The following is a 144179-nucleotide window of genomic DNA, read 5'->3' on the forward strand; positions in this document are numbered from 1 at the left end:
TTTGAGCCTGCCCCACCATTCAATAAGATCATGGCTGATCTGAAGTGGATCAGTTCCACTTTCCCGCTTTCTCCCCATAACCCTTAATTCCCTTGTCTGTCAAAAACCTATCTATTCGTGACTTAAATATATTCAGCGAGGTAGCCTCCACCACTTCAACGGGCAGAGAATTCCAGGGATTCACCACCCTTTGAGTGAAGAAGTTCCTCCTCAACTCCATTCTAAACTGCACCCCCCCTTATCTTGAGGCTGTGCCCTCTAGTCCTGCTGTCCTTTCTGAGCAGGAAGAATCTCTCTACCTCTACCCTATCCATCCCTTTCATTGTCTTATATGTCTCTATAAGATCCCCCTTCATCCTTCTAAACTCCAACGAGTACAGACCCAGTCTCTTTAGTCTCTCTTCATAGTCTAACCCCCTCATCTCCAGCATCAGCCTAGTGAACCTCCTCTGCACTCCCTCCAAGGCCAAAATATCCTTGCGCAAGTGCGGTGACCAAAACTGCACACAGTACTCTAGCTGCGGTCTCACCAGTGCCCTGTACAGTTGCAGCAAGACCTCCCTGCTTTTATATTCTAACCCCCTCGCTATAAAGGCCAACATTCCATTCGCCTTCTTGATCACCTACTGCACCTGCAGACTGGGTTTTTGCGACTCATGCACAAGGACCCCCAGGTCCCTCTGCACCGTAGCATGCTGCAGCTTTTCGCCCTTTAAATAGTAATCCCTCCTACTATTATTTCTGCCAAAGTGGATAACTTCACACTTGCTAACATTATACTGCATCTGCCAGGTCCTCGCCCACTCGCTCAGCCTATCCAGATCCCTCTGCAGACTTTCCACACCCTCCCCACAATTTGCTTTTCCACTCATCTTTGTGTCATCAGCAATTTTGTCACCCTACACTCAGCCCCCTCCTCCAGATCATCTATATAAAAGGTAAATAGCCGAGGCCCCAGCACCAATCCCTGCAGCACTCCACTAGTCACCAACCAGAATAGCACCCATTGATACCAACTCTCTGCCTCCTATTAGACAACCAATCCTCTATCCACGCTAACACCTTACCCCCAACTCCATGCACCCTAACCTTCTGAAGCAACCTTTTGTGTGGCACCTTATCAAACGCCTTTTGAAAATCGAGAAACACCACATCCACCGGCTCCCCTCTGTCTACCGCACTAGTCATATCCTCATAGAATTCCAATAAATTTGTCAAACACGACTTCCCCTTAACGAATCCATGCTGCGTCTGCTCTATCAACCATTCTTTTCTAGGTGCCTCGCTATTTCTTCTTTGATGACGGATTCAAGCATTTTTCCAACTACAGGCGTTAAACTAACCGGCCTATAATTCCCTGCCTTTTGCCTGCTACCTTTTTTAAACAGCGGCGTAACATTAGCAGTTTTCCAATCTTCCGGCACTTCCCTGGAATGCAGCGAAGTTTGGTAAATAATCACTAAGGCATCTACTATCACCTCTGCCATTTCCTTCAGAACCCTGGGGTGCATTCCATCTGGTCCTGGGGACTTGTCCACCATCAGTCCCGTTAGTCTATCAAGCACTACCTCTCTATTGACAGTAATCGCATTCAGGCCCTCAACTCCTACCATCCTTCTATCTTTAATATCCAAACTCTTTCTGTAAGGAGCTCGCAGAAATAATTTTAAAGAGCCCACACGTGGTCAAGGTTGATGACTTCATTTTTACACATTTCTCATTCACCAAACCAACTGCTGCTCACACTGCTCTAAAGGTTAATAATCACACCAGTTTAAAAACCGCATAAGCTGCTGAACTCAGTCACACAGGGAAAACTTAGAAAACCACAGATCTCAATTAATGTAGACCCAGATGAGAGCGTAAAACTTACATATTTTGAGTTAATGTTATTTCACTGTAGGGACTAAGTCACTTTTGATCTGTAAAGAGGAAAGGGAAGGGATCAATCAAGAAAAGGGAAGCTGATCACATAGCACTGGTCACCTGAGTCTAGCCTAACACTAAAAAAAAATCAGAGTTACTATCGACACAATGCAATGGTAGTTAGTATTTTCAAGCTTTCATGATTCCTCACGAGGAAAATACTTTGCATATTGATGTATTGAGCTAAAAGAAAAATCTTGAATTCTATGTGATATTATATATACTGGTTAAAAAGAGATGAATTCGTCTTGGTGAAAAATGCACTTCCAGTTGCAAGACCAGACATTTTCCTGTCACAGATGCTGTCAAATTGTATAGCTGCTTGTTATATACTTAAATGGTTGTATGATTACTTTAAGAGCTGGTCACATGATTTGGTGAGCCTGTCATTGGGATGCTTCATAGGCTCTTGCCTTAGATACAGTTTCTACTCTGTTCAGTCAACATCTCATACAATAAATTTATTGTTGCTATTTTCAATTTATGTGAGCAATTTTATGAGAAAAATTCTAAGTGCCTAGCTAGCATGAGAGTTCTAGATCTGTTTTTTTTGGGCAAGTCCAAACTGCATATCTTATGCACTCAGGGTACCAAAAATGGACGAGGCCATTTCTAGCCACAAGAGGGAGGCGGTGTGGCTTAGCTCACCAGGAAGGCTGCTGAAGCAACGGAGGGAGCCATTGCACATGCGCAGTGGCAACCAGCACAGAGCTGATCAATCTGTCTCTGAGACCTATCAGTTCTCTGCTGCTGCAGCCGGCCTCAATGAAACCACACACCCCCCCCGCCCCCCCAGTTATCCCAAGGGATTGCAACCAATTGTGAGTGTCCCCACCACCTCCCTGTCACCCAGACCAATCACCCCCCTCCCAGAGGGCAGTGCCAAAGTGCCCAATAGACAGTGCCAGGGTGCCAGGCTGGAATTGCCAGGCTAGCAATGCCCAAGGAGCAGCCCCCTTTGCCCATGATCTCCCAGGAGCACCTCAATGACCCTGATCACAATTGGTCCCCATTCATGGGGATCAGATGTTTTCCTCGTCGGAGAGAACCTCTCCCAGTGAGGCCACAAAGACAAGTGAGCCCAGAAGATTGTGTTGAGAGCCTCATCAATTATATGCAAATGATGTTTTAAATATATTTAAATAATATATTCCATCTCTGGCCGGAAATAGATATCCGGTGCCAGTGAGATCGCAAATGGCAAGAAATTGGGCGCGAACCTGATTTCTCGGCTCTCCAGCGATTTTACCAATGGGCAGGGAGAAGTGATAAAATCGCTCACACATCTTTTTTCTTTTTGTTTAAAGTCCACAACCCCTACCATATTTATACTACCGCAAAAGAGCTCTTCTACCCGAATGAACTTTCTCCAAAAATGTCATATTACATCAAAAAGATAGCCACAATACAATTTATTCCCTAAAGTTCCACATGTTCACTTACCTCAGGAATTATTTGTGTCCAAGATTTTTGATAATGGCTCTTATCCACATCATATTAATGACTTCTTCTGAGACTGTAAAATCTATGTAATTCCTTATCTCCCTCCTACAATCTTTTGGGCTGTTAAAATAGAAATGTAGCCGTGCTTGCCAATTTACTTCCTTAGCCTTCATTCTTTCCTGCAGTGTGTGTCTTTGATCTACACCTTGTTTTGCCAAATAATAAAACAAAAATCATCTTCAAACCAGTTCATCCTGCATAGCCCTTTGACAAATCACATGAAGTGATTATGTAATGGTTCAGGAATAACATCCTTTAAAAATTTCTGTAACTATTTGTTTTCTCTTCTCCTCTTGCTTCTATGGATGTTCTATAGCTTATTTAGAAGGTGCCCAACATACTTCCATATTTTCACAATTGGCACTCATTAAGAGTCCTCGGAGTTGCTCCTTGGAGCTCTACAACATTGGGTAACAATAGCTTTCCAAATGGGGATATGTTTATTCCCAGCTTGGTGCCTTCACAGAATAGAATGCCTGATATTAGAAACCCAAACTCAGAGGAAGTCAAACCTAGAACTGAAGATGATTGGAGAAGGTCTTCGCGAGCTTTATAAGGTTGATACATCTGTGAAAACATTTGACCCTTGAATGTAGTATTTAAATAGGGCTGAGCTTTCTGCTTTTAAACATGTATGTTTTTGACTCCAGATGACACTTCAGCTTGTGACCGAAACCCATACAGCTCATGTGACCCCAGTGTAAATTAGTAAGTGATGTAACTCAGTTACTCACCCCATTCTTATTGCAAACATGACCTCAAGCCATTCATTATCCTGGTCAGTACTTATTTAACATTTTGTATGTCATTCGTTGTTTGGAAACCTGTAACCCTGTCAATGAAACAAATTTAATAGATTAAAAACAGCGGAAGTTAGTCAATGGAAAGGACTTCCCAGTCTCGTTCATCCCAAAACCTACAAAATCCCGCCTGAGGTCAACTGACCTTTCCATTGTCCACCCCTCGCCCACTCCGATTCCCGTGGCAGGTGAGGTGGTAAAATCCTGACCAATCTCTTCATTAACAGCATCCCACACAAGACCATGATAAACTTTCCTTTGTTGGGGATTAAGCACATTCAAAGATAAGCTATGTGTTCCTGTACAGCTTCCTGCAACTGGGTCAGTCAAATTGCCCCCAAATTCTTACTTCTATCCATTTTAACTTTCAAATCTCTTCAAATTGCCTTCAGATGAGATAATGTCATGATAACTCAACTGAAGTAAGTCCAGCAGCTTTTGTGAGTGTTAACTTAGCATTTGTATGTAGCTCAGGCTTCATCAATTACGTGCTCAATGTTCAGCGACTTTTGAATGTTGAAATCTACAAATGGCATTAATTAACTGTAAGAGCTGAAAGTTTTCTTGTCAAAATCAAGCTGCGATAAATTGTTCTGCGTAATTTAGACCTTTTCCATAGCTGGAAATTTGCAACACATCATCAGGCATTTGCAAGCCCACTTCAAAAACATTCCCTGGTTTCATTGTAATTTTTCAATATTTTGGGGACAAAAGTTTTTTTTATTTAAGTGAATCAACTCAAGGGACAGTATGTCAAAAGCAGTTTAATTATTTTCCTTATTCATTTTCATTTCTGAATCAAACGAATTATAAAATTATTGTGATGCCATTTGACCAATATCATCCAGCTACTAGGTAAGGCATTTTCAGTATTTGGCTCTGTAATATTGCTAATGAAGCTGGAGACCCTTCAGCATGGGACACACTGCACTTACAGCCACTTCTGACAGGGCCTAGGTGGCACATGTTTGGGTGCCACCTATGTGTGGAGTTGTCATAGTATCACTCAGTGCTGCTGAATAATTCAATGTTTTATCGGAAAACTTAGACCTTGTAGGCCCAGTCATCAAATCCACTTGTCACTCACCAAGGAACATATGGTTAGTACAGCTTCCTCACAGCACAAGCGACCTGGGTTCAATTCCCAGCTTGGGTCACTGCATGTTCTCCCCGTGTCTGCATGGGTTTCCTGCAGGTTTTCTCCCACAATCCGAAAAAGGTGCTGGTTATGTGCATCGGCCATGCTAAATTCTCTCTCAATGTAGAGAAACAGGCGCCAGACTGTGGCGACTCGGGGATTTTCATAGTAACTTTATTGCAGTGTTAACATAAGCCTACTTGTGACACTAATAAATAAACTTTAAATGTGCGTTCAGCTCCAAGGGGTTGCAACATTACTGTTATTTAATGCGTTAGGCAGCCAACTTGAAAGCAAGGCAATCAGAAATAACTTTTGCTGTTGCAAAGTCTCTGGAAGTGGTCAGGAATATTATTGGCATTGGAGGTGGTAGAGAGTATTGTTGCATACACACAGAAGAACAGAGAATTTGATGACCTGTCCAAACAGAGGCGGCAGCAGCAATGAGGCTGCATGCTGGCCAGATTATGGCTTCTATCCGAAGCAAGACGAACTTTGGAATACTATTACCTTTAACATCGTGTGTGTTGATACTTGGCTACATTCAATAAAGGATTAACCACAGCCATGTTGGTGTCAAGTTCAAATCAATCTTACATAGCCAGCAGCTGTTCTTGAACAAGAACACAAGTTATAAATGTTGTGATATGTTGATAGTTTCCAGTCACATACCTGCAGGATAGTTTTGGGTACAACTCGGGCTTTTTAGGATTGCAGTAGTAATCATATAACTTTTCCTGTAGCCCAAACAATCTGTCATTGCAGTACATTGACTGCATCCATGCATTGATTTCTGCTAGACTTTTACTCATGCTTCAGAATGCACAATTTGTCTTCAGTGTTTGTGAGGGGAAATGTAATTCAAATATTTTTCTTGTCACGATTTACTACATACTCCTGAACTTTGTACTTGAATAAAAGAACTTGTCAATCTTTCTCTTGCCAATTTTCTGTTCCCTCCTCTCCCCTGGATGGTGATGGAATGATAGAAAAAAATGAGGATTCCCAGTTTTCAGATCATGCAAATGAATGAATTTCAGTAGGAGACTATATCGTGAGCTTTAATGGAGATGTACAAAAGTGGAAATGCAAATAAGGTAGCATATTTAGAATTTAGATGAAACAGCAGAAGGAAGCTCAGAGGGGCGCTGTCCAATGTTGTGACAGTGAGTATATATGAACAAAACAATAATTGAAAAAGCATTGGGAACTTAAACGTAGGCATGCTTCCTCTCATCATAATATTCTAATACTGAGTGATCTATCAGAAAACATGGCTCTTCCAGTTTCAGGACCGTTTATCAATAGCGCGTATTGTAATACCTTTTGAGGAATAATAGCACACTATCACTGGAAAGTAAGTGTGTCATGTAATCCTATTTTAGTTTCACTTTTGCTTTTGAGCAGAGTGGATATGCACACCTCTACTACTGATCTATGTATAACTGTATGTATGTGCCTAGTCTATATAAATACACCTCTAATGTGTTTATATACTCCCTTATGAGTGATTGGTGTCTAAATCATTATAATAATGTGACACAGCAATCATCAATGGAAAGACAGGTAGTTTCAAGATTAAGTACAGTTACAATATAGTGAACAGCGTTAGATTGTGCTATATGGCAGGGGATGAACCTTAATGTTTTAGACATGTCACAACAGAACTGTAACATCGGACAGTGCTGAAATTGCAGTGCTGTGACTGCACAGAAACGTTTTGATGACACGTTGCCAGGATAATGCTCAGATAAAGAGCTGGTGAGCAGATGGATCCCTTGTAGTGAGACTGCAGTGCATAGCCTGCTAGTTCAGTGAGTGGGACAGTGTCGATAGGCCCAACACTGGGTTAGCTCTGTCAGAAAAGATCTTCCGCCAAGATCTTCAAACATCTGTTGTTTCATCCTCTGCAACACAGCATTGAGAATGATCTCAGCATCATCAGTAGCCACAATGTATCCCCCCCCACCTCTGTTCCACTGTCCCTGCCCGACCCCACATCCCACAGCCTTTAAACTGCCTTTAAGAGGTGCAAGCTAACTGAAGTAGTGAGTAGTGCTAGGTACTTGTCTAGAAACATGCAGCCACTGAACAGGGTGGGGAAGACTGACTGCTTATGCAAATCAAGGTAGTGCATAGATAACACATAGTTGCCAACCTGCCTGACTTTAATCGTTGGGCATTGGCTCGTCTTGATCCTTCGGGCCAATTTGGAGATTATCAAATTTAGTCAGCTCTGTCTTTTAAACCCAAAGTCCTCTGTCAGTATTGCGCTCTCTGTTTACAATCAACCCAGAGAACTATCAGTCAGCCCTTTACAGAGCAGAAAACCCTGGCCGCTATTCTCCTATCCTGCTGTGCTGATTTTTTTAGTAGTAAGAAGTCTCACCACACCAGGTTAAATCCAACAGATTTATTTAGTAGTAAACGCCACTAGCTTCTCCACATCCTGATTTTTTTAGCGCAGTGGGCCGGGAGAATGAGGTGGCGCCCGATCCGTGGGGTCTGCGCTGGGCGTCCGGCCCTGAGCACGTCCTTCTGTGTCAGATTTGAATCCCCCCAGCGCTATGCTTTTGGCCTCTCCAAAGGGAGTAGGCCCCGCCACCTGGTTTTTTACATGATTTATGCTGGTGCACTCAGCAGTGCACTGATTGTGGGAGATTTTTCTCTAAACTCCGACTGAGAAAAACCAGCATGACTTATTCCATTTTTCATGCAAGTTCAACACTTAGGGCCCAATTTTACCATTGCGTCGTGCCTGTTTTTGGGCGCGAAAACATGGTGAAGTCAGGTGTGCGGCCATTAATACAATCCGCGCCTGCGTCTGAGCAGATAGCCACTTTACCACATTTAAATTGAATTAAAGAACTGCCCAGCCAACTTTATCAGCATTTCCCTCTTTACCACCATGTTTGCTAATCCGGAATTGCGCCAAAATGGACATGCTGAATAAAAGTCTGTTTCGGGCACTCCAGCTGCTGAAGAGGTGAGTTCAGAGCTTCCAACAGCTCTCTGACTCAGATCAGTGGTGGGGGTAGGTTGGGGGTGGCACAGAGGGGAGCTGGGTCAGATCATTTTCTGGTGGGGGGTGGGGGGAGAGAGGCTTGATCATTGTCTGGTTGGGGGGAGCGAGGAGGGCAGATCATTGTCTAGTTGGGAGGGGGGGTAGAGGGAGGCCAGATCATTCTCTGGGGACAGGGTAGTGAGGCCAGATCATTCTCACTGTTGGGGGGGTGGGGGGGGTGGATTGCGAACGAGGCCAGATCATTCCCTGAGCGGGTTGGGGGAGTGAGGCCAGATCATTCTCTGGTGAGGGGGTGGGGAGGAAGGAGGAGGCAGGTCAGATGTACCTCTGGTGGGGGGGTAGGGGAGAAGTGAGGCCAGATCATTCTCTGTGGGGGAGGAGAGAGACAGGTAAGATGGATCTCTGGTGGAGGAGACGGGGGAGGGGGGGTGGGGGGCGGTGGGAGGTCCACTGCCACTCTGCGGGCAATCAGTGGGGGGAAGGGGACAGGGGATCACAATCAGCCTGGGTAGTGGGGGGGTGGGTGGGTGGATTAAGGGGACAGTGATATCTGTGGGGGCCATCGCTCCCACTTTTCGCTCCTGGGCCACTTTCTCTGCTTTCTGCGGCCCGGGAGCGATCTGACACGGGCGCGCTTTTTCAAATTTTTTTCTCACTCCACATGCGTAGTTCAGAGCTCTGGTCGTTTTGGGCACAATAAGCCCTGCCCACAGCGAGATTCACACCAGCGATTTCTTTTCAGGCTAAGTGCATATGGGAGTGCCTGAAAGCAGATTTGCAAGTCGGATCTGAAATGCACCCAGGTACAGCACTTAAAATCAAAATGGTAAAAATCAGAGCCTTAGAATTGTTTTGGGAGAATCGCTCCTCTTTATATGGTTCAGTTACATCACATTTCAAGACTTAGAGATAGTTGCTGTGTTTACAGCTGCCATGAGAAAAAAAAGCATTAATGAAGCTTATATTGTTTGGGAAAGGCCAGAGCTCAGTGAAATATTTACCCATGGTGATATCACATCCAAATGACAGGATGATGTGTATCATTGTAATTTACATCATCACCTGGTGTTTCTAAACAAACAGATGATGTTTATCACGAGTTTTTTTATTTGTAAAAGTGTGCTCCTTCCAGATGACTGGAAAGAAATCTGGATCTGAAACATTGACTGATGGCACATTGATTACAAACCATATAGCCTTATTTGTAAAAATCAACTGCATAAAGATAGACAGTGCAGCAAAAGATAATTATTCTGGCAGTTCACTGAATATACTCCGCTATATGAAAATGACATTATTGTCCATTATTTAATTTTTAAATGACTCTAACCTGCATTCTCAAACTTAATGTAACCAAACTCATTTCCTTGTGATACAACATTCTGAACAGTTGATAAAAACAGAAATGATTGTACTGTAAACATAGGACTCATCAATGTTCCAGGAACATAAGTCTTGATTTTAACCCTGTCATATTAACAGGAATGTGGTGGGTGGGTGGTGAAAATACTGTACTGAGGTTCCAACGTGTTCTTGCCTGCCACCATTTTAACTGCACACTGTATGGATTCTGGAATGGTGCCTGTCAAAGGTGGGCAGGAGTTTCAGTACTGTGTAAAACATGTGACTGAATTAGGACTCTGGCATGACGAACAGTTAATCATACAAGTGGTGCACAGAATAGGGCAGTCAGCATGCAGGAACTGGATGAGTTCAAGTTTATGAAAGATGGAAAATGAGAGGCCAGCACCTATAATGAGACTGGATAAACCAGCTTCACGCAGAGAGAAGACAGTTCAGAGCTGAAGTCCCAGTCTGAATACCATTTCTTGTTTAAATACACAGGAGAATTCTGTACAATTAACAACAGTTGTCTTAACATCTTCTGTCATTTTGAAGAGATCCAGGGCTGCAAAAGCATCTCTGTCCAAGGCAGAGAAAGTCTGGTTATGGAAGACATACATCAACTTGAAGATTTGTTTGCCACTATATCGTAATGTTTGCAGAATCATGCTTATGACTCTAAGTCAGATTCCTCCGGGTTGTAGAATGCAGCGTCTGTTGTTTGAAGCCAGAGGTGTTTTAGCCAGGGTCCTCTGTCTGACAGGACTGTTACACTGGTTCTTGTGTCTCATTTAAGATTGTTGAATAGCCATTGACTAGACTGACCACACTCTACAAAGAGAAACCAAGATCTTTGACCTCATCCAAGAAGATTGGCTGCTTCTGGTCTAGCAGCATCGACCTCATGGATGATCTTTGTATCTATCGTGCACTTCAGAGTTTTTGCCCTGCACAATTTGCTGTTGTCTCCAATCCTGCTGCATTAAAAACATTGGGCTGAAATTGTAGGATAGTGGTCTCACCTGTGGGGGCACTTTGCTCTGCAGTGTTGCCATGGTCACTCAGTTGGACAGTTTGGGGTTTTTTTCAGTTTTGAGAGGCTTTGTTGCTCAATTAGCTGAACTGAACATTGGCCTCTGCAACACATGTCCTGTTTAAATGGTTCTGTGCTGCTAACGGAGCTCTGACTGCCTAACCATCTGGATTGCCTTTCACAGGTTTTGTTCTTCCTTTGCTTGTTGAGGGATTGATGCACTCAGGGAGATCAGTAGCATCATTGCTACTTTTACCACTGTCCTGTCTCTGAGGAGTTAAGATCTTAAGTCTCTATATTTGCAACATTCTGCTTACCTGTAAGATCATAGATGAAAGAACCAATTGGTTTTCTTGTCTACTGGTCTTGCGTGTTAAATTGAGTTCTTTCAAGAATGTTAGTCTTAGATTGAAATAAATGTCAAAAGATTTGAGTATTTCTTCAAATTTAACAATTTGATTTCCTGTCTAGCAATAATTTTGTCTGCAATTGAGCCTTCCGAGTAAAGTAATGCATTAACCTTCTTTGCCTCTAATGTTTTGCCTAAAACTGAAGTGAGGCTGTATCTTGGGAATCCTTTCCTCCAAAGTCCTCAAATATGCAGTTAGCATTTGAATCAGTCTGAATTGATTTTGAAGTGTCGAATTCTGATGTGGGGTAAACATTTAAAAATGTAGGTCCTGCTTTAAGAGCTTTCTGAATTTCAAGATGGTGTCATCATTCACTTGGAGACAAATGAATTTCCCACGCTTGCCAGTTTTCGTGGGCTTCATTCCCACTTTGTGCACTCTAAGGATTCTATGATATAAGGATATCAGTGGTGAGGGCTATACAGAATAGCTTTTGCATCCTTAATGAATTACTCTCTCCTTCAAATAACTCAGGTACGGAGGACAGCCATAAAAATGACTTGGGAAGAAGTGATTCACTGTTATAATCAGGCTACTGATCATCTGCACACTGGTGGAATGGAAATGCTTGTGATTCATAAATGGTTCAGCAGATCAATGACCAGAATGGCCACATGAGCACTATTGAACACACCTTAAGCTTTGCAGAATCCTGCAATGTGGATAATTATCATTCTGCTATTGTTTCATCCTGATAAAATTTGTGAGTGAATAAAGCATTAGTGACCTTCAGTCTTGAAGCGTTTATGAACTGCGCTGATTTGCTGAGGTTACACATATTCCCTGAGGAAAGTTGGAGAACTGAGAAATGTAGAGGTTGACTACAGGTGTGACCTTGTTTTCTGCTATCCCTTTGAAGTTCATGGAAAATTCACTTGCAGCAGACGGTACAATTCTGTTACTATATTCCCTTTCTTTCCAACAGCTCCAGGTAGTTGGTCTGAATTTATTGAAATGACTTTTGGAACAATGGCAGGTGTAGACAGATTACTTACTGTGCACTCAAACAGTAATGACCTCACCATGAGGTTGGCCTCTTGGAGTATGAGCTCCCTGATTGAGGCAATGATTGCCTACGGGGTATAGCTCAGTTGTAGAGCATTTGACTGCACATCCAGAGGTCCCAAGTTCAAATCGTGATGTCCTCTTCAGTGTTTAATTGGATTTTTAGACCTCCCTTTTTCGTAACTTTGTGGAGTCCGTGGACCACATCTACGTTCAATGTTATAGACTGCATTCCCTTTTTAGTTTCCGCAAAAACCTTTTGTTGATTTTTTTTGCACTTCAGTCCCACATTTCTGATGTACAGATACCCGGTGTGGGGGTTGGGGGGGGTGGGGGAGCGGGGTGCAGGGAAGGAGGAAGACCCCTTCGTGAACATGCGTCTAGGCCTGGCAAAGCTTGCCATCTGCAATTCCAGGCAGTGGGCAACCGAGGGGGTCATCCAAATCGACTGTCTGTCCCTCTACCACTGCTACATTCATGGTCGGATGTCCCTGAAGAGGGAGCATGCAATGTCCAAGGGTACTGTTATTGCCTTCCATGCTGCTGGGCACTGCAGGGACTGAGATGTTTTATTGACCACTTTCATTATATTTTGATTTGATTCTTTAAGTTTCCTTCCCACTTTGTCTTTAGTTTCGGGCAGTTCACCTCCTTTTTGGGAACTGCCCTTTTTAATTTCTCCCCTCGTTAATTTGAGTTAGTTTATTTGGTTGGCCAATAAGATTGCGGAGGCAATCATCACCAATCAGGGAGTTTCACAACTGTTAACCTTTAAGAAACTATTTTCAGTAAAATAAGAGTGTGTGAGCACACGCACAGTGCAAGACATGTCTAAAACTCTGGAAACTTTATGAATGTGCATTATCATCAAACCGATTCTGCTAATTAAACTCTCACACATTTTGTGAGTGCAGTTTATATCAGTCTGTGCAAGGCCCATAGAAAGCTAGCAAAATAAGATGCAGTTTTTCCAGCTCCCTATAGATCCCAGACACTCTGGTGGAAATCGATCCGCCTTTATTGTTTCTGCATTTATTAATGTTAAAATTAAGGAACCATGGCCGGAATTTCACCGGCACGCCTGCTCTGATTCAGGATGGGCAAGACTCACAAAACAGAATTCTCCATTAGCCTCAGACAGGATTTTACGAGCCTCACTGGAGTGAGGTCATAAAATCCTGACCCATGTATCCTATATTTAGACATGAGTGTGTGAAAGGGCTCTGGATGGTAATTAGGTAGTTATAAATGTTCATTTACTCCACGTGAAGTCTCATAGTGTGGCAAATTGAAACTGAAAATGCTGAATACACTCAGCAGGCCTGATAGCATCTGTGGAGAGTGAAAATATTTTTGAATTTTGAGATCAATATGACTCTTCTTCGTGACTCTTCAGAACCGTTAACTTATTATTCCATATCTGTGCAAAAGTGGGTGCCTTGTTCTGTTTAAAAAAAAGTAAAAGAACTGTGTGCTGAAAAATATCTGCTCTGCACAGCAACTAATTTTTAAAGAAAGCATTATCCATAACTTCCATCCAATATAATAAATGGATGGGATCTAGCATAATTTCCTGATTGATATTCCTAAATGGTGAAAAATGGCAACTAAGAGAATGGTTTGATATAAATCATGTTTTATAAACATATGAATACATAGTACATATACAGAAAAATGTACCCCTCAATAGAAAATCACTTCAGGCCTGTTCAAAGACATGAGTGAGTTCACAATTATTTGATGAATAAAATTAGAAGACTTCACATGTTTTGCAAAAGGCAAAAATAGATTTAATGACCTGAAATACGTGGAGTGTTAAACACAATCATAAAAGTGAAAATATTATAGTGGTCAAACACAGTGACATATAAATCAGAAAAACACCATAGCAATAACAAAAAGAGAGAATGCAAAGCATTTTAATCTTGTGGCTAAGAGAGGTAACATCACTGGTATTTGAGTGCTGGTAATTCATGAATATTGCTTTTTTCTAATAAAGGAATCATTTACAAATAACAAATGATATGCATAGTAATTTCTTTTACTTACTATGGGATGTAGTTGTTGCTGGTTGTCACATCATTCATTGCCCATCCTTAATTGCCCTTGAACTGAGTGGCCCACCAGACATGGAGTCACATGTAGGCCAGACCAGGTAAGAATGGCAAATTCTCTTCCAAATGGACATTAGTGAACCCAATGGGTTTTTACAACAATTGACAAAGACTTCATGGTCAACGTTTCACATTATTTTAATTGAATTCAAATTTCACCATCTGCTGTGCTGGGATTTGAACCTGGGTCTCCAAAGCATTACCTTAGGTCTCCGGAATAATAGTCCAGTGACAATACCACAACACCATCTATTTCTTAATTGTATTTAATATCTTGAAATTGGATATTTATGATTTTTAATGATTTCCTGTGTGCGAGCTAAGTAAATTACTTACTGGATATCTACCTCCTGTCTTCTAGGGAAGTCTTGCTGCAAAAATATTCTCTCAATTCAAGGACTGTCCATTTAATGAAATGTTTGCATATATCACCATCATTACTCCTATCATATACCAAAGACACAGAGGAGAAAAGTATTAATCTAGTACTTTTGAGCATTGAAATGTTAGATACATCTCTTAACTTTTCCTGTACAGCAATAAAATTATTATTCTGTGTCATATGAAAATGGAACAATTTAGATCACTAATAGGGGGTCATTTGATGAAAAAGCACTCATGCTTCCTACATTTTTCTATCTATTTAAATTTAAGAGCAATCTCTCTGTGAAACACGCAACCAAATTCCACATCCACACAATGAGTTTACAAAGTTACTACAATGACAACTGGTGCTTTTGTTGTGTCTTATAGTAAAACATTACATGGAGTAACCGAGGAAAAAAAGCAGTGAGTTTTAAGCATGGGCGGAATGACTAAGAGCTGACCATAAGCTCCATGAAGTGATGGCTTTCAAAGGTGTGCAGAAGGAAGGGTTTGGGTGAAAGTACCAAGTCGTGCCAGTGCAGTGGAAAGATCTGTCACCAAATGTGTAAAAGGGCTCTGCACAGGAGGCCAATGTCAAAGCACCAAGGAAAGGAACACAATGCTGAAAGAATTTGCAGTAATAAATTGGGTTGAGATTGTGGATGCGAATGAGAAGAAGGATTTTAAATTCAATCTATTGGGGATTAGGCAACCTTTTGTAAGAATTTTTATTCATGCGTTCATAAATGAGCAGAACTTAATGGAATCATGCATTTGTTTGAAGCAGAGTATTGGACACTGTGGGCCCAATTTTACATCAAGCTGCGTCCATTTTCGGGCATGAAAACTTGGTAAAGTTGGGCATGAAACAGGTAGCACGATCTGCACTGTTTCCCCCTTTACCAAGGCCTGAAAATGGCCGCAATCAGGATCGCTCCCAAAATGGGCACGATGGCTGTTTAAATGTATTTGCACGTATTTAAATTGACTTGTCAGGCTGCACGTCCAACCTTTCCAGCACTTCTCCCTTTACCACCATGTTCATCCAACATGCTCCACGAGCGGCACGGTAGCACAGTGGTTAGCACTGCTGCTTCACAGCTCCAGGGAGCTGGGTTCAATTCCTGGCTCGGGTCACTGTCTGTGTGGAGTTTGCACATTGTCCTCATGTCTGCGTGGGTTTCCCCCGGGTGCTCTGGTTTCCTCCCACAGTCCAAAAGATGTGCAGGTTAAGATGATTGGCCGTGCTAAAATTGCTCCTTAGTGTCCTGGGTTGTGTAGGTTAGAGGGATTAGTGGGTAAATGTGTAGGGATATGGGGGTGGAGGGCCTGGGTGGGATTGTGGTCAGTGCAGACTTGATGGGCTGAAGGGCCTGTTTCTGCACTATAGGGTTCTATGTTCTATGTTCAATGTTCTATGAAAGTCCGATTCGAGTGCTCCAGTTACTGAGAGATAAGTGCCGAATGTCCGATGGTTCTCTGCTTGCTCAGAGGGCAATTGAGAGTCAACCACATTGCTTATAAATATGGAACAAAAACAAAAAGTGCTGGAAAATCTCAGCAGGTCTGACAGCATCTGTGGGGAGAGAATAGTGTCAACATGTTTGAGGTGCTTTTGTTTTTATCATAGATATGGTCTTCTTCTGAATACTGATAAAAATGTTTTATTTAAAAGAAACAGTCCCTGGTTTGAACAATAAACTTGACAGCCATTTGTTGCCCGGTATATTTCTCAAGCTTCTTCTTTGTATTTAACAGCTTTAGAATTGGGAATGGAGATGGTAATGTTGTCACCGCACTGTGATAGTGCCAGTGATGCTCTCAGTTGAGCGCATGTTGCCCAATCAGAGTTTAGTTACACTCTCTGCGATGGCTGAAATTAGATTCCACTTCACTAAATAAAGCAACAAGTGCATTATGTTAAAGTGCAACCTATTTATATTCAGCTGCTGTGCAGATCATGCAGTTGAAATATTACATTACCATTCACGGGTCACATAAATGTGTCACATTAGACAGTCTTTGATTGGTTCTCTGTCCTCCGTGGTCCTCCCTTGATACATAGGGAGATTTCAACTTGGAGAAAAAGATGGGGTGGCACAATGGTTGGCACTGTTGACTTATAGCATCAGGATCCGGGTTCAATTCAAGCCTTGTTTGTAATCTTTCCCCATTCCTGCATGGGTTTCCTCCAGGTGCCCCAATTTCCTCCCACAGTCTAAAGATGTGCAGTTAGGTGGATTGGCCATGTTAAATTGCCCCTTAGTGGCAGGGAGATTAGTAGGGTAAATACATAGATTATTGGGATAGGGCCTGGGTGGGATTACTGGCAGTGCAGACTCAATGGGCCAGTTCTATGATAGCAATTGCAATCCAGTTCAAACACGGTTTAGTACATTTCCCACAGGTAGATGGTGCCATTGATTGCTCACATGTTACAATCCAAGGACCTCCAAAGCAAGCTGCAACTTTTATCATTGATGGAATTATATCCTTTTGCAATGTTCAACTGGTGTGCTGGGTCCATGCAGGTGTCTGCCAGATTCCCTGGAATCTGTTATTTTGTTTTCCTATTGGAGCAATCCAACAGCCCAGATCATCAGGAACACATTCAGCCTTCAGGAGATGAGGCTGAACATCTGGCTGACAACTCAGTGCGACCACTGAGAAATGAGAGAGAGAGTCATAAAGTCATAGAAGTTTACAGAATGAAAACAGACCCTTCAGCCTAACTTGTCCATGCTGCCCAGCATTTACCATGAGGCTAGTCCCAATTGCCCGCCATCAGCATCACATCAGTCTTGCCTCTCTGCTGCAAGCTAGCTTGATGGAGATCAGTGAATGTTTAGGGCAACAGACGTGTTGGCAGCTACCGCCTATCACTAATGGCCTTCACGGACTCATTTGAAAGTCATTCTTGAAGCTACATGGAAGCAACTCACTTTCCATGGTTGACATTCCCACAATTACTTAACATTTGTGTTGGACTCCTACATCCATTCTGCTATCGTGAGTATAGCACATGAGTCAGTTCACTGGTAAGTTGATAGTGCATCTCTCCCATTTTTCTTTCTGGATTCAGCAGAATTGTCAAGCTTAGCAGAGCTTGGAAAAGATTGTGTCCCAGATAATGGATTGTCCACAGCCATCCCTGTTACCAATGTCTGTGTATGCTCTCTTGTAAACTGTTGAAAACCCAAACAGCTCTCTAACTGGCCCTCCTCAGGACATAGGTATCTGTGCTGGGGTGTGGCTGAATGTCCTGTGACAGTGCACCCTCGAAGGAATGAGGAACTGTCCTCACACATCCCTATTGATACTTGCTTTACCTGCAAAGGTCCTGAAAGACAAATGAAATAGATTTGAATTGGTTTGTGGCAATGTAACATTCGTAAATTTCATCATACTTAGCCTTCTCATAGAATCATAGAAACCCCTGCAGTAAAGAGACCATTCAGTCCATCAAGTCTGCACCTACCCTACGCTCAATCCCCCACCCTAACCCTGTAACCCAATGCATTTAGCATGGCTAATGCACATTTTTGGACTGCAAAGGAAACCAGACTACCCAAAGGAAACACATGCAGACATGGGAAGAATGTGCCAGCTCCACACAGAGTGTCACCCAAGGCCGGAATCAAACCCGTATCACTGGCACTGTGAGGCAACAATGCTAACCATTGTTTCACCATGCCGCTCAAAAAGATAAGAGCTTGTTGTTCTGGATAAGTGCCAGACTAAATTCCGTGTACAGGTCTTTGAAGTGGGATTGAATCCCCGATTGCCTTAGTCAGAGGCAAGAGTGCTACCAACTGAGCCACTATAAACATTCTCAGAATATGTCCTGTAAAATCCATTGGGAAGGTTATGGAATATTTACTGAATTGAATGATTATCACAAATTTGATTGAATGATTATCACAGACAGTCACCCAAGGCTAAGAATCGAACCCAGGTCCCTGGAAATGTGAGGCTCTGTGGGGCAGCAGTGCTAACGACTGTGCCACTGTGCCACCCACAGTTCAACCATTCATGAAATAAAGGGATCACATTATGCCAGAGATAATTCTGTTACCAGCTATTTGTGAGTTTTTTATCTCTCCTTCTCTTGTTCTCTGTGCACCCAACATTAAAAACCTCCTGGTTCCTCTAAATTCCATTTCTACATTGGCCTTTTACTGGAATTGGAATCTCCTCCTGTGGGCACACATCATGCCTAATGCGGAACCTGACAACAAAACACACAGAAGTCAAAATTTACAACCTCAGCAAAGCTAAAATGTGTGAATTTAGCATACCGAATTAACTTGCAGGTTTCACCCACACAACTCCCTCCCCCCCATTCCCCCAGAAATTCCCTCCACGTTAATATTGGGCCTGTTCTGCTGACTATATTCCATAACAAGCCTTCTCTAATTAAAAGTGGGCATGAGAAATCTATCCAATAAAAATAGTTGTTATCTTATTTATATAGACCAGAATTGTTTTTAATCAGAAGATTTTTAACATTTATCTTTCTGTCAGATATGTCTGTGCAAGTCTTTCTGGAAGATGGCCATTTATGTTATCTGTTGGCAAATTGCTCTCTGTTAGTGTTTGAACATCATTTATTATTTATCTTATTAGTTTTAAAACATTCCTTTCTCAGGTAGAAAAGTTATTTTTATTCAATTCAAAGATGGCACGTTGGAATTTCCAATATGAGCAGTCAATAGGGAATGCTCCACTCCAGGGCCACAGCACTGGAAATGACTGAAGATTCAGCTGGCAGTGCTATATAAAGGTAAGTCTTTCCTTCATTGTTTAAATTGAACAGGATAACTCTACAAACTGACATTGTTAGAGGTCTGGTTAATTCAGTGATTCTTTCTAATGTCTTGTATGCAAACTTGAACTTATCAGTTCACAAAGCATCTTGAGAGTCATGTTCATAGAATCCATAGAATCCCTATAGTATAGCTGGAGGCCATTCGGCCCATCGAGTCTGCACCAACAACAATCCCAACTAGGCCCTATCCCTGTAACACCACGCATTTACCCTGCTAATCCCTGACACTAAGGGGCAATTTAGCATGGGCAATCAACCTAGCACTTATATCTTCAGAACGTGGGAGGAAACCGGAGCACCCGGACAAAACCCACACAGATACAATTAAAACATGCAAACTCCACAGAGATTATCACCCAAGGCCGAAATTGAACCCGGGTCCCTGGCGCTGGGAGGCAGCAGTGCTAACCACTGTGGCACTGTGCCATCTCGCACCAACATGAACCCCTTGCTGAGGTGTGCAGATGCTCAACAGTGCTGGCTGCATGCAGCAATCCTGTGAATTAACAGGCAACACAAAATTGCTGCCCTGCCTGCATCAGAAGCAGCAGGTGTGAGTAATCAAGCATTACGATCCCAATGCCTGAGTGGCAGTTATTGAATTTTGCCCTTCTTGTCTTTCTGGAAATGTTTCTCAGAATACCTCACATACCTGATGTCATCTTGATGAATCTCTTTTACACTATTTCCATTGCTTTGACATTGTTCCTAAAGCAAGGCATCCAATATCAAACACAATGGCTTGGATCTTTCGAGGAGCGGCAATGATCGTGAGATTGGGTCAGTGGGTAGGTGCGCCAGGAGCAGTCAGGTAATTGAGGTGTGGTTGGATCGGGTTGGGAGTAATCGAAGGGTCAGTGGGTTATTTATGGGAGGGGTAGTTTGCAGGGAGTTAGTTGGGACCAGGGGTTTGGTCAGGTATGTCAGAGGGCTACTTGAGTAATTGGAAAGGGTAGACGTGGGAGCCTGTTGGGGACTAGGGGTGCAGTCAGGGGATCAATGGAATGACTTTAACAAATTTCATGATGTGGACCTCTTACCAGCTCCCAGATTAAGGCAGTAATCAGGACATGCATACATCATGCGGCATGTCAGGCACTCAGGGTTTATACTCCGTACAAGGAAGTACCTGTCTGAATGTTGCTTACTATGTAAATAAATCAAAGTTTGGTGAAGGAACACCAGTCTCAGTGGAGTTACTTCAATTAGTTTGAGTGATTGTGGGGGATACGGGAATTCGTTCTGGAGTCACACAGCAGTTAGGCTGGGTTTAACACTTCCTGGGTTATTATCCTCATAAGCACATTGGAACTGTCTGAAGTCCCTGATTCTAACTCCAAGTCAGAAACATTCATGGAGGGTCTCTGGTGACAAGGGAATTGTCCATTGGAAGCTGAATCCTCTTGGGTAATTCTCATGGAGGTCAGCACATCAGAATTTCCATAGCGTTGAGTATTTGGTCTCTGATGACAAAGACAAAAGATCTGATTTTATTTCCTTGCTTTGGCTGGGGGCTTTTGCTTCATGCAATGGAAGACTGCTATCACTTATCTTAGGGCATTAGTGGGTAAATACCTTTTTAACTCATCTCGATCTGGTTTCCATTGGATGTGATGGGGTGTTTAAAATTCTTTCTGATATTTTAACTATGGCTTCACCAATGAATTGTATAAGTTGAGTGTTATCAGCATGCTTTTGCTCTCAGTGCACTTATTTATAAAACTTAGGGTTCCATAAGTGTTTTTACAGCTTTCCCAACGTGTTTCATACTTTTAGAGATTTGTGTACCTGAATCCTTAACCTTCTGGGCCTTTTATCTCTGTAAGGGATCATCAACTAGTTCACGGATAAGGAAAGCAATAGTTGGCCAAGAGGGGGAAATGAGTCAGCAATCTTGCTCCTGTTCAGCTTCCTTTAGGAATCCAGATGAGGACAGAATTGTCAGCTATGACTTTACCCGTCGTCAAATAAGGTAATAATATCCAGGGCGAGATCCTCCCAGCCACGCATTTACTGCTGGCTGGAAACCCGCAGGCTACTGGTAGGATTTTCTGGTCCCAGCGGGAATTTCCATTGACATTATCCCACGCCATCAGGAAACCCACAAGCACTGCCAGTGGGACAGGAGGATCCTGCTGGCATGAACGGCTGGAGAACTCTGGCCCCAGTGTCTAGAAACACTGCTTGAGTAAGATACTGGAGGACCAGTATCGTAGTGAAGGCCGTTTAGCATGCCCTCTGCTGGGCGCCACAGCCTCCATGAGTCTCCAGCAGCTGGATTTCCGCTGCCATCAGCTCCACGCCAGAAATAGGCACAGAGCTGAATAATGTATTGAAATTAGAATCTCCCTACAATTTCCTTCTAATTAACGGGCCCAGGTCTGAAATGTCTGGACCCACTCGCCTTCCCCCACCCCCCACCCCACCCCAATCATGGAACCATGCTGAGGCAGGAGATGACGTCTTCAAGAGAATCATAGAATCCCTCCAATGCAGAAGAAGGCCATTCAGCCCATTGTGCCAGCACTGACAACTCTTCTGCACAGGTTCTATCCCCAAAACACCACATATTTACCCTGCTAGTCCCCCTGTCACTAAGGGGCAATTTAGAATGGCCAATCAACCTTACCTGTACATCTTTGGACTGTGGGAGGAAACCAAAGCAGCCCCGGAGGAAACCCATGCAGACATGGGGAAATGTGCAAACTCCACACAAACATGCACCTAAGACCGGGTTCCTGGCACTTAGAGGCAGTGGTGCCAACCACAGTGCCCCCCTCTGAAGAAGAGGAAAGAAATAAGGCTGGGTCAAATATGGAGAAAGAGAAATTAAGGATGTAGTGGCAGCTAATGAGATGTTAAAAGTAAACCTTAAGAGGACTTTGTTGTGCAAACATTGTTTACATTCTGATCAAAAGGTCATAATCTTGGCTTTCAGTAACATTTTTCAGAGCAGTTTACATTTGGAGTTATGTAATGTTACCAGTGGCCAATCAGAATCATGCATTTTATTTGGGTGATAACTTTATCTATCTGCAGTAAACTCCCTGATGGCTGTTTTTACATACCTGATCATATCATTGCCAAATAGGGATCTGTGCTTTGTGTAAATTAAAACCATGCAATATTTTTCCTTTTAAAAATACATTTAAAGACCTGTCACTGTTGGTATGTTTGCTGACCAAGCTCTCTGAGGTCTGGCATGTGAGAACAAATGACACTATTATAACATTTTTACTTCTGACTGTAATAAATTATCTTCTGTAAAAGTGTATTTGTAAGTCTTATAAATAGACAGGCCATGAACAACAATCATACTTAAAGGCATAATTGAAAATAAAACTGTCAATACACTCTAGTAACTATAATGTTCTGCCCATTGTTTATGAATCTGTAGGATTTACACGCTGTTCTTTAATCTGTTGTATGTTTTGGCCCTCAGCCCTCCACAGCAGACACACTAACTGCAACATGTTGCTCTGTTGAAAACTACTGTAGATATTTGCAGTAAGATCTATTAAGCATTCTTGTCCACATCATTGTGGCCTGGGGAACTCCTTTGCACTAACATCAGAGATTGGTCAGGAGTGGATTAATACAAATGTTTCCAGTCCTCCTGTCTGAACTTGGATCACCAAAATGTCCAGATTGGCCTGGGATCTCAGAAATGAAAGATTAACCTTTCCGAAATTATTGTGGACATCAAGAAGAAAACAGCCCAGCTTCATCAGAAATGCATCGATATTTTCTGTTTCAACCACTCCCTGTGGTCGCAGATCCCACATTCTTATCATTCTTTAGGTGAGGAAACTCCTTCTGAATTTTCAAAAGAATTTCTTGGTGACTATCTCTTGATGATGACCTCTTTCTCACAAGAAGAAATATGGGCCTGGATTTTCTGCCCCTGTTACCACTCCATCACTCTCCCCTGTGCCACCCCACCCGTCCTGCAGTGTTCTATCCAGTGGCAGAGGCAGTTTGTCACTGGCCACTGGTGAAATCTTCCAGTCCCACTGGAGTCACCAGCACTTTAACAAAGAAACATAGAAGCTGGAAGCAGGAGTAAGACATTCAGCCCTTCAAGGATGCTCTGCCATTCATTTTGATCATGGCTGATCATCAACTTCATAATCCTGATACCCCCTTCCTCCCATATTCCTTGATCCCTTTAACCCCAAGAGGAATATCCAAATTCTTCATGAAATCAGGCAATGTTTTGGCCTCAACTACATTCTGTGGTAGTGAATTCCACACATTTTGTATGGTTTGCCTGCCTTGCTACCAGGAAACTTGCTGCAGGAGGACACCTTTAGTGGGATGGCAAGTTTCCACCAATGGGAAGGGTTGGAAAATCACATCAGTGGTTTTTCGATCAACATTATTCAGATTTTTAAATACATCTATTCAGCCACCGCTCAGCCTTTTTTTGCAAGAGTAAAGAGTTGACTGCGGTATAAGGGCCTGACACATTTGGGTTAGTATGGGACAGAGTACAATACCACCCAGGCAGTATGTAGGAGAGCACATAATAGAACCAAGGATCAATGTGGTTTTGGACAGAGTTGCATACAGATCTGAGCATGGTGACATCTCTTAGATTGCACCCTTTACTGTAAAATAGTTCTAGTAGTTGTTAAAGGCTTACTATTTACCTGCTAAAGACTACAAAGACATCATCAAATCTATCAAGGTGTAACCAATACCCCACAACAGCACAGCAGTGGCGGGATACAATCCCAAACCCCACTAACATGCAGTGACAAGCATAAATGCTGTCAGACTGAGAGAATGGCAATGAAGCATTCTGACCTGAAAAGAAAAGCTTGGAAAATAGAGGCACAATGGCAATATCACCAGGATAAAGCTCCAAAGAAAGGTTTGGAAGCTGAAAATCATACTACAGCGAAAGACAAGACTGCATTAAATCACCTTTGGAAGTCCAGCTTCAAAATGAAGCATTGAGAGAACAGGTGAGCTAAATCTTTTAAAATTCCAGGCTACAGCAATTACTCAGAAATGTTTTTAAAAATTCAGAGTCAGAAGTATATCAAAAAAAGCCATCGCCAAAACCCAATCTTTGAGGTGAAGAGGGAACATGTGGTAGCCGCACTCACTGGAAAATATCGAAAAGGAATTAGTTAAATATTCTGGGAACTTTGTGACTATTCAACTTGTTAAAAAAAAAACAAGCAGAGGCACAAATATGATGGACTCATGAGTCAAAAACAAACTAAGATGCTGAACAAGAGAAGTCTACAGGCAGCCATTGTAAAACATCTTTTCAAGCAGAGCATCAATGTCATTGTAATGGGATCCACCAAAGCTGGCAAGTCTGGTAAATCCCTTTGTCTCCCAGTAATCACTGAAACCATCTTGAAATCTAGAAAGCTCTTAAAGCAGAACATTCACTTTTGTCAAATAGGAGGCAGAGAGTGGGGGTCAACGGGTGCTATTCGGATTGGCGGATGGTGACTAGTGGAGTGCCCCAGCGGTCGGTGCTGGGGCCTCAGCTTTTTACCATTTATATAGATGATCTGGAGGAGGGAACCGAGTGTAGGGTGTCGAAATTTGCTGATGACACCAAGATTGGGGGAACGGCAAATTGTGCGGAGGACGTGGAGAGTTTGCAGAAGGATCTAGATAGGCTGGGCGAATGGGCCAGGAAATGGCAAATGGAATTTAATGTTGGCAAGTGTGAGGTGGTCCACTTTGGTAGGAATAATGGTGGGAAGGACTATTACTTACGTGGCGAAAAACTGCAGCAGGCGACGGTGCAGAGGGACCTCGGAGTCCTTGTGCATGAGTCGCAAAAACCCAGCTTGCAGGTGCAGCAGGTGGTCAGGAAGGCGAATGGGATGCTGGCCTTCATAGCGAGGGGGATTGAATATAAAAGTAGGGAGGTCTTGCTGCAGCTGTATAGGGCATTGGTGAGGCCGCAGCTGGAGTACTGTGTGCAGTTTTGGGTGCCGTACCTGCGCAAAGATATTTTGGCCTTGGAGGGAGTGCAGAGGAGGTTTACTAGGCTGATACCAGAGTTGAGGGGGTTGAGCTATGAGGAGAGGCTGAATAAACTAGGCTTGTACTCGTTAGAGTTTAGAAGAATGAGGGGAGATCTCATTGAGATGTATAAGATGATGAATGGGATGGATAGGATAGAGGTGGAGAGACTCTTCCCGCTCAAAAAAGACAGTCGGACTAGGGGGCACAGCCTCAAGATAAAGGGGGGCGGTTTAGAACGGAGTTGAGGAGGAACTTCTTCACTCAAAGGGTGGTGAATCTCTGGAATTCTCTGCCCGTTGAAGTGGTGGAGGCTGCCTCGCTAAATATTTTTAAGACGCGGGTTGATGGGTTTTTGATAAGAGAGGGGATTAAGGGTTATGGGGAGAGGGCGGGAAAGTGGAACTGAGCCACGACAGATCAGCCATGATCTTATTGAATGGCGGGGCAGGCTCGAAGGGCTAGATGGCCTACTCCTGCTCCTATTTCTTATGTTCTTATGTTCTTAAAAATGCAACCATGGATCAGAATTCCATATTCCCAAATCAATTCAGATAATCCAAAGCCCAGAAAAATCACATAATTGGGAACTTTAGAGGAAAGTATTCTGAAAATACAGCATTGCTCAAATAAAGAGTAAATAAATTAAAGGCAACCTGTTGCAGCAAGTTTCCATATGGGGTTAGTGTGGGAAAGAGTACAGTACCATCCAGGCAGTGATGTAGGAGAGAACATAATAGCACCAAGGATCAATGTGATGTTGGACAGAGTTGCATACAGATCTAAGCATGGCTACAGCTCTTAGATTGCACCCTTTACTGTAAAATAGTTCCAGTAGTTAATAAAGGCTTACCATTGACCTGCTAAAGACTACAAAGGCATCATCAAACCCACCAAGACGTAACCAATATCCCACAACAGCACAGCAGTCGTGGGGTACAATCCCAAACTCCTAAATAAATTAATTAAAAAGTAAATAAAAATAGGACAGGTAAACATGCTGCTTTACTCAATAGGCTTCATTGCAGATGACATGATTACACAACATTATTGTACATTAGAGAATTGATGAATCATGTAAAATTCAAAGAGGTAATAAAATCATTCAACATTTATTTTAATCTGAGAAATTATTAAATACTCAAAAGAGCTAAATTTAAAAAGTGAATGCAACAGCCAGGGAACCAGGTGATTCATTCATCAATAATCTGTAGAGGATGGCAGAAAGTTGCAAATATGGAACCTTAAAATTTGAACTCATCAGTGGCAACATAGTGGTCGGAGAATCAGACAAAGTGCTCTCTGACCTAACACAAGCAAAGGAAGATCTAATCCTGGAAAAGGCAATTCAGATTAGTAGGTAGCTGGAACTCCATAAGCAGCACACAACCCAAGGGGAGAAAGTAAACTGTTGTGCAGAGGCCAATTCACAGTTAAGCAACAAAGACACAGAGACACTGCTAGCTAGAGAAAGCAATACTCAAACTGGCCAGCAGAGCGACATACCAACACTATAGAACAAAGCACCCCCCCACAAAAGAGGGTGGAGGGTTATAGTAGGGGCTATTAAATAAGGTCAGAACCTCGGGAGACACCGGAAATGCAGACTTGTAAGTTAACGTTTTTGTCTTTTTATTCCGCAGGTGGAGGTCCACCTTGTTGTCAAATGAGGGGCATGCACACGGTGGGTCGTGCGTGGGCTGCTCTTGGAGGTTCCGGGAGTGGCCTAGTACTTCGTGTCGGTTTGTGTGCTTGATCGTGGACCGGTAGACAGGCGCTGCAACAGCTCGGTGACTAGCACTGCTAGCTGTGCAGATACATGGATTTGGGCCTGTGTCTGTGGGAGTTTGCGCATTCTCCCTGTGGTTGCGTGGGTTTCCTCCGGGCGCTCCGGTTTCCTCCCACACCCCAAAGATGTGCTCTTAGGCTGATTGGTTTACTAAATTGACACTATTCTCCCCTGAATCTGGCTAAGTTAGGGGTTCCATTCGTAGACACGCAGGGTAGAATAGGTGTAGGGTGATGCGGCGGCGCGGGCTCGTTGGGCCGAAGGGCCTGTTTCCCGTGCTGGGTTGTTCTTTGTTCTTTGTTCTTTGTAGGTGAGATCATTATCCTACAATTTCAGCTTAATGCTTTCAGTGCAACAGAATTGGACAGCACGGCAAACTATGCAGGACAAACACTCTGAAAAGCATAGAAGGTCCAAAGATTATTCACAATGGCGAGGCTACAAGTCCAGAAGACACACAGCCATACCTCAGGAGGGGGGTGTGGTCAAAGATCTTGGTTTCTCATTTTGAAAAGAGCACCTTTCAGTCAATGACCATTTAACAAATTTTCAATTGGACGCAGGAGCCAGTGAAACAAATAACCATGGTGAAAGTGTGAAATTGTCCATCTTTGCAAGAAAAATAAAAACAAGCATATGTCTAAATGATGAGAGATTGCTGAATTCTGAGGTGCAGAGAGGTCTGGTTGTCCTAGCGCGTGAATCACAAAGGTTTAGTATGTAGGTACAGAAAGCAATTAGGAAAGCTAATAGAATGTTATAATTTATTGCAAGGGGTCTTGAATACAAAAGTAGAGAGGTTAAGCTTCAGTTGTACAGGGCACTAGTGAGGCCACATTTACAGCACTGAATACAGTATTTTTTTTCTTATTTAAGGAATGAGGTAAATATGCTAGAAGCAATTTCAACAAGGTTTACTGAGTTAATATCTGGATTCGACAGGTTGTCTTATGAGGAAAAGTTGAACAGGCTAGGGTTGCAACCATTGGGGTTTAGGAAAGAAAGAGGTAACTTGATTGAAACGTAGAAGATCCTGAGGGGTCTTGACAGGGTGAATGCAGAGCGGAAGTTTCCTGTTGTGGCAGAATCTAGAACTAGGGGTCACTGTTTAAAAATAAGGTGTCACACATTTAGGACAGAGAAAAGGAAATATTTTTTCCCTCAGAGGGTCATAAGTCTTTGGAACTCTCTTTTTCAAAAGGCAATGGAAGCAGACTCTTTGAATATTTTTATGGCAGAACCAGATAGATTACAGATAAGTGAGGGGGTGAAAGGTTATGGGGGTAGGTGGGACAGAGGAGTTGATCTCACTGAATGGCAGAGCAAGACTGAAGGGCAGAATGGCCTACTCTTGTCCTATTTATATGTTTGTATGACCCACTGGCTGACACCACTCCTATATAGGAGCAGGAGATTAAAGCTCCTGATGAAAGGCACAATCCAAGCGACACTTAGAGGCAAAAATAAAACAATCCCTGAGACCTGCTTGGAGATCCACAACCAGAAGTATTTATTATTAAGCCGCAAAGCCCGTGTTGAACTTAACTTGTTACAGATGATTGACAAGGTCAGCCAGCAAGATCCTGGTTCCAATTACAAAACTGAGTTCCTGAAACTCTTCACAAGATCAGGGCAACTGAACAATGCATATAGGGTCACACTGCGAAGGGATACACAATCCTTGTGTCACATTATTTAAGACACCCCACCCACTCATAAGGCAGCTGCTTTAGCAGCTGGACAAAATGATAGACATGATAGTCATCTCTCCAGTCACATAATCAGTCACATGGTGTTCTGGGATTGTCCCTGTCCCAAAGCCAAACGGGTCTAGCCATATGTACATCAAGCTGAACAACTCAATAAAGCAATAGCCAGAGAAGTACATCCCAGTCCCCAGTGGACAAAAACCTGACTAAAGTCTTGAAGTGGTATTTTCAAATATCAGCAGCTTTTGGCAACTCCCTTTTGATGAAGATTCCAGATTGCCATTACCCTTTTATCCCAGTATGTATTACCCTCTTTGGCAGACTCTGCTTTAACGTCCTGCCATTTGGAATCAGGCCAATGCCAGGACTATTCTAATGTATGATGTCAGCCATTTTACATGGCCTTTAAGCAGTCTTTTGCCAAATGGATGACGTATTGGTTCACAATGCAAAATGGTGAATGAACGTAACAGGAGACTCACTGCGGGACGACGCTGACTGACAAATGCACATTTTCCACAACATCAATTCAATTCCTGAGCCACATTGTCAGTGATGAAGGTATTGTAGCAGACCCACAAAAAAATTCCTAAGGCTATCAGCAAGTTCTCAACCCCATCCTCGATTTTAGCCTCCAGTGATTCTTGCAGATGGTCAATCAGCTGGCAAAATTTTTACCGAAAATGAAAAAAGGCTGGAGCTCACATCAAGAGCAGGTTCTCCACAGGTACTCTGGTCCACAACGACTAGCCCTGGCCACCACCATAACAGCAGATACTTCGTCCACAGATAAAAACTCCACTCACTACAGCAGCACCAGAGATTCCTAGGTGTAGACAAGGTTTTCAGTTTATGTGTTTCACAGCTGAGATGATGGAAGAAAAGTAAAGTTTATTTATTAGTCACAATTAAGGCTTACATTAACACTACAATGAAGTTACTGTGAAATTCCCCTAGTTGCCACAGTCTGGGTCACTGCACCTAACCAGCACGTCTTTTGGATTGTGGGAGGAAACTGGAGTACTCAGATGAAATCCACGCAGACACAGGGAGAACAGACAAATCCCACACACACAGTGACCCAAACCAGGAATCAAACCCAGGTCGCTGGCACTGTGAAGCAGCAGTGTGCTAACCACTGTGCCACTATGCCACCCTTCAGTGGCAAGGAAGTCCCAGTCCATCAGCCGGTCAAGATTGTGTGGACAATGACAGTGCCCCAAGACCGCCATATTGTTATGTGCAGGCTTCTACCATGACTCAGTTGCCAAGTCATAGGGGCAATGGAGAACTAACAACTGGGAAAGGACTGCAAGCGTAGGAGTCCCTATTCAAGAATCTGCACACAGGCGGCAGACACATGAACGTCCTTGGACGAAATGTCTTTGGCAATGTATGACTGATAAGCCCGCTTCAGGATATCTTCTGCTCATCCCAAATTGTAAGAGGGCTAGAGAATGTACCCTAAAAATGGGCTGTCCCACTTTCACCTGGCTGGGCAAACACAGCCTGTGGGATTACCATCTCCATATTCAAAGAAAGAATGCACTTCATTTTGCAAATTGGAATATTAGAACACTTGGATAAACACAAGAGTGACCTTCTGGAAAGAAAAACTGCAATCATGTGAGCTATCAGAACTACATAAAGGCATCACCACCTCAGTGAGAAGGAGCAAGCAGGGGGCTACATCTTCCATTGGAAAGAAAAGGTTGACCCTCATGTCCTCAGCTTTGGTTTTGCCATCCAGAAAAGGATCTTAAGTGCATTGCCAGAAATCCTTAATTGCAAACTGAAAGAGTCATGACATTTCACCTAAACTCAGCCAAAATCAATACACCACCATCATTACCGTTTATGCCCAACCCTCAACTCCAATTTAGATATTAAGGAAATGTTCTATTCTAGCTTTGATGAAGCTCTCAATGGCATCGCAAATGAAGAAGAGATTCTCCTTCAGGAAGACAATAATGCCAGGCTTGGCTGTGCCTCTGGTGTCCAGAGTGGAGCCATTGGAAAAATGGCACGAGAAAAGCCAATATCAATGGCGTCCTCTGCTGACAAAATGTGCTCAGCACAGCCTCCTTATAACCAAACACCCTCTTCCATTAGAAGGACAAATACAAATCCATGTGGATGCATCTTCAATCAAAGCACTGACAGTTCCTGGATTATGTCATTGTTCAGGCCAAAGATCTGAATAAGGTATATATCACTCGACCTATGCAAGAACTAGGACACAAGAATTAAGAGCAGTGGTAGCCCATTTGCCCATCAGGCCTGCTCCACCATTTGATAAGACCATGGCTGATCTGATTGAGTCTCAACTCCTCTTTCCTGTCTACACTCTAAAACCCTTGACTCCGTTCTCTATCAAAAATCTGGTCTAACTCAGTCTTGGATATATTCAATCAACCCGCCTCCACTATTCACTGGTGAGTCTGAGGAGAAAACATTCTCCTCATCTCAGTCTTAAATGGGAGACCCCTAATTTTTAAACCAGATGGAAAATATCTTTACATGGGCCGGGAGACTCAAGTGGAGACCGAGTAGCAGGGTCACTGCTGGGCACCATGTCCTCCGCGAGTCTCCAGCCACCCGATTCTGGCATTGTCAGCTCTGCACCTGAAATTAGAGTGGAGTTGTAGAATTAATTTAAGTGGCGATTTGAATATGATTAGTGGGCCCGGAACTGAAGTCTCCAGACCCATTAGAGTCTCCTCCCCAACCAGAAGTGTTTCACTCCAGCGGGGTTTATAATAGCTCCCCACTTGCGGGGAGGTGGCAACCCAGCACTGCTGGAGTGAAGGGGGCCCATGCAGGCCCCCCAGGAGGTTAGGGATAAGAGGAGCTGTCCCCTGGGCATTGCCAGCTTGACAGTGCCAGCCTGGGCCCTGCACTGCCTAAGGAGCAAAGTGCCAATGCCCAAGGAGGCACCCCGGCGCTTCTCACCAGGCATCAGGCTGAACCAAAAGGCTGTGGCCTAATGGAAGAAAGACCTATAGAGGGTGGGGTCTCTTGGGGAAGAGATTGGTGGAAATGGAAGCCCCGCTGCCACTCTGCCCTCGGTGGTGACAGAGGGAGGTAGGCCAGAAATCAGGGCTGGCCATTGGTGTAGGGTAAGGGGTGGGGGGGGTTGGCATGTCGAGGGGGGTGGGATCAGGGCTGTGGGGGGGGTGGGGTAGTCGGGACTGAGGGCAGCTGGGGCTGCCGGATAAGGGTAAGGAATGGGGCGTAGTCTGGGGCTAGTCCGGACATGTCCAGGGGGCCAGCAATTGGATGGTGGTGGGTTCGCAAGGCTTGTGACGGGATGTTGCTGTGCTGACCAGTGATTGAGCTGGTGACTGATCTGGAGGTGGGCCGTGCAGGGCCGCAGATCGGCACATGCGCAGTGGTGCACTCAGCACTATGCTGCCAGCTTCTCCAGCAGGAATAGGCCCCGCCCACTGATTCTTAATGATATTCACGCTGGTGCACTCTGCAGTGCAGAGTGTGGGAGATTCACTTTGAAAATCCCCCTGTGATTGATTTACTCCAGTTTTTACGTGAATTCAACACTTAAATGTTTTTGGGGAGAATCCCACTCTCTAGGTTTCAGTAAGATTACCTCTCGCTCTGCTTGCCACTGTTGCCACCATGTCACCCGAAAATGGAACAGGAAAATAAATTAACTGTTTAATCTGTGGAGGATTAGGATAGATTTTTTCATAATGAAGAAATGTAATGCTTGGGAAACATATTGCACACTGCGAAGAAACAAACACCATGAATACCATTTTAATGATGTAAAGCAATTTTTTTTTGTGATTTGGTAAGTTTGAGCCAAATTAATTGCGGGCCTCATTATCTAAACCAAGTTCCTTGTCTAAATAATGCTTTTAATGAACAGTCATTTATAGTCAATGTGCAGTGATCATACACCAATGATCTCCATACTCTCAACTTAAAGATAATTGTTTAATAATTTAACAGCATTACTCACAAGCTAGTCTTGACTACGTTAATCCGACCAAGATACCATAATATGGTTTTAAAGCATTTTGAGAAAATTGATAATATTTCTCACTGTTTGTCTTGTTACAACTACCAAAGCAATCTCTGTGAACCTTACATCTAACGTCAACTATTCAGAGGCTTGACAACCACAGGGCAGCATGGTGGCACAGTAGTTAGCACTGCTGTCTCACAGCGCCAGGGACCCGGATTCGATTCCTGGCTTGGGTCATTGTCTGTGTGAAGTCTGCACGTTCTCCCCGTGTCTGCATGGGTTTCCTCCACGTGCTCTGGTTTCCTTCTACAGTTTGAAAGGCATGCTAGTTAGGTGAATTGGCCATGCTCAATTCCTGAATAGGCACTGGAGTGTGGCAACTAGGGGATTTTCGCAACAACTTTGTTGCTGTGTCAATGTAAACCTACTTGTGGCACTAACAAATAAACTTTAAAATGAGGACTCCAAAAGCAAAAGACCATACATCACTGAGCAAAAGGGGCAGGCAGCTTTTGCATTTCATTGTGGTTAGTTTTGTTCTGTGCTAAATTTGGGGTTTAAACATGGATAGGAGCATGTATTCAAATGGAAAGACAATGAAGGGTGCTGATGAATAGACAATAGGGATTTTCTGGTCCTGCCTGCAGTGGGAATTGCCATTGAATTGAATGAAACACTTGATGATCTATCCAAAGATCCATTGACTTTGGGAATTTCTAGTCCTGCGACAGAAGGAACCGAAAATCCCTAAGGGAGGGAAATAGGGCTCAGTAGTGCCTAGTGGCTATGAGTGCCCATTGAAGTCCAAATTGGTGTTTAACAGCCTGCACAAACACACTTTTGATGTGAACTAGGCCAGAGGCCCTCTCGTTAAATGTTAAAGCTGGCCAGATGCATACAGAAGATGATGAAACAATCAGGGTCAGTGCTGATTTAATGCCAGTGTTGTGAACTTTGGAGTACTAGGACTAAACCTTCTTACACAGCTGAACACATCAAGCTGCAGGGAGGCTACCATTAAAAAGTGCATATTATTTTTACTTATTGGCCCATGGAACCAGATAGAGAATACTTGGGACCCATTACTTGTCTTGGCTTGTGTTCCCTGTTCCCTTTTTCTTAGGCATATTTCAGAACTACTACTGATTAGGTAAGCTTTCCAAATTGGATCAGGCCACACAGTATTCAACTTTTGAAGATGTGACAGGTACGGCCAATTTGACCCATATTAAAATGAGGACAAGGCCTAAGTTCTGATGAGCCTTGAGCCTCTGGTCCAGGGACATGCTGGGTCAATTATGCTCCTCAACATGAGCCATAATTTATTTGTTACCCTGCTGGGTGAACAGATTCTATTCCTGTGTTGTAGACTCTGTGGCTCTATTGAAGGGGAGAACGTTGACTTGATTTTCACATTGATGCAAACAAGAAAAGCTAGAACTGAGACTCTGTGGTGATATCATGAGTCACCCGCTTTTTATATAACTTTGTGTTATATAGAATCATAGAATCCCTACAGTACAGATGGAGGCCATTCAGCCCATCAAGACTACACTGACTCCAACAGGACATCTTACCCAGGCCCTCCCCAAGCCCTGTTTCTCTTAGCCTCACCTAACCTTGGGACACTAAGGATAATTTAGCATAGCCAATCCACCTAAACTCTTGAACGTGTTAAGAGATGATCACATGATTTGATAGTGATGTCATTAGGGTGTTGCCACATGCTGCTGTTTTACTTTCAGTTTGTACTCTGTGCAGACAAGACCTCTTAAAATAAAACTGTTGTTGTTAGCTTGAATCTATGCGTGCAAACTATAGCTTTATCTTTTTGTTTTGAACCCCAAACCCCAAACATAGTTAGGGCATTACACTTTGGTAGGCGACTGATAGAATTCTGAGAGAAAATGGTCATTTCCATGGTTTCTGGCCATTATTCTGCTGATGTTACAGTGAGAGATCAATGGTGGCCCTACAGACATTCAGAGACATTCTCACTGACTGCTCACAGAAATGTAAAGTAAGTGCCGCTCAGCTAAACAGGTAAAGTAGCTTTGCGGTTATCAACCAAGCTTCAGTTAAACACTTTGAACCAAAACATCGCCTATAAGATCATGCAAAATGCTTTTGTATTTCAATAAAAACTGACTTATGCAAATAGTTTGATTCAATGATCATTATGGTCTCTATTATGTGGCTGTTGAAACAGTTACGAATGTTTCAAACACACCTTGCCAGTTTGCATTGCTGTTGGTTTATAATTCTAAATTCACCACTCGGTATTTTTTTTAACTGTCATATGTTTCAATTTTTTGTCATTATGATTTCATTTTATGCTTCGCTTTGTGCTCATTTTAACTGCAGGTTTCTGCACACTGCAGAATGTTAGCACAAAACAGCAAATGATATCTGTTCCTTTGGAAAAAAAAGTACCATTAGGGTATCAAAGAAACAATTGGAAATCAATGACTGTTCATGATCTTATGTGTATTAATGAGGGGCTTAACACCTATTAATGGACCCTGTTATTAAAATTGGCAGCACTGTGTGAAGCAAGGACTGGACTTGTTCCGCTCAAACTTTGATCAAGTTGTTGCAGCCTCATCGACAAGTCCATTCTTTTTTTACCTATTGTGGAGCCCACGACTTCTCTCTTTCCAAGGTCATACCTTAGAACAACTACCCATATTGGATCAGGCCATGAGATGATCAGTCTGGATGAATGATTACTGCCTCACGTAGCTAACCATTGTGGTGTGAGGCAAGTAAAGCAGTAAATATCAACAGGGTAATTAACCATGGGCACATCACAAGCAAATTCAACTCTGTGCTCTTTTGACCTCTGATTCATGCTCAGTTTCTAGCTTGGAACTAGGTAACAACCAGAAATAGGAACCTGGTCATTTTCCCTTGCCCTCCTATGTTCTATCAATCACAATGTTCTTAATGCTGCTCTGATTGAGGTCAACTAATGCAACACAAAAGATGGACACCACATGGTCAAGATGACACCACGATATGAATGATAGATTCTCTATGAAACATTGTAACTACCAGATTGTTTATCATATTTCTGTAAAAGCATATTGCAAATATGGCGTTAGTTGACTTACAATAATTAATTTGCATTCATATAGCCCTTTTTTAAAACTTTTAATGGCCTGGTTTTCCATTTTTATGGAGCATTCAATAGTAAAAGCAAAGCAGCCATTGCAAAAAACACATAAAGCAAAACTTTGCAGCAGAGCATGTTAGTGTCAATACCAACATAGAGAGCTCTTGGACACTTGGTTAATCAATATTGTGTTACAGAAGGGGAGGAGATGTTGGCTAATTTCCCTTTTCCCACCTCTTGGCTGACAGTAGAAAGATGCCAGTAAGATGACTGTATTTGAGAAGTCGTGTTTTAGTGGCTTGAGTGCTATGACTTTAAACAGCAGACACAAAACAAGCTTTTTCATGAGCTTAAATCTAAAGAAATGATTTATTTCTCTCAACACCCAAAATATAATTGTGACAGATGATGATTTCTAAACATGGAACATGCAGTTAAATTAATGAAAGGATAGGAGAATCAGATCACTTTTTTTAACCAGTTCTTAAAATGGTGGTTGAAATGTTGCAGGCTTAAAGGGTTTTCTCTTGATTTTTCATTTATTCATTCATGGGACAAGCGCGCTGCTGGCTGGCCAGCATTTATTGACCATTCCTAGTTGCCCAGTGGCAGTCAACCACATTACAGTGACTCTGGAGTCACATGTAGCCAGACCAGGTAGGGACAGCAGATATCCTCCCCTAAGGGATATTAGTGAACCAGATAGGTTTTTTCCGACAATTGGCAATGGTTTCATGGTCATCAGTAGTTTCTTAATTCCAGATATTTTTTATTGAGTTCAAATTCCACCATCTGCTGTGGCAGGATGCGAACCTGGGACCCCAGAACATTAGCTGAGTTTCTGGATGAATAGTCTAGTGATAATAACACTAGGCCATTGCCTCCCCTTCACTGGAGACAATGGAGTTTGAATATTTCTGGCCCTTCAGAACAATATTGTGGCCAAGCCACAATAATTATAATTACAATAATAATTATTATTAATTATAATCATAACAATATAATCCTGCATTATACTTTGCTTCCTGGGATGAATTTCTTTTCAAGGCAGTGTCTGATCTTGTGCTAGAAGAGAAATGTCTTCCCTCAGATCTTCATATCCAAGATTGACCCTCTGGGCTACATTTTGGGTTAATAAAATAGATTCTATCTCTAGCCAATTTCAGTCAAGTGACATCAATATCAGTGCATTCTCTGTCCACACAATGGGTTTTTTGGCAGATGTAATCGATGCACAAAGGAGAATGAATGACATACCATTGACATTCCAGCCATAAATAGCTTCCTAAATGTCTTTATCTGAAATCTCATTTTCATGGGGGCGAGTAAATCTAACAGCCATAGTTGCTTTAAGACTCCTCAATTGAAACAGAGACAGTCGCCATTAACACCATTTCCATATTGATAACTCTCAGGGACATGTCCAGACACAGTGTTAATCCCTGTCCATATAGAAACCACAAAAAAGTCACCCAACTCTCTGGAGTCCATTTCATGAAGTAATTGTACTTACATCAGGCTGCCTTTTAAAAGTAAAGTCCATTTTTTTAATTTTACAAGCATAAAGCATGACCATGATAACTGTATTACAAAGTCTGGTCAGCCAATACATACACATATACAAATAATAATGAAGTTGTTAATGATCGTACATTACAGAGGTTTTCAATGTCATGTAACATAATGATGTGGAGTTGCTAGCGTTGGACAGGGTTGGGCACAGTAAGAAGTCTCATAGCACCAGGTTAAAGTCCAACAGCTTTATCCAGTAGCACGAGCTTTCGGAGTGCCGCTCCTTCATCAGGTGAGCCACCTGATGAACGCTCACCTAATGAAGGAGCAGCACTCCGAAAGCTCATGCTACCAAATAAACCTGTTGAACTTTAATCTGGTGTTGTGAGACTTTTTACTGTACGTGTACAATGACTGGCCAGTTTAGGCCAGTTTACCATAGAATTAAGAGAATCCCTACAGCATAAAAGGAAGCCATTCAGAGTCTGCACTGACAACAATCCCATCCAGACCATGTCCCCATAACCTCACATATTTACCCTGTTAATCTTCCTGACACTAAGGGGTAATTTTAACATTTCCAATCATAAGACTATACGATCATAAGACATAGGAACAGAATTAGGTTACTCGGCTCATTGAGTCTGCTCCACCATTCAATCATGCCTGATATTTTTCTCATCCCCATTCTCCTGCCTTTTCCCCATAACCTCTGATCCCTTTATTAATCAAGAATCTATCTATCTCTGTCTTAAAGACACTCAATAACCTGGCTTCCACAACCTTCTGCAGCAAAGAGTTCCAAGATTCACCACTCTTTGGCTGAAGAAATTCCTCCTCATTTCTGTTTTAAAGGATCGTTCCTTTAGCCTGAGGTTGTGCCCTCTCGTTCTAGTTTTCCCTACTAGTGGAAACATCCTCTCCAATCCACCTAATCCAGGCCTCGCAGTATCTTGTAAGTTTCAATAATATCCCCCCTCATCCTTCTAAACTCCAAAAAGTACAGACCCAGAGCCCTCAACCATTCCTCATACGACAAGCTCTTCATTCCAGACATCATTCTTGTGAACCTCCTCTGGACCCTTTCCATATGGGGCCCAAAACTGCTCACAATGCTCCAAATGGGGTCTGACCAGAGCCTTATACAGCCTCACCTAACCCACGTATCTTTGGAGTGTGGGATCAAACTGGAGCCCTCAGGGGAAACCAATGCAGACATGGGGAGAATTGCAAACTCCACACAGACAGTCATCTGAGGCCGATACTGAACCCAGGGCCTTGGCACTGTGAGGCAGCAGTGCTAAACACTATATCACCATCCTGCCCCTTCACATACTTGAAGTACCATTTGCGCTAGTGAGACTGTAATAGTGAATAATGAATGTTAGTCTAATCAATTTACAAGAATAAATCATAATTTGCAAATGTGAGACGTGGGCTATTAATCAGTTTTATAAGCATGCATGATGAGTGTAAGCTGCTAAACCACATAATTAAAAGCACATTTTATGTTATAAACATGATAGGATAAACAGTCTGCAACTGAAATGGTTGAAACAGTACAACTATGAATTGGGACCAGTCGAAACAGCTGATCTGGGGCGCCAGGTAGCCGATTTTCCTATCTGGAAAAACTTGTCACTAATTGCTGACTGGCTGACTAATACTGGTTGGAAAATGTAATAAATCAAAGGAGACTCAGTGTGGCTCAAAGTATAAAAGGAATTATTGCCAAATATAAATAATAATCTACAATGAAGAGTCTGACAGAACTAACAATGAGGTTATTCTCCGCTACCTCCTGGCTCCAACTGAGGATCCTCCCTGACCTGGGATACAATCCCTAGCATTTGATTGGCTCCGCTTCCCACCTCGACACTCCATAGGCTCCGGCCTGATCACATGGTCCTCGGGAATCAACCCCTTAAAGGGGTCACCCTACCACAGAAGCAGACATCACTGGTTGGCCTTTCTGGGCTCAATAAACAATTGTTATCTTCCTACAGTTATCTCAATTGAGCCCAACGTATGAAAATTATTTAGTGAACCCACTGCTGTAATAAAAGTGTTGTGCATCAGCATGATGATGTGTGCAAATGTGAAGAACTAGTGAAGATATTGAGATACATTGATGGTAGCTGTAAGTTTCAAACTTTCATTAGTAAAAAATTATTGATGTAACAAATAAAGAATTTGTGTTTTGGCCATGGAGAGAATTCCAGAGTCACTCCAGAATCTCCAGCCCACGTAAAAATTACACCCCTAAGTAAAATCAAAGACAAGTCAGTATCCCATATCTAAAAAAAGGAAAATATCATGCACTTCAAAGTTAAGGTTCGTGTACCAGTGGATTGGCACCAGGCATGTTTAACATCATGGTCAGTACTTTCACATTGATTTACTTCTACAAGCAATCGTAGTCACAATTCAGGTGATGCTTTGAAAGTCATCGAAGGTGAGTTATCTTGCCATCAGTTGGGGGGTTCAGGTTGCTGGCTGTGTCTCCAAAGTCTGGAAACATTTGCAATTGACTCGGCTTTGATGTTGTTGGGGCTCGAGCTTTTGCTGCTACTGACACTCTTGCTGCAATGATGAGAAACCGTTAGTTCGCAGGATCACAGAAGGGAGCCAGCCTTCCAAACAAGTATCATGACTTAGTGCAATCCCCTGCCTTTTCCCTACACCTCTGCACATTGTTTCTATTCAAGTGATCATCTAATGTCCTCTTGAATGCTTTGATTGAGCCTACCTCTGCCAGACTTCCAGGCAGCGCATTCCAGACCCAAACCACTCGCTATGTGAAAAAAATTTTTCTCATGTCAAATTTGCTTCTTTTGCGAATAAGCTTAAACCTGTGCCTTCTCTTTCCTGATCCCATAATGAGAGGAACAGTTTCTCCCTATCTACTCTATCCAGCCCCCTCTTGATTTAGAAGATTTCTATCAAGTCTCCCCTCAGCCGCCATCTGTCCCAACCTCTCCAATCTATCCTCATACCTAAAATTTCTCATCCCTGGAACCATTTTCGTAAATCTCTTCTGCACCCTGTCCAATGCATTCACATCTTTCCTAATGTGTGGCACCCAGAACTGTTCAGCTGAGGTCTAACTCGTGCGTTGTATAAGTTCATCATAACTTCCTTGTCCATGTACTCTATGTCATTTTAATAAGGGGCAGAATACTATGTGCTTTATTAACTGTTCGGCCATCTCCAATGATCTGTGCACATATAGACCCAGGTCCCTCCACTCCTGCACTCCTTTCAGAACTTTACCCCTTTTTTCATTTTATCTCTTCATGTTCTTTCTGCCAAAATGCACCACCTCACTCTTCTCCACATTGAACTTCATCTGCACCGACCTATCCTTCCACTCCACCAATTTTGTTCATTTCCTTTTCACATCCCATTCTGGGAGAACATTGAGACAGTATAAATTTACTCATTGTTTGACATTTGAGCTGCTTTAACCATTGGAGATCTAAGTAACATTTGAATAAATTAGTTAGCCGATCTGTTTGATAGTCCTACATTCTGAACCTCCAGCAGACTCCCTCTGGCACAGGTCTGCTCTCTCTTCCTCTGGGATCCCCTCTGTTTGGTGCAGGTCTGCCCTCTCCTCCTTGCCTTCTGATCTTCTGATCCCTCTTTTAAAGATGTGATTGATTGGGATTGGCAGGGTTGGGGGGGACTTAGGCATCTCCTTAGGCAACCCGAGGAGACTTACTGCAGATTCCTCCTGCTCCTGGGGCCGGGAAGCTGGTGCAATGCCTGAGTCACATGCTCCTTTTGCCCATCGCCAGCCCCTCACTCATGATGTTAGCGAGCTGACTGTCTGAAACCTCATTCATTTGAGCAAACATTTTCTTCTGGAGAGGAGAAATAGGCATTCAGAAAGTCACAGCCATGACATGCTTTCATTATAATTCAAAGATTGTGGTCAGAACGCTACCATCTCACCCGCCACAGAATAGACACAGACGAGGGTCCGACAATGAAAATCTCTGTTGATTTTGGGCAGGAATTTCTGGTCTCGCCCGAGCGAGGCTGTAAAATCCCACCTTGTTTTTTAAAATGAGAATCAAGAGGCCTGGAGAACATTTACCCTGTAAGTATCTATATCCGCCAGCGCCCTCTTCACTCTCATCAGGTCCACACCAGGGGATGCTGTCATCAGCACTGTCTGCTGTGACAACCCTTGTCTTCTTTCACCCTTGCACCATAAAACATAGAAAACTCAAATTTAGTTTTACAGAGTGCATGTTAGATTCACTCGCCAAGTTCATGGCATGTGCTTTCAATATAAGGACAAATGCTGAGATGTGAAAGAAAACTGCCCCTGCGGGAGAAGAATTTCAGCTTTGAGATTAAACTGTGATCTGTATCTGAGTTTTATAGTGAAGCATTGCATTCCACGGCAAGGGAGAGAAAGAGCATGAGAGAAAGACATGTGGAGAGAGAGGGGGAAGAGACAGAGAGCAGAGGAGAGAAAGAGAGGGGGGTAATGGGAGATGGAGAGGAGAGAGACAAGCAGGGAGAGAGAATGGAAAGAGTGAGACAGAGAGGAGGAGAGAGATTGTAGGGGGAAGAAAGGGAGCATTGTAGAGCTAAGGGTTAACATCAGAAGCACATGATGTTGATGTAACTGTGATGTAATGACACATGGCCAAGTAACTGAGATTTGGAGGAAAGTCTAAATTCATGCAGTGTTCCTAAGGATTACATTGAGATGTAAATAAACAAGGATGTTTTTATGAACCACAGTTTAAAGTAGCTTTCTTAAGGAAAGTAGACAAACGCTAAAGTACTCCAGCTAGACCCTGAATCCACAACAGAGAGAGTGAGAAGGGAGAAAGAGCGGGGAAAGTGAAAGTGGAAGAATGAGAGAAAGGCTGAGAAGAGAGATCATTAAAGAAAGTGAGGAAGAGAGTGAGAGAGGGAGGAGGAGAGGGAGAAGAGGGTGTAAAGAAAGAAGTGGATTGGAGAGGGAGGGAGGGAGGGTAGAGAGGGGAGAAGGAGGATGGGGGAGGGGGGAGAGAGAAAGTAGAGATGGGAAGAGACAGAGAGAGAGAGGGAGAGAGGAAGAGAGTGGGAGGAAGAGCTTAAGCTCCCCTCTTCCCTTATCAAAGGTACACACAGAATGGCAATTGTTAAATAAAGATATCCCAGTGGTGAAGATACATCCATTTCCTTGGCGAGAAAAGTTTGTAAATGTCAGTCCAGTACTTAAATATCTGCTTTATCCCTTGCACCAATTGTGTTTACTCTTTGGAGAAAATGGATGCTATCCATCTCGTGCTATAGATGGAGTGGGCAGTGTACCCATGTTTTTCAATCATTTGAAAGATTTAAATAGCAATATTATCTTCACATTTAGCCAAATTTTAGGACTTTCAAAGATAAATTCTGAAAGAACTCTAAACTTACATTTAGTGGCTTCTATCCCTAATCTACTTATGATTAATTTGTTAATATACAATACAAAATTAAACTGATTGAACTTCTCTTCAGAGTTCAATGTGTGGCAATAGCATTCAAACATCCATAACCAGTGCATATCAAGCTGTTTACTCACTGTCACCATAAACTCTTCCTTTCCAGTTATTCTTAGTGCTTCGGAATACTGACTTGCTAAAGATAACATCATCCATCATGAATGCAGCTGAGACTAGCATGAAAAATTCATTGTTGGTTTTCAGATGTGACAATAGATTCAGTCAGAGCTACTTGGAGGAAGATTATTATAAACAATGCACATGAGAAGTTTTAACTGTATTGAATTACCAATGAATAGCATTGGTAAATTTCTTTGGTTTTTTTTTAGATTGAAGTTATACTAACGGTACTTTTACACTGTGCAAAATGGAAACTGAAGGCTGGGTTTTCGCTCCTGAGACAAGTGCATGGAGTCAGAAATTTTCACAACTCCCCAAACCTGACTTGGGAGAAACTGCCTCGAATGACTGGATTTTTGTCTCTCAGAGATTGTAGGGGAGGGAAGGAGGGAGATGACGAGTGCGTAATGGAGGATTGACCCTGGGAATAGCACAGATGCTGCAGCGCGCCCTGCCTGGGTGACTCGACTTGGTGCTGGTATAAAATGAGGTGTGCCTACTGAGCCATAGGAAGTGGATGGAAGTGTTGCTGTTTATCAGTGGAGATATCACTCAACAGCCAGGTAATAGTTGTCCGACTGGTTCCGAACACTGGAACGGATGACGCTTTCCACAGGAAAATCTAGTCATTATTATTGCCTATTCACATTATAATGAAGGACCACACTCTACCAAGCTTCAGTTTAAGTTGAAAGTTTATTTATTAGTGTCACAAGTAGGCTTACGTTGACACTGCAATGAAGTTACTGTGAAAATTCCCTAGTCGCCACACTCCAGCGCCTATTCAGATATACCGAGGGAGAACTTAACACAGCCAATGCACCTAACCAGCACATCTTTTGGACTATGGAAGGAGAATCTGGAGGAAACCCATGCAGACATAAGAACATAAGAACATAAGAAATAGGAGCAGGAGTAGGCCATCTAGCCCTTCGAGCCTGCCCCGCCATTCAATAAGATCATGGCTGATCTGTTGTGGCTCAGTTCCACTTTCCCGCCCTCTCCCCATAACCCTTAATCCCCTCTCTTATCAAGAACCCATCAACCCGCTTCTTAAAAATATTTAGCGAGGCAGCCTCCACCACTTCAACGGGCAGAGAATTCCAGAGATTCACCACCCTTTGAGTGAAGAAGTTCCTCCTCAACTCCGTTCTAAACCGCCTCCCCTTTATCTTGAGGCTGTGCCCCCTAGTCCTACTGTCTTTTTTGAGCGGGAAGAGTCTCTCCACCTCTATCCTATCCATCCCATTCATCATCTTATACGTCTCAATGAGATCTCCCCTCATTCTTCTAAACTCTAACGAGTACAAGCCTAGTTTATTCAGCCTCTCCTCATAGCTCAATCCCCTCAACTCTGGTATCAGCCTAGTAAACCTCCTCTGCACTCCCTCCAGGGCCAAAATATCCTTGCGCAGGTGCGGCACCCAAAACTGCACACAGTACTCCAGCTGCGCAGATTCCGCACAGACAGTGACCCAAACCGGGAATCAAACCCAGGTCCTTGTGTTGTGAGGAGGCAGTGCTAACCATTAACAGCCATGGAGATGGCAGCATCTTGGCATCATCAGCTGCTCATTATATTCTGAATTGACTTAGATTAGTGGAATGCCTCAGGGGATAACCAATTTGTAATGAACATTTGCTCTTCCACCTACACTCTTGCACCCATCTCTCAGGTAGAGCCATGCAACTGAGCCTTGCCCAGGACCCTGGATTCTGGACTGGTTCCCGCAGATTGGAGGGTAGCTAATGTAAGCCTGCTATTCAAAAAGGGAGGAGAGAGAAAACAGGGAACTGTAGACCAGTGAGCCTAACGTGAGTACTGGGGAAGTTGTTAGAGTCCATTATCAAGGATTTCATAACTCAGCATTTGAAAGCAGTGGTATAATCAGGCAAAGTCAGCATGGATTTACAAACGGGGAATCATGCTTGATGAATATATTGGAATTCTTTGAGGATGTAACTAATAGAGTTGACTGAGAAAAACCAATGGATGTGGTTTATTTAGATTTTCAGAAAACTTTTGACAAGGTCTCACGTAACAGTCTAATATGTAAAGGTAAAGTACATGGGATCTCAGGTAAAGTCTTGAGATGAATAGAAAGCTGGTTAGCAGATAGGAAGTAAAATGTTGGCATAAATGGATCTTTTTCTGATTGGCAGTCAGTGACTAGTGGGATTCTGCATGGATCTGTGCTCAGACCCCAACTGTTCACATTACATATTAATGATTTGAAAGAGGGAACTGAATGTATAATCTCTAAATTTGCAGATGATACAATGTTGGGTGGGAGACTGAGATGGGAAAAGGATGCAGAGATCCTTCAGCTGACTTGACAGGCTGAGTGTGTCGGCATCTGCGTGTAAGATGTAGAGTAATCTGGATAAATGTGAGGTTATCCACTATGGCAGCAATAATAGGAAGACAGATTATTACTTGAAAAGGTGTAAATTGAGAGATGTGGATACTCAGCGAGACCTTGACATCTCATGCATCAGTCACTGCAAGTAAGCGAGCAGGTACGTCAGGCAGTAAAAAAGGCAGATGGTATGTTGGCCTTCATAGCAAGAGGATTTGAGTGCAGGGAAAAGGATGTTTTACTGCAATTGTATAGGGCATTGGTGAGGCCACACCCGGAGTATTGTGTGCAGTTTTGGTGTCCTTATCTGAGGAAGGATTGTCCTTTCTATAGAGGAAGTTCAACTTTGGTTTGATTCCTGGGATAGCAGGTCTGTCATATGAGGAGAGACTAAGCCAATTCAGATTGTATTCACTGAAGTTTAGAAGAGTGAGTCAGGATTTCATAGAAACTTATAAAATTCTAACAGGGTTAAACAGGGTAGAAAGAATGTTCCCAATGGTGGGGAGCCCAGAACTAAGCGTCATAATTTGAGGATATGGGTAAACCCTTTAGAACTGAGGTGAGGAGAAATTTCTTCATCCTGAGAGTGGTGAATGTGTGGAATTCACTGCGACAGAATGTAGCTGAGAATGAAAACGTTGTCTTATTTCAGGAAGAAATTAGATATAGCGTTTGGCGTTAAAGGGATCAAGGGATATGTAGAGAAGGGGGGAATCAGGATATTGTATTTGATGATGAGCCATGATCATGCTTCCTACTTTCATTCTTGGCAAAGTGGCACAAGGTGGTATTTTCTCTGGCTCATTGATAGCCAATAATATGTACATGAACAGTCCAGGTTGTGACAGACTTATCAAGGTACTTTTGTGCACTATGTTGAGGCCAAGGATTCTGAAGGTTGTGGTTTCTGCGCTCCTGCTTCTAGTTTCTATGTTTCTATGACCCTCACAGCTGCACACTGTAAGGGCAGAATGGTATGACTCAGAGAGAGCAGGCCAATTGGTTATTTTGTGATCAGGAGTACAACTTTCCATTTGGAAGTAACAGGAACAAAAGCCAGGCTACCCGACATTCATCCAGATCTATTGGTGGCCCACCCCATGAAACATTAGCCACTGATGGGCTAGAGAACATGGTTTGAGGATATGACCAGACATAGGTATGCAATGACATTGGAAGCTGAAAGGCCAACATTCCCATGTTTCTTTCCCATTTGGTATTCCAGAATGTCAGAATGTAGGCCAAGTGGAGATGGAGCAGCTGCAGCAGAACCTATTTCAGTGTCCAGAACCTCCAGATCCTTCCCTAGGAAGTCCATAAATGTTGCAGCACCTTAGATCCCAGAGGCCAGCGAAACCTGTTCTCAATGACCAAGGGAGCATGGCAAGTGATAGCCTCAGCCATGAATGCAGTAGGGGGCCATGACTCATTGTGGATTCAATGTGAGAAGAGGCTCCACTATCGCAATCACTCTGGCAGGATGTATTATTCAGCCCAAGCACACAGGGGTCCAAGTGAATGATATACCTATTGTGTGAGATCTGGCACATACTTCATCAATAACATGGAGGTTTGTACATCCAAGCAGCTCCTGTAGGTGCACATACAGTGGAGATGTGATTGTACACTGTGATGAACTGTCACATTCAAGAGATTTGTCCTTACTGGCATTTTATATTTGGCTAACATCACGCTGTATGTTGTATCTCCATAAGAGGATCCATAATGCCAGAGAAATGACTTAGATGAGGATGGGTCCACGAGCTAATGATGAACAGGAAATGGAAGCAACAGCTATGGATGTAGTCTGGGTGCCCACCTGGAATGGAGAATCACCTATAGCAGGTACTCTAAGTGGTGGGAGAGATATTGTGGAGCATGATGGTTTTGGTAGAGGTGATTCTGTTAAGTTTTAAGTTTATTTCTTAGTGTCACAGAAGGAATGAGGGAGGGTGTGAAGGTTGTGTTGCATGATTAGGACAGCACAACTGTGGATGAAGACCATAGTACGTACTAGAATGTGCTCTCACATTATAAAGAGTTACATATCATAGATCCTAGCACTTGCCCACCTTCTTCCTGAACCCGCTCACAATTAAGCACATTGTAAATACAGAGCACCATTCCAAAAGTGTTTTGAGCTGCTTTTGTACACTAATACCTTCAATTGAATGTTTGTAGCATGAAGATGGTTCTTACTAGAGGCATTGAAGACTGCATGTTGAACTCTATCTCTCACTGATACCATCAGGAGTAAGGATATTCCCATCCACATCTGGCCGTGAAAGACTGTTTCCTTCTCCACACCTTCAGATGAGGGTTATGTATTTTTGTCCATCAATTGTTGTCTTTAAGCACATCATGCATGAGTGCTGCAATGAAAGCTGTCACACGGATGTCGGTGTTATAGAGTGACTTAAGTGGATTTCCCACATATCAAGATGCCATGTGTGCATATTTGAAGCCTTTGTCTTTGAGATGTTAGAAGCTGTGGTTTCACAGGGAGTCAAGGTGTTTGGCAACATTTTCCGTTGGAAATGTCACACGCTCCTGAAACTGGTTAGCAGTGGTGGATGGATAATGAATTAAGGGAATTTTTCTAACACAACTGTGACATCACCCTGCACAAAATGTAGGCACATATAATCATCTCTGAAGGTTGGGGGTCTAAAACCATGCTTCCTACTTTCACTCTTGGCAAAGTGACACAAGGTGGCATTTTCTCTGGCTCATTGACAGCTATTAACATTTTCGTGAACAGTTCAGGTTGTGACAGACTTATCAAGGTATTTTTGTGCACTATGTTGAGGCCAAGGGTTATGGTTTCTGCCATCACCATTCTGGTAGAAAAATCTGTGATCCTCTGAGAAAACGTTGGCACCAATATATTTTGCAACTATGTCCAACTCATTGTGCGTCAGCACACATCAGGTGAAGATTTAATGGGATTGAGCTCTCTTATTTTCATTCCAAAATGTGAAACTGTAGGTTAATGATGACTGATTATAACATTTTTTATTTTACTTCACTGATATGCCTCAAAACATGTGATTGGAGTCCTTCCAGCATTACCAGATGTAGCTTCTTTCAATCAGTATGAGGGTAATGACCTTGGGTGTTTGTGATGCCAGGTTTATTTTTAAATGTTTAATATGGCTGGCATTGTTCCTGCTGTGGTGGAGTACAAGTTATTTCTCCCCCCCCACCGTGTCACTATTAACACCATTCCACACTTTGCCTTCTGCTCTCCTTTGGTGGCCACTCATTCTGCCACCACATTATTGCCCTCCGCAATTTACACCTTGTTTTCTCCAAGTCACTAGATTTGTACCTATTAAAAAAAGCACAATGAATTGAATCAATTTTTCAAAACCCTATCCATTCTCCTTCCTTCCAAAGTTTGCTGTTTTACCTTCCTATCTGTAAATTGCTTTGATCCATCAACCTTTTAAGTGAGGACTATTATTAAGAAGCATGTTAACTAAAGCATTTTCAAAATGCATAGTACATGTTCCTCTACCTGCATTTAAACTGAGTACAGTGTCAATTGCAGCATGGATTTGCCTCCATTATGTTACAGATACTTTGACCCTCTCCACTCGATGTTCCTCCAAATGTTCTAAGCAAACAATTCTTTCTGAGGCTTAATTGAGAAAACTCTGCCCAAGTGAAGCCCACTTGAGCAAACAACCTGTTTGGCATCATAGCTATTTCTTGACGCACCGTGGGTAGTTTCCCTGACTCTGAGCCAGAAGATCCGGCATCGAGGCCTACTTATTGGCCAAGGAAGGTGTGTGCATAATGCTGTCAACCAGGCTGAGTTTTAACCTGTGAGTCCTTCCAAACCTGCCAATGGCTGGCAGGTAAGAGTGAGAGAGACTCTTGTTCAGCCATGCTTGATGTGGAGTAGCACCTCTCAAGCTATAAGCCTGTGGCAACAGAGTAGCGACATGTTCCAGGAATTACTATGGAATTACTATGGAAACAGACAAAAGTCTGCTTTAGTGCACCACTAGGTTTGAGAAGCCATCCAATGTATTATTCTCATTGTTGCTGCTTAAACCAGTTCCACTCCCACTCCATTGGATGTCCTATCTGGATTACAGCAATGTTTTACTGCTTCTTTGGATTTGCAGTTGCCTCCTGCACAGGGTCCTTGGGAAATTATCCTGTCAGAATATCATAGTTGATGCAAATTGCTGCTCCAACGTAGTCTTGAATGTTTCGTCATTTTGTAGTATTTAATTGCTTTGCTGAATGTAAAACATCACAGGAGCAGGAGTAGGCTATATAGTGTCGTAAACAGATTATGGGTGGGATTTTACTGCCTCACTCACACCAAAACCATAAAATCCCACCTGAGATCAATGGACCTGCCCATTGTCCGCCCTTCTCCCACTCCGATTCCCGTGGTGGGCAGGTGGTAAAATTCCAGTCTATCCCTTTCAATTAGATCATGGCTGATCTACTTCAGTTTCACCTTCTTCCACTATCGCCAAGTCCCTTGATCCCTTCACCATTCAAAACTCTGTCAATCTTTGACATGGCTTTACTAACTCATACTCTGAGGTGCATGAGCGCTTCAATTTAATCCTTGAATTGAGAGGAGGTGTCAGGCAGTAGGCTGGGAATGTCGGGCAGGAAACACTGTCAGTTTTGAGAGACTCAAATGGTAGCAGAATAAGTAACATATCAGCAGCAATTTCTCCACATTGTGATATTCCGTAATGTAACAGGTGAGGCAGGGAGACTTCAAAGACCACAGATTTGCTAAGCTTAGGGCATTCACTGCTTCACTAATTAAAAAGTCAAATGTGTTTACGTGATCCAGAAATCATTGGAAGTTATCCAGAATGGATTTGTGCAGTGAAGTTTTATTCTTTTAAGGGAACTGTTCACTTCTCACATATTCATTTAAATGGGCTTCACAATATCAGCTGTGGCTTTTTTTTATAAGCACAAGTAGAAATCCAATCTAAAGACAGGCATGGTCATCATTAAGTTCTTCAAAAAAAGGCAGAATGGTAAAGAGTTGAAATGTTAACAAGGGGCATAATCTTACACTCTTCCCATGTGAGTTCTGAGGTGGGTTCTGAGGTGGGGCCCCAGGAACCTATCTGCCCAAATCCAGATGCAATTCCAGGCTTGGGTGGGCAGGGTCTTGGGGTGGGTGTGGGGGGGTGTGGGGGCATTCACCTATTAAGGCTATTAAGTGACTGACAGCTCCCAGGGGTGGGATCTTCCAAGGGCAGATGGAAGTCCCACCCATTGCCAATCAACACTCAAGTGAGCATGAAGTGGGTGCTATAGACACCTACTCTTGGGGTGGCGAGGGCTGATCACTCACCAACCTTAAAATTCTACCCATGGGAATGGTTTTTTGAGCTAGTGTTTGACAAACCTTTGAATCATGTCTGATACTATCTACAGAAATTTTAGCAAGGTTTTGGCAATCCTAAATAGCAAGCAGATGGGTCAGAAAGTGACAACTTGGGTTCCAGTTTGGCTGCTAGAAAGCAAACGCTTTCCCTTATTCAACATAGAAAATAAGAGCAGGGAGGTTAACCTAGAACTGTACCCAATACTGAATGGACCCGAGTTAAAGTGCTGCATACAATTCTGGTTCTGACATTGCAGGAAGGTTGTGAGAGAGAACAGAGGATATTTACGATGCTGCTGCTGGGAATGGAAAATTTTGGCAATGAGGAAAGAGAAGATAGATTGGGATTTTTATTTTGGATGGGATTTTCTACATTCCCCCCGCGGCATCTTTTGTGCCAGTGGAGATGACCCACTATTGGCTGGAAGTGGGTTACTCTGGCCCCACCGCTATCAGTGGGTTTCTTTGTCTGGACTACCTCCAATGCCAATATATCTTTCCTTAGATGGGAGGTCAAAACTGTTTACAACATTCCAGGTATGGCCTAAGTATATGCCTTGTATAATTTTAGAAGGATTTCCATTCCCTGTGAAATAAAAGCAAACACTCTATTTGTCTTCTCTATGACCTACTGAACTTGCATGCTCGCTTTTTGTAATTCGTGCACAAGGACACCCAAATCCCTCTGTGGAGCAGCTAGCTGCAGTCTTTCTCCATTTGAATAATATTCAGCTCCTTTAGGCATCCTTCCAAAGTGTGTAACTTTACATTTTTCTACATAATATTCCATCTGCCAAGCTTTTGCCCACTCACTTAACCTGTTTATATCCCTCTATGGACTCTTTGTAATATCCTCACCATTTGCCTTCCCACTTTTGTGTCATCCACAAACTTGGCAATAGCACATACACTTCCCTCATCCAAGTCATTAACATACCTCGTAAATAATTGTGGTCCCAGCACTGATCCTTGTAGCATTCCACAGGTTATATGTTGCTATTCTGAAAAGACCCCTCTTTTCACAACTTTTTATCTTCTATTAGTTAGCCAATCCTCTATCCATGCTAATATATACTTCAAAACATCATGGGCTCTTATCTTATTAAGTAACTTTTCGTGTGGTACCTTAAAGAATGCCTTTCGGAAATCCAAATATATTACGTCTGCATATGTACTATTGGTTTCCCTTTATCAATCCCATTCATTACCATCTCAAATAAGTTTGTCAGGCATGATTTCCTGTTATGAAATCATGCTGACTTTGCTTGATTATACTATATATTTCTAAATACTCTGCTGTTGCATCCTTTATAATGGACTATAACATTTTTTCCAATGACAGACATTAAGCTAACTGACCCATAGTTACCTGTTTTTTTGTCTCCCTCCTTTTTTGAATATTGGCAGTTTTCCAATCGACTTGGACTTTTCCAGAAATTAAGAATTCTTGAAAGATTATTACCTTTACATCCACGATTTCTGTAGCTACTTTTTTTAATATCCAAGGGTGCAATTCATTAGATCCATGGGGCTTAACAGCTTTTAGCTCCATTAGTTTCCCTAGTACTGTTTCTCTAGTGATAGTTATTATACTTATTAGCTCCCCCACTTTTGCCCCTTGATAATTATTACTTTTGGAATGATATTAGTGTCTTCCACCATGAAGTCTGACATGAAGTATTTACTTAATTCCTCTGTCATTTCCTGATTCCCAATTATTATTTCCTCAGTCTCATTTTCTAAAGGGCCCTATGTTTACTTTGGCCTCTCCTCCTTTTTATGTATTTAAAGAAATCCTTACGGTACATTTTTATATTACTTGCTAGTTAACCTTCATAGTTTGTCCTAGAACATAGAACAGTACAGCACAAACCACATCCTTCTTATAATGAGGTGACCAGAACTGCACACAATATTCCAAATGTGGTCTCACCAAGGTCCTGTATAGTTGCAGAATAACCCCACAACTCTTAAGCTCAAACCCCCTGTTAATAAACACTAACACACTATAAGCCTTCTTCACGGCTCTACCCACTTGAGTGGCAACCTTCAGAGATCTGTGGACATGAACCCCAAAGTCTCTGTTCTTTCACATTCCTCAGAACGCTGCTATTGACCCTGTTCTCCACATTCAAGTTTATCCTACCAAAATGAATCATCTCGCACTTATCAGGGTTAAACTCCATCTGCCACTTTTTGGCCCAGCTCTTTTTTTTGGTCATCTTTTGTTCTTTTTAAAATTTTCCCAATCTTCTGATTTACCACTAATATTTGTTGCATTGAATGTTTTTTTTTTCAGTTTATAATTATCCTTAACTTCCTTGGTTAACCACAGTTGATTTACCCCCTAGAATTCTTCTTCCTCACTGGGATGTATCTTTTTTGTTAATCATGAAATATTTTGATAAATGTCTGATCAACCATATTTTCTAATATTCTCTTTTCCCAGTCCACTCCAGCCAAATCTGCTCTCATTCTTTTGTAACTACCCTTATTTAAGTGTAACATGGTTGTTTCTGCCTCTAATTTCATGCTATTAATCTGAATACTAAATTCTGCCATGCTGTGATCACTATTTTCTAAGGGATTTTTTAGTCTGCGATTGTTTATTAAACGTGTCTTGTTAAACATTACCAGATATAAAATAGCTGATAGTAGGATTCAGTACATTTTGTTCTAAGAAACTGTCCCAAAAATGCCCTATGAATTCTTCCTCGTGGCTATCTTTTCTGATTTAATTTTCCCAATCCATATGAAGATTAAAATCCCCCATTATTAATGTAACACCTTTTTACAATTCTCATTATCTCCTGATTTATTCTCTGTTAGGGTGCCTATTGACTATTGATAAGCACGTCTTCTTCCCCTTGTCATTTCTGACCTCCATCCTTATGGTTTATACAACTTCCAATCCAAGGTCATGCCTTGCTATCATACTTATTCTATTTTGTACTAACAAAGCTACTCTACCACCCTTTTCTTCCTGCCTTTCCTTACGAAAAGTCACATTCACCTGAATATTTAGTACCCAGTTTTGATCTCCTTGTAACCATGTCTCTGTAAAAGCTATAAGATCATACCCATTAACCTTAATTTGTGCCACTAATTCATTGATTTTGTGCCAAATGTTGTGTGCATTTAAGTATAAAGAGCCATTAATTTTGCCTTTTTACCATCTTTTCCTCCTTTGACCCTATTTGCTGCTTTTTTATGTTTGTCCACTCTGTCCCTTCCTGTCACGCTCTGGATATTATGACCTAAATAGCTACCTTGCTATGCTGCCATATCCTTTTGACTTGTAAGTCGATATATCCCCCTCCAGAACCATCCTCACGTCTATTTAGTTTAAAGCCCTCTCTGCTTCCTTAGCTATGTGGTCTACAGGAACAGTGGTCCCAGCATGGTTCAGATTTAGATGTCCCAACAGTACAGCCTCCACTTCCCCCAGTGCTGATGCCAGTGCCCTATAATTGAAACCCACTTCTCCCACACCAGTCTTTGGGACACATATTCATCTCCCTAATTGATGAGCTGAATGGCCTCCTTCTGTGCAGTAAGTTTCCATCTCTCTATGCTTCAGTGTCCCCAGTATGTGAGTTTGTGTAAAGCAGGCAGCTAAACAAAGTGTCATCTGATGGTGAAAAGGAACTGATTGGAGTGAATCTTTACAGAGTTAATCCAATTCACAGAGTAACCCTCCTTCGCTAAGAGCACTGATGGTAAATGTAGTGGAATATTTAGCTCAGAATGTCCCGTTGTCCCAACTGGTGGTGGTGGAGGAGCGGATGTAACAATTAACAGAGCAAGTAACGTATATTAATGACCAAGAGCATAAATGGAAAAATTCAGAATTGGTGCATAACACATTGTTACTCATTTTTAATGACAAATTCTGCTTTAATCTATCCACAACCTTATGCCTTTGTGTTTCCAATAATTAAATGACTCTAACGTATTTGAGGAAATTCATAGGAACTACAGTATAACCATGGTGCTCAGTGTATGCACTGAAGTACTATATTGGGTTTAAAAATTTGGCTTAACTGGTGGAGAATTGATCCTTAAAACAAAACCCAAAATCAAACTAAGAAACTTCACAATCTATGTGTGCAATTAGTTTGTCAAAGCTTACTGCTTTCTTAGGAAAGGGTTGAGGATTTATTGGTTTTAAATTGAAAACCTGCCTTGGAACCGTGAAACACAGAAGTTCAATCAATCATTTTCTGAACCTCTCTAGCTGACCAGTGCTGAGAATGTAGTAACAGTGCAGTGCGGAACTGCAGTCAGCTGGAGAAGTGCTTTGATCTGCCAAATTAGTTTATTTCATCAGAAGGTGGTCATGGCAAGATATAGTACAATGTATATGGGTAGCACATTCTGTTAGCACATTGTATATCTGGGACTTTTGGTTTGAAGTTAGCCCAAGCAGCAAGAATTAAGATGCCTCTTTCCTTTGTTTGCTATTAAAAGATCTGCAATGAGAAATTATGACTTCCAAGCCAGAAATCTTTTCAAGTTTGGGGCATAGATTTAAGGTGCGAAAGGCAAGGTTTAAAGGAGATGTAACAAGGCAGGTTTTTTACACAGAGGGTGGTGGGTGCCTGGAACTCACTGCCAGGGAAGGCAAATATGATAGTGACTTTTAAGGGGCATCTTGACAAGTGCATGAATAGGGTGCGAATAAGGGGATATGGTCCCTGGAAGGATAAGGCATTTTAGTTCAGTCGGGCAGCATGGTTGGTGCAGGCTTGGAGGACCAAAGGGCCTGTTCTTGTGCTGTAATTTTCTTTGTTCTTCGTTCTTAATAGAAGCCAATTTTGGAGCTGCATAAATAAGTGTGAATCCAAGGACATTTTCAATAACTTCAGCTGAGCAATCTGGAATGGTACTTGTAAAACTAGTCAAAAATTTTGATTTTTAACTGAGATTTTAGGTCTAAAGTGAATCATAGGTAAGTATACTTGCAAAGATGCATCAATACGTGATTCAGTTTCACTCAGAGTCATTTTGACAATGGAAACAAAATAGGACAAAGTATTTATTGTTCCCAGATTTCCTGTGCTGTTGCTGCAGTACTTGTACAGACAGAGACTCTGCACCCTGTTATGTTCCACCGATGCTTTTCAGATGATTAGACACAGTTGATTCAAAATGGAGCATAGCAACAAAGCTGGTGTTGTAATTCAAATCTACAAGGATGAGACGAGGCTTAACCCCCGCTTGTCGACCATTTGTTCAGTGGACAAGCATTAGAAATCCAGAGAAAGTGAAGTAAACCACAGTACCAAATGCCATAGTCAAAGAACATATACTTGCAGTTGAGATGATAGTTGTAAACTGTGATAAAGAGCTTAACATTTATCTCCTGTCCTTTATAATCATTCTTAGAAACCCTACAGTGCTGAAGGAGGCTATCTGGCCCATTGAATCTGCACCAATCCTCTAACAAAGCAACTTACCCAGGCCTATTCCCACTGCCCTATCTTAGTAACTCCTCACATTTATCCTGCTAATCCACACGTCATTGGGACAATATGCCATAGTCAATCCACCAGACCTTCACATCTTTCGACTATGGGAGGAAACCGGAGCACCCAGAAAACCATGCAGACACGGGGAGAGTGTGCAAACTTCACATACAGTCACCCAAGACTGGAATCGAGCCTGCGTCCCTGGCACTATGATGCAGCATTGCTAACCACTGTGCCACCATATGCCATCCCATTAAGTCTACCCTGTTCATTCTTTAAATATCTTCAGTGCCACATGCAATGGAATTTAATCTTAGAGTCATTGAATCTTATAGCACAGAAGGAAGCCATTCAGCCATCATGTGTGTGCCAGCTCTTTGAAAGAGGCATTGGTTAACCCCATTGCCCTGCTATTTCTCCATCAATTTCTCTTTCAAATATACATCCAATTCCCCTTTGAATGTCACTATTGAACTTTGATAATCTTGGGGAATGCTTTTTTTCATCTTTCTCGAAAAATCTTTAATCTTCTGGGAAGCTGGCTTCTTTGTAAAGAGGTTCATCCTATTCAACGCCATCTTAATGATGACATGGATAAAGTTCCATTTGTCAAGACATTGCTATGAAATTAAATTAAAATAAAAGTAACCTTTTAAACAAGCACATTGAAATGAATTATTAGCTTTTTATAAAGAAGAAAAAAATGCATTAACCTCCTGAGAATCTGCTGCGTGAAAATAAATCAATAGACAGATGAAAGATTCCAACAATTCCTGGATAGGCTTCATGAACAGGTAAGTCAAAATGCATTGTTATTTTTCTGGGAGTGTTGGCACAAGCACAAATGCTGATATTGAAATATTCTGTGGTGTATAGAAATAACGCATGTGCTGTTAGCCTCTGCATCACAGTCGCAAGCACTGTTTGGTACTAATGTACTTTGTAATCTAAAAAAAATGACTGACTGTTTATAGTCGAGTGACTAATCCTCCAAGAAATGTTTTGCTTGGATGAAGATTCCTATAAATTCTAATTTGTTAACTTTCGTACTTTAAAGTGTTTAGAAAGAACAGACTAGACAGGAAAAGAGTTGGAATATCTGTAAACTTCAAGAAAGGCATGATGGTAAAGTAATAGACACATTGGCATTTTTTGCAAATGAAATAATACAATTGGAAGTGTAAAAGGGGGAAGAATAATTCTAGTGAGTGAAAAGAGAGATTACTTTGTGCAGAAATGACAAAGACACAGGATCCACTTTAGTTTGCCTACTGCTGCAACAGGTCTACAGCAGACGCCATCTCTCAGGCCCTGCACTCAACCCTGGAACACCTAGATAACAAGGATACCTATGTCAGATTCCGATTTATTGATTTCAGCTCAGCCTTCAACACCATTATTCCCACGAACTCATCTCCAAACTCTGGCCTGGGCCTCGGCACCTCCTTCTGCAACTGGATCCTGAACTTCCTAACTCACAAACTACAATCAGTAAAGATAGGCAATAACACCTTCTCCACAATCATCCTCAAAACCGGTGCCCCCAAAGAGGCCCCTGCTATCCTCCTTATACACCAATGACAATGTGGCTAAATTCCCCTCCAATTCACTTTTCAAATTTGCTGATGACACCACCGTAGTGGGCTGGATCTCAAACAATGATGAGACAGAGTACAGGAATGAGATAGAGAATATGATGAACTGGTACGGCATCAATAATCTCTCCCTCAATGTCAACAAAATGAAGGAGATTGTCAGCGACTTCATAAAACATAAAGGAGAACATGTCCCTGTCTACATCAATGGGGATGAAGTAGAAAGGGTTGAGAGCTTCAAGTTTTTAGGTGCCCAGATCATTAACAGCCTGTCCTGGTCCCCTCACGCTGACGCTATAGGTAAGAAAGCCCACCAATGCCTCTACTTTCTCAAAAGACTAAGGAAATTTGGCATGTCAGCTACAACTCCCACCAACTTTTACAGATGCATCGTAAAAAGCATTCTTTCTGTTTGTTTCACAGCTTGGTATGGCTCCTGCTCTGCCCAAGATCGCAAGGAACTACAAAAGGCCATGAATGTAGCCCAATCCATCACGCAAACCAATCTCCCATCCATTGACTCTGTCTACACTTCTCACTCCCTCAGCAAAGCAGCCAGCATAACTAAGAATCCTAAGCAGCCCGGGCATTCTTTCTTCCACCTTCTTCCATCAGGATAAAGATACAGAAGTCTGAGGTCACATCCCAACCAACTCAAGAACAGTTTCTTCCCTGCTACTGTTTTGAATGGACTTATCTTGCATTAAGTTGATCTGTCTCTACACCCGGCTATGATTGTAACACTACATCCTGCACTCTCTCATTTCCTTCTCTACGAATGGTATGCTTTGTATAGCACGCAAGAAACAATACTTTTCACTGTATGTTAATACACGTGACAATAATAAATCAATCAAATCAAATCAAATCAATATATATGCAAACAGAAATATCTCTCTAATCAGAATTTTTTATAATACAAACCTAATGCAAAATGTAAATATTCAGATGAACTTGAATTAAAGCTAATGGCTGCAATGCCTGACGTTTCTGATTCAGTGCAATAAGAATATATGGGGAGTTAACCAGCATATTGACCAGGTAATGGGAGTCACCATTAGGCAATGGAGTTCACAACATGATTAAATTTGACATAATCTGAGATAAACCGATACCACAAAGCATTACTCAAGTAAACAGCAACAAAGCACGGAGGCAAGAGGTGAACATAAATTGGAGCATGGTGGTACTCAAGAAAACAAGAGGTGGGGAGGAATAAAGTAACTGTGAGGGCATATTACAGAATAAGAACATACCAGGGAATAGCACACCAGATTAAAGAAATATCATCCAAAATTAAAGAGTAATAATACAAAGTTGGGTGAGTATGATGAACAACTTTACAAAGCCAACAGGAGAAAATAGAAGAACATTAAACAATGCAAAAACAGCAGTCAGAAGGGAAAAGAAGGTAATTTTAACCAATGCGTACCTCCCCCCCCTCCTCCCACTGGAAAACTCATAAATTTGGATGCAGTGTTGACATGAGAGGGATGTAAAACCTGATTCTATCAGGCAAGTTAGGTTAAAATTATCCACAAAAAATGTGTTGCAAATAAACATAGCTTTGGAAGCCAAAAGCAAGGGTAAAAAATACTTCCAGTATTTCGACTGCAAGGGGTGCCATGTGATACAATAATTGCATCCCTATCTCTGAGCCAGAAGCTCTGGGTTTCAATCCCACTCTGGGACTTGTTCATAAAATGCCTAGATATGTTTATTATCAGCTTCTAAATCCTTCCAACATACCTATGGCAGGTGGGAAGAGTAAGAAAGTCTCCTTGTCAGCCAGAACTGCAGAAGGCGATGGCAGACCATTGCAGCTACTTGCCACACAGCCATGGACATGGAAATACATGACTGCCAATAAAAAACAACTGGTATGGTGAAAATTCTGCTGCTGATTCTCTTCCTGCTGCAGGGTGTAAACTGATTTGATCCCACCTTGTGATTTCACCATGTCACATTCCACTCCGTCACCTGTATCCAACTCTTTAAAACTCTGCTTGAAACTGGTATACTTTCGAGCATTTTTCATGGGCCTTACTGTACTGAGAAATCACAATCAACTATGGCACCAAATTTTTTGGATTTCATTTATGCCAAAATCATGCTGAGGTTTACTATGGTTTCTGTACCGATCTTGCTGATGGGATGCTGTGCCACAATTCCCTGTAGAGCTCATTTGCCTATACCAGTACATAAAATCAAAGGCAAACCTACAGCAAGCACCACACCACCAAGAGTGATTTGTCTCTCACTCTGAGAGCCTTTTGGCTCAGCTGTGTTCCTTCTCATTCACATTATTATTATACAGATTAGGGGATAGTGAAAAGATGCACTTCACAGACTTCACGAATGAACATGAAAAGGTATTTATTAATAAGGATTGTTGAGCAGCCTTATGACTTCATCTTGCTCCCTTGCTCCTGACATGTCTCCTCCCCTCCACCCAACCCGGGGTGATTACCCACTCTGAGTTCCAATTGGTCCATCAGACCAGGTGACTCTTAATCTGCTGTGATGCCCTTAAAGAGACAATCCGCATCAGTAGGCCATCCTGACTGCATTGTCTTCCTGAATTCATGAAGGTAATAGGTCCTCAAAGCAATCCGAGTGCACTGGGACAGACGGCACTTCAGTTAAGTATAGAGCAGGTGCGAAAGTACAAATTAAAAATGATGAAGGAAATAGCTATTCCGTTTAAAGTCAAAGCTGCTGACTTTTTTTTGCTATTCATTTGATTGAAAACTAAGCCCAGTTTGGCGGAAGCAAAAAGTTAAAAAATGACACTGTCGGGTTAATCTTAACCTTTGGTAAATATGGATGGGCCAGGGTTGGAGCTTTCTTGCTGCCCATCTGAAGTTCTGGTCAAGGGGTTTGAGCCATTTTACTTGTCAGATCTCATTGATATGAAATTGGTAAACTCCAAATACTGGACCAGAGGGAAAAGGCAGATTTTCGATTAGGAAGTGAGGCAGATAGACAGGCTGGCAGCTTCTCCACAGAGCCCAGTAATATCTTGGGTGGCACAATGACACAATGGTGCCTCACAGCGTCAGGGACACAGGTTCAATTCCCGGCTTGGGTGACTATCTGTGCGAAGTTTGCACATTCTTGCCATATCTATGTGGGTTTCCTCTAGGTGGTCTGGTTTCCTCCCACAGTCCAAAGATGTGCTGGTTAGGTTGATTGGCCATGAAAAATTTCCCTTTGGAACCCCAAGATATATAGGTTAGAGGGATTAGCTGGGCAAATGCATGGGGTTACGGGATAAACCTGGGCAAGATTCTATACAGACTCGATGAGCTGAGTGACCTCCTTCAACACTGTAGGAATTCTATGATTCTCTGATCTTACAGGCTAAAATGTGGGAAGCAAGCATGGGAGGAGGTGGTGGGGTGCTGGCAGCAAGTGGAAATATTTTTGTGGGACCAAGTGGAGATTGTGTAAATTCAGGATCCAGAACTGTTTTGAAAGGAAACTTGTCTTTTCTGGGAACATGCTGAAGCAGATTTTCTATTAGGCTGCTCTATGCAGGTTATAAATGGGTGGAATGTGTTCTGTGCTCAATCTGCTTATTTTGCTTTATTCGTTCGTGGGTCATGGGTGTCACTGGCTGGCCAGCATTTACTGCCCATCTCTGGTTGTCCTTGTGAAAGTGGTGGTGAGCTGCCTTCTTGAATCGCTGCAGTCCATGTTCTGTGGGTTGACACACAATGCCATTAGGGAGGTACTGTGAAGGAACGGCGATATATTTCCAAGTCAGGACGATATATGGCTTGGAGGGGAACTTGCAGGTGGTAGTGTTCCCATGTATTTGCTGCCGTTGTCCTTCTAGATGGAAATAGTTGTGGGTTTGGAAGGTGCTATCTAAGGATTTTTAGTGAACTGATACATGAAAATTCTGTTTGGCTAACATTTGTAAAGCTGATTTCCATGCCTGGATTGGACACACTCCTCACATAGATACTCTTTCTCCAGGGATGTCTGTTTATGATGGCAGAATTATTGAGCACAAACACTCGCATGCTACCACCCTATCCCCAAACAGCTGGGATAAGCCGCTGCTTCTCTTTGATAGAGTAGCAAGATGGTAGATGAAACAACTGGGCACCAGTTGGGTCACATAGAGCATTCTTTTGGGACTAGACATGAGCAGCAGGAAGTGTGTTTTATGGATAAAACATGTTTCAGATGTATACCTGTATAGCTTAACTCCATATGTAAAAAATAAAACTCAGCTGGGTTGTCTCTCTGGAATGAGTACCGAGGACAAGTCAGGACTATTTTCGGCTGCCATAATTACTGATTTGTCGCTCCAATGAACCTGAAACTTTAATGATAAAATGACTATTAGGAGTAAGCTTGACCTCTCCAGAGAGCTTCAGAAAACCATCTTGTGAATTTAACTCATTGCTTGGTTGCCTGCTCAGACACACTGCAGCTAATTCATCTGATTTTGCATTTCATTTTCATTCCTGTTCACAGTTGCAGCAGAGGAGGAAAGGTCACTTCATTCCTGGTTTTTAAAAGGCCTGTTCTGGCCAAGTCTGCATCGAACCTCACTGAAACGTTCATTTTTGCCAGGACATAAATTTCATGCCATATAGGACTATTTTTCAGCTACTAATGGATTTTGATGCATTAGGTGCCATGATTCAGACTGGAGCCAGTTAGGGCACTTGCCACTGAGTAGAATTTATTATAATGCTTCAGAAGTAAACATCATCCTCTTTTGAAACAAAACTGTGTTTCAGGTCAGTGGCATTTCCTGCCTTTAGCATTTAAATCAATGAAGCACAAAATTTGAGAGGTTAACAATTGTGTATTCTATTATTAATCACATTTAGAATAATGTTCAATCTCCCCTCTACATCCTACCCTCAAATTTGACTGTAACAGTAGATCAGTCAATTTATTTTACAATCTATGTTGTATATTGTGAACATTCTTTTATCAGCTTCCAAAAGAGTTTATACCCAACACTTTCTATACATATCAAACTCGGGTTTTTGTTCAGCATTGTACTGCTGGCAAGAGTATCACACTGATACCATTTTGGGAAAATATAGCTACTTTCTCCACTTGCCTCAATCCAAAAGATGCAAATCACAAAAACCCTGGATTGTACGATTACTGCGATATATTCTGCTACGTTTCTCAAGCATTCTATTAAAAAAAAAGTCTGTAGATTTCAGTAGCAATAACACTTGACTAAATTTGCAGAATCCTTATTGTAAGAACTAAGGAATGTGCGTCCTTGGGTGTTCCTGACACAAGGTCAGTGCGTGCATATGCATGCACAAATGTAGCATCTGCATTCACTGCACGTGCATTGTGGGACACCTCAGTGCCCGAGTTGGCAGGGAACACAAAAGTGCGACTCAAAGTAGGGTCTCTGGCTTTCCTTCCTTTCTATTGGCTGGACACCATGCCTCCGATCAGAGCTACACCTGATAGCTTGGCTGAGACCAACAACTTGCCATCTGGGGTAAGCCTGTGTGACAGTGTCGGCCAAGAATAGAATTTGAACCAAATTTTCCTGTGCTTTACTGCAAAACAATTTGGTTCTGATGGGATAATAGCACCCATTAGGATCGCCCAACATCAACTAAGGTGTCAGCTGTGGTTTATAGTATTTATTAATAATGTGACAAATATTGTAAGTGTAATAGCTAAATCCCACCAATCCAGGCAAGCAGGTTATTTAGGGAGGTGGCTATTATTAACCGTGATTTTAACTGTGTTGATGAATGGCACTGGCAGCCTATTAAAAATAATGGAAGATCTAATTTCATAACTTTGAACAAGCATAACTTAATTGACTGCTACCACAGGTAAGCTCACACTATAGACTCAAAGTTGACATTATCTGTGGTAAAAATGGACTTGAAAATTTGGGATGTCAAGCATTATTTTTATGAAATTAAATCAGCATGCAATTAGTGAGGGAGGGGGTGCAAAGTTCTCATTGACAATAAATGATATTACTTTCCAAAAAAAATCACAAAAGGAGTTGCAGTATATTTTTGAGTGATGATTATGAGACCAGAAACCCAAATGTGTTGCACTATCATTTTTTGGCTCGTGCCTGGTTATCCATCTCAGCAAATCATTATGCAAACATGAGAATCTAATTGGCAGCAAATCCAAATGCCAGGGACCCGGGTTCGATTCCCAGCTTGGGTCACTGTCTGTGCGTAGTTTGCATATTCTCCCCATGTCTGCGTGGGTTTCCTCCGGGTGCTCTGGTTTCCTCTCACAGTCTGAAAGATGTGCTGGTTTGGTGCATTGACCCGAACAGGTGCTAGAGCGTGGCGACTAGGGGAATTTCACAGTAACTTCATTGCAGTGTTAGTGTAAGACTTACTTGTGACCAATAAATAAACCTTAACTTTTTTAATCATAATCATGAATTTGTAATGAATATTACAGGTGCCCATCGCCATCGCTTGAACGAAGTTTGTCTTGTGAAGAAGAACCGATTTGAAGGGATAGAAATCATTTATAAATAATATGTGAAAAGTTAGGTAATTACTTCATCACACCAGATTTAACCTTGCAGACTTGTATCCCTAACTAGAACATTATTCCTTTTGCACTGTGTATTTGTATTTGATGCGAGTTAATAATGAACAAAGTTGGAATCATGACGGGATTCTTCCAGCCCGCAGCTCTGCCCGAGTAGCGCAGCAGGCTGGAAGACATCAGCGGACGCCGTTTGGCGGGGTTCACTCAGGTTAAGTTTTTTCACACAATCAGCTCCTCACTGGAAATCAGCATGAAGCAGATTATGATATTGAAATCAGCATTTCAATTCTGGGACAGGATTGTCCAGACGGACTTTCTGGTATGGAGCTGATTCTGTGAAAAAACATAGCTTGGGAGACGCGCGGAGGCCAGGGTGCCCAGTGTGAATCCCACAAAATCTGCTCATGGGTCCTGCTGGGAGGACAATCAGTGGGGGAATGGACCCGCTGCCATTCTACAAGAGGATCGGTGTGGGAGGGAGGGAATGAGGGATATGGGGGCTGGCCATCAGGATGAGGGGAGCGGGGTCGGGGCTGCCGGAGGGGGTTGGGACTGGTCACCAGGGAGGAGGGGTCAGGACTACTGGGGTGGGGAACTGGGGGAGGGACGTAGAGATCGGGGCTGGCCGGATGGGAGGGGGGAGTTTAACATTTAGTTTAAAGTTAAAGTTTATTTATTAATGTCTCAAGTAGGCTTTCATTAACACTGCAATGAAGTTACTATGAAATTGCCATAGTCCCCATACTTCAGTGCTGTTCGGGTACACTGTGGGAGAATTTAGCATGGCCAATGCACCTAATCAGCACGTCTTTCAGACTGCGAGAGGAAACTGGAGCACTGGAATCTGCATGTTCTCCCCCTGTTTACGTGGATTTCCTCCGGGTGCTCTGGTTTCCTTCCACAGTCCAAAGATATGGGTGTTAGGTGGGTTGACAATGCTAAATTGCCTCTCAGTGTTGGGGTAAATACATGGGGTTATGGGGATAGGGTCTGTATGGGATTGTGGTCAGTGCAGACTTGATGGGCTGAATGGCCTCCTTCTGCATTGTATTATTCTATGATTCCATGAATCTATGATTCCACCGGACGGAAATCCACACACATACGTGGAGAAAGTGCAAACTCCACACTAACCTAAGCCAGGAATCGAACTGGGTCCCTGACGCTGTGAGGCAGCAGAGCTAACCACTGTACCACCCTGCCTCTCTTAAACAAGCATAAACCATTGGAATAAGATTTGTTCTGATTTACTGAAGGCTCAAATTTGTTTTTTTTTACTTTTTGGGGAGGATCGATGACATTATAATGTCATCACTTCATTAATCCAATGACTCACTCTTTACAAACAGCTGGTTAAATAACAAGTCAATCATCATCCCTTTGTAATGTAATCATTCCTGTCTTTCATCTCATCAAAGATCTTTCTTTCCTCCCCTCCACTCCCAGCCCTCATTGCCTCTGCAGTTACTGAAAACCTTTTCCAATTTTAAAGGAAACGTGCATTAATTTGCATGGGTACATCATCCTAGGTATAAAAAGATCTATCTATCTGTTCATTGCTTACATCTATATATGGCATGGAATGAACACTAGATGGGTCCCTGATTGGTGTAAATCTATTGTAGCCATTATGCATCTCATGCTATAGTTTGATAAGAATGTGCTAGAGGGGGTGGAGTATAAAAGCAGTCAATTGTCACTACCAGTTTAAGCATTTATTTGGATGGAATATTTGATGAATTGGTCAGAGATGGTTGGGGAGTAATAGACAGAACTAAGCAATCCTACAACCAACAGATTAGGTGCAAGCTCTGCAGTTCAGGTGCCCACAAATTTCCCTAAGCCCCTGCCAGGTCCCACTCGCTAGACCCTGCCCCCTTGACACTGCCCGAAGCCTGGTGGGCAGTGTCAAGGTGCCCCCTGAGCATGGGCCAAGGGGCATTTCCCCTTGGGAAGTGCCAGGGGCACCGGCTGGCATTGCTAGGGTGCCCATGCTTAGGAGTCTCCATCACCCATTGCCCGACCCCTTGGGAGGCCCCGTTTGCCCCCTTCATTCTAGCAGGGTCTCCTACTAGTTCCCCAAAGGTGCAGTGCTAATCTAAACCCCACCGGAGTGAAATTGTACTGGCAAGGTCAGAGATGCTATCGGACTGGGAGAATTCAGTCCTGGGTTCGATAATCACATTTAAATTACATTCAAATAATTTAAGATTACTTACCTGTTGGTCCCACCGGTTTCCAGCGTGGTCCCGACTGCACTGGATATCTGTCACTGGGAGATGTTTGCAGTCAGGAATACATGCACGAATCCCGTGAATCAGCACACGCGTGAATCTCCCAGCCCGATGCACTCAAGAAATTAAGGTGTCGAGATGGGAGAATCGCCCCCTTAATCTTTGTGTGTGAGCGCACTTTTCTTGGGATTAGTGGTTAATAAATTCATCTTTCTTTGACTGGCTCTTTATTGCTTATTGTTAAATCGTAAACCACATTCTGATTCATTAAAGGGAAGCTGAAACCTTTGTTGTGACCAACCCAAGAAGTTGAATGGAGGGAAATCAGTTCATTCCTTCTCAGCTCCTTGTAACTTTGTATCATTAGAATTGACTTGCAATGCAGAATCATATAACGGTTACAACACAGGACGACACTCATCCCAAAGAACATAGAACATAGAACATAGAACATTACAGCGCGGAACAGGCCCTTCGGCCCACAATGTTGCGCCGACCAGTCTTATTTTAAAAAAAAAACATTGACCCACTAATCTAAACCAATCCCTTTTCGTCCATAAACCTATCCACCAACCTCTTAAACGCCCCCAAACTAGGCGCATTTACAACTGCAGCAGGCAGGGCATTCCAGTCCCTCACCACCCTCTGGGTAAAGAACCTGCCCCTGACATCCGTCCTATAACTACCCCCCCTTAATTTAAAGCCATGCCCCCTCGTGCTAGATTTCTCCATCCGAGGAAACAGGCTATCACCATCCACCCTATCTAAACCTCTAATCATCTTATATGTTTCTATAAGATCCCCTCTTAGCCGCCTTCTTTCCAGTGAAAACAACCCCAAATCCCTCAGTCTCTCCTCATAGGACCTCCCCTGCATACCAGGCAACATCCTGGTAAACCTCCTCTGCACCCTCTCCAAAGCCTCCACATCCTTCCTGTAATGTGGGGACCAGAACTGCACACAGTACTCCAAGTGCAGCCGCACCAGAGTTGTGTACAGTTGCAACATGACGCTGCGACTCCTAAATTCAATCCCCCTACCAATAAACGCCAAGACACCGTACGCCTTCTTAACAACCTTCTTAACAAAGAGTCCATGCTGGCCCTCCACAAGAACAATTTAGCCACTTCCACTCCCATGCCCCATCCCGAAAGCCTAAATGTTATTTCCGTTGGCTGCTTATACAATTCCCTTTTGAAAGCATCAATTGAATCTGCCAGCATTGCCCTCTCAGGCTGTGCATGTGAGATCGTAACCATTCGCTGCACTGCATAAAAAAAGGTTTTCCTTGTGTCGCCTTGGTCCTTTTGCTTGTATTTGTGGAACTAGAGACATTTCCTTATTAGACAATGCTGTTCCTGCCTACACAAATAATTACTCAGAAATTACAGGCTGGGTTAATTGGAAACTTGACTTCTATTTCAGTGATTTCAACAAGGAAATTAGTGTCCCCATTATATTGTTGGCATAAGTACAATAACTGTCCCCTTGTTGAAGCAGGGGATATATGCCATCCATCCTCTCCTTATTGGGTGATATTTCCAGACTTGTGGGTGGGTGTCTGTGTGCTCATTCACACATCTTGATATTCACTCTGAAATGCACTTCAGGGCAAACATTAACCAACTCCTATCAGTGACAATGCAGGAACATTAGCATCTTCAAGTAATGCTAAATAAATGTGAAGTCAGAACTGGCACAGCCTGGAAGGATGGCAGCGAAAATGTAAGCTCTTTGGATCATCCTCCAACACTCTGCTTGCCCATTGGAGTTTGTCACCATACTGGGACTCACCACTGTGCTGGGCGGAGGATATGAAACTGACTCCTTCCACATCTGGACCATAATCAAACAAGGTTGTGTGATTGCCCCCAGTTTATTCACCACCTGCCTTCATAAAATCATAGAATCCCTACAGTGCAGAAGGAGGCCATTTGGCCTATCAAGTCTGCACTGACTCAGCATCTTACCCAGGCCTATCACCATCCACTCCTATCCTCATTATCCCGTGCATTTTACTATGACTAATCCACCGAACCTACACATCTTGAGACTCTAAAGGACAATTTTTTAGCATGGCCAATCCACCTAACCTGCACATCTTTGGATTGTAGGAATAAACCGGAGAACCCAAGGAAAACCCACGTAGGCATGGGCAGAACATGCAAACTGCACATAGACAGCCACCCAAGGCTGGAATTGAACCCAGATCCATGGTGCTGTGAGGCAGCAGTGCTAATCACTGTGTCACCATGCTACCCTTCGTCCCAGATAACCTACCACCCAGAGCCAGCATTCAGCATCATCTGGATGGGAAGCTTTGCAATCTTTGTCATTCCTGGGCAAAAACTAAATTGACCACCATGGACTTCCACAGTCTTCAATTTGCAGGTGACCGCTGCCTGATGACTCACTCTGTAAAGGGCACGCAAAGGACGCTTGACCTCTTCAACACTTCCTATAAGAGAATTGGCCTATATTTAAACATCACTAAGACAAAGGTCCTTCAGCAACTTTTCCCCATGCCAGATGACTATCCATCGCCTGCCTTCGATGGAGGTGGGGTGGCTCTGGAGTGTGTACAACACTTCCCATATCGTGGCAGCCACCTCTGCCAAGAAGCAACCATTAATGAGGACATATCGTCCAAGGCAACTATGCCAGTGCGGCCTTCTTCAAGTTGTGTCAATGTGTCTTTGACAACAGGGATCTTTGGAAGTCAACAAGGGTCTTGGTTTATAAGGCCATTGTGTTGACCACCCTTCTCTACTTAAGTGAGACCTGGACTGTCTATCAAATCTATTAGTGCTGCTTGTGTCAAACCCTGAGGATCAAATGGGAGCATCGCCTACCAATGCTAGTTCCCTCCATGAAACTGCATCTATAATCAGTATGTAAACTGCTCATGCCAAACCAACTCAATAGTCCGGCCATGACTTCTGGATGCCCAGAAACTGTTTCCCTCAGCAACTCCTCTTGTTCAACTTTCCACTGATCAATGCTCTAAGGATAGCCAAAGGAAAAGGTGTAAGGATAAGCTCAAGGTCACCCTAAAGCATGAAGACATTAGCACCACTGTAAAAGGAGAAAGCTGCAGACCACTCAGCAAGGCTCCAATTGGTCTATCAAGGCACAAGCCGCTTCGAGGCTTAGCAATGTAACAGTGAGGCAGGGCTGCAGTAGCAGTATCTTCAATCAACGCTATACACTAGATACATCAATGACATTTTCTTCCTTTGGACTCAAGGCAAAGAATCACTGAAACTACTACATGATGACATCAACAAGTTCCACCCCACCATCAGACTCCCCATGGACTACTCACTGGGATCAGTCGCATTCTTGGACACACGCATCTCCATCAAGGACGGTCACCTCAGCACTTCACTGTACTGCAAGCCCACAGATAACCTCATGATGCTTCACTTCTCTAGCTTCCACCCTAAATACATTAAAGAAGCCATCCCCTATGGACAAGCCCTCCATATACACAGGATCTGCTCAGATGAGGAGGATCACAACAGACACCTCTAGACGCTGAAAGATGCCCTCATTAGAACAGGATATAGCACTTGACTCTTCAATCAACAGTTCTGACACACCACAGTGAAAAACCGCACCGACCTCCACAGAACACAAACACGGGACACGGCGGACAGAGGCACCCTTCATCATCCAGTACTTCCCCGGGGCGGAGAAACTACAACATCTTCTTCGGAGCCTTCAACATGTCATTGATGAAACGAACATCTCACCAAGGCCATCCCCACTACTTGCCTTCAAACAACCACGCAACCTCAAATAGACCATTGCACATAGCAAACTACCCAGCCTTAGGAAAACAGTGGCCACGATGCCACACAACCGTACCACAGCAACCTCTGCAAGATGTGCCAGATCATGGACACATATCACCATCACACGTGAGAACACCACTCACCAGTTACACAGTACACGCTCATGCGACTCAGCCAATGTTGTCTATCTCATTTGCCAGGAAAGAACGTCCCAAGGCATGGTACATCGGCAAGGCCATGCAGATGCTATGACAACGGATGAATGGACAATCACCAGGCAGGAATGTTCCCTTGCTGTCAGGGAACACTTCAGCAGTCAAGGGCAATCAGCCTCCAATCTTCGGATAAGCGTTCTCCAAGGCGGCCTGCAAGATACACAATGCAGAATTGCTGAGCAGAAACTGACAGCCAAGTTCCGCACGCATGAGGACAGTCTCAACATGTCACACTACATTAACCCCCAGCATTTGGCCTGGACTTGCGAAATCCTACTAACTGTCCTGGCTTGAGACAATTCACACCTCTTTAACTTGTGATTATCCCTCTCAGCACTCGCGTTGTCTGTGCCTGTAAAGACTTGATTAGCTGCATTCCAACCATTATCTTGCAATTGCATCTTTGTAAATATACATGCCATGCTTGTGATCCCAACTCTCACCTGAGGAAGGAGCAGTGCTCTGAAAGCTCGTGATTCCAAATAAACCTATTGGACTTTAACCTGATGTTGTGAGGCTCCTTACAGCATATATGGAGAGAGAATAGAGCCAACATTTCCAGTCAGGGTGACCCTTTGTCAGCGCTCACAGACAGTGTCGGACCTGCTGAGTTTCTCCAGCATTTTCTGTTTTTGTTTCAGATTCCAGCAGTTGCAGCATCTTGTCTTGATGGACTTATGAGGATGTTGCTTGGAATGGAGTATTTTAGCTGTGAGGAAAGACTAGGCTGGGGTTGTTGTCTTTGGAACAGAGGAGACTGAGTTGAGATTTAATAGGTTTATGAGGGGCCTGGATAGGAAACATCCATCTTCGGGAGCAAAGTGGGCAATAATCAAGGGGGGATAACTTTAAAGTAATTGACAGAAGGATTAGAGTGGAGTGAAAGATAACTTTTTTTTCACTTAGAGGGTTATGGAGGCCTGGAAAAAGCTGTGAACTATAAGACCATGGGCAAAGAGCTGGAAAGTGGCATTAGGCTAGATTGCTCTTTTTTCAGAACAGGCACGAAGGGCCAAATCGAACTGCCTCTCTCTGCAGCATAAATTTGCTGTGTTCAATGTCATCAATGGAACATCCTTCTGAGCAGCAGCACCCTGGTGTCCACGATAGAATCCACGATTCTATATTATACTGCCATCATCTGGTAGCATGCTGTACTGCACTTGAATAAATAAATATTGGTTCAGCTGTAAATTTATAACTTTTTAAAGTAATGAATTCAAAGCCCTACTACAGTAAGCGGTGAAATTGGTACTAAAATATCTGGTCATCTGTAGGATTGCACTAGCAAAAGTTATAAATGTTTTTACCATTTATATAGATGATCTGGAGGAGGGAACCGAGTGCAGGGTGTCGAAATTTGCTGATGACACCAAGATTGGGGGAACGGCAAATTATGCGGAGGGTGTGGAGAGTCTGCAGAAGGATCTAGATAGGCTGGACGAATGGGCCAGGAAATGGCAAATGGAATTTAATGTTGGCAAGTGTGAGGTGGTCCACTTTGGTAGGAAGAATGGTAGGAAGGACTATTACTTACGGGGCGAAAAACTGCAGCAGGTGACGGTGCAGAGGGACCTCGGGGTCCTTGTGCATGAGTCGCAAAAACCCAGCTTGCAGGTGCAGCAGGTGGTCAGGAAGGCGAATGGGATGCTGGCCTTCATAGCGAGGGGGATTGAATATAAAAGTAGGGAGGTCTTGCTGCAGCTGTATAGGGCATTGGTGAGGCCGCAGCTGGAGTACTGTGTGCAGTTTTGGGCGCCGCACCTGCGCAAAGATATTTTGGCCTTGGAGGGAGTGCAGAGGAGGTTTACTAGGCTGATACCGGAGTTGAGGGGGTTGAGCTGTGAGGAGAGGCTGAATAAACTAGGCTTGTACTCGTTAGAGTTTAGAAGAATGAGGGGAGATCTCATTGAGACGTATAAGATGATGAATGGGATGGATAGGATAGAGGTGGAGAGACTTTTTCCGCTCAAAACAGACAGTAGGACTAGGGGGCACAGCCTCAAGATAAAGGGGGGGTGGTTTAGAACGGAGTTGAGGAGGAACTTCTTCACTCAAAGGGTGGCGAATCTCTGGAATTCTCTGCCCGTTGAAGTGGTGGAGGCTACCTCGCTAAATATTTTTAAGACGCGGGTTGATGGGTTTTTGATGAGAGAGGGGATTAAGGGTTATGGGGAGAGGGCGGGAATGTGGAACTGAGCCACGACAGATCAGCCATGATCTTGTTGAGTGGCGGGGCAGGCTCGAAGGGCTAGATGGCCTACTCCTGCTCCTATTTCTTACGTTCTTATGTTCTTATGTTCTAAAAACTCAACTGTTTCACCAATGACTTTAGTCAATCTTTTTTGAGACCATTTGTAAGTTTTATTTTTTTCCATGTATTGCTGTCATGGTAAACCTTGTTACATCAAGTAACATTCAATTCTTATTTTTATTGCATCAGCAACCTTACAAAATCAAAATGGATGTGAGGAATTGTACTGCAGTATTTAAAATGTTAAACGGATTTGCGAGAGTAGATCCCGGGAAACTGTTCCCACTGGCGAGGGAATACAGGACAAGGGGGTATTCAAAAAATGGAATCAGGTAGCACCTATTCAAGTGAGAGGTAGGCTGGGATTTTCCGCTCCCATTTGCGTTAGTGGACAGGAAAAGCAACCTTGAAGCTGTTGACAGCTTTCTCCACTGCAATGCAGGACTTCAACCCTCAACAACAGGTCGCACGATGTTTTGCTGGTGTGTGGGCTCTGATTCACCATCTATGCCAGCAAAACTGACAACCAGGCATTGGGGCACCATTTTTAAAAGCCACCCCAATGCAGACAGGGCAAAGCAGTTCACCTTGAAACCCCTCTCCCCCACACTACCTGGGAACCACATGGATACTACCCCCCCCATCCCTGGCACTGCCCTCTGGCACTACCCTTACAGTGCCAAGGCTGTGGCTAGACAGTGCCAGGGGCAGTACCCATGCGTGTGCACAGGCAGTGTCCAGGCATGGCTTTCTCCCCTCGAGCGCTGCACTTACCTGAGCTCCTCTGGGGGCTTTGTCCACTAAGTGCACACCACTGGAGATCAGTAGTGATTCCTTCAGTTCTGCCATCATGCCACCATGGTTGGATTTTCTCATCGTAGAATCTTGGAATTATAGAATCCCTACAGTGCAGAAGGAAGCCATTCAGCCCATCAAGCCTGCTCAACAACAATCCCTATCCCTGTAACCCAACATATTTACCCTACTAATCCCCCTCACAGTAAGGGACAATTTAGCATGGCTAATCAACCTAACCTGCACATTTTCAGACTGTGGGAGGAAACTGGAGCATGCAGACACAGGAAGAATGTACAAACTCCACACAGACAATAACTCAACCCGGGAATTGAACCCGGGTCCCTGGTTCTGTGAGGCAACAGTGCTAACCACTGTGCCACCGTGCTGCACTCATGAGGGGGATGGTCCTGGAAGGGCCTGATAATGATATGCTAACATATCAAATGATGTCCCAGTGTTGGACATCAGCAAACATGCCCTGTCACTGATGGGGAGAGGGGAGAAGTGTCTGACACATTCATACCAATGTAAAACGCAACCGGATAGTTCTCACAATATTTTCTGCTTCCCATCGCAGTATTTTGTCTTTATGGATTTAGAAGGATGTTGCCTGGAATGGAGTCCATTCCAAACATAACTGACTTAGCCGATTTCCAGTAAGATCTTACCCATAGTCGAAACTGGGAACCCTTCCTACCATACCCCACCTCGCTCCCACACGAAGTCCAGTTCTGGGGATCCCCCTTTAGGAATGCTTTAGAGAGGATATTGAAGAAGGTATTGGACATTGAAGTATCCCACCCAGAATACATTCTGTGCCCTTGCTATCCTTAATGATTCCTCCAAGTGACACTCAACATGGAGGAGTCCATCAGCTGAGGGGGGGGGGGGTGCTATGTGGTAATCAGCTGTAAGATTCCCTTGCCCGTGTTTGACCTGGTATAATGAGACTTCATGGGGTCCATGTTCCAGGGTAACTCCAGCCCGGCTGCATACCACTGTGCTGCCACGTCTTCTGGCTCTCTTCTGATGTGGAGATGTCGGCGTTGGACTGGGGTAAAACAGAAAGAAATCCCACAACACCAGCTTAACATCCAACAAGTTTATTTGTGGCAAATGCCGCAAGCTTTCGGAGTAGGCTGTCCCTTCGTCAGGTAGCTGGGAGTTCTGATCACACACAGGGCACTCTTCTGCCAGTGAGGCAGGGCATACCCAGGAATGGTGATGGTGGCGTATGGGGCAGGATCCGTAAGATATGATTCTGTGAGTGTGACCACATCGGGTTAGTCTGTGGGACAACTCTCCCAATTTTGGCACAGGCCACTGGATGTTAGTAAGGACGACTTTACAGGGTCAACAGTGCTGGGTTTGCCATTGTCATTCCCGGTGCCTAGGTCGATACCAGGCAGTCTGTCCAGTTTCATTCCTTTGTATTTTCTTTGTGGTGATTGATACAATTGAGTGGCTTGCTAGGCCATTTCAGAGGACATTTGAGAGTCAACCAAATTGCTGAGGGTCTGGAGTCACATGTAGGCTAGACCGGGTGAGCACAGCAGCTTTCCTCGGGATCCAGAATGCATGAGGGTGTGGTGGAGACAGGGTCAATTGTGAATTTGAAAAGCGAAATGGATTAGTATCTGAAAAGAAAATAAATTGCAGGACTTTGGGTAAAAGGCAGGGATGTGATATTAGTTGAGTTGCTCATTCAGAGGGCTAGCACAGGTACAATGGGCTGAATAATCTCTGACTGTGCTGCAACCATTTTTTGATTCTTTGTTTCATTGAAGGCTGGGTGAATTGAAATTTTCAGCAATGATATTGATAGTCTGCCAGTAGGCAAGAGTATCAAGAGATATAAGACAAACTTGTGCAAATGAAATTCATTGCTCCATTGAAAACTGGGCTCCATCCACTAGATACAGATTATCATTCACTCTGCCAGATTACTGCCCAGGTTTTGAAACATAGAAACTATAAGCAGGAATAGGCCATTCAGCCCTTCAAGCCTGTTCGACCATTCATTTTGATCATGGCTGATCACCGAATTCAATATCTTGATCCCTTTAGCCCCTAGAGATCTATTTAATTTCTTCTTGAAATCACACAATTGTTTGGCCTAATTACTTCCTATTCCACACATTCACCACTCTCTGGATGAAGACATTTCTTCTCACCCCTCATCCTCAAACTAAGACCCCTAGTTCTGGATTCCCCCACCATTGGGAACATTGGGGGCGATTCTCCTAAAAGCACTGAATTGGTGGGAAAACTGTTCTAGATCACGGCTGTTTTGTCAGTTCGGCTTCTCACTCGGATCTCCGCACTCTGTGCACTGCAGAGGTCCTAGTCATGAATATCATTCAAGTCCCAGAGGGGCGGAGCCTATTCACACCAGAGTTTGACAGTTCTGGAGCTCTGCACATGTGCAGTGGTCCTGATCTGTCAGTCTCCCTGTTCGCTGGTCAGCTCGATCATTGGCCGGCCCGGGACCCCCACAGTGCTGCTCCTCCAGCCCCCTCCATGGCCCAATCGTGGCCCCCATAACACTTCCCAGCCAGCCCTGACCCCCCTCCCCTTCTCGGACTGCCCCGGTGTCCAGCCCACCACTACCCCCCCACCCCAGCAGCAGTGGTGATCACCCCCACCCCCTCAACCCGGCAGACCCCCCCCCCTCCAGAATCAGATCCCTCCCCCCGGGATCAGAATTCCCCCCCAACTCCCCGGGAGGCAGGCCCCCCCACCCCCAAGCAGATTACCCTTCCTCAGAGTACCCCAATCGCTATCCTCCTCCATCCTAGACCAATTGCCATGCAGAGTGGACCTCCCCCACCTCCTCTAATAACCCCTAGACCCCACCCACAATAGGCCTCGCCTCCTTGGCACTGCCCGATGCATGGTTTCCAGTGTAGTCCGACAGATGACTGTTTGCCGGCTCTGGGAGATGCACATGTGTTCCCGGTGACGTGTGCACCTCCCACCCCAAACCCGCCAGAAAAGTTACAGGTCAGGATGGGAGAATCACCCCCATTCTGAAGGGAGGTAAATAAGTTGAATGTTTTAAAATAATTTTTAAATGTCATTATAATGAATCTGCTGGTCCCGATTGAATCACCCATCCACCAGGAGTACTTCGTTCTGGCAGGATTTAGAATAGCTCCCCATGTTCGGGGAACCCAACTGGAATGAAGAGGGGGAGCAATCTGGGCCCCCCCCCCCGCTGAGGGTTGGGAAGTGGGGGGTGGTGCCCCCTGGACATGGCCATCCTGGCAGTGCCAGCATGTGCCCTTTGGCACTGCCCAAGGAGCAAAGTGCCCATGCCCGGGGCACCTTGGCATCTGTCCATTGACCATTGGCAGGGCACCAGGTGGTCTTTGAGGGGTGTACTCTTGTTTGGGCACTCTGTTCCGATGGATGCCCTCGCCCTGATTACTCCCCCTGCTGTGTATTCTTCCAACCACCTCCCTTGCTTGCCAGCCTGAACCCACTCCCATCCACCTTGCTGGAGACTGACACAAGCAGAAGAACTTGCCTTCTCATCCAGATCCATTCTGCCTGCAACTCGAGAAGTGGCTATTATTACCGATGGCACCTTCGGGACCAGAGAGCTGCCAGAATCTGGCTGAGCAACAGCTCCTGGAGATTGCCCTTCCTCCCCAATGGAGGTGGGACAAGCTGGACTTTGCCACTGGTTGGGGGGAAGGGGGTGTGGGGGGGAGAGGGGTCAGTGCCACTTCCACAGCAGAATGTTCTGGTCTTAGTTACCATTGAGAAGGTGGTAGTGGGCCTTCTCTTCCAGTTGCGAATCCCATGTGTGGTGATGTTACTCCCACAATGCTGTTAGCCATGAAGTTCCAGGACTTTGGAATAATTGGAAATAAAAATCATGTCAGGTGTTCTACTGGCTGCTAATCACCTGTTTTACACTCGAACATTACACAAAGTCCAGATCCAGCCCACAGTCTCAGGAAAAGCTATGCCAAGAGTTTCTTTTTCATTAATACCTACTTAGAGAAACCTTGAGATGATGGCCTGGGGATTTATTTCCCAAGGTGACCATTTAACATCTTGATGATTTTCCATGGGATCACATCAGCCGCCTGTGGGGGTTGTGGGGATGCCGCCTTGTCACGTTCTCCTCTGTGCTTTCTGATTCACTCAGAATGAACAGTCAAAGGGAACAAATTTTCATTGTTGCTGATGATTTGTGCAGGTCAACTTTATATTTTGAAGGTGAACATTGATCCAAAGTTTCAGGTATTTCACATTTATTTTCAATCTTTGTTTAAATAAGCCAATAATTTTACAGAAGCGAAAATAAGTAGCATCAGACTTTCATACAAATTGCAGCACAGACTGCCCTTTAGGTGGATTATTGTGTGACAGTGTAGCCCTTGGCTTCAAGAGAGAAGAAAGCGTGTTAGGAGCACGTATAGACCTAAATATTTAGCTTCATCACTGGGTGGGATTGGGGCGATGATACGGCAGAAATTTTGGGCAGCACTGACTGTCCTATTCTGCTCATATCTTGCACAGAGACTGAAGCAATTGCGACGTAAAATGGATGGAACATGCATCATGAAAATTCCACTCATCAGTACTTCACTTGAGCAGCTTGAACAGTGGTTCTTAAAGGAACTACAGACATACAAACATAAAAATTAGGAGCAAGAGTAGGCCACTCAGATCCTCAAGCCTGCTCTGCCATTCAAAAAGATCATGGATGATCTGTTTGTAACTTCAACCCCACATTACTGCCTACCCCAATAACCTTTCATCACCCTTGTTAATTAAGAATCTATCTGGCTCTGTCTCAAAAATATCCAAAGACTCGGCTTCCACTGCCTTTTGAGGAAAAGAGTTCCAGAGACTCATGACCCTCTGAGAGAAAAAAGTTCTCTTCATTTCTGTCTTAAGTGAGTGACCCCTTATTTTTTAAACAATGACTCCAATTCTAAATCCTCCGACAAGAAGAAACTTTCTCTCCACATCCACCCTGTCTATACCCGTCAGGATCTTAAATGTTTCGATCAAGTCGCCTCTTACTCTTCTATTCCAGAAAGTACCCAAAAATGTATGTTGAAGATTGTAATTGATTCTTGAGGGACTTTGGGGCATTGGTATCTCGCTTGGTCCCACAAAAAAATTAGCCTACATGTTTGCAACCTTTCACAGCTCTCTCCCAATGTCAATACCTTTTCCTTAACTTAACTTTACCACCCCGACTCCATATTGGTGCTGCCTGACTCTCAGCTCCTCCAATCAGTGGGCTGTTTGAAATGCTCACTTATCTATCTCTCCTGTGGAGCGATAATGAGAACTGACCATGAAAACTGATTGGAATTCATCCTGCTAATATTGGGAAGGGAATTTGCATCCTTCTACCTTTCAAATGATTTTGGCACATCAGCCCACACTCCCATCATCTTCCTCACAAGAGGAGGAAGATCAACATTTGTACCTGAATGGGTGTACCAGAGATACAGCCAATATTGGACTTCATGACCATTAAGCCAGTGATCTGCAGACACATACTTGTCTGCTCCAGGCAGTTGGTCATTGAAGAGAAACGGAAGATCAGAAAGCCAACATTTGCCCTCGGGTAAATGTTTAGAGGCCAGTAAGTTATTGCAAAGAGGGAAGGGGAATGTGGTTAGTAGGGTATCAATGATCAGGAGGGAGGGTGTGGAAGAGAAACTGGATATCAATTTAGTGAGGTGCACTCAAAGATATTTAATTAATCTGAAGTGATTTGCTAGTTTACATCAACAAGACGATGCTATGACTATAATAAGCTATAATGGGCTATAAATTGGTTACCTCTTGAAAATAAGTGTGAATAAGGACTGTGACATCTTTTTAGTCTGTGCCCATTGAGTGGAATGCAAACTTTGGCGTGCAGCCAACAATTCCTGTGCTATAACCTGGCTATAGGTCTCTCAGAGCACCCAATATTGCATCATTCCAGTGCTCCTTAAAGCTAGCCTGCATCTCTTAAAGGAGGGGTGCATTCCAGCTATGTCAGGAGTCAATTTGTGACTGAATTGAACCTAGAGAGAAGAAAAGGATGGTTGTCTATTGGAGAGAATGGCCAGCCCAAGTTTTTGGACTCTACACTGGAGGGATTGGAAGAGGAAAGAAGTTATATACCCCAGGAGGTAATGAATCTGAAAGGCTTGATAATTACTAACTATGTTCTTAAAACATATAAAATTGCTGTACTGTCTGTTGTCAGCTGTGGCTCAGTTGGTAACACTCTTGTCTCTCAGTTTAATGCTCACTCCAGAGCTTGAACACCAAAATAAAAAGGAACACCAGTGCCCCACGCAGTGCTGAGGGAATGCAGCACAGTCAGGTGCCATATTTTGGATGAGATGTTTAAAATGAGTCCCCATCTGCCTTCCTGTGTAAATAGATGTAAAAGATGGTTTTGTAAAAGAGCAGAAGGGTTATTCCTAATGTCCTGGTCAGTGTTTATCTCTCACTCAGCACTTTTTTAAAAAAAAACAAGATTATCTTGTCTTTATTGCATTGCTGTTTATGGAAATTTGTTTGTGTGCAAATTGGCTGATACATTTTCCGCACTGCAACACTGCCTACGCTTCCAAAAAGTACTTTATTGGCTGTAAAGAGAAATCTGGTGACCATGAAAAGTGTTATACAGTATAGATGTAAATCTTTCTGATTTCTTTTTATTTTATTTTGATAAGTTGAGGAAATAATCAAAATTGTATAGTCCTTTAGCAGCTGAACCAATAATATGTCCAACTGAGGCAAAACAAACCAGCAAGATTTTACAGACAATTTTGTTCTATTTCAAGGTGATGAATACAACAGAGGGAAGTGATGGCCTATGGTATTATCACTAGACTATTAATCCAGAAACTCAGCTAATGTTCTGGAGACCAGTGTTCAAGTCCCGCCACGGGATATGATGGAATTTGAATTCAATAAAAAACATCTGGAATGAAGAATCTACTGTGAAACTATTGTCAGGAAAAATCCACCTGGTTCACTAATGTCCCTTAGGGAAGGAAATCTGCTGTCCTTAACTGGCCTGGCCTACGTGTGATTCCAGGGCCACAGCAATGTGTTTGACTTTCAGCTGCCCCTCTGAAATGGCCAGCCACGGGAGATGGTGGAATGGCCCCTCTGAAATGGACTAGTAAACCACTCAGTTCAAGGTTAAGTAGGGATGTGCAATAGATGTTAGCCTAGCCAGCGATGCCTATATCCCACGAATAAATTTTAAAAGTACAATAGGTGTAGCCAAAGATGCTTTTGGCTTGTTGAACCTGTATTCAATTAACAGATGTAATCATTGACTGTATCTAAAATCTCTTCCACAACTGAGCAGTTTCACCTCCGTTACAGCAAATACCCTAAAGCTGAATTTGTCTTTTGGAGTGGGATTACTTAACACTGGAAATGACTTTATTTCATTTCAGTCAGCTACCCTCATATACAACACATACAAGGATCTCCATGATTAGTTACTCTGCAGCAAGCTGACAGGTTCATACAGTAGGATTGAATGAAAGCCAAAGCATCAAATATCAATTGGAGGGAAACCGAGGTCTGGGAACGCAGGAAAAAAAATCAGGCTTTTTTTTTGTGCATTGCATTTTATTCTTACCTGTATTTATATTCCATATTGTTATGAAGGCTCAGAGTAGAATAAAAACATGGACAATTCCATTATAGAATTGTGAGTTTCTGTATTATAACAGCTGCAAGCACTTTGGAATACCCTAAGGTTGTAAAAGGTACTACATAAATGAAAGACTATATTTGGCCATATCTTTAAGCCTATGGGCTGTTTAGTTAAATTTAAATATATGACATAAATAGTATTATAATGATAACATATACATTTCTATTCTGTAATCTTGCCTCTAAACTGAATGTCCCCCTGAGCTTAAAAGCAAACATCAGTGCAGGACTCAATATACCTTTACACCACAATGTTTATCATATCAAGAACTCAAACCAAACCACAAGTCAAAATGGAAATAATGTTTGATATAATGTAGAAAAGGTGAAAGCAGAATAATATTGGATAGTGAGAGACTACAGAATGCTGCAGTACAGAGGGATCTGGGTGTCATTGTACATGAATCGCAAGAAGTCAGTGTGCAGACACAGCAAATAATTAGGTAGGCAGGCAGAATGTTACTGATTATTTCCAGAGAGATAGAGTACAGAAAGTACAGAAGTCATGCTGCAAGTGTACAAGCCATTGTAAGGCCACACCTAGTGTAGTCTGCCAAATGTTGGTCTCCTTAGTTAAGGAGAGACGTACTTGCATTAGAGGCAGTTCAGACAAGGTTCACAAGACTGATTCCTGGAATAAGAGGGTTTGTCCTCTGAGGAAACAATGAGCAAGTTGGGCCTACACTCATTGGAGTTTAGAAAAATGAGTGTTGATCTTATTTGATGCATGTAAGGTTCCATATTGGCTTGGCAGGTTAGATGCTGAGAGGATGTCTCCTGTCATGGTGGAAACCAGAATGAGGGGACACGATGCTAAAATAAGTGATTTCCCAATTATAATGGAGATGAACTTGAAATTCTGCTCTTGGAGAATTGTTTGTCTTTGGACTTCTGTTCCCCAATGAGCTGTGGAGATTGGGTCATTGAATACACTCAGAGCCTAGTTAGACAAATTCTTGAAGGGAGTCGAGGGTTATGAGGAGGTCAACAGGAACATAGAGTTAGGACCACATTAGTGTCAGTCATGGTCCTTTTGACTGATGGAACAAGTTTGATTGGCCAAATGGTACCCTTGCTGCTGGGTTCTTATTATTTTTTTTTAAATAATCAAGATGAGTGTTTATTATTCAGCACCCAATGTATGCATTCACATCCACTTGATACGTTGCAAGTCTACTGAAGAATGAAATCTGGAGGTTTAGGAAGATAATTTTTCTGTGGTTTATTGTTTGCAGTTGCACATTTCTCTTTTTTCACTTCAGTTGAGATGCAACCAAAGCCCTGTAGCGAAAGCCTGGTTCAGTTTTTCAAGTAGAGAACTAAAGGCCAACACAAATTATCTTCCTACTTCTGCTTCTTAGGTAGATTTTTGTTCCGGCACTGATGTGCATCCTTCCCCTTCCCCCTCGGAATCTTGCGTGCATCACTTAAGATCAACTCTCATTTTTCGAAACTCCAGCGAATATAGGTCCAACTTGCTCAACATTTCTTCAGAGGACAAACCCCAGCATTCCAAGAATCTTTTCCCTTGCTGCTCCAAAAATGCAACTTGTTAAATACCCTCATCCGAAACCTAACTTTGTCAAGAGACCATAATGTTTCTGTCCATTTGCTCATAAATGGTTTCTGATGGCTTGGTCATTGTCAAACAATGGTGCCAAAGTTTCACCCATTCCAGTGGCATTAGGGGTTTTTCACAGCAATTCTCTGGATTTCAATTCCGAAGCCAAAACTTCTGCAAAAATTGTGTAAGTAATTCAATTATTCAGAGGAGGACAGCCACTAGCCACTGGAAAGGTCTTCTCAAAGATGTATCCAAATGTTTGTTCACATTTTAATGAGCCACCCAGGTATGAAGATTATTTCAGGGGTTACGTGTTCATCCAGATGTAAGATAGGAAAGAAAAGGTCACCAGACCACTTCATGTTTGTTTCAGAATAAAGTGACAATATCAAATTTGTACTCAATAATGTTATATTGCATGAGTATGACAGAATACAGCACCAAATATAGTAGCTAGCCAAAATTGGGGAAAATATAATTGATATTCAAAGGCCATTGTCCCTTCACCAGATTCCCTTAATTTAAAAATCAATTTAATTCCAAGAGTGCTTCAGGTGCAAAGTCAGAATCCAAAGTGCCAGTGGTCCTCACATTCCTCAATACACATACAGGTCAGGCTCCCTGATTGGGCAGGCAATCATTACCTTAATCAAGGAGCTCATACTCCAGGAGGCCAACCTCATGCGCCTCATTGAATTCGTTACAATAATTATTTGGTGGAAAAATCAGGCTCAGTAGAAAATCAATGACCCTGATTTTACCAGCACAGCTGTCCTGAAATCGAACAGGTGAGGCTTGAAGTCGAAGTATTCCCCACTGGCCTTGGACATGATCTTATGAAGCTCAGGAGGCTGTGTTGGTAAAATCAAGGCCAATGTGTGGTAACTGGATAAAATAACATCAATTCTGTCTCTATTATTTACTCTCCAGACTGCAAATATCATGGCTCGACAGGAATGTGTGAGTATGTTTTTTTTTGTATGGAGGTAGCATTATTGAAGAAATAATCATCAGAATTTGACTGTCTCACCTGCCATGGAATCAGAATGAGCAAGAGGCGGACAACAAAAATGTCTGCTGACCTCGAGTGGGAATTTCCTTCTCCCTCAGGCATAAAATCCTGCCCACAGGATAAGTGCACCTCCCTTGCTGTGTGGAAGTGTGGCATTTCGTCATTGTGAGAAAGGGAAAATTAAATAGCAAAGTTCCCTGGACAATTCTTGTGCATTGTCATGGCTGTTTACAGGATAGCAGTGGCAAATGTCTGAGAATAATGCTCCTCATTTTCTCTGTCAGTGAATAGCTTTTGAAATCACAAAGAGGAATATCAGTACTTTGTAACTGTCATAAAAATACACTCAATCTGCCAGATAAAACTATTTTATATCACTGTCATATATGCTGCATGGTAGTACAGTGGTTAGCGCTACTTCCACACAGCATCAGGGACCTGGGTTCAATTCTGTCCTTGAGCGACTATCTGTGTGGAGTATGCATGTTCTCCCCATGTCTGTGTGGGTTTCCTTCCACACTCCCAAGTTGTGCAGGTTGGGTGGATTGGCCATGCCAAATTGTCTTTTAGTGTCCCAAAATGTGTAGGTTGGGGGAATTAGTGGGTAAATAAATGGCTATTCGGATAGGGCCTGGGTAAGATGCTCTGTCGGAGTAGTCAGTGCTGGCTCAATGAGTCGAATGGCCTCCTTCTGCCCTGTAGGGGATTCTATGATTTTATGATAAGCAAGTAAGTTCAATAGCTGATCTCAAAGGGAATGCATGTTGGAGGTTTGTGTTAGTGTTGCACGCCTACATGCTGCACTTCTTTCAAGAACTGCTGCCAGCTATGACAATGAAATCTGTAACTTAATCTAAATATTCTGGTAACTGAAGGAAGATTGATTCTCAATGAATGAACAGTAATAAAATCAGTCATTCATCCCACTGCATGAATTTCATCTGTGGAATGCAATAATATTCAGAACCCACGCAAAGAACCATTGCCAGCAGTGAAACAACATGAAAGAAAAAGTGAAACCATTTACATTATAAACATTGGAGAGCAGGGATTGCACATTAGCAATTAGATCCCAAGCATGAACATCAGGATGCATTAAATGAATCATTATTTCATTTATGTTTTCAAAATCAATACAATAGACTGTTTCCAATGCTGTCATGTTTGAACACATGTACTGTGACATAGAGTTTTAAATTTAAGTTTATTTATTAGTGTTACAAGTAGGCTTACACTAACATTGCAATGAAGTTACTGGGAAAATCCCCTAGTCACCACAATCTGGCACATGTATGGGGACACTGAGGGAGAACTGTAGCTGGCCAATGTAACTAACCAGTATGCCTTTCGGACTGTGGAAGGAAACCTGAGCACCTGGGGGAAACTCACAGGGAGACTCTGCACAGACAATCACCCAAAACAGCAATTGAACCCGGGTCCGTGGTGTAGTGAGGCAGCAATGCTAACCATTGTGCTACTGTGCTGATGTAGACTAGGACTGAGTTTAGACTACATCCAATAATTTATGAGGTGACATGTCAAATCTATTATTCAGGACATGATAACAGGGTGCTAAAAAATCATAATGATTGGAATAGATTCCAATCTATTATGAAAAGGAAACTATCTTTGACAAGTCTGTTTAGATTGTTTTGAGGATTGATATGGGGGAACCATATTTAGCTGTTCATCAAGTATTCAGTAAGATGTTGTACAAGAACTGTTGCACAAAATTATAGTGCATGGAATTGGAATAATATATTAGCACAGAGGAAGGGTTTGTTAAGCGAAAACAGGCAGAACAAATGGGATCTTTTTGGTTTGACAGGGTTTAACTGGTAGAGTGATCGGGCCTCAGTATTTAAAGTCTACATCAATGACTTGGATGAAATAACTAAGCAATTTTTCCAAGTCTGCTAATGATACAAATTTAGATGGGAGATTAAGAAGGTCACAAAGATGCTGGAACATGGCAGATGATGTGTAATGTGGAGAAATGTGAAGTTTTCTACTTTACTGAGAAATATAGAAAAGCAGGATAGTTTATAAATGATGAAACAAGGAAATGTTGGTATTCAGAGGGCCCTGAATGTCTTTGTATTTGAATCACAAAGTTAAGTGCATGTACAATAAGGCATTAGGAGAGCAAATGGTATGTTAATCTTTACTACAAAGCATTTTGAAGTATAAGAGTAAGGAAGTTTTCCCACAATTATATAGAACTTTGTTAGGGTTACACCTGGAGTACTGTTTTGGCACCTTTACCAAAGGAAAGATATTCTACATGCAGAGACAGACTTGCAATGAAATATGCGGTGCTGCAGCGCAGAGCCCCGGCCAATTGGACAGCCCCAAACTGAGAGGTGGCTGTGGGAGCACCAATCAGAGGCTGGTAGCTCTGAATTTGCTGATAGGCTCAATCAGCAGGCAATGGAGAAGATCTAGGATTTTTTTCATAGAACCCAACATTTCAGAAGGAGGGCAGTTAGCCCATCAAGTCTGACTCTCCAAAAGAGCAGCGGGGTGCCTCAACCAGACACCAGTGCTGACGGAGTGCTGGGTGGCAACTGCACCAGTGAGGGCGAGAGGAGAGGCCAGGCCAAATAGCCAGCAGCAACCAGACAGCCTGTGCGCCATGAGTACACCTGCAAGATAAGGTTGTCAAGGGCAGTGGCAGCAGCAGCAGCATCAAGGGCAATTCAACTCCCAGGCCAGAGCTGAGGAGGGCAAAGAAGCCACATCATTGGGAGTTTGAGCATGCTATCATAGAGGCAAAGAGTAGGGCCACAAAGTGTAATTCTGCCTCTGACTACATGCTGAGAGGGAGAGCAATGAAGATTCACTAAGTAAATTCCTGGGATGAGGGGATTTCTCCATGAGAGACTGTATACACTAGACCCATATCCCCTCGAGTCCGGAAGAACAAGAAATGACCCCATTGAAACAGAAACATTCTTAAAGTATTTGACAAGGTGGAAGTTGAGAGGAATCCTCTCCTACCTAGAACTGCAGCCTCTGAATAAAGGGTGGACCATTTAGAGGTGAGGTGACAATTATTCCCTGAAAGCGTTCCGAATTTTTGGAATTGTCTGTCCCAGAAAATTGCAGAGGTTCAGCTATTCAGTATATCCAACACCAAGAGTGAGAGATTTTTGAACACAAGAGAATCTAGGAATATGGCAATAGCACAGGAAGGCGCAGTAAGTGACCAGCTATTATCAATGGTGGAGCAGGCTAATGGGACTAAAGGATCTTTTCCAGCTCCTGGTTCTACTGTTTGAGGTTGAAGTTGAGAGTAAGCATTGGCAGGATTCCTGTACATAAAGAATAAAAATAAATGATGCAAATATTCTCAATGTTTATTTGAAACCTTACCTTACACAGTCACCAAAATGAGAACATTATGATTTCTTTGCTGATGCTTGGGTCAATGAGAATGTTAATGGTTTTTGTATGAATGCGAGGCGATATTGGATTTTGTTAAATTGTAGCTGTCCTTTACTGCCACTAGATGGCTGTCACACTGTAACTATTATCAATTTTTAAGGGCAATAAACTAGGTTGGGCACAAAGATGTGAACCATAACCAGAGGTTCTCTAATTACTTTGTATATAAGAGCATTGTTGTTGTCAACATATTAATTAACTGTATTAAAGCTTTGATAACAAGACTATTCAAGTTTTACAATGGTGTTGGCTATTCCTCAATTCATGCCGCCAAAGACTTTGACTTGAAACGATGCGTATTTATTAACAGTAAACATTTTGATCAATTGGTAACAAGCTTCTCCCAGTCATTACTGGTAATGTTGTCACTCCTTCTTCGAGGAGTATTTGAGTGTCACAAGAGCATTTATTTCCTGAAACTTCGGTCATTTGACAGTTGAGAAAGCAGGTCCTGGTGAGGGAGATGCCTTCTGACAATCTGGATGCAGTATCCAGTCCATTGAAGTTGGTTTTTTTTGGAATGCTTGTGGAACTGGCTTCAGAAAGATCACTAGGCGGAATGTTCTCTAATTCAGCAAAGACCAAAAGTGGGCTATTTACCATTTATATAGATGATCTGGAGGAGGGAACCGAGTGTATGGTGTTGAAATTTGCTGATGACACCAAGATTGGTGGAACGGCAAATTACGCAGAGGGTGTGGAAAGTCTGCAGAAGGATCTAGATAGGCTGGGCGAATGGGCCAGGAACTGGCAAATGGAATTTAATGTTGGCAAGTGCGAGGTGGTCCACTTTGGTAGGAATAATGGTAGGAAGGACTATTACTTACGGGGCGAAAAACTGCAGCAGGCGACGGTGCAGAGGGACCTCGGGGTCCTTGTGCATGAGTCGCAAAAACCCAGCCTGCAGGTGCAGCAGGTGGTCAGGAAGGCGAATGGGATGCTGGCCTTCATAGCAAGGGGGATTGAATATAAAAGTAGGGAGGTCTTGCTGCGGCTGTATAGGGCATTGGTGAGGCCGCAGCTGGAGTACTGTGTGCAGTTTTGGTCGCTGTACTTACGCAAGGATATTTTGGCCTTGGAGGGAGTGCAGAGGAGGTTTACTAGGCTGATACTGGAGTTGAGGGGGTTGAGCTATGAGGAGAGGCTGAATAAACTAGGCTTGTACTCGTTAGAGTTTAGAAGAATGAGGGGAGATCTCATTGAGACATATAAGATGATGAATGGGATGGATAGGATAGAGGTAGAGAGGCTCTTCCCGCTCAAAGGACAGTAGGACTAGGGGGCACAGCCTCAAGATAAAGAGGGGGGGTGGTTTAGAACAGAGTTGAGGAGGAACTTCTTCACTCAAAAGGTGGTGAATCTCTGGAATTCTCTGCCCGTTGAAGTGGTGGAGGCTGCCTCGCTAAATACTTTTAAGACGCGGGTTGATGGGTTTTTGATAAGAGAGGGGATTAAGGGTTATGGGGAGAGGGCAGGAATGTGGAACTGAGCCACGACAGATCAGCCATGATCTTATTGAATGGTGGGGCAGGCTCGAAGGGCTGGATGGCCTACTCCTGCTCCTATTTCTTATGTTCTTATGTTTCTTAAGATGTAGTGTTGAAGCCACTGGCATCAAAGGTGGCTTTCTCTGCCATTCCCCTTCAGGACAAAAGAAAGAAACAGCCAGGAGCAGATCCCACAATGTCCCACTGGAGAAGTGGGATCTGCCTGAGCCCGCCCCATCAGCAACTCAGGGTGTAATCTTCCCATAATTACACAGAGACCAGAATTTTACCAACACACCCGCACGAGACTTGTAAGATTGTGCCTGAGGCCAACGGAGAATGCCATTCTGCAAGCCTTATCCACTCTGATTTTGGGGCAATCATGCCAGTAAAATTAGGGCCAGAATGTTTGTTTGGTCCAGGTGAGAAAAGCTATGTGAAATTTGTTGGCTTTACAGCCACCTTTTTCTCACTTGATCAAACAGCACTCTGTGCAATTTCAACGTGCCGGAGAGGGTCACACAGCCAGCTGGTGAGATAGGCAATGCCAGGAATCTGAGATTCTGGTGAAAACATTGATCAAATCAAGTACAGCTGACTTTATTTGATTCCGCTGGTATGAAATTGAGTTGGACATGTTGGTTTACAGATCGGTTGTGAGCTATGCTTGAAATTTCTCTCCATAGGTGGGCTGCTTTCAGCTTGGGCTTTTGATCTTCTTCCTCTTTGATCAACAGGCCTTGCAATGTCTTGGTGCTACGTGAACTGACAGAACAAGTTTATGATCGGTCCACAACAGCACTGCTCCCCCCTGCCCCCCCCCCCCCCCCCCCCCCCCCCCCATATGTTTTACAGGTATCACTTGGATATATGACCCAAACAATTACACAAATGATAGAACCACAGAAAAGGTATGGTACAGAAAGAGATCATTCTGTCCATCGTCTCTACCAGTCAAAAAAGAGAAAAAGTAAAAAGCTGCTCATTTTAATCCCACTTTCCAGTACCTGGTCTGTACAAGTTACAGCAGTTCAGATGCAGATCCAGGCACCTTTCAAATGAATTGAGCGTTGCCTAAGCTGGTGGTTGAGATTGCAGTGAATTCCAGATGCCTACCACCTTTGGGGGGGAAGTTTTTTTTCCTCAGGTCCTCTCTAATCCTTGTACCAATCACTTTAAATCTACGACCTTGGTAATTGACCCCTCAGTTTGGGGGAAACAAGTCTTTCTTGTTTACCCTATCTAGGCCCCTCATAGTTTTGTACACCTCAATTAAAGCACGCCTTAGCTCCCACTGTTCTAAGCAAAACAACCCCAGCCTATCCAATGTCTCCTTGTGGCTGTAATTTTCAAGACTTGGAAAGGTTCTTGTAAATTTCCTCTGCACTTTCTCCAGAACAATTGCATTCTTCCTGTAATATAGTGACTAGAACTGTACACAAAGTTCCAGCTGTAGTCTCACCAGCATTTTTATAGAATCCCATCATTACATCCCTGCTTTTCTATTTGATACCTTGTCCAATAAAGAAAACATTTCATATGCCTTCTTGACTACCTGTCCTGTCACCTTCAAGGGTCTTTGGATGTCTATTCCAAGTTCTCCCAATTTCTCAACCCCTCTCAATATCTTCCCATTTAGTGAATATCCCTGGCTTTGTTTACTCTCCCTAAATGCATTACCTCACACTTTAATTGCATTTGCCATTTCCCCACCCACTCAACCATAATCACTGATATAATTTTGCAGTCAACAGGTATCTCCTTCACTATCATCTGGATGGCCAATTTTTGTCATCTGCAAATCCTCTCTTTGCTGTCCTCATTTCCACTTTTATTTCTCCTGTACTTTACTTCTCTAAGCTTTCTACAGTATTAAGAGTTTTTTGTAACTTTCATAAGCTCTTTTTTTCTGCTTTTCATGGCCTGTGTGCTACTGGATAACCAGGGGACTCTAGATTTGGCAATATCGTTCACTTATTTTATGGGAACATGCCTACACTTTGCCCATAGAATCTTGCTGTTGAATGCCTCCCTCTGATTTGACACAGTCGTACACTCCAAGCAACTGCTCCTTTTTTTTTATTTGAGCCTAACCCATTTGTCCTCACTTGATCCACCATTTAGTATGTCATCCCTCCACACAGCTGTAATCAATTCTGTAACCAATAATGCTACACCCTACTTTATTTATTCCCCTCCCTATCCTGCCTTAAAACTCTATATCCAGGGATGTTCAGCTGCCATTTTTTTTGCCCCTCTTCAGACAAGATTCTGTTATAGTGATCGAGGAGGTGCCAATGCTTTAACCTATAATGTCTCCAATGTAGTTTTGATGGTACTTTGTAGCTAGAGTTACATTACTTTGACAGGGTAGTTAACCACTTGATTAAGTTTACTCTGTGACACGATGAATTAACTAATCACCCAGCATTTTGCAACAAACTGCTGTGGAATTTTCCTCTTAGCATACCTGATACTCCCAACTGCAATGTCACTACCACAAAAAAAGACTTTGACTAGCTGGCAGTAATTCAATATCGAACACTGAATATGGCTTAATACTAGGACTTGAAACATTAGAAACTCAGAAGTTGATTTTGCAAGTAACTGGTTTTTAATTCGTTCTTAATAGCATTGCTTCTGTGTTACACTGCATTAATGAAAGGGTAGATCCTTCGACATTCTAATTAGGCTTCACTGAACGTGATGCAATGCATTGTCAGTAAACCTGTGCCAAGCCAAGCTTGGTATTAAAAGCTAAGTGAAGTAGCTACATTTATTCCTGCAAAGGAATAAATTTAGCTATTTGTTATTAATTCACTCTGCTCAGTTCATTGCTGCTAATTTGACAGTTTAAAAGCATTTGTTTGGAAGCTTAGGCAGTATAGAACAATTTAACAGATGTCAACTGTTTTCTAAATGTCAAGCTTCATAAAACCTAAGTACATAGGATTTAGTTTTACTTTGTAAATGTGTGTGATTCAAGCAGCAGAGACTTGCCAACTATTTTTAATGACCTCAAAGCGGTGATAATGTCAGGCTGACCCATTGACAGTGAGAGGGGAAAAGGAGAGAGATTCTCTTGATGAGTTTGGCAAAGTCAGTTGGGTACAAATCAAGATGTACCTGAGTCAAGTTTTTCAGTAAAATTTATCAACAAAAGACATTTCAGCCCTGGTGCAGTAATTTTAATAGTAAGAAGTCTCTCAACACCAGGTTAGAGTCCAACTAGTTTATTTGATAGTAATCTCAGAAGCTTTAAGAAATGGTGTTCCTTCATCGGGTGTGTGGAAGGTTCTGATCAGAGAAGGGCATATAAAGTCACACACAGTTTACAGAATACTGATTAGAATGCAAGTCTTTACAGCTAACCTGCTATTCAAGTCTTAAAGATGCAGACAATGTGAGTGGAGATAACATTAGCATAGGTTAAAGAGATGTTTGTTGTCTCCAGACAGGACAGGAAGTGAGATGTTGCAAGTCATGGGGGTTACAGATAGTGCAACATGAACTCAAGATTCCGGTTGAGGCCATGCTCGTGTACAGAATTTGGCTATCAGTCTCTGCTCAGCAACTCTGCGCTGTTGTGAAGGCCGCCTTGGAGAACGCTTACCCGAAGATCAAAGACCAAATGCTCGTGAGCGCTGAAGTGTTTGCCAACAGGAAGTGAACAGTCTTGCCTGGTGATTGTCGAGCGGTGTTCATTCATCCATTGTTGTAGCGTCTGCATGGTCTCCCCAATGTACATGTGCACATCAGAGTTGTGATTTAACATCTGATTTAAGAATAAAACATCGATCTGTTCCAGTCAGCCTCGTGAGTTATTTCACCAATATTACTAAATCTATATGCCATTTTTTGTATCACTCTTGGGTAGAACATTGATACTGCCTGCAACTGAATAGAACTGCCTTTGTTTTATCGGGTAGTAAACAGAATTCTCTTTATCCAAATAACAACATTTATTCCTTGACCAACCATGTGAAATTTAGACAATATCCCCAACCGTCTATGACATTTCATAGAAGCCCTACAGTGCAGAAAGAGGCTATTTGGCCCATCGAGTTTGCACCGACTACAATCCCACCCAGGCCCTACCTGATCCCTATATATTTACCCACTAATCCCTCTAACCTATGCATCTCAAGACACTAAGGGGCAATTTTAGCACGGCCAATCAACCTAACCCACACGTCTTTGGACTGTGACAGGAAACCGGAGCACCTGGAGAAAACCTACACAAACATGAGTAGAATGTGCAAACTCCACATTGATCATGAGATATCCAGATTTGAGCAAGGGCCCAAATTTGAATTCCAGTGGTATTATTTAATCAAACAACCACACATGCGTTAATGCTATGCTAATCATATGATTAAACACTGAGGCAAACTTTATTTGATCATTGCCTTTCTTCTCTTGTCACACACACATCTGATTTAGTTGCTCGGTGACCCAAATGTGAGACCCCAACTAAGAAGGAGAAATAACATGTTCCACAAATATCAGGTGAGATTGTCCAGCCTTTGAGTTACCTGTTTCCCAACAGCAGGAAGTGGCATGTTGTTTGCTAGAAGCAAGATTCTCTGGTCCAGCCGCTGTCAGTGGGAGTTCCCATTGACATCACCTCACATCAGCAGGAAACCCTCTGACGTGGGGTTGCGCTGCCGGCGGCATCATAGCATGTCACCAATGTGAACAGCCAAAGAATTTCGGCCATCTATTTTTCCCCAGAAGTGACAGTAATGAAACAGAAAATAATTTCATGGAATAAACAGGTGACAAGTTCCTTTTGACTCTTGTGATCCAAAATATGATGGAGAGAGTGAAGTGCCTAATGATGGGATCATTGGAAAGTAGAAAACTACTTTGCATCATCAATATCAAGGATGAGCTGCAGGAAGGAATGATTTTACAGAGCAGACAAGCTTGATCAGCTTCAGCCCTAATATAAAGGCCATCTTTGCCTGACTTAAGTCTTTTTTTCCCACATGTAACAAGGAAACATAAAAGAACAAAGAAGCCAAACATTCACTTCAATCCAATCATTATTTACATAAGAGTATGAACTTCAGTACTAGTAACAGGAGTAGGCGATTCAGCCCCTCGAGCCTGCTCCACCATTCAAGATTGATCAATGGCTGATCTCGAGCCAGATACTATAACCTTGCTAGCAGTTGAGATTCTCCAGCCCCACTGCAATGAATGGAGATTAGGCTGAGTGCCAAATTCTCCATTCTTGTTGGCAGTGGGGCGTGAATGGCCAGACAATTCTGTCCCTCATCTGCATCTTCCTGTCCATTCCCCATAACCTTTCATCCTGCAACCAATTAGAAGCCTATCTATCCCCTCCATAAATTTGCTTAGTGTTCCAGTATCCACTGCACTCTGAGGCAGAGAATTCCACAGATTCACAACCCTTAAGTGAAGTAATTCCTCCTCATCTCTATATTAAATCTGCCACCACTTAGTCTAAAACTATGGCCTCATTCTAGAATTTAGAATCTCCAGGATTCATGTTGATTTTATTTTCACCAGACTAGGCCTTCTGGATCCTGAGCTATGATTATAATCATTAAACAATCTTATATACCAGGTACAGTCAGTCTTTCAAAACCCATTATATACTAATATTTAACTATAGTCACACAGATTTACAGAAAAAAACTATCTATTTAAAGTAAAAACAAAGTGCTGTATCCTTCAATTATATTATTAATAAATAAAAATGATGGTACATTCCATAACATTAGATTTCTGAGAACAAGCTTTTGTTAGACAATAGTTAATTAAATACATGGAAATCCCTTCTATTGTTCCCATTACTTAAAGAAACATTTCACTGCTACATAAATGTGTTCCAAAGTTAAGGCCAAATGCAATGCAACTTATTTTGGATTTTCCAGGATGGGATGGTGGAGGGGACAGGAGGAAAGATGAGGATGGTTTTGTAAAATGTGCGATCCAGTATAGTAGAATTTTACAAGGACTATTCAACAAACATTTACAACACAGTGGACAGATTTTTCCATTCTTAATTCATTTATGTTTCTTTGTTATATATAACTTTTTTTTTAAATGTTTAAACTGATAAAGATAGCCTTTCCATTAGAGCTGAAGTTTCACAAGACGGGCGGGTGGATAAGCTGATGTGATTCCCATTGGGCAGCAGGGTAGGTGTCGCACTTGTTATGCACACAATTTTTCACTTGTTATGCATCCACAAGGAACTTGGTGAATTCCATTATGAAGGCAGGCAGGAAGTTGCTCACCCTACCGTTGCCTTAAGAGTTCAAATGTCCTAGCACCACATCTGAAGGAAGTTTTTATTTTAAACAAACAGTATTTGTTTAAAGTAAAAACAAAAAATAGTGCAATTTCCTGTCAATTATAGTTATTAATAAATGAAAATGATAGTATATTCCATAACATTAGATTTCTGAGAATAAGCTTTTGTTAGATGATAGTTAATTAAATCCATGGAAATCCCTTCTATTGTTACCACTACTTAAAGAAACATTTTACTGCAACATAAATTTGTCCCAAAGTTAAGGCCATATACAATGCAACCTATTTTGGGTGTGAATGAAACAGAAGATAATTTAGTGGAATAAACAGGTATAAACACATATAACAAGGAAACATAAAAGAACAAACATTCACTTCAATCCAATCATTACTTACTTAAGAGCATAAACCTAAGTACTAGTAGCCCCTCGAGCCTGCTCTGCCATTCAAGACTGATCAAAGGCTGATCACGGGGCAGATTCTCTAACCTTTGTATTTAAACAAATACTGTTTTTTCTGTAAATCTGTGTGACTATATTTAAATGTTAGTATATAAAGGGTTTTGAGCTTTGAAAGTCTGACCCTACCTGAAATATAAGATTGTTCAATGATAATAATTGTAGCTCAGGATCCAGAAGGCCTAGTCTGGTGAGGATAAAATCAACATGAACCTCAGACAGCCAGTCACATACTTCAGGCCAGGAGCAGTATGTTACTCCTCCAGAGTCCGTGAAGCCGCCATATTGTATTGCAGAAGTTGGCAGATGTGAGCAACCACATTTCAGGACATATGAAGGTATCTCCAGCATTTTCTTTCACTTATCTCCAGATGCAAACACCACTGGTGATACACCCTTGCTCAGACCAATGCTTGCCATTACAGTGCTCCATGTTCACCAGCCTCTTGACTTTATAGAGGCTCCACAGCCTCTTACTGCTCAGGCCCTTCTTCCTCCTAGCCCTGTGTCAGCTGGTAAAAGGCCCTCCTTTTCCTTATCAGGCTGCATCATCAACATCCCAGTGGATATATCAATAATGTGAAGTGATATCTTTAGTGAGCATGGCTCTCCATCTAAAAGCCAGCAGGGGAGTGCTAATTAAGCTCTTCAGCTGGCCTCCATATAGACATGGCTCTGCTCCACCCCACCCCACCCCACCCCACCCCATCACCTTTATTCGCATTGCTGCTTCACAGTGCCAGAGACCCGGATCCAATTCCCAGGCTGGGTCACTGTCAGTGTGGAGTTTTCCACATTCTCCCCGTGTCCTCTGGGTGCTCCAGCTTCCTCTCACAGTCTGAAAGATGTGCTGGTTAGGTGCATTGGCCATGCTAAATCCTCCCTCAGTGTACCTGAACAGACATTGGAGTGTGGCGACAAGGGGATTATCACAATAACTTAAATGTAAGCCAACTTGTGACAATAATAAATAAACTTTAAACTTAAACTATCATGATCCACCTCCACTCAGATCTGACACCCGTTACTGACTCCATGCCCGCCTTCCCTCTCATCACTTGAACCACTTATTTTGCCACCTCAATGACCCGCCCTATGAGACCTTCACCTGGCAGACTCTCACCCTGAACCTGCCACCCTATCACACCCCTCTTCTCCCTCAGATGTGAGTTCAGGGTATTGGTGATAGGGGACATTCACAGTCAAAGGGCCCTACCCTTCACACCACCTACCTCTTCTATCTGACACTCCTTCACCCCACCCACCATCTCCAGACGCTCTCACCCCCACTTCCCCTGGACACACTCATCTCCCCTTCTCCCGACATTGCCCCTCCCTTCACTTCCACTGGTGCTCTCCACCCTCCACCCTCCACCCTACCAGCAAGGGATTTGGTGGGAACTAAAAATTCTGTTTCCTGACAGTGGGATAAATTGTTGGAATTTTATTCGCCTGACTTTCAAGGCAAGTTAAAGGTGGATGGAGTTTCCTGATCAACAATGTTGGAAAGCCCATTAACATTGTATGCATTCTCATTCAAAAGCTGTCATTCCAGAATTAAACTCCTCCAAATTAAGATCCCCATCAGTGAGAGTTTAGTATGTTCAGTTTTATGACAGTATATAGGTGGCATGTACCTGGTGAGCCTCACTCTTTCCACAGCTTTGATGTTAGTAGACGTTGCTTTCTTCTCCTTGGGGACCTCATATAACTTCACTCATATTGAGTGCCTTTGGTAAAGGCTGCCCTGTGGCTGGACAGGGGAGGTAGGTGAAGGGAGGGTGAGGGGAGAGGGGGAGAGCAGAGTAGCAGAAGGCGGGAGAGGGGAGACAGGCTATTAACTAGGCTGAAACCGGAGTTGAGGGGGTTGAGCTATGAGGAGAGGCTGAATAAACTAGGCTTGTACTCGTTAGAGTTTAGAAGAATGAGGGGAGATCTCATTGAGACGTATAAGATGATGAATGGGATGGATAGGATAGAGGTGGAGAGACTCTTCCCGCTCAAAAAAGACAGTAGGACAAGGGGGCACAGCCTCAAGATAAAGCGGGGGGGGGGGGGGGGGGTTTAGAACGGAGTTGAGGAGGAACTTCTTCACTCAAAGGGTGGTGAATCTCTGGAATTCTCTGCCTGTTGAAGTGGTGGAGGCTGCCTCGCTAAATATTTTTAAGACGCGGGTTGATGGGTTTTTGCTAAGAGAGGGGATTAAGGGTTATGGGGAGAGGGCGGGAAAGTGGAACTGAGCAGCGACAGATCAGCCATGATCTTATTGAATGGCGGGGCAGGCTTGAAGGGCTAGATGGCCTACTCCTGCTCCTATTTCTTATGTTCTTATGTTCTTATGTAAAATGAAAGTTATCAAGGAAACAGAACTCTTAAAACTGATTGGGAACAATTCCTTTCAGCCAACATGTGGAAAGCACAACAAAAGCAGGGACAGTTTTGGACATGGTTTTAGGGATTGAAGCTGGGTAGATGGAAAATGTATTGGTGGGAGAGCATTTTGGTGGTAGGTAGATTTAGTATTGTTATGGAAAAGGACATTAGAGTAAGGATAAAATTTTGAAACTGGGGAATGGCCAATTTTACTAACCTGAGATATGGACACATGCACCCAACACTAGAAATTTCCGTCCAATTTCAATGGACCTTTGAACAGTCCACCAAATTCACTGTCTCACCCACTGGATTGTGTCAAATATTGTATCATGCTCAGTGGCAGAGGAAATTTTAAGAGGTTTATCATTTTTGAAAGTGGATAAATTGTCAGGTCCAGGGGAAAGCTACTAAAAGGTTGCTAAATGAAGCAAGAGCAGATAAGGCAGAGGCTCTGCTTGCTACCATTTTCCAATCCTCTCGAGTGATGGACATGATTCCACAGAAGTAGAGGAATGTTAACATTCTGCTGCTGTTTATAAAGGGAGGAAAGGCTAGACCAAGTGAGTCAGTCTAACCTCAGTGCTGAGTAACTTCTGGAAAATTCTAAAGGGCCTTCTAAATCATCATTCAGGAAGACACAGATTAATGATGGATAGTCAGCAAGGATTGCTCAATGAAGGTCATGTGAAGTGACTAACTTAATTGAGTTTTCTGAGAAGGCAACAAGTGGGGTACCACATTTGATGTAATCTACATTAAGTTTAGCAAGGCTTTTGAATTGTTGCCATATGGCAGACTGGTCAGAAAAGTAAGAGCCCATGGAATCCATCGACAATTGGAATGTTAGATTCAAAATTGTCTCCATAGAAGGAGGAAAAGTTGTGCGAGTAAAATTAATACATGCAGCCATGGATTCAAATATAGCAAATGGATAATCTACATCTCGGAAATGTGCAAGGGATGGAAAGTTAGGTGCCCTCCTATCAAAGATGGAATGTAACAAACAAAAATGTTTGACAGCTGGGCCTCATGGGATCATCATGGCAACGCCATCTATTCAGGCATACATGGTGTTGTTAAAACTGAACTCAGTTGTGAGTTGCTGAATTCATAGGTTCAATGAATACTGATTCACACAATGGTGGCATGTCTACATCACCATGATGTGACTGCTCAAGGAAGTCGTAGGCAAGGAATTGTCTATGACTGCCTTGAGCATTGCATTGGTGAAGAGGTGAGCAATGTGAAATCAGTGCATGGATACTGCATCACTATTGATATGCAAGTCCTGTACGGTCTTCCCAAACATGAAAGAATCCTTCACTGCGTGTGTGGAAAATTTGCTCAAAACTGTTATAGCAAATTGCCTAACTGTTTGCCCACTTTGTGCCGGGCAGGACCAGTCATAGATAAGATAGGGTGAAAGGGACATCACTTTTGTGTGACTTTGGCAGCATTCTTGGATGCAGTGAGCTGTGAAGTTAAATTCTATCATTGTATCACCCGACAACTCATTGCACTTGCACAAATCCAGCAAGAATTTTTTGACTTTGCCTTCAGGCAAAACTGTCTGGTTATGCTGAGCAGCAAGACAATGGATATGAATTTGAAGTAAGAAGTCTCACAACATCAGGTTAGAGTCCAACCAGTTTATTTGATGGTAATCCTACAAGCTTTCGGAAACCGTGTCCCTTTGTGGAGGCTTCCACACACCTGACGAAGGGACACTGTTTCCAAAAGCTTGTGGGATTACTATCAAATAAACTGGTTGGACTCTAACTTGGTGTTGTGAAACTTCTTACTGTGTTTACCCCAGTCCAATGCCAGCATCTCTACATTATGAATTTGAACCCATCATTAAGAATGACGTACATTTTGGTGATTTGGTCATATGTGTTAGGGATGACTATTCAAGTCCCTGCGTTAAGGTTACAGATATGTATATCAGGGTTGGCGTTCAGATATCACATTGCTATCAGATGTTTGCCTTGCATGTGAAAATCGGTTAAGCTGGTTTTTTGTTCCACTTTGGTTAACTTGCACTTATGTTATTTAAATGAATATGTGCAGCTCAGCCTTGATCAAATACTCCAGAATTTGGTGTAGCCTTCATCAAGATGTAGAGCACAGCCCCGGGTAGGCAACACAACAACAGTTCTTAACTCCACATCAGTGAAGCCCTCAGTGACTGTCCAATGTCAAGCTCAAAATGATCACCTTTCTCAGTTTCTCAATTAAGACTAATATAAAAATGTGAAAACTGCATTGCAAAACTTCATGGTCCTGGCTACATAAGCATCTGCTGGACCTAAAGAATGAAGGGTTTTAACACTCAGAATTCTCCGCCACAAAAAGAATTCTATTATTTCTTTTGCAATGTTAAACCACTCTGGAGAGAATTGCAACTGCGACACATGGAGTTGTTCCTTCAGCAGAATGAATGCTCTTTGTCAACAGAGAAAAACCATCTGTTTCATTTTGATCTACAGGATGATTCTAATAAGAAGCATCAAACAGTGGTAATGTCAGAATTACTAGTAGCTTGATGTTTTCTTAGTCCAACATTTAGTCATGACATGCAACAGAAATTCTACTGCTCCAATGTTTGAACATACTCTTGTGTTGTGTTAACCGGCATAAAATATCCTTCAGTAGACAAATGGAATGAGTAGTCATAATGTACTGTGCTCACAGATGTTTTATGAGACATATTTTATTACTCTTGCATTTTCCAAATGCTACAACCTACATTTATGTCAGAATGTGCAATTGATGTTCCTGGATTCAGCATATCTAACATTTGGAGACATATTTCCAAGGCAGATTCAGAAAGCTGACACCCAGATGAAGTGCAGGTCCCAACCCCAACTTTTTCAATACAAATGGGCCGATTAAGCAGGACACAAGTTTAGCCTGTAATTAGATGGGCTGCACACCTCCAAGAGATGGGAGCAGCCTGTCTGACACCAGTGCCAAAAGCAAGCAGCAGCTATATTGGAGACTGACGGGTCACTGGCTTTAAAATGTCCTGCACGGCGCTCACTGCCTCCATGAGATGGCAGAGGAAGTTGTCAGAAAACCAAGGGGCTGACTGCCCATCTGCCTTTCCGGCCCGCCTGGTATGTCTGCTAGATGCTGCTGCCATTCAGGGCAGCTCACTGTGACCCTTGCCATGTCTTTTGTGGTCCGACACCGCCACCTTTAAACCTCCCACCGGGTCCCCAGTGGACCTGGCAGGCACTTGCCATGCTCCTGCCACTGACTTTGCAATGCCTACGGCCAGGCAGGTTTCACACTGGCCGGCCCTGCAAACTCTGCCACTTCTAGTCCCACCTGTTGTGCACACCCATCCTGGATAATTTTTCACCTCAGAGTTTATTAGAAACCTCACATGAAATTGTACATAACAAGAATAAAAGACCAACAGAACGTTAGGATGTGAAGTTCAAAATCTAGGGTGCAAGTTCTGGGAATAAAGAATTGTATTTTCAAAGCACAGGGCCACTCAATTTAGTTCTGGTATTGTATTACAGAGAGACATTCTGGCCTTGGAGAGATTAGAAAGAAGGATAACCATGTTAAATTAGCCACTTATGCTTTACCAAGTGGGTAGAATACTGGGTAGGTAAATGTGGTTGAGTAGAAATTCTTTCAAAGTGTTTAATAGATACTCTTAGACTCGAGCAATACCTAACACTACTGTTAACTCCAGGGCAGGAGAATGCAGATCTAAACTGAGATGAGAAAAAGGTGAATACACAGTCTGACTTCCTCACACTAGCTCCTGCAGAAACATTGGCAGTAGAAAATGTTACATGGTTTGAGGAAGGTATATTTTTGGCAGTCAGAGCTACATAAAGGAGGATCAGAGGTCTGAGATGAGCTAATGAATAGACAGTTCTATTTTCAGGTCTTGCTTAATCAAGGGATCGTCAGAGGATGATTCATCAGAAAAGTAGGGGTGGCTGATTTGTTTTGGGACAATCAAAGTGTCTGATGGTCTTGTTTTACCCTTTATATGTATTTAATTATTCATGGGATTACTTAAAGTTTGCAGAATTTCCTTTGGATAAAATGGACAACACTATGGTGCTGCAGTGATGTTCTGTGGTTGTCACAAGGCATGTTAATGAGCTAGTGTAGAGTGAGCTTTGCTAACCTTATTTTGTCCTTGGAATGCTTGATAATGATGGTGGAATCAAACACATAAAACAAGTGAGGTGGAATCAATAAAACTCATGGACCTGAACTTCTCGCCCATCAGGTGCGAGCACTATGGGCCTGATTTTACCATTGCATTGCCCTGGAGTTAACAATGGTGTTAAATGTTGCTCTTGAGTCTACTTGGATTAAACACTTTGAAAGAATTTCTACTCAACCACCATTTACCTACCCAGTTTTCAGGCACGAAAACTTGGTAAAGTTGGGCAATTAGCGTGATCCACAACCGTGTCCGCACAGATGCCCACTTTACCAAGGCTTGAAAATGGCTGCGATCTGAACCGCACTCGAAACAGGCGTATGCATTTAAATTGAATTAATGGGCTGCCTGCTCAACTTTACCAGCAAACCCCCCCTTCACTATCGTGTTTGCGTGTCCAGATTCGGCGCAAAACAGACACGCTCGGCAAAGGTCTGTTTCGGGTGCTCCAGCTTCTGAGGAGTAAGTTCACATCTTCCAGCGGCTCTCTGACTCAGATCGGTGGTGGAATGGGTGAGAGAGGGGGCGATGGGGGGAGGAGGCCAGATCATTCTCTGATGAGGGCAGGGGAGGAGGGAGGCCAGATTATTCTCTGGTGGAGGGGTGGGAGAGGGAGGTCAGATGTATCTCTGTGGGGGGGGTGCTGGTGGAGGGAGGGAGGAGGGACGAGGGACACCCAATGTTCTCTGGTGGTGGGGAGGGAGGAGTGAGGCCCAATCATTTTCTGGTGGGAGGAGGGAGGCCCGATTGCTCTCTGCTGGCATTGGTAGTGGAGGGAGAAGGAGGCCCCTTCATTCTCTGGTAGGGGAAGGGAGGCCAGATGAGTCTCTTGTGGGAGGGCAGGTGGAGAGGTGGGCAAGGGGGGCCACTGCCACTCTGCAGGTGATCAGTGGGAGTGTAGGGAGAGTCTGCTGCCTCTCTACAGATGATCAGTGAGGGGAAGAGGGGACTGCTGCTATTCTGCGGGCAATCGGTGAGGGGAAAGGTGGGGGCAGAGGATTGGTCTGGGTAGTGGTGTGGTAGGTAAAAAGGGTGACAGTTATGTTGTAGGGATCGGGCAATGTCTGTGCTCTCGTTTTTTGCTTCCAGGCCACTTTATCCATTTTTTTTTGTGGCCAGGGAGTGATGTGACAGGGGTGCGTTTCTCAAATTTTTTTTTCACTGTGCATGCGCATTTCAAAGCTCCAATCGGAGCAGCAGCGTTTCGGGCGCGATAAGCCCTGTCCACAGCGCGATTCAGACCCGCGATTTTTTTTCAGGCTAAGTCAGAATGGAGGCACTGGAGAACGGGTTCCCAAGTCAGATCTGAATTGCACCCAGATTCAGTATTTAGAAGCAAGATGGTAAATTCAGCCCAATGTGAACTGAGAGCAGGCGTGAGACAGGCTTCCAGCCATGATCGGACCCAGAACACAAAACGCACACTCTGGGTGAGCTCTGCCGGAGACGGCAGGAAGATCGAGGGAGTAGAGAGAAGTGACGATGCAGACAGGCTTTTCCAACCAGCTCCTTAATGGGTGACAGCTGCCTAATGAAGCTGTAGTATTGTTCCAATGATACTTGCACCAAATAACTGCTACAGACTGTAGGGGTGGCACAGTGGTTAACACTGCTGCCTCACAGTGCCAGGGACTCGGGTTCGATTCCCGGCTTGGGTCACTCTCTGTGCGGAATCTGCACATTCTCCCCCTGTCTGCATAGGTTTCCTCTGGCTGCTCCAGTTTCTTCCCACCGTCTGAAAGATGTGCTGGTTATGTGCATTGGCCATGTTAAATTCTCCCTCAATGTACCCAAACATGCATGTGATGACTAGGGAATTTTCACAGTAACTTCATTGCAGTTTTAATGTCAGCCTACTCATGGCTCTAATATATAAACTTGGCTATGAAAGCTATGTTGGACTTTAACCTGGTGGTGTGAGACTTCTTACTGAACCCAAACCTGGCACAGTCTGCCAATCCTGTTCACACATGCAAAGGTCTATGCAAAACGTTCGATGTCTTCTCACACATTATGAGCAGAACCCAACATTTAATTCACTATCAGTTATGGTGCAGATTCAAGCAACTGGCAGCATAACACATAGCACCAATTCTCACACGCACCCACTAATCAAAATATCATTTGGAAGGGCCACAAAGCCAGAACATTCAATGTTTTCTCACACAATTTCACACAAATTTGAGTCTGCTGCACAAGCTCCATAAAATTCTGGCCTTTTAAACATTTGTCAAGTGGCAATAATTTAATTCCATTCACATTTTATTTAAACATTTATTCATCAGCAAAAATGTAAACTTCTGAATTTTGCGTAGACTTTTGCACGTGTGCACAGAATTGGCAGAGTGCGCCAGGTTTGGGTTCAGTAAGAAGTCTCACAACACCAGGTTAAAGTCCAACATAGCTATTGCAGCCATGTTCCGCACACAAGAGGACAGCCTCAACTGGGATCTTGGGTTCATGTCACACAACATGTAACCCTCACCATTTGGCCTGGGCTTACAAAATCTTGTTAATTGTGCTGGCTTGAGACAATTCACGTCTCTTTAACCTGTGATTATCCCTCTCAACACTGGCACTGTCTGTACCTGTAAATACTAGATTACCTGAAAAGACTAGCATTCCAACCATTATCTGGCAATTATGTCTTTGTCTATATATGCCATGTTTATGAAACCTACCTCGATAGTCACCTGATGGAGGAGCAGTGCTCCAAAAGCTCGTGATTCCAAATAAACCAGTTGGATTTTAACCTGATGTTGAGAGACTTCTTATTGTGCCCATCCCATTCCAAGGCCAGCATTTCCGCATCAGGTTTGGATTTGACTAGCACATTGTGAGCAGAAACCGACATTTAATTCACTATCAATGTAAACCAATGTCCTGTACATGTTCATTGAAGGAAACTGAATTTTAGGTGAAAATACATAAAGGTCCACAGCTGCTGGAAGAACATTGTTATTTGCAACTGAAAATTTGGAGAATTGACCATTCGATGCTTAAACATGGAGCTCAACTTTGAGACTTTGAAGCGATGGTCTGGAACTTTGAAAGTATAACCCACATCCCTGATTGAAGTACATGGAAATAAACAGGTTTAGAGCAGTCAGTTTTATATTGATTAATACATTCAGCTCTAGTGGGCAGAAAAGTGTCAGAAGGAATTCAACCCAGAAAACCATGAGGTGACACACTTAGTGAGGTCAAACAAGGCAAGGAAATACACAATAAATAGTAGGAGCAAATGAGGGACTTTGAAATGAATGTCCAGAGATCCCTGAAGGTAGTAGAATATGTCGATCAGGTGGTTAAGAAGGCAGATTAAATCTTTTCTTTTATTAGCTGAGACATAGAATATAAGAGCAGGGAGATTATGCTGGAACTATAAAACATTAGTTAGGCCACATCTTGAGTTGTGAATAAATGTTAACTCACTACAGAAAGGATACAATTGCACTAGGTAAGGTACAAAGGAGATTTACAAGGATGTTGCCAGGACTGGAAACTTGCAACTATGAGAGAAGACTGGATGGACAGGGCTTATTCTCCTTGGAACAGATGAGGCTGAGGGATGATTTGTTTAAGACACACAAAATTGTGAGGGGCCTTCATAGAGTGAATTGGAAGGGCCTATTTACTTAGCAAAATTTAGGAATGATTTAAAGTGATAGAATGATTAGAGGGGCAATGAGGAAAAATGTTTTCACCTAGAAGGTTCTGGCAGTCTTGAATTCACTGTCTGAAAGGATTGTAGAACAGAGACCCTTAGCTCATTTAAAAGATACCTGGATATGTACCTGAAGTGCTGTAACTTGAAGGGCCAAGGACCAAGGACCAAATGCTGGAAAGTGGGATTTGGCTGGGTGGCTTGTTTATCGACTGGCACAGACACAATGGATGCAGTGGCTTCTATTAGTGATAAAAAAACTTCATTAATTCATTGGTACAAGACATTCTGTACAAAGAGACACTTTAGTTTTGACATAGGCTGTAAGTACTGGGCAGAGAACTGCTTTGTCAGGGCCAAACCTCCTTTGTAGAAGGTTAGTAGGTTATCTAGAGGAAACCCAAGAATCAGAAATGATGGCAAGCATGTGATTTTTGTGGGAGAATTTCAGGGAATAGTTTCACTGATTGATGTCAGGCTCATGGATCTGGCAGCTTGCAACAGGCCTGTTGTTGAAGCTATTTCATCTCCTTGTAGTTCTTTTTGTTTCTCCTGCCTTTTCCTAGTGAAAAGTCTTACTGATGCTTCTCCAGGCCAATGTCTCAGTCAATTGCAATATTGTGTGACACCCTAGATACTTTTGTTGCTTAAAGGGCAGGCTGCTCACAATTTGTCTATGCACTTGCTCGATGATGTCAAAAAACCCATTGTATCTCCTATGATAGTGACGGTGAAGGCACGGATTTAGTGAGTATACCAGGTCCTCTAGCAACTAACACTTCACACAACGAGTGTATGCAAACAAAGGAGGATGATTCATTTAATGCCTTTGAATGGAAATTTTCCCATTATTTACAATATATATCAATGACTTTAATAAAGGGACTGAATATAAGGTTGCTAAATCTACTGATGTCACAAAGATAGGTAAGAAGGTTGTTGTGGAGAATAAGTTTTGGTGAGGAGATAAGGGGTGGAATTTTCTGCTCCCACCTGCCCTGGGAATTATAGTGGGCAGGACAGGACCATTCAAACATCCAGCGACCTCTGGCGGGATTTTCTGGTCTTGGGATGAGTGCGGCCGGATAATCCCACCCAAGGAATCTGCAAAGGGATATAGATAGATTCAGTAAGTGGACAAAAGTTTGACAAATGGAGTATAACATGAACATGTGCACTTTGGCAGAAAGAATAGAAAAGCGATATGTTATTTAAACGGAGAGAGACTGCAGAACCCTGCAGTACAGAAGGATCCAGGTATCCTTGTAGATGAATCTCAGAAAGTTAGTATGCAGATACAGCTAGTGATTAGGAAGGCAAAAGGTATGCCTCTTACAAGAGGAATGGAATATAAAGGTAGAGATGTTTTGCTACGGTTGTACAAGACATTAATGAGATTGTGTGGGGTTTTCCAGACGCTTTCATCCCAAGGCCAGAAAATTCTACCCAAAGTCAACGAACCTTTGCATGTTCTGTGTCCCGCCCATTACAATTCTTGTGGTGGGTGGGATGGGAAAATTTCACCCTACATCTGGAGTTTTGTGTACAGTTTTGGTCTCCTTATTTAGAAATGACATAATTGCTTTTGAAGCAGTTCAAAGAAGGTCCATAACTGGTTCCTGGGATGAGTGGTTATCTTATCAGGAAAGGTTGGGCAAGTTGGGCCTGTATCCATTGGATTTCATGTCAGAGCCTGAGGGAGCTTGACAGGGTTGATGCTGGAAGGATGTTCCCCCTTCTGGGAGAGACTAGATATGGGGACACTGTTTAAAAATAAGACATCTCCCATTTCAGATGGTAATGAGGATGCATGTTTTCTTTCAGAGGGTCAATGGTCTGTGAAATTCTCTTCCCCAAGGGCAGCGGAGGCAGGGCTACTGAATATTTTTAAGGGAAAAGTAAATAGATTCTTGGCTATTAAGGGAGTCAAATGATAGAGCAGGCTTAAGGAGATAAATAGTCCTGCTCCTAAATCATACATTCCCATGTTTGTATGTATGCTGCCTGGGAACATCATATTCATACAGTCTGAGATTGACCAAGTGGAAGACCTTCCTGTTTATGTGTGTGCCTCTCTGACAATGGACATCTATATCCATAAAAAGAAGTAATTTTATATTCCATTCCTCTTGTAATAAACATTCCTTTTGCCTTCCTAGTCACTAGTTGTATCTGCATATTAACTTTTTGAGATTCATCTACTAGGATACCTGGATCTGCAATTTCTCTCCATTTAAATAATATATCACTTTTCTATTCTTTCTGCATCTTCATATCATATCTATATCCATGCCATTGATAAATCTCTGAACCTTTGGAAAGCCAACCATTTAAAATAATCTCATACTCTTACATATTGATCCTGAGGGATAATTGAGAAACTGATCAGTTTCTCAGCTCTAACAAACAATGCATCTATAACTGGGTGGTTGTACCATTGGCATTGGACTGGCCAACATTGCAAATGATGTCTGTATTGATTGAGAGATAAATGTTGACCAGGACACCACGTGATCTCCCTGTTCCCCATTGAGTAGTGCTGAAAACATCTGAGTGGGATTTTATGGCCTTGTTTGTCTCAAGACCAGAAAATCCTGCCCAAGATCAACAGGCCTTCCCATTGTCCGTCGCATTTCTGCTCCGATCCCCGTGGCGGGTGAGGCAGTAAAGTTCCAGCATCTGTACTCATCTGAACAGATAGATGTGTCTCCTAGAATACTGCATTATCAAAAAGCCCTTCTCCAGTAGTGACTTCTATATTGTAGAGCTCATGTAGTCAGAGCTCTGTAAGACAATGTAATGGATAGCCAAACACACACATGTTCTGGTGTCAGGGATAGACACCTGAAGATGTACAAATTCAGTAGCATTTTTTACTCAATATTACAATTGTGAAAAATTACCGAAGGATCAGGAACTCATGAGTACAATACTTTGGGCTTGAGTTTACCATTGCATTGCACCTGTTTTCGGGTGCAAAAACAGGGTAAAGTGGGGCGTGAAGTGACTAACGCGATCTGCGCCCACATCTGCGCAGATTCCCACTTTCAGGCGCTCCAGCTTCTGAAGAAGTAAGTCCAGAGCTCCCAGCGGCCCTTTAACTCAGATTGGTGATGGAGTGGGGAGGGAGGTGGGCCAGACCGTTCTCTTGTGGTGGGGGGAGGAGAAGGGAAGCCCGATCATTTGCTGGTCGGAGGGAAGGGAGAAGGAGGTAGGTCAGATGTATCTCTGGGGGCGGTGTGAGGAGGGAGGGCTAGATTGCTCTCTGGTGGCAGGGGAGGAGGAGAGAAGGGAAGTCAGATCATTCTCTGGTGGAGGGTCGGGGGGCGGGGGGGCAGGAGTAGGGGGTGTCCACTACCTCTCTGCAGGCAATCGTGTGTGGGAAAAGGGGGCAGGGGCTGTAATCTATCTGGGTAGCGGGAGGGGGTGTGGGTGGATAAAGGGGTCAGTTATGTTGTGGGGATGTGGTGATATCTGTGGAGACCATCACTCCCAGGCTCCGCTTTTTGCATCCCGGAAGCAATATGACAGGGGAGTGTTCTTCAATTTTTTTAAACTGCAAATGCGCAGTTGAAGGCGCCAATCGGAGCTGCAGCATTTCGGGCGCAATAAACCCCACAATTCAGACCCATGATTTTTCTTTCAGGTTAACTGTGTATGGGGGCACCTCAGAATAGGTTTACATGTCACATCTGAATTGTGGCCAGATTCAAACTGGCAAAATCACCCCCATTGTGCCTATTCTCAAAATTTCAGTCTGTCTCCCTTGTCCCTGTACAGTTAGCATCTGTCCTGTGCGTGACATAAGCAGAGGAAAATTGCAGTAGGTGCTGACAGCAAAATAAAAAGGTGATTCTGATTGTAATATGATTTAACTGGACATGTCTGCTTCAAGAATAACTACACTTATAAGGCCATTGGAAATGCTGGAACAACATAAAACAAATTGTGCGTAATGGCTGTAGATCAAATTTTCCTCATAGTTTCTCCCCAAAACAGCTGTACAATAGAAGACTAACAGGATCTACACTTCCTCTCTCTCGCAAATGAGTCAGTATAAACATAATGTGGATTTTCCCAGGCCTAGTTAAAATTGAAGCAAAGCTGGGCCACAAGGTGGTGCTTTCTTATTTTTGTCACACCTTCCAGTTTCTCCAAATGGGTCTGTGATTGTTCACTGAATACTGAGATAAATTGTCCAACATATTTTGTTCAAAACCAAATTTAATTGTGCCGTTTATCTCATTAGTCCAAATTAAAGTGGATAACGACTGCACTCAGCTTCACCCTGACTGCTACACTTTCTACAATCTCTTGCAAGACTGTATCTCACAATTCAGAGAAACACTTGAGAAATGTGTCAGCATTTTATTTTGGTTACAGTTCAAGATTCTTGGTGTTAACAGAACTGCCAAGTTCCAGAATTGATTTTCAGTGAGATTATTGGTCAATGTGGAATAAACCTCTCCTCTCCTCCCCCTCAAATTCATTCCCACTACAAACCATTTTTGGAGATGTAGGTAGTCAGAAATCCCTTTTAAATGCTTTATTTGGGTTCATTTTGTGTGTGAAAGAGATTCTTGTGTGTGAATCATTTAAATTAATCTGGCAATTACACTTTGGAGTCAGACCAGATTTTGGAACTGGATGTGAGTGATTTGACTTGATGACCCTTTGTAAAACAATGGTTTGGCCTCAAATGGAGCATTTCATTGAATTATGGGCAATAAACATTGAGGAAGGGTATGAAGGCATTACACAGGGTGTGGAAAAGATTGATGAGAATGGTTCCAGGGATGAGGGAGAAAGTTGAGAGAAAATCTGATTGAGGTTTCAAGGGCGGCATGGTGACACAGTGGTTAGCACTGCTGCCCCACAGCTCCAGAGATCTGGATTCGATTCCCGGCTCAGGTGACTGTTTGTGTGGAGTTTGCACGTTCTCCCTGTGTCTGCGTGGATTTACTCCAGATGCTCTGGTTTCCTCCCACTGTCCAAAGATGTGTGGATTGGCCATGCTAAATTGCCCCTTATTGTCCTAGGGTGTGTAGGTTAGGGGGATTAGCAGGGTAAATATGTGGGATTACCAGGAGAGGTCCTGGGTGAACTTGTTTTCAGTTAAGACTCAATGGATCAAATGGCCTTTTTCTGCACTGTAGAATTTCTATGATCACAAGGAGTCTGGATAGAGTGGATAAGGAGAAATTGTTTCCATTGGCAGAAGGGTCCGGAACCAGAGGACATTGATTTGAAGAGAATGATAAAAGAATCAAAGGCGACATGAGGAGAAAACTCTTGATGTTGTAAGTGGTTAGGATCTGGAAAACACTGCCTGAGAGTGTGGTGTAGACAAGTAAAATCCTGGATTAATTGGATATCTATCTGAAGAGAAGAAATTTGCAAGAATGTGGACAAAAGATGGGGTATTAGGGCTAGTTGCATTGCTCTTGTAGAGAGTTGCCGTGGACACGAGGGGCCAAATAGCTATCCTGCTGTGCTGTAACTATTCTATCAACCAGGAATTCTCTACAACAAAAACAGAAAATGTTGGAAAATCTCAGCAGGTCTGACAGCATTTGTGGAAAGAGAATAAGGCCAATGCTTTGAGTCTGGATGACCCTTTGTCAGAGCTTTGTGGGAAGGCATGGTGGCAAGATCATTGATTATCTCTAAGGCAGAGGTAGATAGATTCTTGTTAGGCAAGGGAATCAAAGATTACAGGGGATAGGTGGGAATTGTGGAATTTGAAACACAAGCCGATCAGCTATGATCTTATTGAATGGCAGTGGACCAGGCTGGAGGGTCCGAATGGCCTACTCCTGCTCCTATTTCTGTTTGCATGATTGGTATGAGGCAAATAGAAAACTGGCAAGTGACCTACCCAGGGCAACTTAACTATTTACTCACCAGCTAGTGTTAAAATCCCATCCAACGCACTGTATTGGAGGCAATGGAAGATGGTTCCAACAACCATTCACAATTGTTACTCCTGTGACAACCCTGTTCACTGGAACTCAGCACAAGACTACATCAAGTTAAGCTGTTGGGTCTGTTTTGGAGTATTTCAGGTTGAATAAAGGCTGACACGGGACTCAGAAGATTTAATTAGATCAACAGGGTAATAGTGAGGGTGTGTCACCCAGTCAAGACTGATTCACTTTCCAGGAACAGGAAAATATTTATTCAAATTTGAATCAAGCTTTTAAAAAGATAGAAATAGAACTTCTCTTCGGGGGTGATTTTATTGTTTTGATCCTAAGTGCTGAATCTGGGTGCAATTCAGATCCGACTTGGAAACCTGCTCTCAGGCGCCTCCACATGCACTTAGCCTGAAAAAAAATTGCAAGTCTGAATTGCGCTATCAGGTTTATCAGGGCTTAACATGCCCAAAACTCTGCTGCTCTGATCAGAGCCTTCATTGGTGCATGCGCGGTCAATAAAATGGATAAGTGCTCCACTGCCACATTGCTCCCGGGCTGATTAATGTCTTCCCCACCCCACAACATAACAGACTCACTTATTCCCCCGCCACCCAGACCAATTGCAGTCTCCTCCCCTCTTCCCCTACACCACTCCCAGGCAGAGTGGCAGCAGACCCCCTTCCCCCCCCAAACAGATTTCAGGCAGAGATCCACCCTGCCCCCTCAGGTAGAACAATCCCCTTCACCCTCATCCCGGACCTTCCCTCATCTCCCCTGGAATCCTTTTGGGTGTGTGTCACCTCCCTGCCTTCCCCTGACCCACTCATTGAAGCACTGATCCACCACCCACCCCTCCTCCCTACCTGAAAGTGCTCACTTGCCTTCCCCTAATGCAAACAAGCAAACCGCATGGAATGCTCTGCCAAGCTGCCTGCAGCTGATCTACCCGAACAAGGGGCAGCTCCATTAAAAACTCCAAAATGGGCAGGCACTGCAGGGAGAAAATGAGCTCACGACCAGCACCCCGATTTTCTGAAGGTGACCTCGGGAGACTACTGGATAAAGCAGAGGGGAGGCGGAACACCCTCTTTCCCCCTGCCCCCGCAGGAGGACGCAGACCAAGGGGGTTGATGGCGATGCGGTCTGAGAGGAATTCGCCCCTCAATTAGTGCCTGGGCATTGCCCACCCCACCCCCGCCGAACTTGGAAGCAATGCCGGAGAAAACTCCATGCCTGAACCCCATTTTGAATGTTCGCCCATATCTCCCCCAGCATCCTGCATGCTTCCAGCTCCTGACCCCCAAGTACCTCCTTCCTTTCTCCCCCCAAAGAGCTCCGCTGTGTTTTCCCTCTAAGGGCCATCACTCATACTCTGCAGGAGTCACAGCACCATTTCTTTCATGGCTCTTTCTGTCTCCGCAGAAGAAGACCAAGCACAATACCCGTGAGAGGGTGAAGACAGGGGGTGGTGAGCCAGGCCTCCGGGTCCACAGCCTCCTTGAAGAGCTGGCGCTGGAGCTCTCCAGAGAAGGAGAGATGCGGGCTGTCGGTGACAGCATTGTCAGGCTGCCATCCAGATGTGAACACCTGTCACTCCACCATTCACTTTGAGGCAACTTCTCGGGGGCACGAGTTTCGGGTGCGAGGGGTAAGGTTTAAAGGAGATGTACGAGGCATGTTTAGTTGTGTTGAGAGAGTAGTGGATGCCTGGAATTCACTGCCGGGGAAGTCGTGGATGCAGACACGATAGTGACCTTTAAAGGGGGATCTCTGCACCTATTGAATGGGATGGGAATAGAGGCACATGGCCCCCGGAAGGGTATGGGGTTACAAGTCAGATGGGCAGCCTGGTCGCTACAAGCTTTTTCCTGTGATGTAATTTTCTTGGTGCTTTGCTCTATGTTCAGTGGAGACATGTGAATCATGTGTTTGGCATTCCGGATTCCTCCCCCTCCCTTGCACTTAACCTTGTGTCCTGTGTTGCAGGGATCCTGACCCCAGGGGCTTCTGGACCACAGGCCCTGGCTTCAGCTCCTGCCCATCCTGATCAAAACAGCTCAGATGAGTCCTCGGAGGATTTCGGTGAAGGGACCTCCGAGGGTAGCACCATTTATCCGTCAGCCTCCACCTCACAACTCACCATCCTAGAAACTGACACATCGGTGGGTCCAGTTAGTGGTGAGGCTTCTGGGTCACTTTCTGTTGAGCACGACATATCTGTTAATGTCCATCGGGCGGAGGAGAGAACGTAAGAGGCCTCTGGCAAGCGGGGGCCTGCCGGAGGCAAGGACTCAGCTGGCCCCAGGCGACAAGCTGGGGCTCTGAGATCACTTCTCCCTCAGCTGCTGGAATTACAGCAACAAAGCCACAGAATGCAGGAGGGGCTGATGGCAACACTGGACCAATTGTGAGGCTGTTGGGAGAAGTCCCAAAGCTTTCAGTTGGACCAGCTATTGCCTGTCTTGCATGCTTCCCTGGCCAACACTGCAGTGGAAAGCCTGGGGCAGGGGATCCTCACCATGAGTGGCAGGCTCCAAGTGATGGCCAAGTCACAGCGGGCCACAGCTGAGGGACTGAACAGGCTTCTCGAGATTCCATGGCCCATCGCTGAGGGGCTCAAGACTGTGCAGGAAACCCAACAGGACAGGGCCGAGACAGTGGGCTGTGGCAGCAACCCTTGAGAATGTGGCACAATCTCAGAGGGCCAAGGCTGAGTGCTTGCAGAGTGTGGCCTAGTCTCAAAGGGCATTTCCTGCAGCCATTGAGAGGTGGCCCTCAACTCAAATGGCCATTACAGAGGGGTCAGCTACCATGGGTAGGATGCAGGTGATCCTCCAGGACTGGCAGTGGCAAGTGATGCCGGAGCTCACTGCAGAAGCACCAGTGTCCCATGAAGTGACCCAGGCGCCAACAGGGACCTCAAGGGAGGAGGAAGGACTTAAGCCCATGCCAGGGCCTTCCAGCCAGGAGAATGTGGCTATGGCAACACCTTCCAACTCCCCCGTTCCTGACACCGGGGCATCTCAGGGACAGCGGGATGAAGAGGGTGTCATGGAAACATCCTAGATGCCTGGAAGCAGGCCACGGCCCTCAAGGTCCCTGGGCTCCAGAGGACGTCTGCCACGCGGATCACAGGCCATGGGCAAGTTAGGCAGCTGGCTCCCTCCACCTCCGATGTACAATCTGGGGAGTCACTGAGACGTAGTGGTTGGCCACATAAGGTTAGGATGCTGTAGTTGCACAGAGGTGGCATGGGTGAAGGACTGCACTAGTTAGAAAGATATTTAAGCACCTTAATGGTATCTGTTCATAAGTTTTTATGTTACAACAGCTTATCTAAACACTTTTATTGTAAATAAATGCTTTTTCAACACCCACCTGTGACCAATTTGTCTCGATTATGATTCCTGTCCCATTGATGATCACCCAACAGATGCCTCATGCTGATGACAGTTGTGGAGGCCCCGCGATGCTGTGTCCCTGAGAAAAGGAAGCCGTTGGTTTCACAGACCCCACAAGCAATTCCCTCCCTCCTCCACCCATCCCAGGGATCTGTATGGGGGGGTTTCGAATCCCTTACCCACTACACAAATGTGAGCCCAGTGCCAGTGTACATGCAGAGCGCAGGTAGGAGTCAGACTAGTTTGCACCAGGGCATCATCAGAATGGTGCTCAGCAAGTCATCATCACACTCCTGCTTGCCAAAAAACTCACTAACACAGTGTACCCAGGCCCACCACTCTAGTATGACAAGTGTCGAATATATAGAAGACATTGGGGATGGGGGCAAGGGGTGTGCAACCCACAATCATCATCCCCTAGTGACCAAGCCACCTGGTTATCAGGTCCTCCTTTGCTGCCCTTGCAAGCCTCAGTTGAGCTGTCAGCCCTCCATCACTTGGCTGATGTTCCAAGGCATGCTCTTCCTCCTCCTCCTCCTCCTGCTGGTCATCCTCCACATCCTCTTCCTCCTTCAATTTGTCACCCTTCTGTAGAACCAGATTGTGCAAGGCACAACTCACGACCACTATGCGAGAAGAGATCACTGGGTTGCATTGAAGAGCCCCTCCAGATCAGTCTAGGCACCGGAATCGCATTTTGAGGAGAGCAATGCACCTCTCCACTATCACACGGGTGGCTACGTGGGCTCCAAAATAGCAGGTCTCCGCCTCAGACACAGGTGTCAACTGCCATGTCTGAAACAGTTAACCCATATCACCCAGGAGCCTGGGGTGGTCCTCGAATGCCTCCAGTATGTCCGAGCTCCTGACGATGAAGCTGTCTTGCACGCTGCCTGGATGTCTGACACAAATGTGCCTGGTGGTCATCTTATAGTCGCACACTAAGCTGAACATTCAGGGAGTGGAACCCCTTCCTATTAACAAATCTTTGTGGATTCTGTAGGGAGGCCTTGAGGGCGATGTGTGTGCAGCGATCGCCCCCCTGCACATTAGGTATCCCTGCAATTGCAGCGAACCCCGCAGCCCGGGCTTCCTGATGGGCCTGGTCCAGGTTAAATTTGATGTACTACCCAGCCCGGGTGTACAGAGCTCCTGTGATCTGCCTCACACGTGTGTACAAAAGATTGGGAGATACCACAGACATCTCCCGCTAGGTGTCTGGAATGAACCAGTCATGTAGAAGTTCAGAGCAGCCATCAATTTGACAGCCACTGAGAGTGGGTACTGCCCCCCTGTCCCTAGGTGCCAGGTCCTGCAACAGGCTGTATAGGTGTCGCACAGTCTCCTTTCAGAGTCGGAGACATTGGCAGCACGTGGTGTCCGACATCTGCTCGAAAGACATAGTGCACAGAACTGCTGGGGTCTCTGTCCCCTCCTGCTCTTATGCCGCCCCCCCGGTGAATGGCAGACATTTCCTGCCTCTGATGGTCATCTCCCTGTACTCCTGCAAGTATTAAAGCCTGGCCTCCTGTGCCTGCAATCCTTCCTCCTCAGCTCCAGCAACAACCAAAAGAACAGCGAGATCAATTTGTTGCATTGCAAAAGCCATCTCGTACTCTGAAGATGATGTGGGGGAGGATGGGGTTGGGGGGGATGTGGTGTTGGAGAGGAACAAATGTGGAGGTTATGCAATGCTGCTTGCCCCTAGCACATCAACAATCACATTCCCCCCCACCCCCAATTCCCCCAGCCACACACTCCCCACAATCACAGCCCCCCCAATTCCCCCAGCCACATACTCCCCACAATCACAGCCCCCCCAATTCCCCCAGCCACATGCTCCCCACAATCACAGCCCCCCAATTCCCCCAGCCACATGATCCCCACAATCACAGCCCCCCCAATTCCCCCAGCCACACACTCCCCACAATCACAGCCCCCCCAATTCCCCCAGCCACATGCTCCCCACAATCACAGCCCCCCCAATTCCCCCAGCCACATGTTCCCCACAATCACAGCCCCCCCCAATTCCCCCAGCCACATGCTCCCCACAATCACAGCCCCCCAATTCCCCCAGCCACATGCTCCCCACAATCACACCCCCCAATTCCCCCAGCCACATACTCCCCACAATCACAGCCCCCCAATTCCCCCAGCCACATGTTCCCCACAATCACAGCCCCCCCCAGTTCCCCCAGCCACACTCTCCCCACAATCACAGCCCCCCCCAATTCCCCCAGCCACATACTCCCCACAATCACAGCCCCCCCAATTCCCCCAGCCACATACTCCCCACAATCACAGCCCCCCCAATTCCCCCAGCCACATACTCCCCACAATCACAGCCCCCCCAATTCCCCCAGCCACATACTCCCCACAATCACAGCCCCCCCAATTCCCCCAGCCACACACTCCCCACAATCACAGCCCCCCCAATTCCCCCAGCCACACACTCCCCACAATCACAGCCCCCCCAATTCCCCCAGCCACATACTCCCCACAATCACAGCCCCCCCAATTCCCCCAGCCACATGCCCCCCACAATCACAGCCCCCCCAATTCCCCCAGCCACATACTCCCCACAATCACAGCCCCCCCAATTCCCCCAGCCACATACTCCCCACAATCACAGCCCCCCCAATTCCCCCAGCCACATGCTCCCCACAATCACAGCCCCGCAATTCCCCCAGCCACATACTCCCCACAATCACAGCCCCCCCAATTCCCTCAGCCACATACTCCCCACAATCACAGCCCCCCCCAATTCCCCAGCCACATGCTCCCCACAATCACAGTTCCCCCAATTCCCCCAGCCACATACTCCCCACAATCACAGCCCCCCCCAATTCCCCCAGCCACATGCTCCCCACAATCACAGTTCCCCCAATTCCCCCAGCCACACACTCCCCACAATCACAGCCCCCCCAATTCCCCCAGACACATGCTCCCCACAATCACAGCCCCCCCAATTCCCCCAGCCACATGCTCCCCACAATCACAGTTCCCCCAATTCCCCCAGCCACACACTCCCCACAATCACAGCCCCCCCAATTCCCCCAGCCACATACTCCCCACAATCACAGCCCCCCCAATTCCCCCAGCCACATGCTCCCCACAATCACAGTTCCCCCAATTCCCCCAGCCACACACTCCCCACAATCACAGCCCCCCCATTCCCCCAGCCACATACTCCCCACAATCACAGTCCCCCAATTCCCCCAGCCACATGCTCCCCACAATCACAGTTCCCCCAATTCCCCCAGCCACACACTCCCCACAATCACAGCCCCCCCAATTCCCCCAGCCACATGCTCCCCACAATCACAGTTCCTTACAAATTTGAGAGGCTGCAGCAGTGCAATTTACAAGGCCTTTGTACACATCCTTCAGCTGGAAGTGAGCTGAGTGCAGTAGGACCCAGCAGCGCCACGAGACCCGAGGTCCGTGCTACAAGACAAACATCAAAGACCTTGCTGAGTAATAGCCCACACCCCGCACACACTTGCAGAGCCACCACTGATCCGAGAAAGAAAATGGCTGCAACAACAAGACACCTGTGAGTAGCAGAGAGCCATCGGATGCTACGCACTTACTTCCTCACTAACCTTGACTGATGGAGCGCCTGAATTGAACTTATATTGAGCATGTCAGTTTTGCACCGTTGGGATTGGCGAATGCAGTGGTAAAGGGGGAAGTGCTGGTAAAGTAGGGTGGGCAACCCATTAATTCAAGTTAAATGCATGCAGATTGCGCTCTTCGCCTCACACCTGACTTTACCAAAAACGGGTGCAACGCAATGGTAAAATCGCCCCCTTCATGTATTTGTCTGGTAGATTGTGATGGCAGTTTAGTTTTTTTGAAGTAAAGCTGTGGTGAAGAAATGAGAATGGCTGGAGGATGGATAAGAGATCACTTCTTCAAGTCAAGTAAGGTGGGAAAACCTGGCAGGTTCTTCATACTTCGCTAGTATGCAGAGAAACCCTGTACTAATGCCACCAGGCAAATTCCTTGTAGTTTTACCTCACTGTGGAAAGAAGCAGGTTAACAAATTGGACCAAGGCTTTGCTGATATTAATTTGACCTGCCTTTATAGGGAGATTGAAGAAATCCATGTTTGAAAGCAGATCAGGATCACAAGGGCATCCCTAATTAGGTCATCTTATACGTTTGTTGAGGGAATTATGAGTTAACTCTCATAAGAATCACTGAAGGAAGTGAATAACATTGCTGAGCCTGAGAAGACTCCTACAGCAACTATTCTTATCGTAGACAATATCTCTTTTGAAACTCAGTTTGAATCCAGCAAGTTACATTACAATAACTTGCATTGCCCCTGATATCACACAAACACTCTGACAAAATCATTGATGATGATTTTTTAATTGCAGAGGGATATTATCGGTGTTTTGTATAAATATAATTTTAGAATTTCTACTCCGGTGAAAAACAAAAATAATTCTGGGGTACCATTTACTCCCAACCAAATACAAATGGTCTGCCTGTGGCATATCGCTCACTTACTGTGAGTTCTACTCAGGCCTATGAAGAACATAAAGGAAAGAATTTCCCAGAAAAACTCAGCAAATTCCTCAGATGTATCCCTTGGATGTAAATTGGTAGCTGGAAATTTTACTCAGCTCAATCGCTATAATTTAAAGGGCCAGTTTAAACATGAAGGAATTCCACTGGAACTGGGTTCTGTAAATTTATAGCTACATTGGGCATTAAGCAGAGTTTCCACACTCTGTAGCTGCAGAAATCTCTTGACCAGTGAACCACCGGCCGCCAATAGCCAGGAGATATCACAGTAACCTTTACAAACTTTGTTTATGACCATTCAGCCATAGTGAACTGAGGAAAGAGGAATTGTATAGAACCCCTTCAGGCTGTAACACTCACATTGAATGTACGCTGTGAATATTACATGTATCGCTATTGTATGGAAGCACCTCAGAGTGAAACTTGTTCTATGCAGACAATTTAAATATCTTTGCACCATTTGTAATGACAATTTTGAAATGTCTGTAATTTTTTTAAGTGTTACTGAAACACCTCAAAAGTGCATCATGATGAATGTAGAGTACCTGGATTTTATTGCATTTTGTATGATGGCCAATTTGAAATGTTCACAATGTTCTTTCAGATATTTGATGAATAAAGTATGGTTTTGCAAAAAAAGAGACCTTTACAACCCCAGTTTTCACCATGGAGTGTTATTTTTATCAGGTCCTTGTTTCAAATCATACCACACTCAAAGAGACTAATTGCATTGCGCACGTATCTGTCATCACCCCCATTTACTGTCTCAATGGTAGCAGCAGAAAAGGTTCTGTCCAGGTTTAAAATTGCATGGCCCTCATCTACTTTGTGAACTACTAGAAGATTGGAACCTATTGCTGGGGTTTTACTGCCTTGCCCTCCCGAAGCTTGTAAGATCCCGCCCGAGGCCAACAGAGAATGTCAATTCCAGAGCAGGCGTGCCGGTAAAATTCTGGCCTTTATGTCTCTGTGTTCAAGACTAATTCATCTCCACATCTTCCATCATGAAATTCCTCATTTCCGGAAAGGCAGATCACCCTGCAAAAGTTTCACCTCTGATGGAATACACCATTGGACTTTTGATTCCTGATTCTAGACTCATGTATAACTATAACTGTAACTTAGTCTTGCCCTGTACCCCTTTCTTTCTCTTATCCCTCTTTTACTGTATGAATGCAAAATGGGCAGACTTTGCAAAATCCCTTCTCTGCGTTTTGTGAGTGTGTGCAAAATAAACCAACCCTCTTCTTTTATTTTATCTTAGGTTTTCTGTGGGATTATTCATAGAGGATTGGATCACGCTTAGCTGAAAGTTTTGGGAAAAATACACCACCACTTATATAGGGGGAAATCAAAATTCAAAAGCACCTTTCAGTTTGGAGATTGGTAATGAGTGGAGAAATCAAGCTTGCTTAAATAAATCCCATCTCCTGTCCTTGGCAATACATTTTAGTTGGCACTTAAGAGAGGCATGAGCTTTGAACCGCAAAATGACAGTTAAGAGTGGTAATTAATAAAGAAAAAGCAACTGTTCTGATACAGACTCTGACCCAATCCAATTGAGAATGAAATTAGTCTTCAGCCATATTTCAAACCAGTCGATAATGAAATAACTGTATTATATTACACATTTCCTGTCTTACCTCTTTCCCTCCATCACATTGCCACGATAGGATTCCTTTTGCCCTTAGGTTGCACTCCACCAGCTTCCACATCCAATGGATCACCCTCCCCCCCCAACTTGCCCCACCTCCTGTGTGTTGCTACCTTTCAGCATTCTGAAGACTCTTCTTTCCACGATATCCTGTTATATTCTTCTACCATCCCCAACATTTCCTCCTCTTCCTATGGCACGGACTAGCACAAATGCAGCACCTGCCTTCTTACTCCCTTCCTTCCCGCTGTCCAGGTTCAATTCCAGTCTCGGGTAACTGTCTGTGTGGAATTTGCTTCCCGTGTCTGTGTGGGTTTCCTCCGGGTGCTCCTGTTTCCTCCCACAATCCAAAGATGTGCAGGTAAGGTGGATTGGCCATGCTAAATTGCCCCTTAGTGATTAGCAGGGTAAATATGTGAGGTTATGGGGTTAAAGCCTGGTTGGGATTGTTGTTGGTGCAGGCTCGATGGGCTGAATGGCCAGTTTTTTCACTGGTGAAAAGAACAGCCCAGTGTGTGCTGACAAGTGGATTTTCACAGTAATTTCATTGCAGTGTTAGTGTTAGCCTAATTGTGACACCAATAAGTGTAAATAAAATCAAATGCAGCTCATTTGATTACTTTGTGTTACACCTCTGTTCAGGCCATAAACACGATCTTAAGCTTCTTGTTATTTTAATTCTCCATCTCACTCCTGCTCTAACATCCCTGCCTTTAGCCTCCTAACATTATCCCAGTGAATCTCAATGTAAGCTTCATAAACAGGACCTTGACTTTTTCTCAGACAGTTTACAGCCTTCAGGATTTAACATCAATAATTTCAGATCATAACATCTTCCTCTCACCTTGTTTTAAAGGACAGTTGTTAGCGATGATTCTGCAATTCCCATTTACACCTCATCTCCACCCATACATATTTATTTAATTTTCCATTATCATCACCTTTTCCCCTTTCCCCATCATCCCTTTTGCAATTTAATCTTGCCTTGCTCTATCCTGTCACAAACCTTCCCTGAAGTTCCTCTCCGCCTCCTGCCTTTCCCTACCTCTCTACTTGTTCAAAATCAGTTGTATGTTGAAGTTTTTCCAGGTCTGATGATGGGTCATCAACCTGTGACATTAATCCTGTTTCCCTCTCCACATGCTGCCCGACCTGCTAAGCAGTTCTAGCATTTTCCATGTCGACCATGTTACAGATTCTACATTAACTTCTGAAGATAATTGGTTGGCCTGACTAAAATGTGCCTCTGGTTATTGACCACAATTCTCCCATTGCGACCCACAGCTTTTCTGTTGGGTCGGAGTGGGAGATGTATGTCTCTGGCCTTGAACAGAGGTTTGCACATGCGTTGGGAACACATGCACGTCTCCCAGAGCCAGAGAACAGTCGCCAGTCAAACCACACTGAAAACCAGTGGGAAGGCAGGTAAGTAATTTAAATCTTTTTTTGCATGTATTTGAAATGTGTATATTAGTTAATTATCAGGACCTTTCAGGCCAAGAGTATTACATTCTGGCAGAGTTCAGACTAGCTTCCCACGTTTGAGGAACTAACGGGAGACCTCAGCGGAATGAAGGGGGGGCAATCGGGACACCCCCAGGGGGTCAGGTGGACAGTGGGTGGTGCCCCTTAGGCATGAGCACCCTGACAGTGCCAGCCTTTGCCCCCTGGCATTGCCAAAGGGACAAAGTGCCCATGCCCTGGGGGCACCTTGGCGCTGCCCATTGGGCATCAAGCAGCGCCAAGGAGTGGGATCTATTGTGGGTGGGGCCTAGGGGCAATCTGTGGAGGTGGGGGCTCTGCTGCCAGTCTGCAGACAGAATCGGTCTAGGATGGGGGAAGAACAGCGATTGGGGCGGGCTGGGGTGTTGGTCTGCTGGAGGGCTACCTCGGGGGTGGGGAGGGGGGGGGTCTGACCCCAGAGGGGCCAGCAGAGGGTGGGTTCTGCCAGAAAGAGGGAGGTGGGGGGAGATCGCCACTGCTGGGGAAGGGGGCGTAGGCTATACCTCACGCTGCTCCAGGGAAGGGAGGGTCAGGGCTGGCCCGGGAATTGCTGTGGAGGCCATGATCGGGCCGTGGTGGGGACTGGAGGGGCAGCACTGCAGAGGTTCTGGGCTGGCCAGTAAATGGGGAGGCTGATAGATCAGGACCAGCGCTCACGCGCAGAGTTCGAAACCTGTCAGGCTTTGACACGAATAGGCTCTGTCCCCATCAGTTTTTAGTGAGATTCCTGACTGGGACCTTTGCAGTGCACAGAGTGCAGAGATTCAGGTGAGAAACTGAACTGACAAAACAGTCAGGATTTAGAACAGCTTTCCCACCATTTCAACACTTTTGGGAGAATTGCGACCATTATTCCTATTTTACGTCACCACCAAATATATTCTCATTTCTTGTTTTTTCTAACAGCCCAAATCCCCATCCCCCACCCCCCCAAAATGTTTCATTTTGCAAAGGCGACATTGCTTTTTTTTCCTCTTTTGTCCTGTCTGTTCTTTCCCCAAAGATTTGCTGAACACCATATGCACATATACACATCGCCTGATTGACTACTGCGATGTGGTGAGCAGGATGCAATGCAAGAAGTGAAATTGAGAAAGACTTTATCCAAAATTCCAACATTTTGCACAAGTATGTTAAACAAAGTTAGGCTAGATAACCAAGGCATTCAGCTTCCATATGCTCTCCAATCTATCTGTTAAGTATGCTTGGCTTAGAAAATCTGAGTAAATTTGATCTTTTGCAGCCTTCTGCCTCATAAGATGATGGTTTCCCAGTGGTGGTCAACCTTGTGTTAAGCATTGCCTGGTGTGACTCACAAGTGCCATTTTATCATGGCTGTCTCTGCCAGAGTGGCTGCAGAGGTAGACAATGGGCAGGAGAAACTCACAATTTGCTGGCATCTGTTTTTTTCTGGGCCCTCTCCTCCGCCAACTGGACTTTCATTTCTTCTCCCCTCTTTCCATGCCCTTCTTAACAATCAGCCTTCAGAGGTCGTGGCCATCTCCATGTGTCTAACAGTTGTCAGTGTCAATGTCCCCCATCCTAATATTTTGCTTGCAGCTGTCCAGGTACAGATACACAGGAGGTCATGACCGGAGTTCACAAACTCAGGGTGTAATTGCACCAATTGCTGATCTATAGGTGTCAATTCTGCAGTCTGCTCCAAGGCAGTAAGAGTACTTTGTAAATCTCACTGGAAACCCCATGGTAGAAATCTAGTGGGCAGAGGGATGGATAAGCTCTTCATTATAAGACAAACAGAAATATGCTTTATTTATTACTGATGACAATAAAGCACTGGCAAGTATTTGACAAAATACAACCAGTGCAAAATGAATAGTGAGAGTGTCCATTGCTGTTATCGGATGGTTGAAATTTTGAGTGTGTCAAAATGCATCACACAGGCAACTACGGTACGTAAACATATGTACAGATTTGTATTCGTTGAGAAAGTTTGTGTTTCTTTTCAGTTTATTTAATACCACAGGGGTTCTCTGACGCTGGGGATAGATGTGAGATGGAGCTGAATTGTAATTATAGAACAGTTACAGCACAGAAGGAGGCCACTTGGCCCTTTGTGTCTTTAGTGGCCCTACTCAGCTAGTACCGCTCCCCTGCCCTTTCCCACAAAGCTTCTTCTCTTCAGATCATTATTTAATTCCCTTTGAAAGCTATAATTGACCCTGCTTCCACCACACTGACAGGCAGTCCATTCCAGATCCTAACCTTATACAGCATCAACAAGATTTTCTTTACATTGCATTTTGCTATTTTCCCAATCATCCTAAAGCACTGTCCTTTGGTTCTTGACCCTTCTGCCAATAGGAACAGTCCCTTCCTACCCACTGTGTCCAGAGTCCTCATTTATCAAATCTCCTCCCAACCTTCTCCAATGTGTTGAGAAAATTCCTTGGGCAGAACTTGGTGCTCCCCCTCACAGCAGCAGGGAAGAAGGGTGGGACTGTTCAATAGGGTGAGAAGGTATGGGTCGAAGTTAGCCTAATTCCGTGTCAAGGCCAATTGGTAGCCCTTCAGCAACCATTCAAGTACAACCTAATGAGTTTCAGCCAAGGGCAGGGTGAGAGGGTGGACAGCAGTAGCACCTTCTGCTTTGCACCCTCTGTCCATCAGAGAGACCTGCAAGGGTTGCCTTTCAGGAAGAAACCTATGGCCGTTTACATTAGCAAACCACGCTCCCCTCCCCATCCCCCGGCCATTCCATTCCCACAGGACCCTGTCTGATTGGTCCCAGTGATGCCCCTTTTGGGGCTATGGGCCTGCAGCACTGTTCCTTCACCAAGAATTGCTGGGCAGCTGTAATACCTCCCCTTCCCCATGTCTCTGAATCTTATCCTGCTGTTAGATTTGAGGAATTGCGGTGAAATGAATTCTCCCAAGGACAGGAGGAAGAGGACAAACTCTATCCAAACAAGTAGGCATGGATGAATGTGACTGGTGAAGCCAGCTGCAAGATTGTGGTCCTTCCAAGCTGGAAACAAGATCCTGGATTTCCAGAGGACATGGCAGATGAGTTTTTTTTATTCATTTGTGGGAAATGGACTTCGCTGGCTGGCCAGCAGCATTTATTCCCAACCCTAGTTGCTCATGAGGGCAGTTGAGAGTCAATCACATTGCTGTGGCTCTGGAGTCTCATGTAGGCCAGACTAGGTAAGGATGACAGATTACCTTAGGACATTAGTGAACCAGATGGGTTTTTCCAACAATCAACAATGATTTCATGGTCATTCTTAATTCCAGATATTTTTTATTGAATTCAGATTCCACCATTTGCCATGGTGGGACTTGAACTCTGATCCCCAGAACAAAAGTTGAGTTTGTTGATTAATAGTCTAGCAATAATACCACTAGACCAGCGCCTCCCCCGTGACATTGCATGTTTAGATGCCAAATCCCACGTTCTCCTGTACAGCACACCCCAGGACAACGCACTTTGCAGCTGTACTCTCTAGCTGTAGGCAACTTATATCCCCACTGAACAGCGAGCACTCATTCACCCTCATCCCCTTGCCTGTTGCCTCAAATCCACCCTCCACAAATGCTACCCTCACCTTCTTTCCACATCACCCATTATTAACATCCATAAGACTCTGCTTTCTCTCCTTACAGTAGAAGAGAGAATATTGCGTGGTGAAAGGCAAAGGCTCAACAGAGGGTGTTGAGGGTTTGGGTTTGACAGGCACCTTGTCTTCCACTGGCAAAGACATGTCCACCTGTTCTACTGAGAAGGATGTCAGCAGATGTCAGCAGTGAGTTGCAACGAGGGCCTAAGTTTCCTGAGGCACTGGTGCTCAGACATGTTGAGAGAGCTGTCCCAGCCTGTAGGTCCTGTGTTGGCAATCTTACCTCCTTCGAGTTGGATATTGATGTTTATTGCATTTGTTCTGTGGAAGGACATGTGGCTGAGGAGGTGAAAGCTGACGGTGCTGTCCATGTTGGCTACTGGATCTGTTGGCAGTGGAGTAACTTCTACTGTTGCTGCTCAAGAGAGGCAGAAGGTGGGGCTGCAGAAGCTTCTGCCATGAAAGCTCACAACAGTGAAATGCAGCACAAAGTGAAGTGTTAGACAGGTGAAGTATCTTCCAAGAAGTTCTGAGCTGTTTGGAAGAGCAGCCTGAGTGACATGTATCAGTGTAACTAAACAAAGCCTTTCACCTCATCTTACTATGCACTCACCATGTTGACCCTCTCGAGGCCCTGATACTGTATGGAAGCTGTGCACTGTAGGAGAAGAAGGAATTCATTGTTAAAATGCTCTTAATTGTCTTTTTAATCATCATAAGACACAAGTGAGGAGTTTGAGAGAATACTGTCCACTTGTCTGGGTAAGTATAGCTCCAACAACGCTTAGGAAACCGGACACCATTCAGCATGAAGCAGAATGCTTGACTGACATTCCATCCAGCTCTCTCATGACTCAGTCCCTCCACTACCATCCATACTGACAGCTGTGAGTGCGCTCTGTGAATGATGCTCTGCTGCTGTTCCCCAAGTTACTTCGGCAGCCCTGTCCAGATCCGTGAACTCTAGCAGCTGGAAGAACGAGGGCAGCAGAGGCCTGGGATCAGCAATTGCCCTCTATTCCCCATCCCCAAAATAGTTGTAGCTTCAATGTGGTTGGGTCAGCTCCCACAGTTACCTCCCTACCAGCAGACCACATGGACTGCAGTGGGACAATGAGGCAGACCCCAGCTCCTTCCCAAGGGCTTATAGGGATGGATTGTACAGATACTGTCCTTGTCACTGATGCCCATGTTCTATGCCAGATTCAGAAAAATGATGAGGTAAATTTAGAGTTGCGGGTTCACTAATCCTGGCAGTGTGGATTAAATCAATCATCTGTTTTCTGTACTACAGGGTGTTTCCCTTCTGCTCCTCTGGCACTGGCCATTCTAATGTGCTCCTCCCAGGCCGCCACAGTAAGTCGGGTGGGCCGTCTGCTCCCATCCCTGTGAAAGAGGACCTCCCTCCTCTCCTCCATGGTCTGAGGAGATTATCTACTGCTGAGGTGTGGAGCTGGTGTTTAGTGTCTTCTTGAGGCTATCTTAATCTCTTGAAAGTTCTGATACACTGTATCACTGGCTATGTGGGTGTTTTTTAATACAGTGCCAGATGTGATGGTGAGGCATATGTCTTAGAATCCCAGCAGTGCGGAAGGAGACCATTCGGCCCATCAAGTTTGCACTGACCACAGTCTCACTCTGACCTATTTCCTCAACCTCACAGATATACCCTGCTAATCCCCTGACACTAAGGTCAATTTAGCATGGCCTATCAACCTAACCCGCATATCTTTGGACTGTGGGAGGAAACCAGAGCATCCAGAGAAAACAGGGAGAGAGGGAGAGGGAGAATGTGCAAACTCCACCAAGACAGTAACCCGAGGCTGGAATTGAACCCGGGTCCCTGGCACTGTGAGGCAGCAGTGCTAACCACTGTGCTACTTCCTGCCTGATCTGTCAGGCGATGTGACATAATCTTCCCAGCTGCATAATTTATCAGGGGAGCAACAAATTAATCAAAGTGCTCACCCACCCTGCTTTCTAGCCAATGTCCCTCTGATTTCCTGCCCCCACCAACAGGCTTAGGCCTGGTGCAGAGAACTCTGCCCTCAGAATTTAGTTGGGTGACTTATGGGCCATTAATGGGAGACTAATGGGCTAACTCTCTGTAAAATGTGCGGAGATGCTTTAAACCACAGTGAGTGCACTGGAGTCGAACAATAAACTGTTTATAACTGAAACAGCTTGTATATAACAGAAATCTGATGCCAAAAATGAATGGGAAAAATCCATATGTGCACCGATCAAACTTGCTGCTAAGCTTGTTCTTTGAGTGGTAAGTTCCTCAAGGGAATTCTATTTTTAACTTTAATAACATGTACAGTTGTATTAATATTGCAGTCAACTCTGTAAAATTTATTTAACCCTGCCCTTGCTAACTAAACAGCTATGGTTATCCCAAGGGTTAGAGCCGTGATACTTTTGTTTTGTCAAAGTTTTTCATCTTGTAGTCATTGGGGCAATCACACAAATGCCAATGTTAGGAGAAAAAAACAACATTATACTGTATGAGAAGAGAGTGCTGATTGGATGCTAGTGGATTCTGATTGGTAGTGGCGTTCCCCTGAAGAATGCACCAGTTAATGGTGACTGACAGTTAACTGCCAAGCATTGTTTGAAATTTAAACCAAGCAGTTTGACCCTGATTGGTCATGGCACTGCTCTGAGGCATGAGTCAGTAAATAGCTGTCACTTACTTTGTTTAACTGAAACAGGCTCAATGTGTATACCTGTTCTTTCTGTCTGCAAGGAACATAGCCCTATGTATTAATCTGCATAGCTTCCAGTACACGCAAGTGCGCTACACCATTAGCCCAATGACAGCCTTGAATTGGTTGTCAGCATAATTTTTTGCACAGTAAGGATTACTTTGCAAATGTTGTCAAATCGCAGAATCACATCTAACGTTGGACTTTTGTGTTTTGTATTTTGCAAGAACAGGCTGATTGGGTGTGGTCTGTACCTTGCTTGTTATGAACAGCAGTTGGGGCATGACCCAATAATCTTTAGGATGTACAGGTTACGTAGCTACATCACACTGACACTGAAATTCATATATCACATGACTCATTTGTCTGCTAGATAGAACATCATTTTGGCTTGATGGCAGCATCCTTCTTGTAGAGAAAATCATTCACGCTGCTACTGCATAGAAGCAGCATGAAACATCTTCACCCGTTGCACGTACATTTGAGATACCTTTTCCTTCCAGGGTAATCTGAGGTAGATTGAGCACTTTTCATGGATTAATATGACAGTCTTAGGCTATTCAGGAGTGTGTATGATATACAGTGCAAAAGGATCTGATCAGGGAAGCCATTATCCTGCAGGATGCTTTGCTGCTCCCTATTTCAGCATCATGCCAGCATGGTATGCAAATGACCTGGGCCCTATTTTCAAGGTTGTCGATAAGGCCAATCTTATAATATGTGGAATTGTAAGAATCCCTATGTGTACATTGACCAGTGAAGCTAGGCTTATAGTAAACCACGGCACAGAACCTCCAGAAACAGGCTAAATAGATGCTCATCTAGCTCACCAGGTGGCTGACTTGTTTAATTGACCGACCAGCCATTTATACAACTTGTCCCAGGGTTACAGTGTATGTGGCTCAGTGGTTAGCACTGCTGCCTCACAACTTCAGAGACCCAGGTTTCATTCTTCCTTCAGAAGATTGTCTGTGTGGAGTTTGCACATTCTCCCCATGTCTGCGTGGATTTCTTCCTGATATCCTGGCTTCCTCGACAGTCCAAAGATATGCAGATTAGGTGAATTGGCCATGCTAAATTGCCCCTTAGTGTCCCAAGATGTATTGATTATGGGGATTAATGGGGTAAATACATGGGGTTATGGGGTAGAGCCTGAGTCTGTCACAGGGTTGTTGCAGAATCAATGCACCAAATGGCCTCCTTCAGGGATTTTGTGATTCTATGTATTCAGTTTTAAAACCTTGTTGACACGGCTGTGCAATGAAATCCCATTATGAATATTTGGCTGAGCGCCAAATGGACTAATGGATTCAATGTGTAAGGGATTGTTTACACAGCTGTGAAGGGGACATTTTAGCACTGTTTGATTGACAAGCGTGAGCTTATGATAACTTTATTGTTCTTTGAAGTGGCCTTTTCAATGTTTATGTGTGGTTTTTGGATAAGATTAAGAGGTGTTATGAGAAGAAAATCAATGGGTTTATGAATGGTTAGTTTGATTTATGGCTTTATAAGCTTCTAAGAGAATTATATTTATTTGAAATTAATTTTGAATGGATGATTGTTTATGTAGATATTTGGATAAGCATTTCACAAAGACTTGTAATGTTATTTAAAGCTTATTTGTTCTGTCCATAGTGTATATCAGAAGAGTTCTTCATAGGCTCAACAGATTCCATGACTTTAAATCAATATGAAGATAAAAACACAATGTTCACATGACACATCAAAGTCAGGTTCCCTATAAAGCTGATTTTGAAGGGCCTTTGCCCTTTCTGGATAAAGTACTCTAGTGCATGTGAGTGATTGCACAATGCTGGCCAATTTAATGGTCACTATCTTTTAAGAACAAAGTCTTATCATCCATAACTGTATTAATAAGACATAAGTAAATTATTATACACCATCTAAATATGAGATGTGAAATTCCAGCACCTCTTAAAATTTTCAAAAGGTTCCCAATTCCAGACTAGGTACCCCTCATGGATTACAGCTTCTCTAAGGGGCCATGAACAATGTCTCCTACAAATGCCAGCCCAACTTAATCAAAATTGTTGAGGGGGTCTGAGATGCCCACTCCCGTAATGGGGTAAAAATGGGCTAGAATGAGTGAGGGCTTACTTGATCCTTAACTGACATCGTTATCCTGAAGTCATAAAAAAATCCCACAAGATGGGATTGGAGGTGGAAAACCAAGAATTGGTTCCCGTCTACCATTTTTAAATCTCCAACCTTTTCACTTTCATTCAGACATGGACAGAGGCATGGAAACCTGGACTTCTAGTGTGAGCTGTAGAAATATTTTTTTGATGCAAAAAGCAATGCCCTTCATCTGGCTCAAGATAAATTACTTCTGATCTGCACCAAATTCTTGTCATAAACAATCTAGGGCTTTCAATCTATCAACGGACCATTCATTATTGCATGAGGGGCCATCTTAAGAGTTTCCTAATAATGGATGCATAATGAAATAAAATTGGCTGTCTGGGCAAAGGTGGAAAAATTTCTTCAGTATTCTCCATCTCTGTGAATATGATTGCCAATAGTTAGTAAATAAGATGCTTCTTCTGAAAAACTATTTGACTTTGGGCATCAGTAAGCTGTACATCAACTGCACTTCCATGCAGAATTTTCTAAACTCTTTCACTTCACAGAGGCCTGCTTTTGGGTTGCATGTGCAATCTCACTTCTCCACCACAAAGACCAAACTGTCACTTTCCAAGGACGGACTTCCTTCGATAATGTTTAGCCTCAATTGTCAACATTTGATCATCCAGACGGAGCTCAAAAGAATTTAGTTGGATGTTGTGCACTCTGCAGTAAGAATGCTGGTTATCTTAGGACCAAACTAATTAATTCAAAGGAAAATATGTAAAAAAAACTAGAAGAATTGGCTTTCTTGAATACAATTAATTGTTATCACAGTGTAAACATGTGGAGTCAGTGATTTATGAGTCATTCCCCCCAGACTGCCTGGTGTTATCAACTAATTGTTATTGCTTTTATTTTTCTTGTCTATTTATGTCACAAGTAGTGTGTGAGAGTTATTTTCCTTCTTAAGCTAAACAGACCTATTGCTCACGCACAGCATGTACTTAGTCCAAGCTCAAGATAAAAGGGCTCAAAGCTGTCTCAAAACATCAATTTATTTATTATTGGGTTTGATGCAGTAAGTGTGTTGTGGGGGAGCCAGTGCATTTTGAAAACATTGTGACTGCAACTGTTATGTGTTTGTGAGAAAGGAAACTAAAGGAAGATCAATACATCCTCTGCGTAGATTTTAAATTACTTCTGACGTACGCCCACAGAAGCTGTTTTTAGTGAGGATACTCCAATTATTATAGGTTTGACATGAACTTGGCTCTAGGCCCCAGGGAATGCTATGTATGCATAATTTAGTCTTCCTGCGATTGTCTATTTAACTTGGCAATCCAGTGCAATTTTTTCCTGTGAAAGAGCCGGGACGTCAGCAGAGTAATGATCAAATTAATAAAGCATAATACTTGTATATTAGGTCATTACGTTATGACCCTTCCCATAGGAAAGAAACAAGTGGCTGCACATAATCCAAATTTTTAATCATCTTTCAACAACATGTGGGCAGTGTTTTTGTTAACTAAATAGTTTGGTTGAAAAGAAAGTAACATAATAATTGCCTTACCACCTGTTTGGCGACAGCCTTGCCTTTTCTTCTTGATTTTTCCTTCTTTAATCTGGCAGGAAATTCATTTTAAAAACATCGCATTCCCTAATAAATCTAAAGTAAACATGCTCATCGACTCAAATTGCACCAGCTTGAAGCAATGCCTTCCTGGCTCAGCAAAATAAATGTATCAATGAGGCATTACCAGATGCTAATTTAGTACATACAATACCACATCAAATGGTTGAAAGTTGTGTTTCTCTGTCATCCAGTAACTGCTCCACTTGCTGTGACTTTTATTGTATGATAATCAAAGTGAGGAATGACAGTTCTGGAGCAGTGCTACATTTGTTCTACTGTTCATACTGTTCCAACATCAAAAACGTCTAGGTCAAGGTTATAGAAGTGAGCCAAAGGCAACATTGAGTTCTCTATGTCAGTCTGACATTCTACCTCGAGCCCAACCCCAGAAATAGCACCCAGGAGACCCATTGATCCTCTCTCTCAAACCCAACTTGTCAATCTGTATGCTGTCAGCGAGTAAAATGATCAGATCCCTGGCAGGCAAATTAATACCAATTCCGAAAGAGATTTTGCACCTTGGGCTGATTGCAACAGCCACTAGATGAAGTTCCTTATTATTTGCGGGCTTGATTCAATTCTGATCCTGAAAGAGAAACAACAGCACGATAGCATATGGCCACATCCAATCTCCATTGAGACACAAATGAATTTCTTTCCAGCTTTCATAACAGTACTGCTAGGGCAAATGTCTGTTCGAAACTCCCACAAATATCTACAGAAAGTCAATATTACAATTGTCAAAGAATATACTTAATTAAGATGTTTTGCCAATGATTCATTTAATATGAATGGAACCTTAAAATATCCTGCTGTCAGGATATGAGCTAAATTGTTGAAATCCCTAAAGAGATGTCACATTCTTATGCTCGAATGATTTGCACTAAAAATCAGCTCTGGACGCAATACCAGCCACAAAAATAAATTGGATACTAATAAAGATTCACAGGGTTTAATTCAGTTTTTAATTATATTACTAAATATGCCAATGACATTCCCACTGTTCAAAAGTGAACACGACTTTTAATGTTATTTTCAGCTATCCTTTAAATTCTGGCTTGTACTCAGTTGATATAAAAGCAGCAACTCTGAAATAAGAGGCTCTCTCACAATGGAGCTGTGCTTTGATTTTACACAGATAAGTGCAGGAAAGAAAGAGTAATAGACATGTAATGCTTGTGTGTTTCTCACGTGACACAGTCCTCCAGAATTCATCCATTTCCTCTTTAGCTTCTGGCTGGAATTTTCCAACCTCACCTACGGCTTGGATTCTCCAGTCCCGCTGCAGTGAATGCAGATTAGGCTGAGTGCCAAATTCTCCATTCTCGCTGGCAGCAGTGGCAGAGCGAACAGCATCAGAGAATTCTGACATCTATCTACCATATTCATGTGGTTCAATTAGTTCCAGCTGAGAAGTTATTTGATAAAGCAATCCAGCTCAGTACTGACTGAGTCAATGAGAAGTTGAAGGTAGCTTTTCAAACTGATCATCTCACAAGGAAAATTCAGTTTCACATTATGTTAGACGCTTTGAGTGCTTGGTTTGAGAAAGAGCAAATTCAATCACCCTGTTCCAACAGGTTTTTAAGCCCATATTGATAAGCAGTTGGTAATACAGAAAGTGAAAAATATTTACAGAGGGACAATGAGTAGCATGGTGGCAAGGTGGTTGGCATTGCTACCTCACAGCGCCAGGGACCCAAGTTCGATTCCTGGCTTAGGTCACTGTCTGTATGGAGTTTGCACATTCTCCCCATATCTGCATGGTTTTTCTCCAGATGCTCCAGTTTTCCTCCCAGATATGCAGACAGCTGGATTGGCCATGATAAATTGCCCCTTAGTGTCAGGGAGACCAGCGAGGGTAAATGCCTGGGGTTATGAGGATAGGACCTGGGTGGGATTGTGGTCGGCACAGACTCAATGGGCCGAATGGCCTCCTTCTGCACTGTGATTCTGACATGGGTGCTGTAGGTGGAGCCAATTTGGTTAACCTTTTGAACTTTCTGAAGCTGAAAAACAAGTTTTATATTTTTTTGTTACTCCCCTGGCATGTACTATAGAAAATTATAGCATTAGGCATTATACTGCAAAGGTCTGCAAAGCAAATATTAACAGAGCACAATCTGCTGTATCCATCCAGCTTTTCTAATCTAGCTGCTAGACCACAAAACTGAAACCACTAAAGAGTCCTGTGCTGCAGATCTACCTATGGACCCCTCAAGTATCTTTACTTCTCTTCAATTCAAAAGTCAAAAATAGTGAACTGAGATTTGGGAACTTCTTCTTCACTGTGTGGAAACCTTTGGATCGTGCAATTAAGGCTCACAGGCCCATACATCCTGTCTTGTTATTGCTTTTCCATGCCAGGCACTATAAATTATTACTTTTTATTGTCAGACCAGATGAAACTGATGGGTCTCACAGATAGACAAATAGGTGCCATTGGGATAGAAAATAGGTTTCCATCAGGATTGAGAGGAAATATAAAAATAGATAAACTAATACAAAAGGAAAATTTCTCCCCTATATTCTTGCTGTTGAAATGTCTTTCTCCCTTATTGTTAAGGAAATAGTTGGTTCTTCAAAGATGCAAAGGAGACAGTTAAATTATTGGATAATTCTCTGCTGACAGAGTTGCTTTTTTTTATAGATTACACACACAGTGAAATTCCCATCTTTATCTTACCTCCTATAGATATATGACATTTTCTGTGATTATGTTCTTTGTTGAAAGTTTGCTCTTGGTATCCCTTGCCTTCACACCAAAGAAATATGCTTACATATAGGAAATGTTGTAGGATTCAATTATGGCTCACATTTCTGCTCAGGTAATTTCCTAGTTTGCTGCGCTCACTTCAGGAGAAAGTCACCTTCATTGTAAGAGATTCGGTCTTGGAGAGTAAGGGGAATACAAAATAGAGTCAACTCTGTCACCTCAGATATGGATTAGAGGTAGCCACAGTAACTGCTGAGAGCTGAGGCAGGTTATTTGGTTGCCCTCCCTTTTGTTTTATTAGATATTAGATTCTCTAGCCATGACCGCTCACACACGCTCACCCTCACCCCACCCACTCACCATGCTCCATCCATGCCAACCCACATCTCATACCCACGAACCCCTAATGGCCCTCATGCTCTCAATGTCAACCCATGGTGCTCATACCCTCCATACCAATTTATGCCAACCCATCCACCACTCTTTTCTACTTATAAATTCCATGCAAAATCACCTTGTGGTCAGACTTAGGAAGCATGTTGAGATTAAATAAAATAAAAGTTCTAAATATCTATTACTGCCTTTATTACAAAAAATACAAAAACCTAGTCAAAACATTTAAATTTTCTCAAGTATTTAATCCCTTATAAAACAAACATACTCGTATCATAACCTTGCAATAAAGAAAGCTAATCTTTTAATAACTCATTGGAGCTGTCAATTGAACTCTGAACTTGAGACACTCCAACTGAGATAGATTGTGAAAATCAGCCAAACATTAATAATGATGTAATGGTAACCCTTGAGTAATTCAACAAACAGCCATTGTAATAGCACAGGTTTTGTCAACTGTCATTGAAAAAGGCTGTCTTTGTTTTACATTTATAAAGGGCTGGGGATTTAAATAAAGTCTTGAGTCTTCATTAACATTTCACTGATACAGGCAGGCATTTCTTAACATTTAAAGGGCTGGGGGTTTAAATAACTTGACAACCTGACTGTCCTACATAGCTTACCCACTCTTCATGAGCATTTGCAACTACTTTAAAAATTGATAAGACCTATATTATGGGTTAAGTCCCTTGCTGCAGTAAAACTAGAATCAATTTGAACTCATACCCTCAATGACTTTTGAGTTCAGATTTCCTTCACGTGTGAGTAATTTCCTTCCCGCTTTCCCCTACAGATGAAAATTGGATTAGTAACAAATGAGGACTGGACTTCTGTATCTGAGTACTTGTCACTTTGGAAGATTGGCGGAGTCTCCACAACTCTGTGAAAATCTGGGCATATGATTCAGGCAAATATTCAACAATAATTAATCTGATGACATCCGGTACATGAGTGACAATCATAGAAATAGAATCATAGAAACCCTACAGTACAGAAAGAGGCCATTCGGCCCATCAAGTCTGCACCAACCACAATCCCACCCAGGCCCTATCCTCTTTTTCCCTAAATATTTTACCCATTAATCTCTCTAACCTACACATCTCAGGACGCTAAGGGCAATTTTAGCATGGCCAATCAACCTAACCCATACATCTTTGGACTGTTGGAGGAAACCCATACAGACATGAGCAGAATGTGCAAACTTCACACAGTGACTCAAGCTGGGAATCGAACCCAGGTTCCTGGAGCTGTGAAGCAGCAGTGCTAACCACTGTGCTACCGTGCCAGCCCAAATCTTTTCTTGTGTAAATAAAACAGACCTAGAGGTTTGTTTTTCTTCAGTAATTGTTGAGAATGGATTTTGTACGTTGTAAACATTCTGGGAGATGACTATTGGGTTCTACGTAGCAACAGAGCTCAACTGTGAGACAGACATGCAGACCTCACTTAGTTCAATGTCGGAATACGCTATCACCATACAACAAATCATCACTAGTGTCCATTATAATAGCTAAGTTCAAGAAGCAGAAATGTTTGACACAAGTATCTCTTTCTAAAACAGTATTAGAGATTTTCACAGGGGCGGGCACTTAACAGAATATACAGAGCTTTGTGACTGATATAAGATAATCTTGAAACCTGTGACTGATAATAGCTAAGTGCTGATAAGTCTCAATACCACAACACTATTTATGAGCCATAATTTCTGATTAAATATTTCCCATATGAAGCAATGAAGTAGCTACACATTGAGCTAAAAGTTCCAGATATATCAATATGAACATCCTTGCTGAAGCCATATTGTAAAGGGTGCTGGATGCGATATGAAAAAGTAGGCCTCCTGTTAGCACTGGAGCTAGGCCAAATAGTAAATAACAAATTACACCAAATTACGGGCAGAAAAATGTGAAAATAATTTGTCACATCCAACTTTTCACATATTAATATCACAATTTTTTTAAGATTCAAGAAGTTGGGCAGTATGGTAGCACAATGGTTAGCACCACTACCTTACAGGGCTAGGGACCTGGGTTCAGTTCTGGCTTTGGATGATTGTTTGTGTGAACATCTTCTGCACACTCTCCAATGCATTCACACCGTGAACTGGGGGCGGCATAGTGGCACACTACTGCCTCACAGTACCAGTAACCTGGGTTCGATTCCCAGCTTGGGTCACTGTCTGTGCGGAATCTGCATGTTCTCCCCGTGTCTGCGTGGGTTTCCTCCGGATGCTCCACTTCCCTCTCACAGTCCAAAGATATGTGGGTTAGGTTGATTGGCCATGGTAAATTGCCTCTTAGTCAGGGAGATTAGCAGGGTAAAGACCTGGGGTTATGGAGATAGGGCCTGGGTGGGAGTGTTGTCACTGCAGACTCATTGAATCAAATGGCCTCCTTCTGCACGGTAGGGATTCTATGATTCTGTGATAATTGGCTGAATTCTGTGGTCAGTGGCAAAGTAAAAACACCTACCACAGATCTCAGAAAATAAGTCATTAAATACCTATGACCTGATTTTCTATTTTCCTGATGCAAGTTTAAATTTAGCACCAAATCAAGTAGATCTCTCAATGTCCAACATCAGTGATGCCAGCAAACATGACAAGCAGCCAATCAAATTGAAGTCTCCTCAAAGACAGCAAATCTGGCCATTGAAAGCCCTGATTATCCTTCACTTTTAATTTAAATGCTCAGAAAGTGAAATACATGATTGTTGTAATATACCAGTTACAATATCATAAATAAATATAAAACAAATTATAATTTAAAAAATGGGGAATTCCACATCATAGTGTAAAAGCGTTCCACGAATATAAAATTAACTTTTCAAGGCCATTGAGGGTGTTCAGCAGTAACTATGAACCTTGTGTGCTTTTAAAAACCCAATTATACCTTTTTCATCCAGATGTAATTTTATCAAAAGTTTTTTCACAGTAATTAATTCACAGACTCGCATCACAAGATTGAAAGAATGTGAACGCATTGGAGACAGCGCAGAGGAAGTTCACAAGAATGGTTCCAGAGATGGGAAAACTTCAATTATAAGAAGATAAGAACATAAGAACTAGGAGCAGGGGTAGGCCATCTGGCCCCTCAAGCCTGTTCCGCCATTCAATAAGATTATGGCTGATCTTTTCATGGACTCAGCTCCACTTACCTGCCCGCTCCCACAACCCTTAATTCCTTTACTGTTCAAAAATTTATCTATCCTTGCCTTAAAAACATTAAATGAGGTAGCCTCAACTGCTTCACTGGGCAGGGAATTCCACAGATTCATAACCCTTTGTGTGAAGAAGTTCCTCCTTAACTCAGTCCTAAATCCACTTTCCCTTATTTTGAGGCCATTGCCTCCTAGTTCTGGTTTCACTCGCAGTGGAAACAACTTCCCTGTTTCTATCTTATCTATTCCCTTAATAACCTTATATGTTTCTATAAGAGCTCCCCTCATTCTTCTGAATTCCAATGAGTATAGCCCCAGTCTACTCAGTCTGTCATCATAAGCTAACCCTCTCAACTCCAGGTATGAGGATAGATTGGAGAGGTTGGGCTATTCTCCTTGAAGAGAAGAAGGCTAAGAATAGACTTGATAGAGATGTTCAAAATCATGAAGGGGCTGGACAGGGTAGATGGGAAGAAACTGTTCCCGCTCATAAAAAGGATCAAAAATGAGAGGGCGCAGATTTAAAATGATTTGCAAAAGAAGCAAATGTGAGAAAAAGTTTTGCCCACAACGAGTGGTTTGGGTCTGGAATGCATTACTTGTAAGTGTGGTAAAGGTAGGTTTAATGGTGGCAATAAAGATTACTTGAATAGAAACAATGTGCAGCAATACAGAAAAAAGAAAATGGATTCTAATTTGGAGAGCTGATGCAGACACAATGGCCCGAACTTTACCACCTCGCCCACCCCAGAATCGGCACCGACGAGGATCCCACAAGGAAAATTTCCATTGACCTCGAGTGGGATCTTACAGTCTCACCTGAACGAAGCCATAAAATCTCGTCCATTGAGCCAAATGGCTTCCTTTTGCACTGTAACAATTCTATGATTTTATAGTGAAACTAATAGTGCAAAGTGGAGATTTTCACCAATTCAGATTACTTTGGGATTGTGTTCTGGGGAGCGGGGGATAACTCAACATTGCATCTGGAGGGGTGTAAAACCACAGACAGCTGCCCCTGTGTTATTCTGCCTATGTGTAGACTCCTGAAGTCACTGTCAGTTTCAGTAGAGTGATGATAACAGATGTTGACAGTTTTGTTGCAAATACACTGGAAAATCCAGGCTGGTGATAAATTATAGCTATTAAATCCACAACATTTCAAATGATTAGTGCATTTATTTTGAATTGCTGCATGCAGAAGAGCAGGGTGAAAAATCTCCAAATATGGAACTCTTGAAGGCAATAGATTATGGTTTGAGCAAATATGCATTTATTAGTAAACATTTTGGCTCCTTAAGGAAGCATATGCTGTAACATTCTGCTCGCAGGATTTGGGAACTGTTTAAATGTGACTGCTGTGACCTCCAGCATTCCTCACATGTACTTTGAGTTCTGTCTAATAATGTCCACAAAGGGGTCTTTTTGAAAGAGAACCTTTGCAAGCTGGTGCCATGAGGTTTCGCTCATCCATGCTACTCTTCTTCATCTCGCTTCATTGGCTGCAGCCAAGCTGTCCCATAAAATAGTATCTGTCATCAGAATCCATGTTTACTCCAACACTGCTGCTCCCTCTCTTCCCATACTCCTTGCAACTCCTCCCATTCCCCCAGCACCACCCCACCCCACACCCCCAACCTTGCAAACATCCACCACCTGGTGCTTCAGTCACCACCCACAGTTGAGGTGGAGTAAGCTAATCTCCCAAATATTTTCATCAACAAGCTTCAGAAGAATGAGCTAATTATCCCACAGGCATGGTGGCCATGCGCTGGCTATGTAAATCCAGCTCAATTTGTCAGTGTGGCGGTTAGCCAAGTACAATTCAAAATGGTATTTGTAAGCATTGGGTAACGACAGATTTTTTCCATTATTCAACCAATATAATTGCCAGGGTGAGTTTACAGACTCATTATTCTTATGGTTACATTTCATATTTCAATAAGAGGTCTATTTGTAAGAAGGAGATTAATGATGTACCAGGAGCAGGACACTTTTAGAAGTGAGGTTCTGTATGCCGTTATTCGGAAACATTTTCACAACCTAATTGCTTGTTTAATTATTCAGTAATATTAACTTCCTACTATCGTGCTTTTTTAAAGATAGAGTCTAAATTGAATTCAGCAAAATTCATAACCTTCTAATAATAAATATAAACTTTTTTGGTACAATTAACACCTGTGACTAATTAGAGTCAGAAATCTAACCAAAATATTCAGATGATGTCATTAACCAACAGAATGTAGTTGGATGATTTACAACCATCACCTGACCCCTGACATTAGTCAGAAGAATGGGGATCTATTCTTGGTACCTGTTACTGTTCATAATATGGCCTATTTTATTCATTCTAAATAATGTTCTCTTCCTCCTTAACTCATTTTGGACTACAGCTCAGTTTTCCAAAGTCCTGATCGTTAACTGGGTAAATCTACTACAAGGGTTTGTGTTGAGCTGTGTAGATCAGAAAGGCCCCACACCCTGCACAGGATTTTCCCCAAGGGCTTCTGAATCCCACTGTCAGGCTCAAATGTGATGGAGTGCGTTGTCAGACACCCATACTGTGTGGCAAACAGTCACTCAATGGAGCAGCCAATTAATGGCCAGAGAATAGGCATGCCGTGCAATTATGAGGACAGCAGGTGGGCACTCGAAATGGGGGGGCCAATCAGTGAGGCCTTCCACATTGACGGCTGTGACAAGATGTCATCACAGGTAAGTGAGGCAAAAATTGGGTGTGTTTCAAAATGAAAATGCACTATCTTCAACTTCACAAATGAAAGTAAAAATGACATCTGCAACCAGTCATCACAATCAGAATGGAGGTGAGAAGTGGGGAGAAGGGATGGGAGGTTTGAGTGAAGGTGGGGGAGCAAGCCCTCTACAGGATATTCAACTGCATTCTGTTGCTGTACATGGGCAAGTAGGAAGGGCCTTTTGATTTGCCTGGTGCACTGTCCCCCTAGACCAATCACTAGATGCTGCCTCCAAACAGCTAAACTGGTCCCTGCTTCTTCCGGGAAGCTGGAGACCCACTGGAAAATCCAGGGAAAGATGGGGAGAGGGAAGGGTTTGGACATATAAACTTTACATTTTACACGTAGCCTGATTCTTCCACACCAATGTTGAAGCCTCAAAAAAAAACTTCAGTTAAGAAGCCAAGCTAAAGGCCTAATGTACCAGCAGTGGTAGAACATGACTCCAGGTTTTCAATCTGCACTGGATTCTGCAATACCAACCAAAGAAAGAGTTCACATTAGCTGAGTCTTGCATATTTCATTTAAAGGAACATACTTTCCTGAAGAATTTGATCTAGCCAATTTGCACAAGGATAGAATCAAGGATAGAAGGGTTATTCAACCCATCAAGTCCGCACTGACCACAATCCCACTCAGGTCCTATTCCCATAAACCCACATGTTTACCCACATAATCCCCTGTCATGAGGGTCAATTTAGCATGGCCAATCAACCTAACTCACAAATCGTTGGACTGTGGGAGGAAACTGGAGCACCGGAGGAAACCCATGCAGACACAGGGAGAATGTGCAAACTCCACACAGACAGTGACCCGAGGCCAGGATTGAACCCAGGTGCCTGGTGCTGTGAGGCGGCAGTGCTAACCACTATGCCACCTGTGCCAACGTTTCATTAGGGACACTCTTAAAATTGGGATAAACACTGCTTAAAATACATGGCAAAATCCAAATGGGCTTCAGCTGAAATTTATTCCAGACACAAATATCCATTTTGTTACAGAGAACATACTTTTTTACTGGAATTAGTTGTCATGACCAAGTTGTAAAGTTCAAAATAATGTTTTGCTTTCACTTTCTGTACATTCCATATATTTTAAACATCTTTTTAAAACATTTCCAAAAAAAATTAATCCACCCAAAGGATGTCTGCTGCTTCTGTTCACTGCAGCTAGACCAAAAGAAAGTGTGCAAATAAGTGAGTGTAAATACTCACCTATCATCAGTGCAAGTGATGGAAGTTAGGGAGAGATTGCAGTTCAGCGCTTCAATACCGGCAGACTTACAAAACTGTATCAAAGGTTCAAACTTGGCTTTCTTCCAGTGCTCATATACACGCACCAGGACTTCCGTGTTGTCCCAATGTGCATGTGCGGGGCACAATTGGTTTAAATCAGGATTCAGGACGGAATTTTCTGGCCAATGTAATTACTATATTTAGGAACATATCTCAGGAATTATAGACCAGTCAGCTTAATGTAGTGGTAAAAAATAATGGGATCACTACCAAAGAAGTAAACAGAAGAACATCTAGAAAAATGAGGGATATTGATGAATTCTCCCCGTGTCTGCATGGCTTTCTTTTGGGTGCTCTGGTTTCCTCCCTCCCTCCAAAGATATGCAGGTTAGATGGATTGGCCATACTAAATTGTCCTTTAGTGTCCAAAGATGTGTAGGTTAGATGGATTAGCCATGGTAAATGTATGAGATTACAGGGATAGGGTGGGGGAGAGGGTCTGGGTAAAATACTCTGTCAGAGACGCAGTGCAGCCTTGATGGGCTGAATGGCACCTTCTGCACTGTACGGATTCTATGAATCTACAATTCTATGAGTCATTGGTATGGATTTCAAAATGTGTGACCAGCCACATTGAAAATTTTAAACAGGTAATGGAGAGAGCAGGCAATGGTAATAAGTAATTTATCTGGATTTACAAAAAGCCTTGGAGGTGTCCCATCAAAGACTGATGAATATGGTCAAAGAATGGGAAATCTGGGAACAAGTGGCAGAATGGATTGTTAGCTGGCTTCAAGCTGGAAAGTAGAGAGTGAGCTATCAAGGAA

The sequence above is a fragment of the Carcharhinus amblyrhynchos genome, chromosome 12 (assembly GCF_965287045.1).
Source record: "Carcharhinus amblyrhynchos chromosome 12, sCarAmb.v2.hapA, whole genome shotgun sequence".
Taxonomy (NCBI): Eukaryota; Metazoa; Chordata; class Chondrichthyes; order Carcharhiniformes; family Carcharhinidae; genus Carcharhinus; species Carcharhinus amblyrhynchos.